Raw genomic sequence first — 144179 nt, forward strand, 5'->3', positions numbered from 1 at the left:
AAAATATTCTATTTTTCTGTGAGGGTAGTGATTGCAGCTGACAGCAAAAGGGGGCTGTTTTCCCCTTTTTTCCCTAAACTTTAATAGAATGTCACAAAGTGACATTTAATTAATTTAACATTTTTATTATTATTACAATTTATTATTATTCATTTATTTTATATTCATTTTTTCAGATACCTGTGGAGCAGCGCAGACAAATGCATACATGTTGCATTTTTATGTACTGCTTTGCCCCACAGCTGCAAGGAAGTGTGAATGGGGCACACAGAAAACCGTTGTTTCCTGACAGACTCCATGGCAGCATACGTATGGGTTAACCCACCTCCTCTCCTACCCTATAGGACCCCACTTCCATAAATCTTTGCTCTGGCCCAGCAGCCGTGTTCCTTTTTTGTCCTCCTCTGGAGGACCAAGATGTCTGAAATTCCTACCTTGGGCGCTCACGATCATGGCCTGGCAAGTAGCGACTGATGAATTTGAAGATGGGTCGCAAAACCCCAATAAGCCCTAGCTATTAGCAGGGTATGGGGTGGGCATGGAAGAAGCACCGGGAAGAGCTGTCCTGGCCCTGGCAGGCAGCTGCGTTTGGCATTGTGCCCAGCTATTAGCAGGCTGCCTTGTATTGCCCCGGATTGGTGCATTGCTTCGTTCCAGGCAAGGTCGTGGCAGGTGGTAAGAATTTTTACTTTGGCAGCAGTTTTTGTTGTGCTATGTGTTTTTTCTATTTTGTGTCCCCTTTCTCTTCCCTGGGGTCTAGGACTTTCGGCTATGGCGTCTGGATGCCGCCTCGCTTCCGGCCGTTCCCAGGTTGGATCTGCGCATGCACCCGGGACAAGAGTAATGCTTGGTTCGCTTGTGCACGGCACTGTCAAAATGGTGGCAATCACACATGCGGGGCAGCGCTGGCGGTGACAGTATTAATTGGGGGAAGTTTAAAAAGTAGCCAGAAGCTGCACAGCCCTCGGGAACGTTTGCAGACAGTGCTTCGACTTCCCCATGCTCTTAGGCATTCTAGTGGAGGTAAGCTCAGAGACTCTTTGTATTATCCATATATGCCTCTTTTTGTGCATTTCCGCTTGGTGACCGTGGCTCATTTGCTTGCAATATTCCCCCCCTACCCCCCTCAGGCTCGGTACCTTTACAATGGACATGTCACTGACTCATTGTGGCCAGCCCTCTCGCGGCAGGTATATACAGCTATGGTGTGAGAGGGGAAGCACGGTATGGTCATTACTGTTTACTTACCTTTCTCTTTTCTTTGTGTGTTGTTTCTAGTCCTTTTAAGTCGGATCCGCATTGCAGCGCAAGCAAAAAAGGAGACATTCCAAAGTCACAGCACCGATATTCCTCTTCTAGATCTGGACGCCACAAGTCACCTTCCAGGTCTAGGCGCCACAGTAGTAGAGATTCAGGATCTTCACACAGGGCCTCCCACCTGCCCGGCCGCCCGAGCAGAGGGGTCTGCTAGGGTTGTGGTTCCCAGGTTCCCGAAGGAAAATCTCTCTGTGAGCCATGCATTGTCAAAGTTGCAGATGAAAGAGTTAACAAAAAACAGAATATGGAATCTCTTGTCAGACAGGTTCTTAAAGAGTCCCTAAGTGAAATAGGCAGCAGTCACTCTTGCAGCTCCCTTATTGGACCTACTCACTCCCCCTCCAGGGATATTCAGGGGCAAGACATGCCGGAAGTGTCTCCACCAAGTCGCCCGTCAGAGAGCATGACCCTTCCTCTGGAAGACACAGTGTCCTTCATGGACTGTCTAGAAAGACGGATAGATTCCGATCTCAAACGGCTCTACCTAACTGCAGCTATTAGGCCAGCTCTGGCTCTTGCTGTTCTGACCAAAGCAATGGAGGTTTGGACGGATAATGTTGACGAGTCCCTGAAGAGTGTCTCTGAAGAGTTGGTGAGTGGTTTAGGTATTCAAGAGCTGAAGCTAGCGTAGGCATTCCTAGGGGAGGCCTCCATTGATGTTATCCACCTGGTCGCTCGAGTTATGCTCTCCTCAGGCACTGCCAAATGTGCCCTATGGCTGCGCCCTTGGTTAGCTGGCCCTGCCTCCAAGCAGGTGTGGTGCAGTATCCCTTTTGAGGGCTCCTCACTCTTTGGCAATAATTTGGATGATGCCATAGCCCGGGCTATAGGAGGTAAGTCGAAGTTTCTTCCAAAGGACAGATGACTGATGGACCAGAAGAGGCCTAGGAGGCAAAATTTAAATTGTGCTAGGGACACACGCAGCTACACTCCTGGGCGTGAATTTGGAAGAAACTGGAAGACAAAGCAGTCATCATTTCAAAAGTCATCTAAGGGCAGTTCAGCTGCCAGCTGGGAGACCAAGTCTTTTTGAGATTGGGCCCACCCAGGCATGTTAGGTGGGGGCTCATCTCCTCCACTTCTGTCATGTCTGGGCGGCCTCAATCTGGGACTTTTAGACCGTCAAAACGGTCTCCTCGGGCCATGCTTGAGTCTTTAGCAGCACCCTGAAGTTCAGGTGCATGTCCACGTCCCTAGCACATTTAGAAGAGAAGAGGAAAACATTCCTTTCTTACGTAGACTCTCTGCTAACTCAGGGCGCCGCTATCCCTGTTACGGTCAACGAAAGAGGTCAAGGGGTTTATTCGCCTCTTTTCATGGTTCGCAAGAAGAACTGCACATGGAGACCTGTCATAGATCTCACTTATCTGAACCTCTCCATCATGAAGGAAAGGTTCAAAATGGAGACTCTATCCAGCAGTCAGTCCAGATAGGCGACTGGTTTGTGTCCATTGATTTAAAGGACGCCTATTTTCATGTTCCCATGGCAGAAGACTTGCGGAAGTTTCTCCAATTCGTCATAGGTCAGACACACCTCCAGTTTACCTGTCTCCCGTTTAGGCTTTCTACATCTCCGCAGGTATTTTCAAAGGTCTTATTGGCTTTTGTTGCCTTGATAAGAACCAGAGGTATTCATCTGCATCGCTATTCAGCTACTGGAACACAGGGAAGTTATCTCCATGCTTCAGGTGTTCAGATGGCTGTCGAACTTTGAGAAAAGTCACCTGGTGCCCACACAGTCCCTTGTGTTTCTCAGGGCCCAATAAACACGATAGAGGGTACCATTTCTCTACCCTTGGAGAAATCCCTGTGATTTTGGACAGAGTTCAGCCAGCTCCCTCTTCCTCTCATCTCCAAGCCTTAAAGTGCTTAAGGGTCATCGGCACCATGGTGGCTACGATACCCATGGTAAAATGGACACAATGGAGAATGCGGCCCCTCTGAAGGGGATTTCTCCAACAATGGAAACCAGGGAGCAAAGACCAACATGTCTTCATAACTCCATCCAAGATGGAGAGCCTTCCTTGGCGACTTCAACTGAAGAATCTGCTCAACTGCCACTCCTATATCAGTGAATATCAGTGATGCTCAGATTAGACAATACAACAGCAGTGGCCTACATAAGGAAGCAAGGAGGTACCCGCAGTCAGTCCCTTTCGAAGAAGTGGAGACAATTATGTCCTGAACCCAGAGAAATTTAACCAGCATATCCACAACTTATGTCCATGGAGTTCAGAATGTAAAGGCCGAATTTCTGTCCAGAGTTCAGCTAGACAACAACGAGTGTCCTCTCCATGCGGAGGTATTCCAGTAGGTCTTGACCCTAGGGGTCTTTCCAGAGGTCGACCTATTTGCCTCTCCATGCAACAACCAGTTGCAGAAATACTATTCGAGATTCCGAGATCCCCAGGCCTACGGGGTAGACATCCTTACAGATCAGTGGAGGTTTTGCAGGGCCTATGTGTTTCCTCTGGTACTGACCATCCTCCTATTCCTGCGGAGACTAAGGATGGAAGAAGTGGAGCTGGTGGCAATAATCCCATATTGGCCGAACAGGCCCTGGTTTTCCCTCTTGTCACAGCTCAGTTGCTGGGATCCAGTTCTTCTGACACTCAGACCTCTTGACCCAGGGTGCTGCCCTACACTCTTGCCCAGCTCATCTGCAGTTGAGGGCCTGGTTCTTGAGAGGGGAAGGCTGGAGGCCCTAGGTTGCTCTGCGGGTGTCATCTCTACACTCTTAAATGCCAGAAGAGGAAGCACCAACAAAATCTACAAGAGGATCTGGGACAGATTTATGGAGCATACATCCGCCAGGGCGAGATCTTGCAGCACCCCAACAGTCCAGAACATTCTAAGTTTCCTACAGTCAGGTCTAGACTTGCCCCTGTCAGTTAGTTCTCTCATCTATTTTGGCCTTCATAGGGGTGTCATGGTCTAGGCATCCGCTTTTCCAGCAGTTCTTTAAAGGAGCAGTGAGGCTTAGGCAACAAAGGAAACCAAGATTCCCCAAGTGGGACCTCTCGCTGGTCCTCGACTTCCTCTCAGGTTTTGTGTTGCAACACAAGAAGCAGCTCTCTGTTAAGGAGCTTTCCCTCAAGTCTGCCTTCTTGGTGGCCATCACATCAGCGAAGAGGGTCTCTGAAAATAAAGCCCTGGGTTGGAAAGAACTATTCCTAACCTTTTTTACAGACTGGGTTCGGTCCTAATCCCCATGTTAGGGGCAAATCTCCAGTGTGAATTCCATCTTTCACAAATATCGGGAGATCGTTCTGTGGACCTTCTGGTCGACTGATGATTCTGACATCCATCCGCTAGATGTGGGGGAAACCCTGAAGCAATATCTGAAAGCCATGGCTCTCTTTCGTCAGTCTGATTATCTGTTCGTCCTTTTCCATGGGAAAAACAGGGGGATGCGTACTTCTTCTAGATCCATTGCTGCATGGATCGTCCAGTCCATCCAATGGGCCTATATAGCGAAGGGCTTGGAACCTCCGGAGGCGGTGACTGCACACTCAACCAGGAGTTTCTCGACATCACGGGCAGCCTCGTGGCATGTTGCTCCCAAAGTGATTTACAAGGCTGCCTTGTGGTCTTCAATCCATATGTTTATGACCCACTACTGTGTTAAGCCAGCCTCATTATCTATCTTCAGTTAGTTTTGATTTACAGATTCTGTCAGTTGAATAAAACACAGTATAAGTCTGGCGCTCCAAAAGTTCTAATGCCTCTGGTCCATTGGACTATTTGTATGAGGTATAGTAAAGTCTGCTTTCAAGGCAGATAAAGATAAACACTTAGATACTCAAAGTGTGACCGAAAGTTCTGTAAAACATGTGGAAAGCAAAGAGGGCGGTAGACGCCCCTAAGTGTAGTAATAAAATGTAACATTTAATGCACAGGATTAAAAACACTTACAGGAGTTAAGAATAGTATAAGCTCTTCATAATTGGTGTGGTCCTGGTGTTTATGGTGGTCTTGAGGGCTTCACAATCCCCAAACGCCAAAGGAGGTAGAATTCTGGATGTGCTGCAGAGTACCTCGATGCTAACCACTACTACTGGCTGTGAGCTTCAAGTGCGTAGCATCTGCGTTTCCAGTGTGTGCATCAGTGATCCGGACTTCCGCCCTGCACTGGTGACGTCATACCTGCTTCTTCGTTCCACCCTGCTTAGCATGGAGGTACTCTGCAGGACATCCAGAATTCTACCTCTTTTGGTGTTTGGACATTGTGAAGCCCTCATGTCCACCATAAACAGCAGGACCGTACCAATTATGACAGGCTTATACTATTCTTATTTCCTGCACATTAAATATTACATTTTAACCACTTTACCACTAGAGCATTTTGCTTTCTTACGTCTGGGCCACTTTTTGCGATTCGGCGCTGTGCGACTTTAACTGACAATTGCGCGTTCGTGCGACACCATACCCAAACGAAATTTACGTCCTTTTTTTCCCACAAACAGAGCTTTCTTTTGGTGGTATTTGATCACCTGTGTGATTTTTACTTTTTGCGCTATAAACAAAAAAAGAGCGTAAATTTTGAAAAAAATAACAATATTTTTCACATTTTTTTATATGAAATTCCCCCCAAAAAAATTTAAAAATCAAATTTTTTTTTACATTTTTGGCCAATTTGTTTTCTGCTACCTATGTTTGGTAAAAAAATTCACAATAAGCGTATTTTGATTGGTTTGCGCAAAAGTTATTGCGTTTACTAACAAAGGGAAAGATTTCTGTCATTTTTGGTGTTTTTTTTTTTTTAACGCGTAATGGCGGCGATCTGCGATTTTTTTGCGGGACTGCGACATTGCGGCGGACAGATCGGACCCTTGACTGACATTTTTGACACTTTTGGGGGTACCAGTGACATTACTGCAGTAATCAGTGCTATATATTTGCACTGTTACTGTAAAAATGACACTGGCAGGGAAGGGGTTAATTTTATTGGAGAGGGAGGGGTTAATGTATGCCTGGTGCTTACTGATGTGTGTGGGGGGAGGTGACTGTGTGAGCCAGGGACAGATCGGATGTCCAGCTATGCTGAACACTCCGATCTGTCACTCACTGTCACTTGGGAGATCCGCCCGCTTGTGTTTACAGAGGCGGGCGGATCTCCACACTAGATCCCCGACGATCGGGGCAGAGCAGCGGCGATTGCCGCTGCTCCTCCCCTGGCCCGACCCCCGCTGTGACCGAATACAGCGGGAGCGAGCCTCTGGCGGCGCGCGAGCGCCGCCCACAAGGGGGAGTGTCTGACGACGTAGGTCTACATCGCTGGACGATATCGAGCCACTTTGCCGCAGTAGTACTACGGTACTCAGTGGCAAAGTGGTTAATACTACACTTAGTGGCGCCTCTCCCCCCTCTTTGCTATCCACAGATTCTGTCAGTTGACAGTGTTAATTAAACGTTTCTTTTTTTTCCCATCCGGGTGTGTCTGGTGAGTTATTTCCCATACGTATGCTGCCATGGAGTTTGTTAGGAAAACTGAAAATTTCCTATCAAATACTTACCGTAATTTTCTTTTCCTGATGGACTCCATGGCAGCAGGAGTCCCCTCCCTGTATCTTGAGGAGGCTAGTTACGGAACATGGCCACTGGTCCAGAGCAAAGATTTACGGGAGTGGGGTCCTTTAGAGTAAAAGAGGATTCAGGGATAACCCTTACGCATGCTGCCATGGAGTCCATCAGGAAAGGAATATTAAAGTAAGTATTTGATAGGAAATTTTCTTTTTTTTTTTGTGTGCCTTTGCGGGAAGAAAATGCAGCTTTCCACTGAAGTGTGAATCAGCCCTTAATAAAATAACTCCAAAATGTCAAAGCTTCTTACATTGTCTAATGGTCACTCTGTGACAATGGCACTCACAGCCTCACCCTGCACAAAGATTTCAACTGAGAATAATCATCACTGGGGTCGGTTAACTCTGCAGTTAACCCTATATGCATACAAGCAGTAGTGCCTACAAAAAACATGCATCACTTACAGTATCTGTTAAAGCATCGTGACTTTAAGGCTCTGTTCACATCTAGGCGTCTTGGATCCCGATTTGCTGCTAATCGCATCCTGCGATTCTGCGCGATTTTACCGTAATTCTTTGGGCGACAATCACAGAAAACATGCACTGCAATCTGGGTGTCATTGGAAGTGACTGGGATCGCAAGCGCGACCCACAATTTGCAGTGATTCAGGATCTCAGGCAGAATCGCAGCAATTCTGCCCGTGATCTGGGATACCTTGATGTAAATGGAGCCTTAAGAAATGTCTGTGACACACACAGACACATCAGCTAAGAATGAAACAGACCTCACTATATGGCAACTTTCTTAAAGAGGAGTTCCGCCCCCCCCACCAAAAAATTAAAAGTCAGCAGCTACAAATACTGTATGAGGACACTTTCCTGTCCAGGAATCCATTAATGTCAGCACCCCAACCGGATTTCTGATCGTCTCACGGATGCTGCTGCTGCCAATCGTGATAAGGGACATGGCAGTGAAGTCAAATGGTTCCCTACTGCGCATGCGCAAAGCACGCTGCGCTTTCTAACTGGCCCGGTAACGAAGGAAGGAGGAGGGAGGTCGAACTTCCGAAGAATCTTACCACAGTGAGTTCTTCCAGAAGTAGGGACGGGTAATTGTCAAAAACGGGTACCCGCTCCCCCCCAAAAAAGTGCCAAGTGTGGCACCAGAGGGGGGGAGGAAACCAACAAGCAGAGCTTCCCCTTTAGGCTGGAGCTCCGCTTTATAAAGCAGGCCTCACTGTATCTCATATCTTTTACACAGTTTCTGCCCTAAACAGAAATGTATGTAATTAACCACTTGCCGTCTGCTCACGTTGAGCCTACTGCGGCAAAGTGGCTCGATAACGTCTGGCGACGTAGAACTACGTCACCAGACATTCCCCTTTCTCGGCGGCGCGCGCGCGCCACCGGAGGCTCGCTCCCGCTGTGTTCATTCACAGCGGGAGTCGGGCCAGGGGAGGAGCGGCGGCGATCGCCGCTGCTCTTCCCCGATCGTCGGGGAATCGAGTGTGGAGATCCGCCCGCTTGTGTAAACAGAGCGGGCGGATCTCCTAAGTGACAGGCAGGGTCAGATTGCAGGGTTCAGCATAGCTGAACCTGCGATCTGTCCCTGTGTCACTCAGTAACCTCCCCCCACACACGTTAGTAAGCACCAGGCATACATTAACCCCTCCCTCTCCAATAAAATTAACCCATTTCCTGCCAGTGTCATTTTTGCAGTAACAGTGCATATATATAGCACTGATTACTGTAGTAATGTCACTGGTACCCCCAAATGTGTCAAAAATGTCAGTCAAGGGTCCGATCTGTCCGCCGCAATGTCGCAGTCCTGCAAAAAAAATCGCAGATCGCCGCCATTACTCATTAAAAAAAAAAAACACCAAAAATGACAGAAATCTTTCCCTTAGTTAGTAAACGCAATAACTTTTGCGCAAACCAATCAAAATAGGTTTATTGTGATTTTTTTTACCAAACATATGTAGCAGAAAACAAATTGGCCAAAAATTTAAAAAAAATTTGATTTTTACATTTTTTGGGGGGGGGAATTTCATATAAAAAAATTTAAAAAATATTGTTATTTTTTCAAAATTTACACTCTTTTTTTGTTTATAGCGCAAAAAGTAAAAATCGCACAGGTGATCAAATACCACCAAAAGAAAGTTCTATTTGTGGGAAAAAAAGGACGTAAATTTCGTTTGGGTACGGCGTCGCATGACCGCGCAATTGTCAGTTAAAGTCGCACAGTGCCGAATCGCAAAAAGTGGCCTGGACGTAAGACAGCAAAATCCTCCGGTGGTAAAGTGGTTAAGGGGACTTTTTTTCCTGATTCAGTTTTGTCCAAGTATAGCATGTTGAGGAAGATGGCTGGCCACATGCAGAAACAAAAAATTCAAACCTCTATATATGTTAGCTGACTAAGGCATAGGGACAATTTACCATGATTTCTGGATGTATATGGTCCTTGTAGATCAACATATTGCTCAACTGAGTTCACATTTAATACGTCAGATAATTGGATCAATGACGCATGCGTTCTGAACATCCAAGAAAATATCCTTTTATTGTAACTGGAAATCCCTCAGCAAAGACGTGTGAGCTCTCCTCACTGCGTAGTCACTGTTTGCCTGTGACTGGATCAGCGATGACATCACTGGCAGGAAGCAGAAGATTATAACTGGCAGGAAATGGGTTGTGTACCCGCTCATACATGCCGCTCTTTATCAGAGCCTTTCTACAGAAAAATTATTAATCCAAATATTAACATTAATATTTACAGCTTGGCGCCTCATGAGAGAAGAACTATTGATCGTGTTTTGCAATGCTTAACGTAACCACAATAGAGGTCTTTTATGGATCAGTTTGAAAATTAAAGCAAACCTCACATCAGATATACGCTATATTGTCAAAAGTATTGGGACGCCTGCCTTTACACGCTTATGAACTTTAATGGTATCCCAGTCTTAGTCCGTAGGGTTAAATATTGAGTTTGCCCACCCTATGCAGCTATAACAGCTTCAACTCTTCTGGGAAGGCTGTACACAAGGTTTAGGAGTGTGTCTATGGGAATGTTTGACCATTCTTCCAGAAGCGCATTTGTGAGGTCAGGAACTACGCTCGCAGTCTCTGCTCTAATTTATCCCAAAGGTGTTCTATCGTGTTGAGGCCAGGACTCTGTGCAGGCCAGTCAAGTTCCTCCACCCCCAAACTCGCTCGTCCATGTCTTTATGGATCTTGCTTTGTGCACTGGTGTGCAGTCATGTTGGAACAGGAAAGGGCCATCCCCAAACTGTTCCCACAAAATTGGGACCATGAAATTGTCCAAAATGTTTTGTTATGCTGACACCTTAAGAGTTCCCTTCACTGGAACTAAGGGGCCAAGCCCAATCCCTGAAAAACAACCCCACACCATAATCCCCCCTCCACCAAATGATTTGGACCAGTGCACAAAGCAAGGTCCATAAAGACAAGGATGAGCGAGTTTGGGGTAGAGGAACTTGACTGGCCTGCATAGAGTTCTAACCTCAATCAGACAGAACGCCTTTGGGAAGAATTAGAGCGGAGACTGCGAGCCAGGCCTTCTCATCCATCATCAGTGCCTGACCTCACAAATGCACTTCTGGAAGAATAGTCAAACATTCCCATAGACACACTCCTAAACCTTGTGGACATCCTTCCAGGAAGAGTAGAAGCTGTTATAGATGCAAAGGGTGGGCCAACCCAATATTGAAGCCTAAGGACTAAGGCCCCTTTCACACTTGTGTGACTTGTTCTGCGACTTGGGACTGCAGAGTCACATAGCAAGTCATACCCCATGATTTCCAATGAGTATCATTCATATATGTGCAACTTCAAAGTAGTCCCTGTACTATTTTGGTCTAAATTTGATGGGATTTGAAGTCCATAGACCTCAAAAGTACACAGGCATTGCATCAAGTCGTGGCAAAGTAGCGCGGCAAAGTGGCGTCAAAGTCGCACAACTTTCAGGTCACACAAGTGTGAAAGGGGCCTAGGACTGGCATGCCATTAAAGTTTGTGTGCGTGCAAAGGCAGGCGTCCCAACACTTTTGACAATATAGTGTATTTTTACAGTTAAGTGCAGCATGCTAAGTGATGTGTAATTGTAGCACCTCCTCTCACAGTACTCCCCCTTAAAATCCCTCTGACTGCTTTTCTGCCCAGAAGTACTGCACCGTATTTCTTAAGGCATCATCCAGGGTCAGCGTCTACTTCTTGACCTGGGATTCTGGATCAGCTATGACATTATTGTGTAAATCTTGGTGGCTGTTGGTGTTCACAGCACCTGACACAGATCCGCCCCTGTTGCAGTCTCTAACTATGTGAATGACTACAATGTTACAGTGTTGAAGTCTGATGACTGGGGAGAGGAGACTGAGGAAATGCATCTTCTTGCCTGCAGCAGACTGATGACCTCATCTCAGCCTAGGCCAGAGGCGTAACTAGAACCTTCAGGGCCCCGATGCAAGAAACCATGAAGGGCCCCCCGGACCCCTGGCCAGGGTCCTTCCCTTCAAGCCTGGGGCTCTTCCCACTGATCCTGGGGCCCTTTACTCTCGTTGTGGGGCCCTTTAATACAGTCCTGTAGCGGGAACCTTTCACAAGTTCTGCAGTGGGCCACCTTCCTGCCATCTTGGGGCCTCCCCATGGTGGTGGAATGCCAGGGCCCGGTCGCAAGTGTGACCTTTGTGATCCTGGAAGTTCACCCACTGGTGTCAGTAGTTTTTATTATTTTGGTATTTTCATTGTATTTTTTTTTTATTATTCTATTTATTTATTTTATTACAATGTCACTGACTATGATTCCATTCAGAAAAGGAAGGAGCTAGTAAATGACATATTTGCCGACCCCTTCCTGGTTCTCTATTGCAACACATCCCCTGTAGCAGCCAGCAGGAGAGGGGAGGGAGCACAGTGTGTGTGTGTGTGGGGGGGGGGGCAGCACAGTGGGGGGGGGGGGCAAGGGGAGCACACAGGGGCCCAGAGGCAGCAGAACAGAAAGTGAACTGGATAGGAGGAGTGGCGGGAGCAGCATACAGAGGAACCAATCTCCTCCATTTTCCTCCTGCAGCTACAGGAGAAAAAAAGGAGGAAAGTGATTTCTCTCAATGCTGCCCCCGCCGCCCCTCCTATCCAGGTGTACAGGGCCCCTGGTGCATGGGGCCCGATTGCAATTGCAACCCTTGCAACCCCTGTAGTTATGCCCCTGGCCTAGGCAAAGTCACTGGACTGGATCTCCTAAACGGCCTTGTAATGATAGAAGGTAGAGTTCGTTTTGAAAAATGATACTGTTACTATTTTTTCCAACTTGTCAGAAATGTATCATTGCACACTTGTAAAGTTAACATCTGTATAACGCAAACTGATTTTTTTTCTGGAAACCCCAGCTGACCTCATTATTTCGCTCATTCAACTAGCTGAATGAATTCAGTTGTAAGTGCATAACTGAGCCCTGCAGTTTATATTCCTCCTAACTACAGGGCTCTGTTATTTGATCCTGTTTTGCTCTCTAAGGAGTTGGCAGGGCGGCTAAAGTGTCAGATTCAGACTAAAGTAAAGCTAAATAAGGGCACATAAATCTTATACCTGCACAGTTAATTTAAGGCTGAATATTCCGATTCTTGGATTATTGTAACCAGTTGCAATTTATAAAGTTTAGAAGATTAATGGCTGTTTTAGGATATGAGACGGCTGTTCCTGAAAAAGATAGATGATGGTCATTGGGAGGAAGAATAACCCTTATATACTGTCATAAATATGTATAAGTCATTTGGAAGAAAACCCTGGTACAATAGGGATCGGTGAAAGAATAAAAGCCTCTTACATTGGTTGTCATTGGGATGAAAACCCTGGTGCATTGTGGATCAGGGGGAGGATAAAAGCCTCTTAAATTGTAAGTCATTGGGATGAATACCCTGGTGCATTGTGGATCAGGGGGAGGATAAAAGCCTCTTACATTGATAGTCATCGGGATGAATACCCTGGTACATTGTGGATCAGTGGGAGGATGTTTGCCTCTTATAATGGTACTCATTAGAAAGATTGCCCCTGGTACATTGGGTATCAGTAGGAGAATGAATACCACTATTTTTGGTAGCCATCAGGAAGAATACCCTGATACATTGGGGATCAGTCGGTGGATAATTCTTACTTTTGTAGCCATCAAAGCGGTAGTAAAGTCCGCTTTGTGTTTTTTTACCTACAGGTAAACCTATAATAAGGATTATCTCTAGGTAAAATGAATATCCGGCTGTGTGAGTGGCTGAAGCCCTGATGAGGTCACTCCCGGGCATGCGCACAGAAGCCCTCGGTTCCGGCACGGTGCTCTGAAGGTCTGGCACAGTATGCATCCTATGCAAATATCTCCTAAACAGTGTGCGCTTAGGGGATATTCACATAGGATGCAGCTGGTGACCTTACCGGCGCATGTGCTCTGAAGGTCCGGCTTACTGTGTCGGACCTTCAGAGCAACGTGATGGAACCGCGGGCTTCTGCATGCATTTTTGGAAGTCATCATGGCTCCAGCCACTCACACAGCCGGAGTCCGCATACCCGGAAGGAAGACGGGGGGACGATGGAAGCTGTGACAGCGTGTCGCCGGAGGGCTTCGTTTTAAAGTATACTAGCACGTTATGCAATTGTCTTACAGGGGAAAGGGTTTTTTTTTTTTTGACTGCAGCGGTTTACAATCACTTTTTTTTAGAAGAATACCCCAATACTTTGGGAATCAGTCTCTAATATTTGTAGTCATTAAGAATATTACCCAGTACTTTGGGGGTTGGTGGGAAGATGAACGCCTCCAACATTGGTAGTAACGACGAAGAATACCCTGGTACTATGGGATCAGTGATAGGATGAATGCCTTTCATATTCCTAGCCATTAAAGCGGAACATCACCCTAAAAAGTAAGTTCTCCTTTATGTCCTCCTCCTCCCCCAGCAACCCCCCACGATTTTTGACACATTACATTTTTTTGGTGGGGAATGGGTACCTAGTTTTGATACTCCCACTTCTAGGTGGGATCTAGGGGTTCCTAGGTGATCCGAGCGGAAGTTCACCCCCCACCTTTGCCCACGGCCTCCTGGGACATTTCATAGGTCCTAGAAGAAGCCAGCTTGGAAGCCACAAGGAGTCATAGCTGGCTTCTCACAGTAAACATCCTGGCATTGGGGACCCGAAGACCAGCAAAGAACCGGCCTGGGTAAGGATAGTGCCGAATCCTTGGACAGGTAAGTGTGCATTATTATTGTATTATTTGTAGCTGCTGACTTTAATTTATTTTCTTTCTAGGGTGAAGCAGTGCTTTAAGTGGGCTGGTATGCACTGGTACTCAGTACCGCCACTTCCAAATATGGCTCTTGAGCATACCGTCACCTCTCTCCGCGCACCTTAGCATACCAGTACACTCATTTTGGACATCTGCGCCCTCAATTGCCCCCCCCCCCAAGAATATTTCCCACTCCAGAGCCAGACCAGTCACCACCAGTGAGTCCACCTGCTCTGGAGTCCCAGCCCAGGCCAGGGGGGTGCTCTGTGGGGACCCTGATGTGGGGTGGGGGGGACAAAATTTATAGGCTATAATAGAGTACCGGCACCTCTTTTGATCACTTAAAGCACTGGGGGGAAGATTACCTGGGGTTCAATGGGAGGACAAATGGCTCTCAAAGTGGTAGTCATTAAGAAGAACACCTTGGTACATTGGGGATCAGTGGCAGGATAAAAGCCTCTTACACTGATAGTCATTAGAATGAAAACACCATTGCATTTTGAATCAATGGGAGGATAAATGCCTCTCACATTGGTAGTCATCAGGAAAAATACCCCACTACATTTAGAATCAGTCAGAGGATGAATGTCTCTTACACTGGTAACCATTATGAAGAATATCTTGTTGCACTGGCAATTGGTAAGAGGATAGGCAAAATGGAGTGTTTTTATTGTCCTGAAATTGTAGCTAAAGTCAGCAAATTTCACTATTTTGGTAAACTGCATTGAAGTAGGGGAAGGTAGGGAAGGTGAAATAAAGTACATGCGTATCCTAATACTAAACTTATCTTATTTGATCCCTTCTGCATATATTAAAAGCATTGATAAATGCAAAAAATAATGATCTACCCAGAAATCTTGTGAGCTGATAATTTACTGTACTTTCTTCCTGTGCTGTTATCAGTCGGAATTTTTCCCAGTTCTCCCTGTGTACTACAGAACATCAATCCCTATGTAGTCTTAAAACACTTCTTGTCCTAGCTAGACAATGCTGGTGCTCCAAAGATACAATAAGTAAGCGTGCTTTGCCATCCTGGGCCAGAAATTGTTTTACTGGCAGGATCACCAGCTGGAAATAAATGGAAAGAAGTCTGAAAAAAACGAATGCAGCCACCACATTTGGGAATGGGTAAGCTGCAATACATAATATATTATTGCTCTGGAATTTTGCTACACTTTAAGATTTTGTTTTTGATAATTTATTAAAGGTGCACTTTACTTTAATTGGCTCTTGAGGGTTACAGAAGTTCCTCATCCTGGGCAGTTCTTGTCAAAAAACACCAACATTAGATTCATTATTCAAGAGTTTTTTTCTCAGAAGGAATACCTCAGTACATTGGGGATCAGTGGGAGGATAAATGGCTCTTATATTATTCATTAGGAAGAATATCCCGGTACATTGGGGAAAATTAATGCTTCTTCCATTGGTAGTCTGTAGAAAGAATACCTTGGTACATTGGAGACCAGTGGGAGGATGAATGCTTCTTATATTCTTCATTAGAAATAATATCCCAATACATTGAGGAAGATGAATGCCTACTCCATTGGTAGTCAGTAGGAAGAATACCCAGATACATTGATGATTAATAGTCATGCATTGGTAGTCAGGAGGAAGAATAATCCTGGTCCATTGACACTTCATGGGAGAATAAATGCTTCTTGCAATGGTAGTCACTAAGAAGAATACATTGGTACTCAAGATGAAGATGATGTTCAACTGGTCCCACACAGTGGCTCTGCCAAGTGACATCAGCTCTAAAACTAAGCTGGCACTGTCGGGTCGGCTCACCACTGCTGCCGTAGCCCCAGATCAGGGGAGAATGACAGTTATTTTGTGTTTCTTCACAATGGTGTGAATAATTGCACCAACTGTTGTCACCCTTTCACCAAGTTGCTTGGCGATGGTCTTGTAGCCCATTCCAGCCTTGTGTAGGTCTACAATCTTGTCCCTGACATCCTTGGACAGCCCTTTGGTCTTGGTCATGGTGAAGAGATTGGAATCTGATTAATTTTTAGCTTCTGCAGACAGGTGTCTTTAATACAGGTAATAAGCTGAGATTAGGAGCACTCCAATTAAGAAAGTGCGCCTAATCTCAGCTCGTTACCTGTATGGAAGACACATGGGAGCCAGAAATCTTGCTGATTGATAGGGAATCAAATACTTATTTCACTCATTAAAATGCAAATCAATTTATAACTTTTTTTGGAATGCGTTTTTCTGGATTTGTTTTGTTGTTATTCTGTCTCTCGCTGTTAAAATAAACCTATCAATAAATTATAGATTGTTCATTTCTTTATCAGTGGGCAAACGTACAAAATCAGCAGGGGATCAAATACTTTTTCCCTCACTGTATTTAATAGCTTTTTACTATAGAGCTGCTATTCGTGAGGAGCCCAGGTATTTTCAGGAGGAGGTTGACATCACTGTCATATCGGTGCCACAGGTGGAAGTCAGGAGTAAGGTAGGTATATCCAATAGTTTTTTTTTTACTGTAAAGCTGCTGTCCATGAGGGGCCCTAGTGTTTTCAGCAGATCATATTGTTACTGCAAGGTTCCCTTTAACTATTTGACATTGCATTGGGCTTATGTTATGCTGTCAGTTTAAGTTTAAATGCAGACAGCTGATTTCCCCTTTAATACCCTGTTTCCCTGAAAATAAGCCCTACCCCGAAAATAAGACCTAGCTTTAATTTTGGGGATGGCTGCAATATAAGCCCTACCCCGAAAATAAGCCCTAGTTAAAGTCGTTGTAAAAACATGCAATCCATTTTGTAAAAAGATTATATAATATGCAGTGTGTCTCCTTTTGTAACTTTATTGTGGAATATACCTTATTTACAGTGCCGCTGGGTGCTCACATGACCTGCCATAGATCTTCTGCTCTCCTCCCGGTTGACGTCAGCGGCCCCTTACTCTGCAGTGCTCAAAGCTGGGAAGAAGAGTTCCGGTGGGTCATGTAAGCACCCAACGGTGCTGTAAATAGGGTATTTTCCACTATAAAAATACAAAAGGAGACACACTGCACATTCTATAATCTTTTTACAAAACTGATTTTGACCAAGGTTTATTTTTGGGATTACAGAATGTCCTAATGCGGACTCCTGAGCTGACAGGGAAGACAGGGGACACAGGACATTTTTTAAAAACATTTTATTGATTTTATTCCAGCTTTTTTAGAACAAAGAGAGGGGTAAATGACACAGTACACCGTGCTGTCTATCATGCCCTAAAGCAGGGGTGGGGAACCTATGGTCGGGGGGCCGTATGCGGCCCTCGAAGTCATTTGGTCCGGCCCCCCGTGCAGCGGAGTCTGTGTCTCTCAGCTGATATGTCAGAATGGAGCTGATTATTCCTGTATAGTTTCGGCTCTGTTCTGACAGTCTGAGTGAATCACAGGTGAAGTGATATCAAATGCACTCCGCCTGTGACCAATACAGGAAACATCACCTCTTCCTCCAGCGTGGCGCCGCTGCTAGCCAGCATTTCCCACCAGCAGCACACACAGCAGTACCAGCCAGAGCCAGCAGTACTCACAGCAGTACCAGCCAGCTGTACCCACCAGCAGTACCAGCCAGCTATACCCACCAGCAGTACCCGCCAGCAGTTCTTTTCAAAACTTACCACCACAAAGAGTCGACTGCGCTCCAGACTAACCGACTCAAACCTGGAAGACCAGTTGTGAGTAGCAACATCATCAATACCAGCTAACATCACACACCTCACCAAAGAGAAGCAGTTGCAGCCATCACATTAGGGGTGAGTTAATTAAATATTTGACCAAATATAACAGGCACATTTTTAGGTTGATAATTTTGTATGGCCCCCGAATGATTTTATAAATACCCAAATGGCCCTTGGCAGAAAAAAGGTTCCCCACCCTTGCCCTAAAGGATCAGGATTTTTTTTGTTAGGGTTTAACCACTTTAGGAGCGTCATGATGACATGACTGTTTTTGAATAAATGTAAATTATTGTACGTACCGTAAATAAATAAGACACCCCCTGAAAATAAGCCCCTAGTGTGTTTTTTGTAGCCAAAATTAATATAAGACCCGGTCTTATTTTCGGGGAAACACGGTATAAACAGGTATTTTTCAAACCCTTGTAATAAACACACAGATCTTTTCCAAGTACCAATTTTATTTATGAACTTTAAATCATTTATTTTTAAATAAGAAAGTCAAACTATATTAAAAAAAAATGAAGAAGACAAAAATTTGCCTTAGAGAATGAATCTGCCGCCTTCCAAACCACTGCAATTAGTCAATTTATGTCAGGTGATTACAGTTCACCCTGAATTATTGTCCACCACTGCAAGTGATGCTCTATTTTGTGTTTGTTTTCCCTGAGTAGGCACCATTTTCATTTCAATCCGAAGATGCAGAATTGCTGACAACTTTTATAAGAATTATTAAGTATTGCAATTTAAAGAAGATGTTCATTAATAAATTATTTTTACTAATTGTACACCCCCCCCCCCCCCCCCCCCAGAAATTCTGTCATTGACTCATGTAAGGGTCAGCAGGTTTTCCGCGCAGAGGCTGACTGACTCTCATAAGCGAGTCACAGCAATGTTGTAAGAAGGATAGATTGGCCAGCATCTTATCTGACAGCAGTTATGACATGGCTCCAGCCATTGAGGAGCAGAACTAGACCTTTCATGATGGTTACTAAGCACCTGTAATCTTATGTCTGCTATTATTACAATAAAGTGGCTTTTCAAAAGCAAGTTTTTTTTTTTTGTTTTTGTAGAAATTCTATCTTTTAGTCAGCAAAGGTAAAAGAAGCCTTGAAAGCTAACTCTGCTGTATGCCGTAACTGCTCCTCCAGAACCCAACTGGTCTTGTGAGATCTTTCGAAGGGGAAGGTCATCCAGTAAGAGGCTCTACCTTCATTTCAATACCCCATTCAGCAGGCAGGCATCACATAAGCAATGCTTAAACTTTTGATCATACAACTAGCCACTGTGAAATACCAAAACAGAATTTTCTGCAGCTGAGGTAAGTATTTGATGTATTCTCCTATTTTTGCTGGCTTTGAGGGTCCAGGGTTGGCAGGCTGAAAATAGAGCAGTCCAATTTGGGTCATTTTAATGTGCCTGTGGATCTCTGTGTATGCTATGGAATAAAATGCATTATTGTAATCTCTAAAATGAAGACGATCAAGTTAGGACATGTTGTAGTGGATATAAGTACAGCAGCAACTGGTGGGTTATGATGCCACAATACAGGGACAACCTGCACAATAACTCATCCTACCTGATTTCAGGCACTCTTGGAATTATGTCTCATTCATAATGCATAGCATATAATACATAGCAGTCTGCTATCTTGTGTTGCCTAAGACAAGACCAAAAATGGGGGCGACTTTTTCCAAAGGAGTGGAAGTGCCTTGACATGTCACTGAGTTGATGTAGACTCAAAGCACTGCACAAATGTGCTGAGCAACCTCAACCACCCCTTATTTCATTTTCTTGATAATCTAGGCTTCATGCTCATCACATTACCAAGCTGGCACAGCCAGCAAAAAGAAAGTCAAAGTCATAGTGGATGAGGAAACATTCTTGGATTTTCTTTGCTTGGCCATGGTTTGCTTGGTATGCTTACTAGGCTTGTAAATTCCAGTTTGACTTTGGTGTTTCCTAATGACATACAATGTTCCGAAAAACAATTTGACTGTAGTTTGTATAGCAAAGGGAGTAGAAGGGCAAGGCTCTTCGGGAGTGTTTAACTTTGCAGGAAAATGGTGAGTTACTGTATACTGGTGATGTTGCCGAGCAGCTATTTGTACTAAGCCGGAATATTGTCTGCTGAACTTTGAACCCAAGCACACTGAAATCACAAGAGAGGAAAGTTTCTTTTGACCTAAAGACCTCAGATTTGAATGCAGGGGCAAGTGCTGACCACAGGTCTCTCTGTTTATTGTTGGCGGTAGCAAAGTCCAGTACCGTGTTGTTTCCTTAACCTCTGACCTCCAGTGTTATGTTTCAGCTGCACTGACAAGATCGGACCACCATGTTTGACAGTTTCTCCACTTTTGGCGTTCGGCCAACGTAGTAGATAATAGGGAGTGGGTCCAAGACTTCTGGTACACAGCATGGCGAGATAGAGGCACCTGGATTGTTCTGGTTATAGAGAGACAGGACCTGAAACCAACAAAAATTGGGCTTTATTATAAATTGTCAAAACTATTGCTTGTTCATGCGCTAGCTTACTCCTGTTGCTACATAAAAATACGGACACTGGACTGTTTTTGTTATGCTTCAATATATTGAGTCACTGACCCAGGGCAAGTATCTAGATACTGCTCAATGACAGTGGGAGAGGATAATTTTATGTCTCATAATCCCTCTTCAATCTTTGTCACAAGATTATATATTGTATCCGACCACGTTGGTCATTTTATATCTATATGTGTTTTTAAAAGTACCATGTTGTATACAATTTTGTTGGACTTTATATACGGTATTTTTTTTTTGGGTGCCTAAAAAAATCCCATCCTCTTTCTACTACACACTATTCTTTTTCTTTTATCGCTCTCTTTGTTGGAAGGGCCTTTCGTGCTCAGTTGCCACCTTACTCCAGTGTTTATGGTGGGACCAAATCCCCATTTTTATTTATGGATTGTCTCCATATTTGATAGTCATTTCTTTTGCATGTGTGCGCTATTCTTTTTTAATATACATGTCGCTTGGTTCATAGCTGCACCGGCTTTAGATATACATGTTCAGGGTTTGCTCCCCCAATTTTTTGCTTGTTTATTATGTATTCGGTCTGACCAGACTTCTGGGGTTGAGCACCCCACCCCCCACACACACCTGTACTCTATCAGTGTCCACTATCAAGTAGATATAGGAGGAGTCCCTTGTAGTGCATTAGCACATCTCTCCCAGCAAGGAGTGTTGTCTCCAAGGGTTAGAGAGGCTGGATTCACCCCTTTTTTATGGATAGTGTAGGACCCACTGATAATGGGGTACTTTTGACGTAGTGGTGGGCTTGAGCACGATATGGCCATATGGTGGGACTAAATCCCCATTTTTATTTATGGATTGTCTCCATATTTGATAGTCATTTCTTTTGCATGTGATAGTCTATTCTTTTTTTATATACTCCAGTGCTTACCTTGCTGTACTGTTTGTCCATGCTCCAAATAAATGGACAGTTTCCTAAACAATAATTGGCTTCATATCCTTTAGGTTCATGAATCCATTTCCATCCAAGGTCCTTTCGGAAGTTAATATAAAGAGGTTTTACACAGCAGTTCTTCCCACTGTTCCTGTAATGGAAACACAAAGTTTTCTTTAAAAGGGTTTTCTAATAATCCACCAACTTCCAGAATGTCGGCATTTGTATAAGAGCTTCAGCTGGTGTTGGTGTATTGCGATTAGTTAAGGTAAATTGGGGTATCATAAAGTGTCTCCTCTGCACTGGATACAGTGAGGGAAAAAAGTATTTGCTGTTTTTTTTTAACGTTTACCCACTGACAAAGAAATGATCAATCTATAAATGTAATGGTGGGTTATTTTAAAAATGAGAGACCATACATAAAAGAATAAATGATTTTCAACACTAACCAAAAATACAAGAACAAGTAGAAAGGTCTTTGAATTGGTGCGTGACACTGAATGACAGTCCCATGACACGGCACCACCCAAGATATGCCAGCTGGGCATAAAAAAACAAAAAAAATCTCAAAAAAGTTCAAAAAAGTTATAAATTGATTTGCATTTTAATGAGTGAAATAAGTATTTGATCCCCTATCAGTAAGCACACTTTCTGACTCCCAGATGTCTTCTATGCAGGAAATGAGCTGAGATATGCAGTACTCTCTTAGGGAGTGCTCCTAATCTCAGCTTGTTACCTGTATAAAAGGCACCTGTCCACAGAAGCAATCAATTAATCAGATTCCAATCTCTCCACCATGGCCAGGACCAACGAGCTGTTTAAGGATGTCAGGGACAATAATGTAGACCTACACAAGGCTGGAATGGATTACAAGATACATCGCCAAGATGCTTGGTGAGAGGGTGACAACAGTTGGTGTGATTATTTGCAAATGGAAGAAACACAAAATATAACTGTCAATCTCCCTCAGTTTGGGGCTCCATGCAAGATCTCACCACGTGGAGTTTCAATGTTCATGAGAACGGTGAGGGATCAGCCCAGAACTACATGGGAGAGTCTAAGTTGTCAATAATCCCAAGGCAGCTGGGACTATAGTCACCAAAAAAACAATTGGTAATACACTATGCTGTGAAGGACTAAAATTCTGCAGTGCCCGCAAGGTCCCCCTGATCGAAAAAATGCACATGTACAGGCCCGTCTGAAGTTTGCTAATGAACATCTGAATGATTCAGAGGTGAACTGGGTGAAAGTATTGTGGAGATGAGACCAAAATCGAGCTCTTTGGCCTCAACTCGCCCTATTTGGAGGAGGAGGAATGCTGCCTATGACCCCAAGAGCACCATCCCCACCGTCAAACATAACTGTGGAAACATTATGCTTTTTGGGGTGTTTTCTGCTAAGGGAACAGGACAACTTCACTGTCTCAAAGGGATGATGAACGGAGCAATGTACTGCAGTGTTAATTTCGTCGACTAAAACCGACTAAAATGTTTTCGTCGACTAAATTAACACAATTTTAGTCGACTAAAATACGACTAAAACTAAAACAATTCAGATGACTAAAATACGACTAAAACTAAAATGGCATTTTAGTCAAAAGACTATAACTAAAACTTAATCGAAATTTGCTGCCAAAATTGGTGCATGCTCAAAGCTTAATACCATAAATAATAACATATTATATTTTTCACTCCAGGACCAGCAGTAGTATATAATGAGTTTGGAAATTGTAGAGAAATGCTTAAATAATGCATTACAAATTACAATTGAACTACACCCATTCGATTATAGATGACTAAAATGAGTTTTAGTCGACTAAAATGTAGGATGTTTTAGTTGACTAAAATGTACTGGAGTTTTAGTCGACTAAATACGACTAAAACTAAAACACTTGCAGAAGACTAAAATGGGACTAAAACTAAAATGCCATTTTAGTCCTAAGACTAAGACTAAAACTAAATTGAAATTTGCTGCCAAAATTAACACTGATGTACTGTCAAATCTTGGGTAAGAACCTCCTTTCCTCAGCCAGGGAATTGAAAATGGGTCATGAGTGGATATTCCAGCATGAAAATGACCCAAAACACACGGCCAAGGCAACAAATGAGTGGCTCAAGAAGAAGCACATTAAGGTCCTGGAGTGGCCTAGCCAGTCTTCAGACCTTAATCCCATAGAAAATATGTGGAGGGAGTTGAAGGTTTGAGTTTCCAAACATCAGCCACAAAACCTTAATAACTTGGAGAGGATCTACAAAGTGATCTACAAAATCCCTCCTGAGATGTGTGCAAACCTGGTGGCCAACCACAAGAAAGGTCTTACCTCTGTGATTGCCAACAAGGGTTTTGCCACCAAGTACTAAGTCGTGTTTTGCGAAGGGATCAAATATTTATTTCACTCATTTAAATGCAAATCAATTTATACATTTTAAATGTGTTTTTTTGGATTTTTTGTTGTTATTCTGTCTCTCACTGTAAAAATAAACCTACCATTAAAATTATAGACTGATCATTTCTTTGTCAGTGGGCAAACGTACAAAATCAGCAGGGGATCAAATTATTTTTTCCCTTAATGTGTAGAGTACATGCTTATTGGGTTTGGTTAATACAGGGGCATTTTTATGTTTATTTTTTTCTATTTATAAATTCTTTATTTCGAACAACATATTTTCCAATACAATTAAGCTGATCCCATTGAAAAGTTTATTACTTTAAATTATTAGTATATTATTACATTTAAAGTGTAACTAAAAGCAAAACTTTTTTTTTTAAGTTTTGGATAGAGTGGAGATTGATTAGAACCCCTGTCAGTTTTTATTGCTGTCTGTGCCCCTGTTAATGAGATGCATCCCCTCTGTTGGTCCGGGTACCATTAAAAGTGAAAGTATAGCGGGATCATTGCCCGCATCCTCCACCAAAAAAAAAAAAAAAAAAGTAAAAGAGAATCCTAAATTTTAGGTTGTCCCCAGAAAAGTAATAGTTGGGGAATCTTCCAATGGGGACACAAGTTCTGGTGGCTTGGGGGTTCCCAAGAGATTCCCTTAATTTGTAGGAATTTCCTCTCACTTCCTGTTTGGCTATGGGACAGGAAGTGAAGGGAAATCTCCCCAATGGGACACAGAGGAGGGGAAAAAAAAATCTGACATGGGTTATAACCCTCCCTTACTCTACAAAATGAAAAAAAAATGTTTTGCCTATAGTTTTAAACAATAAATCCAGTGCAATTACTAAACACTATTTATTTAATCATCCTACCCATATGCAATGCGGGAACCCTGTGAATCTATTGCGGGTTCCCACATCGCATTCAACTCGCAGGCAGTTCACACTGCCATATGCGAATCGCTGGGGGTGTCAATACAAAGTTAACAACCCCCAGATCAGTTCACATATCGCAGTGCGAACTGTCAGTTCGGACATGAATCAGATGATCGCATAGGTGTGAACATCCATGCGATACGATGGTGGTGAGGACCCAGAAAAGGGTTCTGTGCAAGTTGTGTCCGAATGCAATGTGAATTCAGCCATGCAATCTGTATGGCTGAATTCGCATCGCAAAGGCATCACCGTATATACTCGAGTATAAGCCGAGTTTTTCAGCACATTTTTTTGTGCTGAAAACGTCCCCCTCGGCTTATACTCGAGTCAAGGAAAAAAAAAAAGTCCCTGGCCGCTCCGACGGGCTTAAGCTTTAAAAATTGCGCCGCCCGTCGCATACATGTCACGCGTGCGCAATGACGTGTCCGCGCCGGGCGGCGTCATTTTTAAAATGAAGGCGCCTCTGGAACAGGTAAGTGAAACAGCTGCACTACCTGCCATTATGCAGGGCTGCGGGCACACTACGAGGGATGCAGTGCTGCGGGCATGGTCCACCTGTACCATGCCCACAGCACTGCATCTCCTGTAGTATGCCCAAAACCCCGGATCCTCTTGTACCATGCCAGTACCCCGCATTCTCTTGTACCATGCCAGTACCCTGCATTCTCCTGCACCATGCCAGTACCCTGCATTCTCCTGCACCATGCCAGTACCCTGCATTCTCCTGCACCATGCCAGTACCCTGCATTCTCCTGCACCATGCCAGTACCCTGCATTCTCCTGCACCATGCCAGTACCCTGCATTCTCCTGCACCATGCCTGTACCCTGCATTCTCCTGTACCATGCCAGTACCCTGCATTCTCCTGTACCATGCCAGTACCCTGCATTCTCCTGCACCATGCCAGTACCCTGCATTCTCCTGCACCATGCCAGTACCCTGCATTCTCCTGCACCATGCCAGTACCCTGCATTCTCCTATACCATGCCAGTACCTTGCATTCTCCTGCACCATGCCAGTCGTCCTGCATTCTCCTGTACCATGCCCGCCGTCCTGCATTCTCACCCTAGGCTTATACTCGAGTCAATGATTTTTCCCATCTTTTTGTGGTAAAAGTAGGGGCCTCGGCTTATACTCGGGTCGGCTTATACTCGAGTATATACGGTATACATGATTTACATAGCAGTGCGCTGTGCATCACATGCAATGTCTGTCATCACATATATGTGAACCGGCACTTAGGGTTTACTTGGGAAATGTTTTTCTATAATCTCTACCCAATTATGTACCCTTTTTTGCCTTTTTTTTTTCATTTTTTTTTACTTCTACGGTTCCATCAAATAGAATATTTTATACGGAAAGAGAAAATCAATAAATCTTTTAATCTCTTCCAATATTTGTAGTTCTTGGATCCATTCTTTTGGCCTTGTATTCTATCATTCTTTCCAGTTCTTCAGTATCAACATCCTAGCTACATTTACAACATGAAATAAAAGTTCTTATATTTGCCAAAATCAGTATTTCTCAACCTTTTTTCATTCAAGGCACCCTTTAAACATTATAGGCAGTCTTAAGGCACCCTTTAAAAAATATTGACAGTCTCGAGGCACCTCATTCTAAAATGATTCTAATAGTTTTACATAATGCATCAACAACCACACAAGTAGGACACACAACATTAGAGGTGATTTATTCTTCCAAAGCAAATACACTTTTGAAAAGTGGTACTGACTAGTGTTCCAATGTTTCTCTTCTCCCTCAGTTATTCTCCATCACTCAGCTAATGTGACCCCAGCGATGATGGAGAGGGGCAGGTGAGGGCCAAACAAGGATGCTGTGCAGGAGACTGACATCCTCCTTATCAACTGATGATGCCAGGTCCTTAGGATGCTGGCAGCTAGAAGGTTGTAGTAGTGCACAATGAAAACATGTGGCTTTGTGTAATTAAAGCGGTAGTATACTCCGCTTTTTAACTTTTACCTACAGGTAAGCCTACAATAAGGCCTATAATAAGGCTTACATGTAGGTAAAATTAATATCTTCTAAACCTGCAAGTTTAGGAGATATTCGCCCTGCATGCAGCCGCTGACACCAGCGGTGCATGCTCTCTGAAGGTCCGGCGGACCTTCAGAGCTCCTTGCCGGCTATATGCAGTGACAGGTACTCTTTGTGGAGGGATCGAGGGTCTAAAAGACCCCAGACCCCTCCACTACACTTTCATGTATTCAAAACGCCTAAAACTGCATTTTTGAATACACTCGTTTTTTGAATCTGCCGCCTTTAGCAGCAGAGTAACCCGGACGTGACGTCATAGACGCTGCCTCCGGGTTACGTCATCGGAGACCCGATCAAAGCCACTTCCGGCTTTGATCGGGACTCCATCCAGCCGGCGGATGTTCTGGCTGGGTGCTCGGGTCTCCCGGTGGGAGTATAAAGGAATAATAGTGGTAAAAAAAAAACACTTGTGGGTTTAACTATTATTAGGTCTCATGGCATGGAGTCTGAGCGTGTCTGAAGGAACCCTAGGGAAGCCAGGCAAATGCACACGTGAAGAGATGCCGGGGGTCCTGTGAAAACGTAGTTGATGGGTGAAGGTTTGCTAATGAGGTCAGCTGGTAAACTCCTTCCTGTGTCTTACTGGTTCCTCTGTCTCTGTCTGTATACCAGGTAGTCTCTGAAGCTTTCTGAGAAAAATAACAAGGGCTAAGGTAGGTCCTTGTTCTCAAAATCAAAGAAAGCTTGTATTTTTCCGCAACTGAGGTACAATAATGGTATATTGGTACATAGGGGAGCTAAAAAAAAAAAATGGTGAACTTAGCCTTTAACTACTTGGCCTTCAAAAGATTTACCCCCCCCCATGACCAGGCCACTTTTTATGATACGGCACTGCATTAATTTACCTGACAATTGTGCAGTCGTGCGATGCTGTACCCATATAAAATGTATGTACTGTTTTTCGCACAAATAGAGCTTTCTTTTGGTGGTATTTGTCACCTCTGTGTTTTTTATTTTTTTGTGCTATTACCCAAAAAGACTGACAATTTAGAAAAAAAAAAAGACATTTTTTTTTACCTTCTGCTATTAAACACATCCAAGAAAAAAAAAAAAAATCAAATGTCTTCATCAATTTAGGCCAATATGTATTCTGCTACATGTTTTTGGTAAAAAAAAACCTCAATACGCATATATTGATTGGTTTGTGCGTCTACAAACTGTGGGATAGATTTATTTATTTAACTTTTTTTTACCAGTAATGGCAGCAATCAGCGACCTATGGCGGGACTGTGATATTGTGGCGGACAAATCGGACACTAACTGACACTTTTGACACTTTTTTGGGACCAGTGACACTAATACAGTGATCAGTGCTTTAAAGAATATGCACTGTCACTGTACTAATGACACTGGCTGGGAAGGGGTTGACATCAGGGGTGATCAAAGAGTTAACTGTGTGCTTAGCCACTGTGTGTGCGCACTGTGGGGGAGGTGCTTTTACTAGGGGAAGGCATGGATCCATGTCCCTGCTTTACAGGAACACAGGATCCATGCCTTCCCTACTGGCACAATGGCAATCCTTGTTTACATAGACAGACCTCCGTTCTGCCTGTGTACCGAACGATCGACGGGTGTCGGCAGACATTGAGTCTGTGATGTGATCACAGCGGGAGAGAGATGGCGACGACGACATGCAGCGCCCTACCCGGATCACATTTATATACATGATCCGGCGTACAAGTGCCGCCCTGTAGCAATAAACCCGAACCGGTAAATAGCAAGCACCTTTCAGTGCTTGCATGTACCTGTGAAAAACTGCACTGCATCCCCCAAAACCCAGAGTTCCCTGAAATGCAAATACAAATATTGCTTTTTAAAATCAAGGGCCCCTCTCTTGCCTGTGTTAAGTCGTACTATGCATGGCTATAAACTGTGTATGTGATATATGGTATATATATATTGTAAAGATGCTAACGTGCGGCAGTATTCCTCATCTACTGCTCTCTTGCGGCGGGTGCTGGGAGTCTGCTCCATTCGCCCCACTGGGGTGTACGTGATTAGGAGGTAGGGAGGAAATCTACTCTGTGAGATGTCTTGCATGTCTCCTCGTTTTGTTGAGATCCCTGAAAAACAAAGCAGAACATCTGTAGCTTGCCTCAATCTGCCATTCTTTAAACACAAAACACAACTCAAAAATCGTGAGCAATTCTTGGAATCCGATGTGCAGCCCATCATTCTAAACGATCAGCATGTTATAATAATTAACCACTTCTGGACCGGAAGGTTTTACCCCTTAATGACCAGGCTATTTTCGATTTGGCACTGCGTTAATTTAACTGACAATTGCACGGTCGTGCAACGCTGTACCCAAATAAAATTGATGTCCTTTTTTTCCCCCACAAATAGGGCTTTCTTTTGGTGGTATTTGATCACCTGTGCGATTTTTATTTTTTTGCGCTATAAACAAAAAATGAGCGACAATTCTGAGAAAAAAAAAAAAAAAAAAAAACAGTGTTTTTCACTTTCTGCTATATACCATGCTCAATAAAAAAATGTAAAAGGCTCCTTTCACAGGAACGATCCGATCAGATCCGCCTGTCAGTTTTTTAGGCCGATCTGATACCCCATGCATCCCTATGGGGCAGCGGATGTCAGTGGAGACATCCACATCCGATCCTGTCCGTGAAATCCGGAGGGATGGAAACCCTATTTTCCATCCGTCCAGGGGATCGGATGGGATCAGATGAGAGCGGACAGGTGGGCCGTTCTTATCCGATTCCCCATAGAGAGCAGCGGGCTCTTACACCTCCCTCTACGCACACAGAGCGGAGACGGAGCTGTCATCCGCCTGCTCAGCGGGGATCGGCGGATCGATCCCCGCTGAGCAGATAACGGTCCGCACCAGACAGCAGACTGTGTGAAAGGAGCCATAATCAAATTTTTTCATAATTTTAGGCCAATTTGTATTCTGCTACATATTTTTGGTAAAAAAAAATCCCAATAAGCGTATTTTGATTGGTTTGCACAAAAGTTATCGCGTCTACAAACTAGGGGAAAGATTTGTGTCATTTTTATTTTTTTATTTATTTACTAGTAATGGCGGCGATCAGCGATTTTTAACGGGACTGCGACATTGCGGCGGACAGATCGGACCCCTAACTGACATTTTTGGGGGGACCAGTGACATTACTACAGTAATCAGTGCTAAAATTATGCACTGTTACTGTAATAATGACACTGGCAGGGAAGGGTTTAAGCCAGGGGCGATCAAAGGGTTAAATGTATGCCTAGGGGGTGTTTTCTAACGGTGAGGGGGATTGGCTTGTGGAATCAACACAGAGACCTGTGATCCTAAATAGGAGGAACACAGGAGCTCTGCATTGATTCCAGAGAGAACAACGGTCTGCTGTGTTTACAACAGCAGACCCCCGTTCTCTCTCCACAGGGAGCGATCGCGAGTGCCTGGCGGCAATCGCGGCCGCCGAGCCCATAAATCAGCCTACCCGCTGGCAAATGGGGGCGCATGCGCACCACCAGCGGCGCATGCGCTCCCCAAGTATCGCAGTGCACGTACAGCGATTTGCGCAGCCGAGCCATCCTGCTGCAGTATATATGTGGCGGGCGGTCGGCAAGCGGTTAAAGTAGAATGAAAGCCAAAACTTGTTTTTTTATAAACTTTTATTTTTTTGGATGGTGTAAGTGGGGTTATAACCCCAGTCAGCTTTTTTTTTTTACATCTGTAATTCATTGGGGTGAGTTTCCTGTGCCATAGCCATAACAGGAGGTTGAAGGAAAGCCCTACAAAGTGAGGGGAATTATTGATTGTCTCCAGAACGAGTGTCCCTATTTGGAAGATTTCCCCTCTATCGCTGTTTAGGTGATAACCAGAGGTGTGGGCACAGGGTGTGCCAGGTGTGCCTGGGCACACCCTAATTACCCAGTGTGGCACATATTCTCCCTGGTTAGACCCCTGATATTTCACCAAATAAAAATTTAAAAAAAAGTTCCCCTGTTTTCTTTTTTTCCTACTAAAAAAAAAAAAAAAAAATAATAAAAAAATAAAATTGTAAAACATACAAAATAAAATAATAAAAATAAAAACTACTGACACTGCCCACTACCCTACAGACACCAATCTCTGCCCTTATGACACCGTCCACTGCTCCACTGACACCGTCAGTATATATACTGTACACATTCATGTGTGTTTGAGCTTTGGGGTGCACACCCTAATTCAATAGGCTTTACACACCTATGGTGATAACTGAAAATTTGTGATTTTCATATACTTTCTCTCTCAGTGATAACGGTCATCAGGACAAATAGAGGGTGAAAATGACTAAAAGGAACACAGCCAATAATAAAAACTTGACATTGGCTCTGATACCTCTCCACTCTATCCCAGACTACCCAGCACCCGATCATTCTCATCCCAGGGTTTTAGTGCTAAAAAAAAGTAATTGTGTCCCATGACGTGTATTAACCACTTTAGCCCCGGAGGATTTGGCTGCTCAAAGACCAGGCCCTATTTTGCGATTCGGCACTGCGTGACTTTAACGGACAATTGCGCGGTCGTGCGACGCTGTACCCAAATTAAATTGACGTCCTTTTTTTCCCACAAACAAAGCTTTCTTTTGGTGGTATTTGATTACCTGTGCGATTTTTATTTTTTGAGCTATAAACAAAAAAAGAGCGACAATTTAAAAAAAATAACAATATTTTTCACATTTTTTTATATGAAATTCTCAAAAAGAAATGTAAAAATGTAAATTTTTTAACATTTTAGGCCAATTTGTTTTCTGCTACATATTTTTGGTAAAAAAAATTGCAATAAGCGTATTTTGATTGGCTTGCGCAAAAGTTATTGCATTTACTAACTACGGGAAAGATTTATGTAATTTTTATTGTTTTTTTTAACTAGTAATGGCGGCGATCTGCGATTTTTTTTTGCGGGACTGCGACATTGCGGCGGACAGATCTGACCCCTGACTGACATTTTTGACACTTTTGGGGGTACCAGTGACATTACTACAGTAATCAGTGCTATAAATATGCACTGTTACTGTAAAAATGACACTGGCAGGGAAGGGGTTAACTTTATTGGTGATCAAGGGGTTAAGTGTGTCCCTAGGGGCGTGATTCTATCTGTTGGGGGGCGTGGCTAATGAAGTAATCACAGAGACATACGATCCTTCATAGCAGGATCGCATAGCCTCTGTGATTACTTCAGGGAGAATGACAGACGGCTGTGTTTCTCCCTCTCCTGTGGGAGATCTCGAGTGGCCAGGCGGACATTCGGAGCCGCCGATCAGACGCGCTGGCTAGGCAGGGAAAGAACGGGGGCGGGAGTGCACTGCCGGCAGTGCACGCTCGCCCCCTACAGGCTCATGGGCGAGCGACATACCCATACCTCACTTTGCCCAGGAGAGGCTGACTGCCGCAGTATATAGTTGTGCGGCAGTCGGCAAGTGGTTAAACTCAAAACCAAAAATTTAATATATTGCAGAATACGAATCCTTAAATGCGGTGACTGCATTCATTTTCTCTTTTTTTTAATCTTATTTCCCTCTGCTTTCACCTGGCGATCTGGGCTTTAACACACCTCCTGTATTAGAGTACCCTCACTCTGGATGGAGGAGCAACAAAGACACCCTTAGATAGGCCGTCTTTAAAGCGGAGTTCCCGGCACAGAATCGTTTTTTTCGATGAACATACCCCCGGGACAGTCAGGGCTAGTACATTTCACAATGGCTAGCCTCTGATCTGTCTCGGTTCGCACTTACCTGCAAGAAGAAATACTCACTTATAAAATTTCTTCTACAGCGTTGCCATCTCTGTTGTGGGCAGCTGAAGCCAGCGCGATCCTCTTCCGCGTCTTCTTCTCCCAGAATGCGCCTTCACCGCCCCCTCTCGTCACTTTCGGTGTGGGGCCGCATTCCTCCACAGCTTCTGGGCATGCCCAGAAGCTGTTTAGCAGGGAATGCGGCGTCGCACCGGAAGTGACGAGCGGGGCCGGTGCCGTCGCATTGATTCTTGGGAGCGATGACGTTCAGCTCCCAGGAATCATTGCAAACTGGAAGTGACGGCCACAGAGGGAGGAAGTGGAAAATAGGTGAGTATTTCTTTCTACAATTACAAGGTAAGTAAAAAAAAAAATAAAAATAACCCTAACTATCCAATTCCTTTTCAGGTGAAGAAGAGCAAGCGGATGGACACAAAATCGATTAGGTCGATTTTGTGCCCGGAACTCCGCTTTAATATTGATTGGACCCTGGGCAAACATTTTTTTGGGCCCTCCGAAATCCACTTATCAACTATTTGTGGCCAGTGTGGACTCAAGGGGGAGCTGCTTTGGGCCCCAAAACAATGACTGGGTCCGGAGCGGCTGCCCTTTTTGCCCTGTGTTAAAGACGGCCATGCCCTTAGACTTCGTGACTAAGTTGAACTAACGATGTAGCCCGCTGCCTGCCAAGCACTACACATGCAAGCCAATAGGAAAGCGCGGCAATGCATGCGGTTGTGGCAAGATTGTTGGCATAAATGAGGTTCAAACAGGTGGTGAGGAGGTGTTGCATGGTGGTGAGGAGGTGTCGCATGGTGGTGAGGAGGTGTCGCATGGTGGTGAGGAGGTGTCGCATGGTGGTGAGGAGGTGTCGCATCGCTTCCTCATCGCCTATCAGTAGCATCTGGAGCAAGATCAGGAAGCAAATTGGGCTTCAGAGGCTGGAAAGATTTAGATGCACATCTACATCTACTCTTAAAAAGAATATATATGTATGCTGTCTTACCACCAATTTCCATCTTCAAATCTTCCTTGACGTCCGAACAAGAACAAGGCATTTGCAGTCTGAAACTTTGATTCTCATTGTTGGAAGGTGAAGGAATACCTGAAAATACAAACAGTTCTAGATGTGCTAAAGCAGTATCATTCTCATGGCCGCTACACATGAAAACTGTGTTGCCAGTAGACAAAAATTTTAATGCAGACTTTAAAAAGGCTCAGTCACTAATCAGCATCTCTAACACACAGAGCAAATTTCTTTCCTGCAACCATGGGAAATTTGCTAGTTTCCCCCATGAACACAGACAGTGTTGATGCGGGAATTCCTCCTGCCTGGCAATTGTCTTCTCCAAGCAGAGGGGCGGGGGAAGCCAATCCCCGCTGGGAGAAGACAGTGATTATTGCCAGTGGCTATAGCCGCTGCTAGTGATAATCGCAAGCGAATCTGGCAGGCTGGTTATACCCAAATTGATCGATTGTTTAACTTGGTACATTCAGCCTGCCCATTAATGGTTCAGCAGGAACCGGCCGAGATTCAAACCATGCATAGCTGGCCTAAGAATCTGAAATTCAACTCTTGAATCGCATTAACAGCTTAGCCTTGCTTATAGGGATTTTTTGATTTTGATTTTTTATTATATACTTGTATTCTTTCCCAGTCGTGGAAATGTCAAGCTGCAAGGCTATTCTAAAGCCCCGTACACACGCAACGGTTATCGGCCGACCGATCGTCCGACTTTTGTCCAGAGTGGTGTTTTGTTGGTTGGAATGTGCCTAGACTGCACACAAATTTTCTCGCCCAACAAAATTCTACTTCAGAAGTGATGTCATGTGTTGGTTTGATTTCTTTGTGTTCTTTTTTCTCTGAGCATGCCCAGACTTGCTCATCAGATTTTTCCCTGTCGAAATCTGTACTGACTGCACGAAAATCGGCCGTTTTTTGACGGCCGACAAAAATTTTATAGTCTGCACACCAGACTTTTTTCGGCCGAAAAGTCGGAGTCGGTTGTCGGAAGCATCATACTAACAAGCCGAAAATCGGCAGATCGGACGTTGGCCGAAAATTCCCGGCCAATTTTCGGCGCGTGTGTCCTGGGCTTAATTCCTGCCTGATCTCAGGACTGACAACAGAGTGTGGGTCAACAGCTGTCGTTCATCATGATTGATGTGGACCTACATCGTTGGATGACGTGATTGAGGATGGATCTGCATTGGGGGACATTTTTTTATTTTTAATAAACGACTTGCCAAAAACTGTTGTGTGTTTATTTCCACTTGTCATTTTTTTGGAGTGGATGGAGTAGAGGTACAATGTATCTCATTCCCTTGGAGGGAGTGGGGTCTGGGGGCCTCTTTGTTAAGCCCCGTTCACACTGGGGCGACGCTACTTTGCCGGGCGACCTCATAGGTCGCGGCGAGCTGCTCGCGCCGCGACCTCGGAGCGGCCGGCACGGACTTCATATCATTGAAGTCTATGCAGGTCGCTCCGGGTCGCCCCAAAGAAGCTCCGGACCCCTTTTCTAAGTCAGAGCGACTTGTGTCGCTCCTATTAGAACGGGTCCACAGCTTCTCTATGGAAGGCGACCTACGGCGACCTGTCAGGCGACCAGGTCACCCCAGTGTGAACGGGGGCTTAAAGTCACCCCCACACCCCCACAACCACCAGGACAGGGTTGTGGGGAAGAGGCCAAGTAGTGAACAAGCACGTAGCAGTCGTGTGAAACGCGTTTACTGTCCTACCCTGCTGTACCTTCTACCACTTATGGTAATAAAGAACTTTTCTTCATTGGATTCCGTTGGTGGTGTGCTACCATCTTCTTCTGTCATTTGTCTATAGGCCAGGCTGGAACTGGCTAATGCCCCGTGGACACGTTCCGATAATCGTACGATTAAACTCGCTTACGACTTTATCGCACGATAATCTGATCGTTAGTACACAGCTTTCGACAGCTGATCACGGCAGTTGGTCCAACATAATCCGAAGGGACAAACAGGAAAACTTCTGTCGTACGATTGCTTAGCGAATGACAATCGTTTCATCAGTACAGCATGCGTCCGCTAAAATTCGATCAACAAATACCACGCATGATCGGAAACAGGAAAATAATGCAGGGGTCAGCCGTATATGACATCATTTCTGATACGTAGCTACGCAAACAAACTTTTTTAGAGAATCGTACGAACAAAATCTGATGGTAAGTACGCAGAGTTGGTTTTCGATTTTTAGTGCCATGCAACAATTTGCGAAAGATGAGTCGTACGATTATCGGAACGTGTGTACGGGGCATAAGCGACTCCAACATGTGTTTCTGAGGAACAGTGAATGCCCCACCCAGCCGTCATTTGTCTATAGGCCGGCCTGAAAATGGCTAGGGAACTCCAACATGTGTTTCTGAGCTTCCATAATTGAAAGAACTGAAATCCAAAAACGAAAGGGACGGGCTAAGAACAGTCAGGCTGGGGAGGAAAGTGCTGGATGATGCTGCATGTTGTCCAGCCAAGAAATGAGATGGGCTTTATCTGACTTTCTGCAGCTTCTAATGCCCTGTACACACTATCAGATTATCTGAAGACTTTTGTCTGCAGACTTACCAAAACCATATAATATGAGGTCAAACCTAAACACTTTCAATTTGTATGCAATCTGGCAGGCCCTTGCACTACATAGAAAAGGTAAATCTGAAGACAAAAGTCTTCAGATAATCTGATAGTGTGTACAGGGCATAAGGCTGGATACACACTATACAACTTTTGTTGTTACATTTCCTTTAGATTTAAGCCCCGTACACACGCACAGATTGTTGGCCAACCGATCGGCCGTCTTTTGTCCAGTGTTGTTTGTTGGTTGAAATGTGCTCTAGACTTGCACTGGACTTTTGTTGGCCAACAAAAACCAACTTCAGAAGTGATGTCATGCGATGGTTGACTTTCCGTGTGTTTTTTCTTCTCTGAGCATGCCCAGTCTTGCTCATCTGATTTTTGTCTGCCGAAATCTGTACTGACTGAGGAACAATCGGCCGTTCTTTGTTGGCCAAAAAAATTTTATAGCATGCACACCAGATTTTTTTCGGGCGAAAATTTGCAGTTGGTTGTCGGAAGCATCATACTAACAAGCCTACAATCGGCAGATCGGACGTTGGCCGACAATTTACGGCCAACAATCTGTGTGTGTGTACGAGGCTTTACCCTCCACTATGTAGTGCAAGGGCCTGCCTGATTGCATACAAATTGAAAGTGTTTAGGTTTGACCTCATATTATCTGGCTTTGGTAAATCTAAAGGAAAAAATCTAAAGTAAGTTGTATAGTGTGTATCCAGCTTAATGTATGCTGTGAGAAGGTCACTGCCTGCAGCAATATCAGAGCAAACAATTTCAGTAGAGGAGAGGAGTCTGTCTGTACAACTGTGCAAGACTGTAAAGCCCGGTACACACGTACCGATCGTCGGCCGAACGATCGGCCGTCTTATGTCCAGGGCTGTCGTGTCTGTTAAAAAACTGCAAAAGACTGCACACGAATTTTGTCGGCCAACAACAGCCGACTGCAGAAGTGATGTCATGTTCTGGTTTACTTTCCTTGTCTTTTTTATTTTCTAAGCATGCCCAGTCTTGCTAATCTGCTGTCTGTCGGCCGAAATCTGTACTGACTGGCGAACAATCGGCCGTTCTGGTGACGGCCAACAAAAATTTAAATGCCTGCACGACAGATTCTGTTCGGCCGAAAATGCGCTGTCGGCTGTCGGAAGCATCATACTAACAAGCCTACAATCGGCCGAATATTTACGGCCGACAATCACTACGTGTGTACGGGGCTAAAGGAAAGCTGGAGTTCAGCTTGAAGATGGTGATGACAGGGTCTCTTTTTTTTTTTTAACAGTAATCCATTGTAAATTGGCAATACATTACTTTTATACAGCTTCTATACCTTCCCATACACACTACTGCTGAACTGTCACACCTGGCTACCAAAATAGGGTAATTCTGTGCTATAAGGCTCCATTCACACCTGGGCGTTTTCAGCTCCAATAACGCTCAAAAGAAAAGTTTCCAAAAATGCCCACCAAGTAAAACCCCATTCATTTAAATGGCCCCTGTTCACATCTGAGCGTTTTAACGCCTGAAGCAAAACGCCCAACGCTCAAAAAAGTACATGAGCTTCTTTTTGGGCAGATTACAGGCGTTTTCCATTGGTCTCTAGTCAATCTAAAAACGGACAGATTATTGGGTGGGGCTGGGGAAGACCCAGCTGTCATGGTACACGTGGGTACCAATGACAGGCAGAGGAAGATGGAGAGTCCTAAAAGATTTCAGGGACTTAGGCTCTGAGTTGAGGACTAGGACCTCCAAGGTAGTATTTTCCGAAATACTACCTGTACCTCGAGCCACACCAGAGAGGCAGCGGGAGATTAGGGAAGTTAACAAGTGGCTGAGGAGCTGGTGTAGTAAGGAGGGTTTCGGGTTCCTGGAGAACTGGGCCGTCTTCTCAGTCGGGCCACCGGCTCTTTGGTAGGGACGGATTGCACCTAAATGGGGAGGGTGCAGCCGTACTGGGTGAGAGGATGGCCACAAAGTTAGAGGGGCTTTTAAACTAGGGAATGGGGGGGAGGGTACAGATGTAGAATTAGCCAGTGGAAAGCAAGATTCAGAGGGCAGAAATGGGGGCATTAGCGGTAGGGTGTTCGGAGCTCCTATACCCAGGGTGGGTATGGGGAAAAATCACAAGAGCAGCCTAAAAACATAAAATGAGGATATTTGTAACCGGTCAAAATTACGGGGCTTGTATACCAATGCCAGAAGCCTGGCCAACAAGATGGGAGAGCTGGAGCTGCTGATGTTTGAGGAGGACTTAGATTTTGTGGGGATAACTGAGACTTGGTTTGACAGCTCTCATGACTGGATGGCGACCATTCAGGGGTATTCCCTTTATCACAGAGATAGAGAAGGTAAAAAAGGGGGAGGGGTATGTTTGTATATTAAGAACAGTATACAGGTAAATATGAGGGATGATATTAATAATGGAGCTAAGGACGAGGCAGAATCCCTATGGGTAGAGCTTCAAAGGGAAGGCACGGTGGGGAAGGTAATATTGGGCGTATGCTATAGGCCCCCCCATCAGAGGTAGGAGGGGGAGGTGGACCTCATTTTACAGATAGGATTGGCAGCCAGGATGGGAAATGTCATTATAATGGGGGACTTTAATTATCCTGATACAGACTGGGCAGAAGGAACCGCACACTCAGCCAAGGCTCGGCAGTTCCTAAATGTTTTGCAGGACAATTTCATGGGTCAGATGGTGAACGCACCGACAAGAAACAATGCGGTACTGGACCTACTGATTACCAACAATACAGACCTGCTCACGGACATAGAGATACGGGCCAACTTAGGAAACAGTGACTGTGACGTGAGACACTTTGGTTGGGGGGCTTGTGGAACCCCAATTGCTTTAGGGAGGTTGGGAGACTCCTTGTCCAGCATCCCCAGTCCCTCTTGTGTGTAAATCACCCTGTGTCTATAAGGGGCACAGGGTGACCAAAAACCCCAGTCAGGCCAGCTCTGCACTAATCAGACTCTTGCTAGTGGGGGTGGGGGTTTGTTGTTGTTGAATACCTGCATTCCATTGTTATATTGTTATTATGGGATGGGTATGTTGAGTGGATTGACTAAGGGGGAGGGGTTGTCCCTGAAGTGTTCATCTCCATGTGCTTTGTGTTTGATTAAACAGTTTGATTCTGGATGACTCCAAAGCTTGTACTGTCTAGTTCTTGGGGTAACTATAGCCAGATTCACGGATCCCGTGTTCCAGAGCTTTAGGAAGCAGGTTACTGGCGGAGATACCCAGTCGGTGGTGTCCGGATTCCGTCACAGTGACCATAGGTCAATAAGTTTCAGTATTAATTACAGTAATAGGAAGCACAAGGGTAATATTAAGACGCTGAGTTTCAAAAGAGCCAATTTCCCAAAACTGCGCTCGCTGCTAGAAAATATCTATTGGGATAGAACCCTGGGAACAAAGAACACGGAGGAAAAATGGGAGTGCTTCAAGAGCATACTTAACAAGGGGATTGGCCAGTGCATTCCAAAGGGAAATAAATTTAAAAGAGCAAAGCTAAACCCTGGGTGGCTAAACTCCAACATAAAAATGCATATTAGTGCTAAAGAAAAGGCCTTCAAAAAATACAAGACTGAGGGGTCATTGGCAGCATTTAAGCATTACAAAGAGTGTAATAAGAAATGTAAAGATGAAATCAGGGTGGCTAAGATAGAACACGAGAGACATATAGCGGAGGAGAGTAAAAAGAACCCCAAGAAGTTCTTTAAGTATATAAACAGTAAGAAAGCGAGGCCAGAACACATTGGCCCCATAAAAGATGACAAAGGAAATATGGCCACTGAGGACAGAGAAAAGGCGGAAGTGTTAAATAATTTCTTCTCTTCAGTCTTCACAAAAGAATCGGGGGGGGCTACACGAACCTAGCTGGTAAGGCCGAACTAAACAACACACCTCAGGAAATACCGCCATGGATAACAGAAGATAGACTTAAAACTAAACTAGAGAAACTTAACATAAATAAATCACCAGGACCGGATGGCTTGTACCCGAGGGTTCTTAAAGAGCTCAGCCAGGTGATTGCCAGACCATTATTCTTGATCTTTAAGGATAGTTTACAGACGGGTATGGTGCCAGCTGATTGGAAAAAAGCCAACGTGGTACCAATATTTAAAAAGGGGCCGAGATGTATCCCGGGTAACTATAGGCCGGTCAGCCTAACATCTGTAGTCTGCAAGATTTTGGAGGGGATGTTAAGGGACCACATACAAAACTTTAGTAATGAAAACTGTATTATTAGTAGTAATCAGCATGGATTCATGAAAAATCGTTCTTGCCAAACCAATCTATTAACCTTCTACGATGAAGTGAGCTGCCACCTAGATAAAGGGAAGCCTGTGGATGTGGTGTATCTGGACTTTGCAAAGGCCTTTGACACCGTTCCCCACAAACGCTTACTGTACAAACTAAGGAAGGTAGGTATGGACCATAAGGTGAGTACCTGGATAGAGAACTGGCTCCAGGGGAGAGTCCAGAGGGTGATGATTAATGGGGAGTACTCGGATTGGGCGGGTGTGGAAAGTGGGGTCCCCCAGGGTTCTGTCCTGGGACCAATCCTGTTTAATTTATTCATAAATGATCTAGAGGAGGGGATATCGAGTACAATCTCAGTATTTGCGGATGATACTAAACTAAGCATGCCAATATCTTCTATGCAGGATGTGGAAACCTTACAAGCGGACCTGAACAAAATAACGGGGTGGGCAACTACATGGCAGATGAGCTTTAATGTTGAAAAATGTAAAGTAATGCACTTGGGTGCCAGAAACCAGAAAGCAAGCTACTCACTAGGGGGGGAACCTCTGGGTGAGTCTAGGATGGAAAAGGACTTGGGGGTACTGGTAGACAACAGGCTTAGCAGTGGCATGCAATGCCAAGCCGCTGCAAGCAAAGCCAACAGAATACTGGGATGTATAAAAAAGGGGATTCACTCCAGAAATAAAGAGATTATTCTTCCACTCTACAAGACTCTGGTCCGGCCACATCTGGAGTATGCTGTCCAGTTCTGGGCACCGGTCCTCAGGAAGGATGTGCTGGAACTAGAGAGAGTCCAGAGAAGGGCAACAAAAATAATTAGGGGAATGGAGGACATCAGCTATGAGGAAAGACTACAAGCACTGAACCTATTCTCTCTGGAGAAGAGACGATTGAGGGGGGATATGATATCAATGTACAAATACTGTACTGGCGACCCTAGCATAAGGAACAAACTATTCAGAGAGAGGAGATACAATAAGACACATGGCCATTCACTAAAACTAGAGGAAAGGCGGTTTAACCTTAAAATGCGTAAGGGGTTCTTCACTGTAAGAGCGGTAAGGATGTGGAATTCTCTTCCACAAGCAGTCGTATCAGCTGGGAGCATTGATAGTTTCAAAAAACTATTAGATGGGCACCTTGGAGACCACAACATACAGGGGTATACAATGTACGGTTAAAAGCAAACACACACACATCATAGGTTGAACTGGATCAACTGATGTCTTTTTTCAACCTCACTAACTATGTAACTATGTAACGCCTGCACAAAAAACGCCTGTAAAACGCCTGCAAAAACGCCTGAAAAAACGCCTGAAACAAAAACGCCCAGGTGTGAATGGAGCCTTACTCTTTTCATAATAAACTAAGAAAAAAAAGTAAAGAACCTGTACTAAATAAATGAAAAACAGGATAAATATGATAAACAGTAGCAGCTCACACAGGTCAATAGATAAAACCCTATAGTACAATGAGTCCTGCGCTGTCTAAACTGGGGTGATAGGGGATAAAATGGAGACCCCAGATGCTGCTAGTACCGGAACTGGTGACCATACAGTGTGAGATATATAAACGGTGGGGGGTACTGCGCTTCTGGGTAAGTGAATAATATTGAATAATAAATAAATAAAATGAACTAAAACTGGTGTATGTGACTAACACAGTGTATACACATGGGAACTAAACCATATACATAAAATTCATAATCATAATGAACAAGGGTAAACAAACAATAACCTAAAAATCACTTAATGTGTTCATCATTCTTTAGTGATAAATAAAGTGCTCAGGTGCATATATAAGTGTCCTCTGTGCTTCACAGAAAAATAAATCGCGGTCTGGGTGTAAATAAAGTCCAAAAACTAAAAAAAATTGTGCAAGTAAATAAATATAAGTCCACAGGTGCTATTCCTTCACCAACCACCGTGCTATATAAAAAATGGGGTGCTTCTCCTTCCCCTCAGGGTGTCCAAGCCTCTCACCTTAAAGACTAAGGGTAAAAGCCTTAATAGTCATCCAGGGGGCTCCTCTCCAGTTTTATGCCGTACTCCACTAGTGTCAGATATCTGGGCTACTGCAGATGATAAGACTCCCTCTCCCTCTCCAGATTCTCCACAGTTCCAATGGCTCTCAAAACAGAATGCTCAAAATAGTGCAGTATGTCTGGATAATGGGTTCTTTATTAAAATTAGCTTTAAACATACTCACATTTGTTGAGTATAAACAGCGCAAAAACAAAGGATAGCGTCGGAGTGGGATCGCAGTCCTCACTTCCGCGATGTGCGTCACTTCCGGTCCGAACGTCCCTACGCGTTACGCCACTTCCGCGTCACGTGGCTTCTTCAAGAATACTCAACAAATGTGAGTATTTTTAAAGCTAATTTTAATAAAGAACCCATTATCCAGACATACTGCACTATTTTGAGCATTCTGTTTTGAGAGCCATTGGAACTGTGGAGAATCTGGAGAGGGAGAGGGAGTCTTATCATCTGCAGTAGCCCAGATATCTGACACTAGTGGAGTACGGCATAAAACTGGAGAGGAGCCCCCTGGATGACTATTAAGGCTTTTACCCTTAGTCTTTAAGGTGAGAGGCTTGGACACCCTGAGGGGAAGGAGAAGCACCCCATTTTTTATATAGCACGGTGGTTGGTGAAGGAATAGCACCTGTGGACTTATATTTATTTACTTGCACAATTTTTTTTAGTTTTTGGACTTTATTTACACCCAGACCGCGATTTATTTTTCTGTGAAGCACAGAGGACACTTATATATGCACCTGAGCACTTTATTTATCACTAAAGAATGATGAACACATTAAGTGATTTTTAGGTTATTGTTTGTTTACCCTTGTTCATTATGATTATGAATTTTATGTATATGGTTTAGTTCCCATGTGTATACACTGTGTTAGTCACATACACCAGTTTTAGTTCATTTTATTTATTTATTATTCAATATTATTCACTTACCCAGAAGCGCAGTACCCCCCACCGTTTAAATAGATAAAACCCTGTATAATCTTAAATCCACCGATCCCCATGCGCCCGCGCCGGATAGGGCCGAACGTATCAAAGATTTTCTACTCGAATATTCCCCCTCGCCCCTATCGCCTGAAATTTTGAAGGATTTAGACACCCCCATTTCCCTGACCGAAATCCAGATGCCTCTTAAACAACTTAAGCCTGGGAAATCCCCGGGCCCTGATGGCTTGACCGTGGGCTACTATAAAACCTTTGTAGATACCATAATGTCTCCTATGCTGAACGCTTTTAACTCCTTTCCTGACGTACCTGCCTTGACTCCTGATTACCTTGAAGCCCACATTACAGTTATCCCTAAGCCTGGTAAGGATCCCTCTCTAGTCCCTAATTACAGACCAATCTCCCTCCTCAACGTCGACATCAAATTATATGCCAAGGTGCTGGCAAACAGGCTACTGCCCCATATCCCGGCTGTTATCTCATTAGATCAGGTGGGTTTTGTCCCTGGCCGCGAGGCCAGGGACAACACCCTTAAGGCCCTCAATATCCACCATTGGCTCACCTCTTCCCGCACGCCCGGGTTCTTTCTTTCACTTGATGCGGAGAAGGCATTTGACAAAGTTGCCTGGGACTACATGACTGCAGCATTGGAGTCGCTAGGCATCTCTGGTCGCATGTTGCACTTCATTTCAGCCCTCTATTCGTCACCCTCAGCGAGGGTGCGGGTGAATGGGGGTCTGTCGGATGCCTTCTCCGTATCGAACGGAACCCGACAGGGCTGTCCCCTCTCTCCCTTGATTTATATCATTACTCTTGAACCCCTTCTTCGTCGTCTTAACTCCAATCCTGACGTTAATGGTGTGACCGTTGCCCACAAAACGTACAAATTAGCGGCTTACGCCGATGACGTTCTGCTTTTTCTGACCAATCCGGTCATTTCCATCCCTAACCTTCTCCGCGATCTCGACGCTTTTCAAATTATATCCAACCTGAAAATTAATTACGCCAAGTCCGAAGCCCTTAACATTACCCTCCCGGCGCACACTGTGAAGTTCTGCCAAGATAACTTTCCCTTTCGCTGGGAACCCTCCGCGATCACCTACCTGGGCATACAAATCCCATCAAGCCTCACGGAACTATACGCGCGTAATTATCTTCCGCTGCTACAGTCCGTCAAGTCCGACCTCTCTAAATGGGAGTCGGGCCCCTTTTCATGGTTTGGTAGGCTGGCGGTGATAAAAATGAACGTCCTCCCTAGGTTACTTTATGTGCTGCAGGCTGTCCCACTCAGACTACCTCCGGCGTTTTTTAACTCCTATCGAAGTACTTGCACCGCCTTCATCTGGCGCTCCCAACGTCCCCGAGTGTCTTGGGACGTTCTTACTGCCCCGAAAGAAGCTGGTGGTCTGGGCTTGCCACACCTGCAGAGGTACTATTGGTCTTGTCATCTGTCGAGGGTCGTAGATTGGCACAAGCACCGCCTCCTCAAGGACTGGGTGGCTTTGGAGGAATCCTTCTCATCCTTCCCCATCCACCACCTCCCTTGGATTTCGCCCTCTTCGTTTCCGGCTGCTTGCTACAAACATCCCTTAATTAACCCCACGATCACCGTTTTTCGGAGTCTATGCACGAAACTAAATCTAGCCTCCACACCAGGTCCTCTGACCCCCCTGGCCCAGAACCCGGATTTCCCGGCTGGCCTCGCTTACCCTCCCTCAGCGGGATGTCAGACGAGCACACCCCGAAGGGCTGAGCAATGTTTTCACAAGGGCTCTTTACTTTCCTATACGGAGTTCACTCGGAGATACCCGGACCTTCAACTTCGGTTTTTCAACTATTTACAATTGAGAGACTTCCTGCTCCGTACCCCGGACGTCTCTTGTTGGTACAGGGACCTTACCCCCTTTGAAACCCTTTGCAAAAACTCCGGCCCCCAACGACATCTCGTCTCCTTTCTTTATTCCCTTCTTTCGCTGAAACGACCCACCAGGATCGATACCCTGCGTAGCCAATGGGAGGGAGATTTGTCCATTACAATGTCGGATGACGATTGGGATCGCGTGTACGCCCACATTCACAAGGGTTCCAGAAATGTTTTGACACAAGAGAATGGCTTTAAAATCTTTGCACGCTGGTATAGGACACCCGAGGTGCTACATAAAATCTCCGCCGAAACCTCCCCTTTATGCTGGCGATGTCGCCAACATACTGGATCCCTTCTGCATATTTGGTGGGACTGCCCACTGATCCAACCTTTTTGGAAGAATATACATGCCCTTATCGTCCGCATCACGACATTCACGCCGGATTTTACTCCGGCTCAATACCTCCTTCACCACACCTCCCTCTCCCAACGGATCTATAGAAAATCCTTGATGTTCCATCTGATCTCTGCTGCCAAAATGTGTATCCCCTGCCGTTGGCTTTCCCCGTCCCCTCCTACTGTATCAGATTGGCTGCGGCGGGTGGACAAGGTTTCCCGCATGGAAGACCTCACCCTTCAGGCTCTCGATACCCCGTCCAAGTTTTACGACGCCTGGGCCCCATGGCTAGACTTTTCCTTCTCGGATGAATACCATCGTCTGCTGACCGATTAGGTATGGCTTCTGGTAGCAGCTCGTCTCCTTTCCCCGGCTCGTACCCGGGGGAGTGCACCCACGTCCTTCCTTCTTTGCTGGCCTACCACCCCCCCCCCTTTCCCTCCCCCCCCCTTTTTTTTTTTTTTTCTTCTCTATCCCCCCCCCTTTTTTCTTCACTTCCCCCCTTCTCTTTGTCTCTCTTGTTTCCCCTCCACTTTTGCCTCTCTTTCCTCCACATCTGCTGTTTCCAGATGTTCCCCGCGTTTGTCTTAGGTAGTTCGTCCCAACCCCCCCTCCTATTCTCCACTGCTCCCACGTTCCCTCATTCACCGGGGAGTCGATTGCTAACACTACCAGATGGTCATCCCATGGACTCGGACACAGTTAGATCCCCTTGGGGGTGTTCGTCCCTGGGACGACTCATCTTCACATAATACTTTGAAGCCCCCCCCACTGCACCCTTCCCTTATCTTCAGGTAGTTGAGATAGGGAATTCCCCCCCCCCCCCCTCCTAGTTACGTTCCCCCTTTTTTTTTTTTTTTTTCTCTTCTTCTTTTTCCCCCCCTCTCCTCTACGCCTCACTAACAAGTGCTCCTTCCCTACGTGGAAGCCTTCGTAGATTTACCTCCCACTCATCTTGTCCGTTCAAGCTTGGGCATGTGCCCGTGATACATCCGCACTCTTATGTAATGTACATATGACAGCCTTACTGTTTCAAGTTAAGCTCTACTTGCTTGTTTTAATGACATAGGAATTTGAGTTCATTATACGATGCTCTCTGTTGTATGCAGTTGTCTCATTTTGTATCACCTGGCCTTGTTATTTCGCTACCTGATGATACTGTTCTGTTTATATTTCTCTCAATAAAAAGTTTATACAAAAAAAAAAATAGATAAAACCCTATAACAAAAATAAAGTAAAGTGCAGCGCTCACAAAAAATTGATCAAATATTGTGAATAGAATCGTATATAGACAATAAATTCATATATAAAAATTGGAATCATATATGAAAAAAATTAGAATCAAATAAGGAAAAAATAATAAATAGAATATGAAAAGATTGTGAAAAGTAATCCAAATAGTCCCACAAAAATACAAAAAAATAACAATAATAAAATGATGAAAAACCCATTTGCATGTGATAATACAGTGAAAAGATCCAATGTATGTAATATAAAAAATATGAAGTGATCAATGGAAGACATAACACGTTACCTGGGTCAGACAGCCATCGCTTTATGGACTCTGTCACATCAAATGAAATCCATTCCTCTTCATTATTTATCCACACATACCTGCTATCAAGAAATCGAGAGGAGACGTTGCTGTCAACCTGAAAGAGAATAGAGAGCCTCATTTTTAGTTTGGATGTAAGGAAAAAAAAATTACAGTATATTAAAGTATAGGAAAGCCTAATACAAGAAATTTTGTAATTGAATGTACCTTCAGAATATTCTTTTTTATGTTATGTGCATGGACTCTAAATAATGTGTACGGGCTTTTTCACAATCGTGCACAGATTGGCAGTTTTCCTCACTAGAAATTTTTTCAAGACCTCTGAAATTAACCCTGGCATGCTGTCACTCAACTTCTGGGCCACATCCTGACTGATGGCAGTCCGTTCTTGCATAATTAATTCTTGGAGTTGGTCAGCATTTGTGGGGTTTTATTTGTTCACTCACCTCTTGAGGATTGACCACAAGTTCTCAATGGGATTAAGGTCTTGGGAGTTTCCTGGCCATGGACCCAACATTTCCATGTTCCCCAAGCCACTTAGTTATCACTTTTGCTTTATGGCAAGGTGCTCCATCATGCTGAAAAAGGCATTGTTCATCACCAAACTGTTCTTGGATGGTTGGTTACTCTCACAGGATGTTTTTGTACAATTTTTTATTCATGGCTGTGTTCTTAGACAAAATTGTGAGTAATTTAAAAAAGAATAGCGCACACATGCAAAAGAAATTACTACCAAATTTGAAGACAATCCATAAATAAAAATGGGGATTTGGTCCCACCATATGGCCATATAGTGCTCAAGCCCACCACTACGTCAAAGTACCCCATTATCAGTGGGTCCTACACTATCCATGAAAAAGAGATGAATCCAGCCTTTCTAACCCTTGGAGATAATACTCCTTGCTGGGAAAGATGTGCAAATACACTACAGGGGACTCCTCCTATATCCACTTGATAGTGGACACTAATAGAGTACGGGTGTGTGTGGGGGGTGGGATGGGTTGCTAAACCTCGGTAGTCTGGTCAGACCGCATACATAATAAACAAGCAAAAAATTTGGGGGAGCATACCCATGTATTTCTAAAGCTGGTGCAGCTATGAACCAAAAGACATGTATATTAAAAAAGAATAGCGCACACATGCAAAAGAAATTACTACCAAATTTGAAGACAATCCATAAATAAAAATGGAGATTTGGTCCCACCATATGGCCATATAGTGCTCAAGCCCACCACTACGTCAAAGTACCCCATTTGGTAGTTTCTTTTGCATGTGTGCGCTATTCTTTTTTAATATACATGTCTCTTGGTTCATAGCTGCACCAGCTTTAGAAATACATGGGTATGCTCCCCCAAATTTTTTGCTTGTTTATTATGTATTCAGTCTGACCAGACTACCGAGGTTGAGCAACCCCACCCCACCCCCCACACACACCTGTACTCTATCAGTGTCCACTATCAAATAGATATAGGAGGAGTCCCCTGCAGTGCATTTGCACATCTTTCCCAGCAAGGAGTATTATCTCCAAGGGTTAGAAAGGCTGGATTCATCTCTTTTTCATGGTTAGTGTAGGACCCACTGATAATGGGGTACTTTGACGCAGTGGTGGGCTTGAGCACTATATGGCCATATGGTGGGACCAAATCCCCATTTTTATTTATGGATTGTCTTCAAATTTGGTAGTTTCTTTTGCATGTGTGTGCTATTCTTTTTTAATATAAAATTGTGAGTAAGCCCACTCCCATAGCTGAGAAGCAACCCCACACATTAACCACTTGCCGACTGCCTAACGATGATTTACGTCGGCAGTCAGCCCCTCACAGGCAAAGCGACATAGGTCTACGTCGCTAGCCTGTGAGGCTCTAGGGAGCTCGCTCACGGACCTCCCCCGCGCGTGTGCCCAGCGGACCCGATGTCTGCCGGGCACTCACGATTGTCCGTTAGAGCGGGAGAAAGGCAGGCGGCTAGTGTAAACACAGCCGCCTGTCATTCTTCCCTGTGTAAGAATGGAGATCACACGGTTCTACTATGTAGGACCGTTGATCTCTGTTCTTACACTAGTAGCCACATCCAATCACAGTAAGGCTCCATGTACACAGGACGCTGGAAATGGCCGTTTAGGAGCAGTTGGGCGTTTTTTTAGAAGCCCCTGAACCCATCTACATTTTATCTTATCTGTCCATGTACACCAGGTCGTTTACAGTCATTTGCAGGCAGTTGCGTTCAGGGACTTTTTTTAGAACGCAATAATTTGCGTTCGAACGTGTGTTTCCCGGCGTTTCAAACGCAAAAACGCGACCGAACGCGTCCGAACGCGACCGAACGCGATGACCCGCGTTTAGCGTTCGCGTTTTTCCATTTTAAAGGGGAATCTTTTTTTTGACCTCTAGGGACGGTTCTAAACGCAAACGCGACAGAACGAACGTCCTAAAAATTCCAGCATTCAAAGGGACTTTTAACAACGTCCCGTGTACATGGAGCCTAAGAATCACGCCCCTAGGGACACACTTAACCCCTCCCTCTCAAATAAAGTTAACTCCTTCCCTGCCAGTGTCATTTTTACAGTAACAGTGCATATGTATAGCACTGATTACTGTAGTAATGTCACTGGTACCCCCAAAAGTGTGAAAAAAATATCAGTCAAGGGTCCGATTTGTCTGCTGCAATGTCGCAGTCCCGCAGAAAAAATCGTAGATCGTCGCCATTACTCGTTAAAAAAAAAAAAAATGACAAAAATCTTTCCCTTAGTTAGTAAACGCAATAACTTTTGCGCAAACCAATCAAAATACGCTTTTTGCAATTTTTTTTTACCAAACATAGGTAGCATAAAACAAATTGGCCTAAAATGTTAAAAAATTTTGATTTTTACATTTTTTTTGGGAATTTCATATAAAAAAATTTGAAAAATATTGTTATTTTTGCAAAATTGACGCTCTTTTTTGTTTATCACAATATATTAATATTTTTCAAACAATGACCGTTTCGTTGATCGTTTCAGTATAAAGTTATTGATGTCTAATCATGGTTTGAAAAATATTAATATATTGTGATTAGTATATATGTACACATAATACTTTGATGTTTTTTGTATATTAAATATTATATATAATTTGTAGAAATATCAGTCTGTTCTGGTCTTTGTGGCCCTGAGGAAGCCTTGTGCGAAACGCGTCGGCTTGCTGGGGACCCTTAGACCGTGCTCCATCTGAGACCCTAACATCATCTCCTGATACCAGTTATCAGCACTCCCTTGTTGGGAGGTATTTCTACAATGCGATTCTACATGTTTGTCTTTTTTTAATTACGTTAGACATGGGTATCCATTCCTATGCACTGTTTTAATATGTATAATAAAACTATATTTTAGTTCATTTGGTGTTGTTGTTGATCCTTCTCCTCCCATTGGCCCGTAAAGCCCCATCTTTTCTATTTTTGTGTTATAAATTACTCAGGGGTATGGGCCCCTCTACACAGTAATTTGTTGTCTACATTGCTCTTATATGGACACATGCCCATATTTAGTCAATTACATATAAGGCCAACATCAATACATTGCCCTTATATGGACACATGTCCCATTTTAGTCAATGACATATAAGGCCAACATCAATGACATTGCCCTTGAATGGACACATGTCCCCTTTTAGTCAATGACATATAAGGCCAACATCAATGACATTGCCCTTATATGGACACATGCCCATGTTTAGTCAATAACATTGACTAGTACTTAACAAATTCTAACCTCAAGTCTTCAAGCTTTGCTGGCACTGTAACAAGAAACCTGGCAAACTCCTACATATTTTTTGGCAGTGCCCTCTGCTTACCCAGTTTTGGACAGGGGTCAGGAACATAGACAAACAACTAACATCAGTTGACCTTAACATGGACCCTCTGGGATATCTTCTACATCTAAACTTGGTGCCCTTACACTGTTACAAAAAGACAGTGCATTTGCTGAATGCTGCCTGGGCATATATCACTACCCCACCGACTTTAAAACATCGTTTTTCCAGACTAGAGGAAATAAGAACGATGGATAGCTTGACTGTGTCTCTTCATGGAAGAGAGGATCAATTTAGCTGGTTGCAATGGACAGCCTTTACTTGCAAATTTCAGTATACCAATGTTTTCTCTGATTATAACAGTAGAGCCCAATGCATGATAGTGCTCCATGGCCTTCGCTTACCTTCCCTGGTGGGGAGGGGATAGGTGCAGTTGGAGTGGTGTCTTCCCAGCCCTTCAATTCCTCTTCTCCCCCTATGATTCTAATGTCCCACCCTAACTCCCTGTCCCCTCCCCCTTTAATATTTTTTCTTTCTTTTTTTTCTCCCCTTTTTGGTCCTCTCTTCTTTGTTGATCCCCTCATTCAGAGGGCAAGAGAGGTCCCCCTAAGTTTTTGTGAAGCTATGTAAGTTTAACTTGGGAAAAAAATGCATTGTGTGATTTAGCACATGTTTTGTAATGTTCTAGAGTAGGACTGCTGTTTAGGGGGTACAGCATCCTCCATCAATTGTGATACTTTGATTGAGATCAACCAGGAAAGACTTTAAAGGTGTATGCTATCTTAGACGATCAAAGCAATCGATCACTTGCCGATCTGAACTGTTTGATCTATTCTGCATAAAAGGAGAGGTTCACCCTTACACCTTAGGCACTTGTAGTGGCACCACAGAGGTCTTTGGAAGAAGGGCCCATGGATTTATTGTGTCTTCTCTAGGAGATAACTTACAATTACCCTTACCCACACTCGTAGAGTGCAACCAAATTCCAGCCAACAAAGAAGAAATACCTACACCAGAAGTTGCCTTCTACCACCCTCACCTAAAGTCAATAGCAAGTGAAATCCCACCGCTTGACAAAGATGCTAAAATCCTTCTTCTGCTGGGAAGAGATATTCTAAGGGTCCACAAGGTGCACAGGCAGGTCAGTGGACCCCCAGATGCTCCTGTAGCACCACCCCCGCAGGAGCTGCTGATTATATTATTGGGTCTACACCCTGCCTAACAACCCAATCAAATTGGCTCGATCCCTCCTCAGGCACAACTGACCCAGAATAGGACTGGACTATCAAATAGATACACAGGTTGGAATACAATACTTCACTATGCAACAATACCTTGTCACCTTCCTGAATAGTAGTCCCTCTGGGTGACACAATGGAACAACGCACAAGATTGTAATTAACCAAACTTAGTTTACTATGTATCAAATTGAATAGGGGAGATACAATACAATACAAGTCCATAAAAGGTTATTTAAAACAGCTTTAAAAAGGTAAAAGAATACCCCCACACTCCTCCTGCATTAAGGCTAGACACAGTACCAGGTAGGTGGGCCTATCTGAGTCCCTCCCCCAGAGTTCTCTTCTTTCTTGTTGATCTTCGCTAGCAAGGTTATTGAATAGAGCTCATTTGTAATCCAGATTAGGAATAAAGATCAAGAGAGAAAAAAAACATCGAGCTGTTAGTTGTCACCGCAGGGTGTCTGCGTAACTGAGCAATAACTTCTGCGAGAGAGATAAGCCTCTGGCGACTCCTTTACAGACCTTATTGTTTGTCTATGAGTCTCCTGAGAGAGTATGGTGATAAACCCCGGGGTTTTATCACCTCCTGCTGCGCTACCGCTATCTGTAGATAAAACTGTCTCTTCAGCAGATAAAGTCAGTTATTGGGCATGTGCCCTCTCACCAACAGAAGTTTCTCCTTCGCGCGCTTCCACTGCGGTCTCAGTCCTTTGGCTATATGCCAGCCGCGCGGGGTCCTTCTGGCGGATGACTTCCGGTCTCGGCAAACAGCAGTATGACCTCCAGGAATGTGCCTCGTGCTTGAGATGGGACGGTTCCACGTCGTCCCTCCAGGCTAAAAGGCTCTGGCCCAATATCCAGTGTCAGTCCTTCACTCTCGCTCGCTGGTTCCTCAGAGTCCAGCGCAGAAAGGCCCCCCCCCTTCGCGCGCTTCTCTCTTCCTTTAAATAACCTCCCCCATAGTGCCGTGCGGTGCAGCCGTGCACCCTGGATCTTGCAAAGCAGCCTGGGAGATGTAGTTTCTTCATCTTGTGAAAAGGAAGTCACAGCCCGGGAAATTCCATGCAGCTACCACTAGAGGGAGCCTAGTTCCTGGATCTTGCAAAGCAGCCTGGGAGATGTAGTTTCTTCATCTTGTGAAAAGGAAGTCACAGCCCGGGAAATTCCATGCAGCTACCACTAGAGGGAGCCTAGTTCCTTCCCACATATCAAACAGTGTCTTTAGGCATGTTTAACCCCGCTACACACTCCCCCCACTTGAGAAACTTTGGTCCCCAAAGAGGTCAACAGTATGTACCCTAGTGCATAGGTTGGCATTATACAACAAAAACATTAACATTTTGCTGAAATAAGTCAATCTGAATACATCCAATTTTGTATTCTAATAGCAGTGCAACAGTAAAACGATAAAGTGCAATTAATAAGCAAATAAGTGATTTCTACAGTGTTAATATGCCTTTGCAATTTCTTAAACACTTACATCTTAAAGTTTGTGTTGAAAAAAAAAACATCAAAAGGTGAGAAAGAGAAAAAAAACATATAGTGAGGTCAGAGCAACAAAATGTGCGCAAACATTAACTCACAAAGTAAACCAAATTGTGAACATCAAAAACTGTGCTTATTATAATGGCCAAACCCAATATCCTTATGTACAAACTTAAATGCAAACGTTTTCTACTTCAATACTTTGTTCTCATGATCTCTCACAGACCCCCCAAAACTTGGGTGGCTTGTACAGTTGTGCCTGGGGGTGAGCTAGGGTTGTCCCCCACCAAATCTACAGTGGAGGAACTAGGCTGGTCAGGAGATCTTTTGGAGGTAAAAACAGCTTCTTCCGAACATTCACCCAATTGATCATAGGTCAGTCTCTTAGGTGGGTGAATGACTCTCCTTTCCCTCTGTTCCCGTGGAGGCATGCTCTCAGAGGTGCTAGGATCAGGCACTTCTGAGGATTCTTCAATGTCCCCCTCCTCATGTTCCAACACAGAGGAACCTGATGGTTCAAGAGAGGTCAGTTCTTCTTCAGAGAAGGGTGCAACCTCCTCCTCAGGATCTTCATCCTCAGCTGCTTTTTCTGGAAGCATATGAAAGGGTATGAATTCAGGGGCTTCTGCCCGAAGGGCTCCTCTATCAGCCAAGTCAGATGAAGACAGGGAGGCAGGTGTGGGTTCTGGCAACTGAGATGACCACAACCAGTCGGGTACCTCCTCTTCATCTTCCAAATCTTCAGATGGAGAACTTCCCTCTCCCTCATCTGGGAGCGTCGTCTGAGATCTGGTAACTGGTCTAGACCGGCGAGAAGTCGAAGGGGCCTCTGACAAGTCTTCCACAGGGGGCATACGAACCGCTTCAGAGAGAGGCAGCAAATGGTTCCGATGCCAAGCCTTCAATGGACCCACACTTCCTTCAGGCCGAATTTGGTACACAGGAAGGTTTGGCAGTTGCTTGCAGATAACATAAGGTTGGGACTTCCAGCGGTCTGCCAACTTGTGTTTTCCCGGGACACCCAAGTTTCTCAACAAAACCCTGTCCCCTGGTTGCAGGTCATGGATCCGAACTTTTAGGTCGAAATTTTTTTTATTCCGCAGTCCACGTTGATCAGATGTGGCCTGAGCCTTGTCATAGGCCGCTTTCAGACTCTTCCGCAGTCGGTCCACATATCCTCTATGCGATGCTGAAGAGGTATGATCAGGCGAAATGCCAAAGGCCAAATCCACTGGCAACCGAGCCTCCCTTCCAAACATCAGCCGATAAGGGGAATATCCAGTAGCATCACTGACAGTGCTGTTGTAGGCATGCACAATGGCAGCTACGTGCTTGCCCCAATGCTGTTTCTTCTCTGAGCTCAAAGTCCCCAACATATCCAAAAGAGTCCTGTTAAATCGTTCAGGCTGGGCATCCCCCTGTGGATGGTAGGGAGTGGTTCTAGTCTTTTGAATGCCTAACATATCTAACAGTCTCTTGATCAGTCTGCTTTCAAAGTCCCTTCCCTGATCAGAATGGAGGCGTTGTGGTAACCCATAATGTACAAAGAACTTCTCTACAAGAACTTTGGCTACCGTTGAGGCCTTCTGATCCCTTGTTGGGAATGCTTGAGCATATCTGGTAAAATGGTCTGTTACCACAAGGACATTCCCCTGGCCACTCAGATCAGGCTCTAAGCAAAGGAAATCAATGCACACCAGCTCCATGGGTCCCTGACTTTGTAGATGGCCCATTGGGGCTGCTTGACGTGGCAGAGTCTTCCTCTGTATACACCGGACACAAGAATGACAGTATCCTTCAACTTCGGCCCTCATACAAGGCCAGTAGAACCTGTCCCTGACAAGCTGAAAGGTTCTTTCGGGCCCCAGATGGCCATGATTATCATGAAGAGCGGCCAGAACTCCCTCTCTGTATTTAGCTGGTAAGAACAGTTGCCACTTCTCCTCCAGATCTTCAGATGGACCTCTCCGGTAGGCCACTCCTTCTCTGATCTGTAACCGGGTCCACTCTCTATGCAACAGACGGGCCCCCTGAGGGGAGTCAGTTAGAAGCAACTCAGGGCTCTGGATCTCCAGAGCTTCCAAGAGAAGTTTTCCCAAAGGGTCTTCCAACTGCTCCTTCCGCAAGTCCCTTTTGGACAGCCGGGGCAAACCCTCCCCTTCAACTTGGGTCACCTGGCAGTAGCATTTGGGTACTCCGATAGCCGAAACCCCAATCTCTTCTGCTCTTGACCCTCCTCGGGATCGAAATTCAGTTCCCTGATATAGGGCACGCACCCCTTCTGGAGCCAAATGAGTCCATTCTTCCGCAGGTTCCTGTGGAACATGCAACCTTCTGGATAGGGCATCTGCATCCCTATTTCCGATTCCTGGCCGATACTTCAGGCTAAAATTGAAGCTAGAGAGGGCAGCCAACCATCGATGTCCTGTTGCATCCAGCTTGGCCGTAGTCAACAGATAGGTGAGGGGATTATTATCTGTCTTGACAATGAATTCAGCTCCGTACAGGTAGTCTTTCAATTTGTCAACCACTGCCCACTTCAAGGCCAAGAATTCAAGTTTGTGAGTAGGATAATTCCTTTCAGCAGGCAATAGGCTTCTGCTCACATAGGCAACAGGTCGCAGATGACCCTCATGCTCCTGATAAAGTACCCCCCCCAGCCCATCTCGGCTGGCATCAACATGCAGTTCATATGGTTTTGTGGGGTCCGCATAGGCCAACACAGGGGCAGTGGTTAGGGTTTCCTTCAGCTGGACAAAGGCCCCTTCGCATTCCGGGGTCCACTGATCCTGGATGGATTCCTTAGCCTTCCGGGGGCCTATGGTGGACTTCGCCGGCTTTACCAACTCAGGGACATCATCTTCTTCATTCTTCAGGAGCTCATTTAGGGGTCGGGCAATCTGGGCGAACCCCTCCACAAACCTCCTGTAATAGGAGCAAAAGCCCAAGAATGACCGGAGTTCGGTCACATTTGTGGGTCTCGGCCAGGAAGCAACAGCATCCAGCTTGTCCGGGTCAGTGGCCACCCCTTCTTCAGACACGATATGGCCCAGGTAATGGACCGAGGACTGATAGAATTGGCACTTCTCAGGAGAAAGTTTCAGACCTTCTTCATGTAGCCTCTTCAAGACCTTTTCCAACCTCTCCTCATGTTCTTCTAAAGTTCTGCCAAACACGATAACATCATCCAAGTATACCAGTACCTCTATCAAATTCATATCTCCAACGGTCCTCTCCATCAGCCTTTGGAAGGTAGCAGGGGCCCCGGACAACCCCTGAGGCATGCGATTGAACTCAAAGAACCCCACAGGGGTGATGAAGGCTGTTTTCTCCCGATCTTCAGGGTGCATGGGGATCTGATAATACCCACTCTTTAAGTCCATCACACTGAACCACTTCGCCCCTGACAGACTCTGTAGGGCATCTTCGATTCGAGGAGTGGTATACTGGTCTGGGATGGTTCTTCTGTTCAGCGTTCGGTAGTCGATACAAAGCCTCAAAGATCCATTTTTCTTCCGGACTACCACTATCGGGGAAGCATACGGGCTCCTGGATTCTCGGATAATCCCGATCTTTTTGAGCTCTGCCAGCTGTTGACGTAGATCTTCTAAGTCACCTAAGGGGACTCGCCGGACTCTCTCCCTGAAAGGCTTGTCCTCACTCAGGCGGATCTTATGAGTAGCGCTCCTGGCACATCCCACGTCAAACTCGTCCTTAGAGAATATTTCCCTACATCGAGCAAGTTGTGCCTTGGCCCTCTTCACCCATTCCGGCGGGAGGGCAGCGTTTCCAGAGCAAAGCTCCTCTATAACCGCTTCACCCTGTTCCTTTTCTTTGAAATCAATGGGGGCAACTGGGGTAGCCGGGTTGACTTGGCCCAGGAGCACTCTGGCCGGTACCTTCACTGGTGTAATAGAGGTGTTTCTGACACTCACTAAAACCCTTCCACGGTTTTCCTGTAACACCTTCAAAGGGATCACCTCAGGGATCACTTCTATCCCTCTCTGTCTCTCCTTTTGACCTGATTCAAAGATAATGAAGGGACCCGGCTGTTGCCATGTGAGTTTAACAGAAGCCTTAAAACAGGCCACCTCTCCTGGCTGTAAGACCTTTTCTGCTCTATCCAGCTTCCAGAGTCGTCCAACTCCTTCTGCGGGGGTCTCTTGCTCCAACACTAATCGTTGGTAGGCCTGCCGTAACATGGGATGGATCCTTGGCGCCTGAGCATCTTGTCCCTGGACCAGTTGTATCAGAAGGCGCCTTACCAGGTCAGTGTTTGTTCCTACGATGAGAGAGCTTTTGTTGGCCCCTGGTGGACGAGGACAGACCACCGCTAAGGTGTCGAAGGTTTCCGCTTCACCAGCCACTGATGGATCAAAGGTCAACTTGATTGGCAGATACCCGTCATAGGGAAAACTTTGGGTCCCAATACCCCATATCTCCAGATCTTCCAACTTCTGCAAAGGTAGATGGGTAAGATATTTATCATAGAAGTCTCTATACAAAAGAGTCACCTGGGCCCCTGTGTCAAGGAGGGCTCTTGTGTAAATTCCTTCCACCTGAACCGAGACCACTGGGGAGGGCCCGACCAAGTTAGTTGGGAATTCTCTTGATGTAGCCTGGTTGTCTGATTCAGTTCTCTGTACCCTGGCCCTCTTCTCCTTTTTCTTCCTTGATCTGGGCCCCCGCTGAACCCGGTGTGCATTGACTTTCCTTCCCTCAGTAACCCGGAGTCTAGAACTGGGGGTATTATATTTGGGTCTGACCCCCTGACTCAGTTTCCCTGATCCTGCACCACTTCTGGAGTCCCTTAAGACTGACGGACACCCGGTTGACTCCTTCACCGGTGTCCTCTGAAGTTTCCCGCTGGCTCGCGAGGTTTCGCGGCAGCATTTCCTGAGCTGGGACATACCCTTCTAACATGCCCAACTCCCCCGCAGTTGAAACAAGTTAACAATCTTGCAGGCCGTGGCTCTGGATCTGTGCTGAGACTAACAGGTTCATCTGGCCTCTCCGATATACTCCCCTTGGGTAGAGTGGATACCTGACCAGTCAGGATGGACACCATTTCTATCAACTGAGACACTTGGATCTTTAGGAGTTCAACTTGAGAGTCACCCTCTTCCACACTTATCACTCCAACCCGGGCAGTTGAGTCAAACTGCCGACTTTTCTTCTTGTTGTCCAACATAACCTCTTCCTCTCTGACCATTCGAATCAGATCGGGGTATTCTAGAATGCCGCCATCTCGACGAGTTCGTAACAGTATGGCAATGGGATCTAAAGGTTGAGCCCCTTTCAGAACCTGTCGTGCACGAGTCTCATCTATTTTCCGGTGGTCTATTCCTTTCTTTAACAGAATCTGGTGGATAATCCTATCCAGACGTTTAATGAATTCGGACAACTTCTCCCCCTCTTCTTGATAACAGTGGTCCAACTGGTAGAGAAGTTCAGCCGCGTTCTCCGTCCGACCAAACACATCTTGCAGAATGTCCAAATAATCCTGTGCAGTGCAGTTCTTCTTGCTAAGCTTTAGATTACGTACAGCCTCTAATGCAGGTCCCCTTAAACTCTCTGTGATTCTCTGCTTCTTGTGCTGTTCTGGTACCTCCCATTCCTCCAAAGCCTGAGTGGCGGTATCTAACCACTCTTCGAACCCATCTTCTGCTGAAGGCACAGGCTGTTTCCCAGAGAATGTCCGGAGCTTCCTATATCCAGTCATCAAATAGCTCGAGGAGTCCCTACTACATTTTGCCACAATCTCCCCAAGAACAGCACACAGTTCTGAGCTAAAAGTCGACAAAGGTGATGACTCAGGATGCCCTTCTTGGACACCTTTTTCTTGGCTGGATACCCCAGGGGTGGTGGATGAGGGACCCGCAATAGGAACTCCTGGATGTATCAGGAAAAGTTCTGTTTGGTCAGTAGTTTTTACACTGTTTCCGTTGAAATAATCAGGGACCCCCTTCCTCCACTCACACAGTGCATACGTGTGTGGGACAGTGGTGTCAGTTTTCATGTCAATCACCCAAAATTTCCTGTCTGTGGATAGTGCCCTCAAAACAGGGAGGAGCTTTTCTTCAGTCCAGGCTTCTCCCTTGATTTCAACCACCAGGCCATTTTCCACTATGACATTCTCTTCCTTGCACCACTCAGCAGCAGCGACAGGATCCATTTCTGCGTGGGAGGGGATTCTATGGCTGAGAGGGTTGTATTGCAGGACTGTAGAAATCCCGGACGAGCCCCCACGTGTAGCACCACCCCCGCAGGAGCTGCTGATTATATTATTGGGTCTACACCCTGCCTAACAACCCAATCAAATTGGCTCGATCCCTCCTCAGGCACAACTGACCCAGAATAGGACTGGACTATCAAATAGATACACAGGTTGGAATACAATACTTCACTATGCAACAATACCTTGTCACCTTCCTGAATAGTAGTCCCTCTGGGTGACACAATGGAACAACGCACAAGATTGTAATTAACCAAACTTAGTTTACTATGTATCAAATTGAATAGGGGAGATACAATACAATACAAGTCCATAAAAGGTTATTTAAAACAGCTTTAAAAAGGTAAAAAAAATACCCCCACACTCCTCCTGCATTAAGGCTAGACACAGTACCAGGTAGGTGGGCCTATCTGAGTCCCTCCCCCAGAGTTCTCTTCTTTCTTGTTGATCTTCGCTAGCAAGGTTATTGAATAGAGCTCATTTGTAATCCAGATTAGGAATAAAGATCAAGAGAGAAAAAAAACATCGAGCTGTTAGTTGTCACCGCAGGGTGTCTGCGTAACTGAGCAATAACTTCTGCGAGAGAGATAAGCCTCTGGCGACTCCTTTACAGACCTTATTGTTTGTCTATGAGTCTCCTGAGAGAGTATGGTGATAAACCCCGGGGTTTTATCACCTCCTGCTGCGCTACCGCTATCTGTAGATAAAACTGTCTCTTCAGCAGATAAAGTCAGTTATTGGGCATGTGCCCTCTCACCAACAGAAGTTTCTCCTTCGCGCGCTTCCACTGCGGTCTCAGTCCTTTGGCTATATGCCAGCCGCGCGGGGTCCTTCTGGCGGATGACTTCCGGTCTCGGCAAACAGCAGTATGACCTCCAGGAATGTGCCTCGTGCTTGAGATGGGACGGTTCCACGTCGTCCCTCCAGGCTAAAAGGCTCTGGCCCAATATCCAGTGTCAGTCCTTCACTCTCGCTCGCTGGTTCCTCAGAGTCCAGCGCAGAAAGGCCCCCCCCTTCGCGCGCTTCTCTCTTCCTTTAAATAACCTCCCCCATAGTGCCGTGCGGTGCAGCCGTGCACCCTGGATCTTGCAAAGCAGCCTGGGAGATGTAGTTTCTTCATCTTGTGAAAAGGAAGTCACAGCCCGGGAAATTCCATGCAGCTACCACTAGAGGGAGCCTAGTTCCTGGATCTTGCAAAGCAGCCTGGGAGATGTAGTTTCTTCATCTTGTGAAAAGGAAGTCACAGCCCGGGAAATTCCATGCAGCTACCACTAGAGGGAGCCTAGTTCCTTCCCACATATCAAACAGTGTCTTTAGGCATGTTTAACCCCGCTACACTCCATTTGCCCAGCACCTGGACTTAGGCTGGGTCATCATAGGCAATGTCTGTATAGGCAGAATGAAAAGGCCTACTAACATTTCTTCATTCAAGACAAATGTATTGCCAAATGGTCGTAATACTCACTTTGAGCCATGCCCACATCACTACTGGGTAAGAGAGAAGGTAACTAGCTGCAAGTTGCAACATGGCGGCACAAACCTTTCCTGCACCTGTGATAACAGTTTTGGCTCTACAGTTTTCAATACAAGCAGTGAAGACGACATGTTAGCTCCTTCGGTAGAAGACAAGGAATTCCTCAAAGTAATGGACAATGAGTTCTTTCAGGAAGATTCTAATAGTTGGGTAGCACCCCTACCCTTTCGCCTCCCGAGAGAGAAGCTACCCAACAATCTACATCAGGCATGTCCAACCTGTGGCCCGAGGGCCGCATGCGGCCCAGAACCACAGGCAATGCGGCCCACTGCCCACTGACAATTATTTTTTTTGCTGGGGAGGAAGGAAGTCGAGTCGGGGGCATGGCCACAGTGGTTTCCAACTAACTGTAGGCAGAGGCTGCCTCGGAGGGGAGGAGGGGGGAGAGCACAGCGCGGGAAAGGGCGTGGCAGCGTTTTATTACTTGTATAACTTAACTATAGTATAATTTTATATGCGGCCCGAGAAAATTTCTCTACACTCAATGTGGCCCAGAGAAGCCGAAGGTTGGACACCCATGATCTACATCAAGCCATTAAAAGATTCTACTCCTTAAAGCGTACTTTAAGCAAGAAACCAGAGATGGAAAGACATTTTGTAGACTTTATCCAGAATATCTTTGATAGAGGTCATGCCAAACCCGCACCTCCACTGAAAGAAGAAGAAGAATGCTGGTACCTCCCTCCCTTCGGTGTGTATCACCCACGAAAAGCAGACCAAATCAGAGTTGTCTTTGACTCCAGTGCCCAACATGAAGGCATCTCTCTTAACGACATGCTCCTCACAGGGCCCAACTTGAACAACAGCCTGATTGGAGTCTTAATTCGCTTTAGACAAGAACCTGTAGCAGTGATGGCTGACATTCAACAAATGTTCCACTGCTTCATCGTCAAGGAAGACAACAGGAACTACCTCAGGTTTCTATGGCACAAAGACAACGACATCAACAAAGAGGTAATTGAGTACCGAATGAGGGTGCATGTCTTTGGGAACAGTCCTTCCCCAGCCGTAGCAATCTATGGACTAAGAAAGACAGCCCAGCTCGGAGAAGCTGAGTATGGATCCGACGCTCGTTAATTCGTTGAAAGGAAGTTTTATGTAGACGACGGGCTCAAATCCTTTCCTACTGCTAAAGAAGCAATTGATCTTCTCACCAGAACAAAGGAGATGCTATCTGTAGCAAACTTGAGACTTCACAAGATTATATCTAACAGCCAAGAGTTAATGAATGCATTTCACTCTGAGGACTATGCTGCCAGTGTGAAAGACCTTAACCTTGGGTCTGACACGCCTCCTATGAAGAGAAGTCTAGGTCTGCTGTGGAACATCAAAGAAGACACATTCACCTTTCAAGTGTCTACCTGTGACAAGCCTTCTACCAAGAGAGGAGTCTTGTCCACAGTATCTACTACCCCCTGGAATTTATAGCCCCAGTCACCACCCAAGGTAAGATGCTTTTAAGACAGCTTACTACTGATAGCATAGATTGGGATACTCCGTTACCTATTGAGAAACAACAAAGATGGGAGAAATGGAGAGGTTCTCTCAAGCCACTAGAACAGCTCCAAATTCCACATTGCTATGCCCCAGTCTCCATTTCAGCTGCTAACCAGAGGGAAATCCATATCTTCTCAGATGCCTCAGTTGAAGCTATTGCTGCAGTGGCCTATTTGAAGACCTCAGGGGTTAATGGAGACATACATTGCAATTTTGTTCTAGGCAAGGCAAAGCGAACACCAAAACCTGCACATACCATACCCAGACTTGAACTTTGTGCAGCCGTGCTAGCAGTGGAAATTGCTGAAGAGTGAAATGGACATTAAAATTGATTCCTTCACATTTTACACAGACAGTAAGATAGTACTTGGTTACATCTACAACCAAACTAAACAATTTTACATGTACGTCAGTAATCAAGTAGAACGTATCAGAAGGTTCTCCATGCCAAGGCAATGGCGTTATATTCCCACTGACCTTAATCCTGCTGATTGTGGGACAAGAGCTATATCTTCAGCAGCTCTCCATGGCTGCTTGTGGCTGTCGCCTCCAAGATTTCTTTGTGAGAACTCTTACTCAATTTCCACTGACGTTACCTATGAACTGGTACACCCTGATGTTGATAAAGAAATCAGGTCTATGAACACCACACTGCATACCGCTGCGAGTTCAGAACCTAAACTCAAGTCACATTGTTTTGAACGTTTTTCTACCTGGTCATCAGCCGTTAGGGCTGTTGCCTATTTGATTCACATTGCTCATTGTTTTAAAAGGAGCTCAACATCAGAGTGTCATGGCTGGCACATCTGTACCAACCTTCCTTCCGCAACGGAAATTGAGCGCGCGGAAAGGGTCATCATTCTCTTTGTACAGCAAGAAGTGTACATGGAAGAATTCCACAGATTCAAAGGTGGAATACCTTTATCAAAGGGTACTTCACTATTCAATCTAAACCCTGTGGTCGATGACAATCAGTTGCTGCGAGTTGGAGGCCAAATAGAGAAATCCGACCTGTGTAGCAAGGAACAAAACCCAATTATCATACCAGGTCAGCACCACATTGCCACTCTTCTAATCCGGCACCATCATGAACTAATACAACACCAAGGTCGACAATTTACAGAAGGCGCTATCAGGTCAGCTGGCTTGTGGATTGTTGGAATGAAGAGATGTGTTTCTTCCCTGATTTTCAAATGCCTCAAGTGTCGCAAGTTAAGAGGTAGACACCAATTACAACAAATGTCAAGCCTGCCAGCTGATTGTTTAAGTACAGATCCACCTTTCACCTACGTTGGAGTTGACGTTTTCGGTCCTTGGACTGTGGTAACTCGAAAGACTCATGGTGGAGCAGCCAATAGCAAGAGGTGGGCTGTGTTGTTTACTTGTCTCAGCATACAAGCCGTACATATTAAGGTGATCGAGTCAATGGATTCTTCTTGTTTCATCAACGCTTTACGAAGATTCTTCTCCATCCGAGGACCCGTCAAGCAGCTAATATCCGACTGTGGTACCAACTTCGTCGGAGCCTGTAAAGAACTTCAACTAGACAATTTCTTAGCAAACAATGGATGTACTTGGGTGTTTAATCCACCACATTCTTCACATATGGGAGGATCCTGGGAGCGAATCATTGGAATCACTAGAAGAATTCTTGATTCCATGTTACAGGACCACAAGTCTTCCCTATTGACTCATGAAACTTTGAATACCTTTCTCTTGGAAGTATCCGTCATCATTAATGCAAGGCCTCTAGTACCAGTATCTTCCGATCCTGATTCTACAGTGATTCTTACCCCAGCCACACTCCTTACTCAGAAGGTTGGGACTACTGTGATAACTTCTGCTGAAATCGACCCTAAGGATATCTATAGGCGTCAATGGAAACAGGTGCAACACCTAGCTAACGTGTTTTGGCACCGCTGGAGAAAGGAGTACCTACATATCCTTCAAAGTCGTTCCAAATGGCAAACACCCAAGCCCAACCTCAAAGTAGGCGACCTTGTTCTGAAAGATAGAGAAGTCCGTCGCAATGAGTGGCCTATGGGTCTTGTAACAAGCGTGATGCCCAGCGATGATGGGAAAGTTCGGAAGGTTGAGATTAAGATAACCAAAGGAGGTTCCGCTCGAACTTTCTCACGACCAATCACAGAATTGGTACTTCTTCTCCCAAGTGAGTGACTTATGCAAGAGTACCAGGCTGTACCATGCCATGGTGGGGAGAATACAACTAATAACTGCTTACTATGCCACTGTTGAAGTTCCAGGGCTATTAACTGTAGACTACAGAACTTTGCCATCTGTTATTGGACTTCATGTTTGGTTGTTCATTTACTGCATACCTTCTTGTTTTGTAGGTATTTCGTATTTGTGGTTTACATACCAGTATTATTTTCTAATGTCTTCTTCACTTACAGGTTCAAGTTGGACTTTGACATTTGGACTTATCTTTATACATATTAATAGGCTTGGAAAATTAAAGATTTCAGACGGGGAGTGTCATGTTACATGAAGCTGTTTTATTATAATGTACTGTTTATTTAATGCTCATATTAAGTTTGTCTCTTGTGCTACTCCATAGCTCTCCCATGCTGGAGGTTTACCCCTCCCCTTTTCTCTGTATCAGCCATTTCTGCTGTAAAATTCAATATGACAAGTACTCTCCTAACCTGTATGAAAGAATCGTTCTTTTACCTGTTGTAACTGCACATTCTACGGATCATACGATGAATAAACATCGCCAGAGCTTCTTACATGTGAGTTGTGACTGAGTAAACTATCTGGGAAGGTGATTTGGTATGGATAATCTCACCAGAGCAATGAGCTCCATGTGCTCCTGAAAATCACACTCATAGCCTTTGCAGCCGGTCCAGAATAGAGCTCCAACGGTCGGAGAAGACTTAGCAAGGCCTTGCTAGGAAAGGGACCTCAGCACAGGCTGTCTTAAAGGGGACTTGTTATTATAATATTGAGTCATGATTAGCGAGGATTAGATATTGCTTGACTGATTTCAGAGATTTTTAGCTAAAGTCATAAGCTACCGTATTTTCCGGCGTATAAGACGACTGGGCGTATAAGACGACCCCCCTAATTTTCAAGTTAAAACATAGGTTTTGGGCTATACTCGCCGTATAAGACTACCCCCCTTCCAAAGCAAGGCAACACCATTGAAAAACATCAGATTTCTCATAGATCTCCAAGGTACCCTAGTACAGTAATACATGTAATCTCTCATAATATCTCCAAGGTACCCTAAGTATTACCAGTAGATGTAATCTCAAGACGCTGGCTGTGTGGGAATCCTGTACCGGTATACCGTATGTACAATAGCTTCAGCTACATACAGTATACCGCGCTGAGCCAATCACAGTGAGCGATGTATTCTATTATTGAATGCAAAGCCTGCTCGGATTGGCAGAGTCAGAAAGAGGGGCTGATGTTACTCAAAGCCAATCCGAGCAGGCTTTGCATTCAATAATAGAATACATCGCTCTCCCTGATTGGCTCAGCGCGGTACACTGTATGTAGCCGAAGCTACGGTACATACTGTATACCGGTACAGGATTCCCACACAGCCAGTGTCTTGGGAGATTACATCTACCGGTAATACTTATACTTAGGTTACCTTGGAGATATACTTGGCGTATAAGACGACCCCCCCATTTTTGGGGGATTTTTTTGAGGTTCAAAAGTAGACTTATACGCCAGAAAATACAGTAATATATGTTGCCAGAACATCGACAGTTAAAGCTGATGCTATAGTATGGTTGCAATATCCATGTGCTCCATTATCCTTTCTTTTGCTGTATAGTCACATTCTTGGTGTCAGTCCATTGAGCCTCCTTGTGTTAAGTGGGGTTCAGTTGACTGATACTGCTACATTTTATTATTGTTAAGTCATATTTGTTATCAATAAGCTATATTGATTTACCTTTCAAGTAAAATAACCAAACAGTATTCTAATTGTGTCGGTGTGTCCTTGAAGATTATATCTGAAATGTCGGAACCTAAAGTGTCCAGTGGGTCGGATAATTCTCAGGGTTAGGTGAGTGCAGAGGAACATCCGTTAACCATCAGCCCCCAGGGGGGTGGTGCTACATTTAGAAGCTGAAAGCTAAGTTTGCAGACACCATAAGGTGATTATACTTTAACCAGTGTTAGCTTGGACAGTTTTAAAGGAAACTTGAATCACTTAGTAAGAGCAACATGTCACATTTGTCATACAGTAATAATGCTGATGACCCCAATGGTGTCCCCATAGACTCACCCTGTACAGCTCCACTCTGATCTCTTTATTTGTCTCTCTCTTCTTCGCTATCTGAAATATTCGCAGTTCAGCCTGGTGCAGCATTTCTTGAGTTGCCACAATCTCCCTTACTTGGGTCATGTTGAAGGTGAATAGGAACTCGTTGTGTTTATCTTCTGAAGAATCAGCTGAAATAATCATAAGAACAAACTATGTCTGTGCCATTCACGTAAGTATTATGTACATAAACACATAGACCAGGGATCCTCAAACTACGACCCCCAGCGGAACTACACATCCCATGAGGCATTGTAAAACTCTGACATTCACAGACATGACTAGGCATGATGGGAATCGTAGTTCCTGAACAACTGGGGGGGGGGCTTAGTTTGAAGACCCCTGACATAGACCCTTGTACAGTAAAGTTCCACCATTGGCCTATTAGAAAGCATACACTCACACATCTGATGCTAGTTATGAGTCATGATGAGTGCAGTGATGCCTAAAGCGATATTAAACTTCCCCAAAAAATTAAATATATTACATTTTACCAATTTCATAGATGTGGTGGCTGCATTTGTTTTCTTTTTAGGCTTTTTTTTTTTCACCTGGTGATCCTGCCAGTAACTCTGTTCATTTCAACTTCCTTTATCTTCCTCCCATCCGCGCTACAGCCTATATACGGCTGCAGCGCGGACTCGAATTTTCGGGAGGCCGTTTTTAGTTATCACGTTTACTAATTACGGGAAAGATTTATGTAATTTTTATTGTTTTTTTTTTTTTTTACAAGTAATGGCGGCGACTTTTAGCAGGACTGCGACATTACGGCGGACAGATCGGACCCCTAACTGACATTTTTGACACTTTTGGGGGTACCAGTGACATTACTACAGTAATCAGTGCTAAAAATATGCACTGTTACTGTAATAATGACACTGGCAGGGAAGGGGTTAACACTTTTGGTGATCAAGGGGTTAAATGTATGCCTCATGCTTACTGACGTGTGTGGGGGGGAGGGGGTTCTGTGACACAGACAGAGATCGCTATGCTGAATCCTGTGATCTCTCCCTGTCTGTCAAAGAGAAGATCCGCCTGCTTTGTTTACACAAGCAGGCGGATCTTCTCACACTTTCACCGATGATCGGGGAAGAGAAGCAGCGATTGCCGCCTCTCCTCCTCTGGCCTGACTCCCTCTGTGTCTAAACACAGCGGGAGCGAGATCACTAGGAGCCCAGCGACGTAGGTCTACGTCGCTGGACCCAGGGGAGCCGACCTGCCGCAGTAGTATAACTGTGAGCGGTCGGCAAGTGGTTAAATAGGAACTTTTTGCCAAGATTATCTGATGTTTATACATCAGTACCATGTGCAGAAACCCTATCCCTAAAGGAAAAAAAAAAAGAACTGGCTAAATCTGTTTGAAGACGGTTTGAATCTTTGTCGGTTCGGCAGGAACCGGCCAAGATTGAAACAATGTGTGGGCAGGCTGAATCTATTGATCAACTTGGGAACAACCAGCCTGCAGGATTTTACATGCGATTATCGCTAGCAGGTGGTATAGCCTCTATTAATTTTTAATAAATAAACAAGCAAAAAATTGGGGGAGCAAACCCTGAACATGTATGTCTAAAGCCGGTGCAGCTATGGACCAAGCAACATGTATATTAAAAAAGAATAGCGCAACCATGCAAAAGAAATGACTATTAAATATGGAGACAATCCATAAATAAAAATGGGGATTTAGTCCCACCATATGGCCATATCGTGCTCAAGCCCACCACTGCGTCAAAGTACCCCATTATCAGTGGGTCCTACACTATCCATAAAAAAGGGGTGAATCCAGCCTCTCCAACCCTTGGAGACAACACTCCTTGCTGGGATGGATGTGCTAATGCACTACAAAGGACTCCTCCTATATCTACTTGATGGTGGACTCTGATAGAGTACAGGTGTGTGTGGGGGGATGCTCAACGTCAGAAGTCTGGTCAGACCGAATACATAATAAACAAGCAAAAAATTGGGGGAGCAAACCCTGAACATGTATGTCTAAAGCCGGTGCAGCTATGGACCAAGCAACATGTATATTAAAAAAGAATAGCGCAACCATGCAAAAGAAATGACTATTAAATATGGAGACAATCCATAAATAAAAATGGGGATTTAGTCCCACCATATGGCCATATAGTGCTCAAGCCCACCACTGCGTCAAAGTACCCCATTGTCTCCAAGGGTTGGAGAGGCTGGATTCACCCCTTTTTTATGGATAGTGTAGGACCCACTGATAATGGGGTACTTTGACGCAGTGGTGGGCTTGAGCACTATATGGCCATATGGTGGGACTAAATCCCCATTTTTATTTATGGATTGTCTCCATATTTAATAGTCATTTCTTTTGCATGGTTGGGCTATTCTATTAATTTTTACTGTGCTCTCCTGGCCGGGATGGCTTTCCCCGTCCCCTCCCTAAGGCCTCTTTCACACGGGTGCACCGCCAATCCCCGCTGAGCAGAGGGATGACAGCTCCATCTCCGCTCTGTGTGCGGAGATGGAGCTGTCAGATCCCCGCTGTTCTTTATGGGGAGATCGGATGAGAACGGACCGCCTGTCCATTCTTATTCGATCCCATCCGATCCTCCAGACGGATGGAAAATAGGGTTTCCATCCGTCCGGATTTCACAGACAGGATCGGATCAGAGAGCAGCGGGTGTCAGCGGACATGTCACCTCTGACCTCCACTGCCCCATAGGGATGCATGGAGCATCCGATCAGGTCCGCCTGAAAAACTGACAGGCAGATCGTATCAGATCGTATCGCCCGTGTGAAAGGGGCCTAAGAGAATACAATGGCTCGGCAGGAGGGATTCCCCCATCAACACAGACAGTGTTGATGGGGGAATTGAGTGAACTTCTTTTACCGAAAGAAATTCACTCAGTGTATGGCTGATTTAGCTGGAGTCCAGCTTTATTTGTTAGTCGAGTCCATCTACAGTAAATCTGCTAGTACACCTAACACTAGCCTCTCCCCAGACTGACATTACTGCTGTCCAAAGGTGTCTCAATTACTCCTCCATCCAGAGAGTAGAGGTCCTAATACAGGAGGTGTGTTACTAGATCACTAGGTGAAAATAAAAGGAAAAAAAGGTTAAAAAAAGTAAACTAATACAGCCCCCACATCTAAAGATTGCTTAGCTGTAATATATACATTTTTTTGTTTTGGGGTTTATAAGTCCCCGTTCACACTGGGGTCGACCTGTGAGGCGACCTGGTTGCCTCACAGGTCGCCGTAGGCCGCCTTCCATAGGGAAGCTGCGGACCCGTTCTAATAGGAGCGACACAAGTCGCTCCGACTTAGAAAAAGGGTCCGGAGCTTCTTTGGGGCGACCCGGAGCGACCGTCATAGACTTCAATGTTATGAAGTCCCTGCCGGCCGCTCCGAGGTCGCGGCGCGCTGCTCGCACCGCGACCTCGGAGGTCGCCCCGGGAAGTCGGATCGCCCCAGTGTGAACGTGGCCTTACTGCTCTAAGGCTTAATTCACAAAGCTTTAACACAAGGATTCGTTATTTTAGATACATTGCATTCAGTACATACAGTGCATTGATAAAGTAGTCAGACCCCCTTCACTTTTTTCAGTTTTGTTATGTTAAAGCCTGATTCTGCAGTTGTTTAAATTCATTTTTCCTCCTTCATCTACACTCCGTACCCCATAATGACAAAGTGAAGTTTTAGGAGTGTATGTAAAAGGAAAAACTGAAATATCACATTGGCATAAGTATTCAGACCCTTTGCAACAACACGTGAAATTTGGCTCAAGGGCCTCCCATTTATCTTGATCGCTGCTGTGATGTTTCTACACCTTGATTGGAGTCCATCTGTGGTCAATTAAATTGATTGGATTGATCTGGAAAGACACACCTCTCTATAAAAGGCCTCATAGCTGACAATGCATACTGTTTCAGCGCAAAAGCCATGAGGTCAAAGGAACTGCCTACAGAGCTTTGAAAATTTAACCATTTACTGACCCCCTATAGCAGATTTATTGCTACAGGGCAGTTGTTCTGTGCAGAATCCCATATATATATATATATATATATATATATATATATATATATGGTATTCTGCACTTCCACATAGGGGCTGTGCAAAGCAGGGAAAGAAAATCCATCACATCCCTTAGTGAAAGCAGCACACTGTGTATACAAAAACACTGGTTAGGCTCACATTTAAAGGGATTGTAAAGTTTCAAGGTTTTTCACCTTAATGCATTCTAAATTAAAATAATAGAAACAAAATTTAACAAAAACCATAATGATTTAAAAAAATAAATAAATAGATGAACACAGCTTATTTCTACAAATATAAGTGCTTATAAGTATTAAAAAAAAAACAGATATGAAAAATGCAGGATTAAAGAGAAAGTTTGATGTATTAATTTATGTCCAGATAAAACTATATTTACTTTGGATAGAGTGGAGAAGGATTAGGACTCCGTCAGGTTTTTACTGCTATCTAGGGCTCCATTAGAGAGATTTAAGCCTCGTACACACGCAACGATTATCGGCCGTCTTTTGTCCAGTGTTGTTGTGTTGGTTGAAATGTGCTCTAGACTGCACACGAATTTTCTCGGCCAACAACAACCAACTTCAGAAGTGATTTCATGTGATGGTTTACTTTCCGTGTGTTTTTTCTTCTCTGAGCATGCCCAGACTTGCTCATCTGATTTTTGTCTGCAGAAATCTGTACTGACTGATGGAAAATCGGCCGTTCTGTTGACGGCCAACAAAAATTTTATAGCCTGCACACCAGATTTTGTTCGGCCGAAAAGTCGCAGTCGGTTGTCGGAAGCATCATACTAACAAGCCGACAATCGGCCCATCGGACGCTGGCCGAAAATTCACGACCAACAATCGTTGCGTGTGTACGAGGCATTACCCTCACTTCCTGTCGCAGTGGCAACAGTTTAATCAGACAAAAAATGATTTCAAATCTCAAGCACCACGCTTTTTCTTCAGCTTTTTCTTGTTTTCTGTGTCTGTTTGTAATAGGACAGGGGTTAAGCATATACTTTAATGATTTTAATGTGATTTTTTGCCCAAACAAAAAAAAAAAGAAATAAAAAAAGAAAAATAGTTTTACCATTTAGGTGATACAAAATAATTTATTATATTTTTTAGCCTGATTTATATAAAGATTGCAATACCTTCTTTGTCCTCCAGGTGCCACTTTTAAATTTGCTATCAAAATTAACTTGCAGGGAGTAGGATTGATTTACTAAAGGAGCAAATGTTGCAAAGTGAATTGTAATGGAGCTTGATTATTGGAAACACAAAAGGAGGTTTTATTGTCACATGGTTGGTTGATTGAAGTGAACACAGGTTCACATTGTTCACTAAGCTCAATGAACATTCCCTTGAGAGAACTGTCTCTACTACCTTAGTGTATTAACCTAGGTATGTGAGCAGTGCTGTATTTTGGCCTAGGCCGACACTTTGCAGGCGCCCCCCCCCCCTCCACCTGAGACTCTTTTGGCCACTGGTTGCTAGAGCCGCCTCTCCCACCTCTCTCTCTCTCACCCCTCCCTCCTCTCTCTCTCACTCACTCACTCCTCTCTCCCTCTCTCTCTCTTTCTCTCTCACCCCCTCTCTCTCAACCACACTTCTCTCATCCCCCCCTTTCTTTCTCTCTCTCTCATCCCCCCTCTGATCCTCTCTCTCTCATCCTCTCTCTCTCTCTCCCTTTCATCCCCCCTCTCTCTCTCTCTCATCCCCCCTCTGATCCTCTCTCTCTCATCCTCTCTCTCTCTCTCTCCCTTTCATCCCCCCTCTCTTTCTCTCTCTCTCTCATCCCCCCTCTGATCCTCTCTCTCTCACCGCCCCCTCTCTCTCTCTCATCCTCTCTCTCTCTCCCTTTCATCCCCCCTCTCTCTCTCACCGCCCCCCTCTCTCACCACCCCTCTCTCTCTCTCTCTTATCCTCTCTCTCTCTCCCTTTCATCCCCCCTCTCTCTCATCCCCCCCTCTCTCCCTCCCTCCCTTCCTCACCCATCCCCTCTCTCTCTCTCTCTCTCTCATTTCTCCCCCTCTCTCTCTCCCTCACCCACCCACCCTCTCTCTCTCTCTCCCATCCCCTCTCACCCCCCCTCTCGTGACATCTCAGGGGTTCATGCTGGCACTTGGAGTTCTTCAATTTTGGAGGGAGTCACATCCGTTAAAAAGGAAGGAGTGGGGCAAATTTACATAGGAGGGGGCGCACAGTTTTAGTCTTGCCTAGGGCAGCATAAAACCAAAATACACCACTGTATGTGAGTGCTATTTTCTAGCAGTAATTGTAATACAATATATGGAGTATATGGTAATACAATGTATGGAGTATATGGTAATACAATATATGGAGTATATGGTAATACAATGTATGGAGTATATGGTAATACAATGTATGGAGTATATGGTAATACAATATATGGACACTTTATGGCCAAAAGTATTCTAAATTTTTGACTTCAGGTGTTCTACTGAAAGCCACGGTTAATGCTACATCCTACAAAGTCATTTTTGGACAATTGTGCTCTTCCAACTTTCTGGCAACAGTTTGGGGAAGGCCCTTTTCAGCATTTGCACAAAGCCAGCTCCATACAGACTTGGTTTGATAGGTTTGGCATGGAGGAATTTAAGTGTCCTGAACAGACCTCAACCATATGGAACACTTTTGGGATTCATTATAATGCTCATTGTGAGACAGGTCTTCTCATTCAACATAATAATCTGACCTCACAAATTCCTATAGACGCACTCCAAAATCATGTGTCAAGTCTTCCCAGAGTTGTAGAGGCAATGGTTTTGCTGTTTATGTCTCCATTAGGGAGATTCCCCCTTTCTAATCGTACTGTTTAACATTGTCACCAAAAGTTAAAGTAAAAGAAAATCCCACATTTTGAGTTGTCACCAGAACAGGAAAAGAGGGGAAATCTTCCTATGTGGACACTAGTTCTGGTGACCCTTGTGACAGCCAGGGAATCCTTCACTTTGGAGAGATTTCCTCTCACTTCCTGTTTTGGCTTTTAACCACTTGACCACCGGAGGATTTTCCTGTCTTCCGTCCAGGCCACTTTTTGCGATTCGGCGCTGTGCGACTTTAACTGACAATTGCGCGGTCGTGCAACGCCGTACTCAAACAAAATTTACGTCCTTTTTTTCCCACAAACAGAGCTTTCTTTTGGTGGCATTTGATCACCTGTGCGATTTTTACTTTTTGCGCTATAAACAAAAAAAGAGCATTTATTTTGAAAAAATAACAATATTTTTAACATTTTTTTTATATGAAATTCCCCCCAAAAAAAATGTAAAAATCAATTTTTTTTTTAATTTTTGGCCAATTTGTTTTCTGCTACCTATGTTTGGTAAAGAAAATCGCAATAAGCGTATTTTGATTGGTTTGCGCAAAATTTATTGCGTTTACTAACAAAGGGAAAGATTTCTGTCATTTTTTTTTTTTTAACGCGTAATGGCGGTGATCTGCAATTTTTTTTGCGGGACTGCGGCATTGCGGTGGACAGATCGGACCCTTGACTGACATTTTTGACACTTTTGGGGGTACCAGTGACATTACTGCAGTAATCAGTGCTATATATATGCACTGTTACTGCAAAAATGACACTGGCAGGGAAGGGGTTAATTTTATTGGAGAGGGAGGGGTTAATGTATGCATGGTGCTTACTGACGTGTGGGGGGGGGAGGTGACTGAGTGACAGAAGGACAGATCGGATGTCCAGCTATGCTGAACACTCCGATCTGTCACTCCTTGTCACTATGGAGATCCGCCCGCTCTGTTTACACAGGCGGGCGGATCTCCTCACTAGATTCCCAGACGATCGGGGCAGAGCAGCGGCAATCGCCGCTGCTCCTCCCCTGGCCCGACTCCCGCTGTGAATTAAAACAGCGGGAGCGCGCCTCCGGCGGCGCGCGAGCGCCGCCTACAGGGGGAGGAGTCCAGCGACGTAGGTCTACGTCGCTGGACGGGAACGAGCCACTTTGCCGCAGTACGCTCCATGTGAGCGCTCGGCAAGTGGTTAAGGATAGGAAGTGAATAGAAATGCCCCCAAAGGGACACAGATGCCAAAAAATGATAGGGTAATGTAATAGTTAGTGATCGACCAATATCATTTTTTTTATTACCGATACCGATATTTTGGTCATCGCATATCGGTATCAGCCGATATTGGCTGATATTTTCGTACATTAAAATTTTTTTTTTTGACAGGTACTCTTGTGGAGGGATCTGGGGGTCTAAAAGACCCCAAACCCCTCCTCTGCACTTAAAAGCATTCAAAACGCCAAGTTTGGCTGTTTTGAATGCTGTCATTTTTTTGAATTTGGCGCTGAGTACCCGGCAGTGATGTCATGACATCAGTTCCGTGTTTTTACATGGAGACCCGACCAGAGCCAAATGCGGCTTTGATCGGGTCTTCTTTTCGGCGGCCTGCAGGCTGGTTGCCCGGGTCTCCCGGTGTGACGGGAGACTCGGGCGAGCCGCGGAAGGCGGCGGCGGGAGGGGGGGACGTCCCCTCCCACTCCTTGTAATGACAGCCGACCATCAGCTATAGACGCCGGTACCGGGGTGATGCCTCTAGCTGCAGGCATCACTCCGGTACAGCACTTTCCTGAAATATCGGTAATATCGGTAACCTCAGGGGCCGATTCCGATATATTGGGGAAAGTGCATATCGGCCCCCGATATATTCGTTTTGCCGATAATCGGTCTATCCCTAGTTATAATCCTCCCTTACTCTCCAAAATTAACCACTTAAGCCCCAGAGGATTTGGCTGCTGAAAGACCAGGGGGTATTTTGCGATTCGGCATTGCGTGAATTTAACAGACAATTGGGCGGTTGTGCAAAGCTGTACCCAAATAAAATTGACGTCCTTTTTTTCCCCACAAACAGGGCTTTCTTTTGGTGGTATTTGATCACCTGTGCGATTTCTACTTTTTGCGCTATAAACAAAAAAAGAGCGACAATTTTGAAAAAATAACAATATTTTTCACATTTTTTAAAATGAAATTCTCAAAAAAAAAAGTAAAAATCTAAATTTTTTAACATTTTAAACATTTTAGGCTAATTTGTTTTCTGCTACATATGTTTGGTAAAAAAAAATCGCAATAAGCGTATTTTGATTGGTTTGCGCAAAAGTTATCGCGTTTACTAACTAAGGGAAAGATTTCTGTCATTTTTGGTGTTTTATTTTTTTAACGAGTAATGGCGGCGATCTGCGTTTTTTTTTTTTTTTTGCGGGACTGCGACATTGCGGCAGACAGATCGGACCCTTGACTGACCTTTTTGACACTTTTGGGGGTACCAGTGACATTACTACAGTAATCAGTGTTATACATATGCACTGTTACTGTAAAAATGACACTGGCAGGGAAGGGGTTAACTTTATTGGTGATGCAGGGGTTAAGTGTGTCCCTAGGGGCGTGCTTCTAACTGTAAAGGGGTGTGGCTAGTGATGTAACCACAGAGACATACGATCCTACATAGCAGGATCGTATGATCTGTGCAGTTAGATCAGGGAGAATGACAGGCGGCTTTGTTTACATCAGCCGCCTGCCTTTCTCCCTCTCCACGGGGAGATCGCGAGTGTCCGGCGGACATCGGGTCCGCTGGTCACACGCAGACTTGTTAGGGAACGAGCGGGGTGGGAGTAGGGTTGCCACCTCATCCCTTCAAAACAGAACACATATTAATTACACAGGTTCTGTGGCTGATTAAGGTGGTAATTAAACTCACTTGGAGCCTTCTCTGCATTAAATTAGCCTCAGAACCTGTGTAATTAATTTGTGTTCTGTTTTAAAGGGATGAGGTGGCAACTCTAGGCGGGAGCGGGTCTCCGGTGGCGCGCGCTCGCCCCCTAGAGGCTCTCAGGCTAGCGACGTAGTACTACGTCACTGTACGGGGCTGACCGCCGCAGTAAATAGTCGTACGGCATTCGCCAATTGGTTAAAAACATAATTACCACAAATTATTTGATTGTGTTAAATCATTGATACAATCAATGCCATTTCAAAACATTGCTGTTTCCTGCATATTTTAGCATTTTAAAAAGCCAAATAAAACTGCCTTGCATATATGTGCAAACGGTATCCCACAAGAGACCAACATGAAACCTGGACACAGCAGCTAAAAGGCTTTTTCTGGCCATTATTTTGATATGGGTGACCTGGGTGCTGGGGACATTTTTCAGTTTCCCTTCTTCAGTTTTCAGAATGGTATCATACATCAGCTGATAACCTTCTAACTTTCCCCAATCATTACATGGTGAAGCTGAATTCTTAGAACATGATGTCAGGTTGGGTTTGTTTGCTGTCCATTATAAACAGAGAGCAGATATGAAAATACCATTCATTCCATTTAGGTCAGTTACAGAGAATGGGAAAAGCCTGAGATTTATGCAGATTCTACTCACAATGGCATAAATATTATATGGCCAAAGGACACCTGACCAGTGACCATCACATCATTATGAGCTTCCTAGATCTCACATTCTAAAACCATGGACATTAGTAAAGAGCTGCTCGCTGTTTGTGACTATAAGAGTCTTCACTGTTTTAGGAAGACTTTCTACAAGAATGTGAAGTTTGTCTTTGGGAATTTATATCTATTCAGCCAAAAGTGCATTTGTGAGGTCAGGTACTGATGTTGGATGAGAGCATCTGACTCACAATTGGCATTCCAACTAATCCCAAAGGTGTTTAGTAGGGTTGAATTCAGGATTCTGTGCAGGCCACCCACATGGAAGAAAAATATATTTAAAATATATTTAAAAAAAAAAAATTCATTTCCTCCCAAATATATTGGAAATATATTTGAAATGCTACAATTTTGGCCATATTCAATATATTTCTAAAAATTGTTCCATAAATATATTGGAAATATATTTTTCTTCCATATGGGTGCACCCAGGCTCCTCCATGCCAAACTCCTCAAACTTTGTCTTTATGGACTTAAACTAAAAAAAGGAAGGAGAGCTTTAGCTTCCTGTCTATCTGGTTTAGGAACAGAGGTTGCGGTTGAGCCCCTGGTCTTGGGGGAGCTCATACATAGCCTATTGCCCATAGCACCCAACTGTCACTCATTTGGAAGCACTGTTCCTTTTTTGGGACCAAATCCCTCTGTCCATCTTTCTTCATCAGTTGTCCCTTTATTGGCCTAATGTAAAGGTCTCTATAAAAAAAAAATGCTTTATTTAAATATCAAAAAATGTTTTATGCTGGACTAAACAATTCATCTAACCTTTAATTGATTCCACTTGTCATATAAAAAGCCAAAATAAAGGAAAAGTAGTGATTAAAAAAAAACTATTTTGGGTTAACCACTTCAGCCCTGGAAGGTTTAACCCCCTTCCTGACCAGGCCATCTTTTGCAATACTGCACCGTGTTGTTTTAACTGACAACTGCGCCGTTGTGCGACACTGTACCCAATAAAAAATTGATGTCCTTTTTTTTCCTACAAATAGAGTTTTCTTTTGGTGGTATTTGATCAAAAAAAAAAAAAAGACCGACAATTTTGAAAAGAAAAAAAAAAAAAACAGAATATTTACTTTCTGCTATAAAACATATCCAATAAAAAAAAATGTAAAAATCAAATGTATTCATCGATTTAGGCCAATATGTATTCTGCTACATGTTTTTGGTAAAAACAAAAATCCCAATAAGCGTATATTGATTGGTCTACAAACTGTGGAATAGATTTATGGACTTTTTATTTATTTTTATTTTTTTTACTAGTAATGGTAAACAGCGATTGCTAGCGGGACTGCGACATTGCAGCGAACAAAGCTGACACATTTTGGGGACCAGTGACACTAATACAGTGATCAGTGCTAATAAAAAAAATGCACGGTCACTGTACAAATGACACTGGTAGGGAAGGGGTTAACATCAGGGGCAATCAAAGGGTTAAATGTGTTTCTTGGGGGGGTGATTACTAACTGTGTGGGGGATGGTTGCACTGTAGGAAGACAGAGATCCGTGTTCCTGCTTCCATCCTTACTAGCAGAATGGGGATCTGCCGAACGATCACCGGTCCAGCTGATTGGCTCCCACTGTATCCAATCACAGCGGGAGCGGGGCTCCAGCAGTACTGGCCCGCGCCCCAGTGCCCTTGAAAGAAACAGGCACAGGTACATGATTTTGCACTTAAGAGCCACCCTGCTGCAGTAAATGTACGTGGGGCGATACTTAAGCTGTTAAATCGATATTTTTTTGTAAAATGTATTTTCGAACAAATAAAAGTGAATATATATATTGCCTCCAAAGACGCCCAAAAAATGCCCAAAAAAACGCCTGCAACAAAAATGCCCAGGTGTGTTGTTGCAGGCGTTTTTTTTTTGGGCTTTTTGTGGACGTCTTTGGAGGCAGGCATAACATCTGAACTTCTGTATAGGGGTATATATACACACACACTTATATGTATTTATACACATACACACATATAGGTGTGATAGGAGCGGAGCCCTATGCCTGCTAATTATTTCATTAGCGCAGGCATAGGGTTCTGCTGCTTTCACACCTATATATGTGTATGTGTATATATACATACATGTGTGTGTGTATATATACCCCTACACAGAAGTTCAGATGTCATGCCTGTCTCCAAACACATCCACAAAAAAGCCCTATAAACGCCTGCAACAAAAAGCCGGGTGTGAAAATAGCGAAGCCACTATCCTGCTCTACTGCAATTCTAATACAAACAAACTTTTTTGTTCTGGTTCTAGACATGCTACAGAGCTGAAACTTCACAGGTACACCTTTTAGACCCCCCAGACCAGTGGTGTATTTTGGTTTTGTGCTGCCCTAGGCAAGACTAAAATTGGACGCCCCCCCTCCCATGTAAATTTGCCCCACTCCTTTTTTGACGGATGTGACTTCTCCAAAATTGAAGGACTACAAGTCCCAGCATCAACCCCTGAGATCTCACGGAGTGGGGGCTGAGAGGGGGTGGGAGAGAGAGAGGGTGGGTGAGGGAGAGAGAGAGAGAGGGGGGTGGGTCAGGGAGGGAGAGAGAGGGGGTGAGAGAGGGGATGAAAGAGAGAGGGGGTGAGAGAGGGGGTGAAAGAGAGGGAATGAAAGAGAGAGGGGGTGAGAGAGAGGGGGATCAAAGAGGAAGAGAGATAAAGGGGGGTGAGAGATAGAGGGGGGTGTGAGAGAGAGAGAGAGAGGGGGATGAGAGAGAGGGATGAGAGAGAGAGATGAGAGAGAGAGAGAGAGGAGAGAGAGAAAGAGAGGGGAGAGAGAGGAGGGGTGTGAGAGAGAGAGAGAGGGGGTGAGAGAGAGAGAGAGAGGGTGTGAGAGAGGTGGCTCTAGCAACTAGTGGCCAATAGAGTCTCAGGTTGAGGGGTTTGGCTTTTTTGCTGCCCCCCTGCAAAGTGCCGCCCTAGGCCTGGGCCTTGTTGGCCTAGGCCAAAATACAGCACTGCCCCAGACACTAAATCCAAAGAAATCTCTTCTTCTTTTTTTTTCAATAATTTTTTCAATAATTGGCTCTCTATCAAAAATGACAATTTTTAAGAACTTTTTTTTGTGATTAATAGTCCCTGGGGCATGACCCAGAACCCTAGGCACTTTTTAGGGGCATTTATTGGGTTTTAGGGCTTCAAAATGGTGTTTTTTGATTACCGAAGTTCGGGTCCCATTGATTTCAATGGGGTTCTGAAATCCGGGCCGAACTTTCGGGAAGTTCGGGTATTCTGGTCGAACCGAACTTTTCAAAAGTTCAATCATCCCTACTGGCTATAAAAGGATCTTTGTTCTCAGGGTGATCATTCTCACATGGTTTTAATTATATACCTTTTAGGATTTTAATTGGTCAGTCCATCCCAGTCCATGTGAGTGACTGCATTTGGAAACATATATATATATATATATATATATATATATATATATATATATATATATATATATAGAGATATATATAATGTGTGTGTTTTTTATTTTTTCATGCATGCTATGAGGAAGGCTGAGGCCGAAACGCGTTCGCATCTATGGACATTGTATTTGCTGTTGTGCATCAATAAAGGATCTTTACAGAAGAAGCACCGAGTTGCCAGCTTTTTGTTGGATTTAAATAAAAGTGAACGTGGTTTTCGTATGGTAAACTCCATTTACGCCAAAATGTCATGGAATGTACTTCTGAGAATTTTCATACGAATATTTGTAATATTAGAAATTCTACTGATCTATATCCAGTATTAGAGTGGTGCGACTGATTGTATCTTTTTAAATGTAGGTTTCGTTACCGAAAAGTCAACTTTAATACCAAAAAGTATGTTACAGATTTGTTCAAGATCAGACATCATTTAATATGGAAGTCACTGCTTTGTGGTTTGCTGTTACAATATGGATCAAGTTTGGCAAAGATCAGCTTGCTCATTAGTAATTGATTCTACAGCGATGGCAGTTATATGAGCGCAGCGGGCCGAGGTGTGAGCAGGGTTATGGAAGACAGACGGGGAAATGCGCTGAGTGCAGACGTACAGCGGGAAAATGCACAGAGTTGTCAGTGTAACAGGGGCTGCTACACACGTGTGCTCCAGACGGGCCTGTGCTTCACGTGTAGATCAGACGGCAGCTCCTGCGTGTTTACAATACAGCCAGTTGAGGAAGTTTCTGTAACAATCGCTTCATAGTTTGAAGCCCTATGGGACACGGGGCATGGGGGCTCAGACAGACGGTCAAATAAATAGTTTACTATTCCCAGCTCCGCTCCCTCAGAAAGCTACACAACCTCTCGTCTGACTGGCTTTCCTCTAAATCACCTTCCAATTATAGAGCTCCTGCCTTCACATGAGCTTGTATAAAATAATCCCCTTGCCATCTGATTCATTTCTGCAGCATCAGACCTGAACGGTGTAGGCCATGATCCTGGTTGGCACATCTGTAGGCCTCATTTATAAAAGGTGGATCCCTGATGAGCAGTTATTGCCAACCCTAACAACCAATGATAGGCCTGTTCATTCCATTCAGCCACACTTCACCAGGAACAAGAATGAGCGTATCAAGTTGCTATGGGTAACAAGGCCTGCTCTTCTATTTTGATGGCCGGCAACAGAAATCGTAAACACAGGAACTCATTTAACCCAGAGCTGCTTTTTTTTTTTTTTTCTTTTAGTACATATGTTAGACTACTTGCCTACCGGGCACTTTCACCCCCTTCCTGCCCAGGCCAATGTTCAGCTTTCAGTGCTGTCTCACTTTGAATGACAACTGTTCGGTCATACAATACTGTAGCTATATGAAATTTTTATAATTTTTTTTTAGACAGATAGAGCTTTTTTTTTGTGGTATTAAAGCAGAGTTCCCCCCCAAAGTTGAACTTCTGCTCATCCCCCCCCCCCCTTTCGGTGCCACATTTGGCACCTTTCAGGGAGGAGGGGGGAATGGGTACTTGTTTTTGACAGGTACCAGTTCCCCACTTCCGTTAGACAGCGCCGTGGCACTGTCCCTCTAAAGTTTGGCCCCCTCCTTCTTCCCCCCAACGCCGAGCCAATCCGAATGCGCAGCGAGCTTCGTGCATGCACATTAGGGACCCGCCCGTGAAGCCGTAAGGCTTCACTGCCGGGTTCCCTCACCAGCAATGGCGGCAGCACCCAACCGAAACATCGACTGTGGTGCCGACATCGCTGGACTCCAGGACAGGTAAGTATCCTAATATTAAAAGTCAGCAGCTACAGTATGTGTAGTTGCTGACTTTTAATGTTTGAAGGGGGAGGCTGGAGCACCGCTTTAATAACCACAGTTTTTTTTTTTTATTTTTTGCTAAACAAATGAAAACAGACAGAAAATTTTGAAAAAAAAATTGTTTTTCTTAGTTTTTGTTATAAAAGTTTGCACGTAAGTATTTTTTCTCCTTCACTGATGTGCACTGATGGGGCGGCACTGTCGAGACTGCACTGATATGCAGCACTGATGAGGAGGTACTGATAGGTGGCACTGATGGGCACTGAAAGGCAGCATTGATGGGCACCGATTGGCACTTATAGGGCTGCACTGATTATCAGGGCGCTGATGATCAGTGTAGATATCCCATGTGAAAATCACTGTTTACCGGCTCTCTTCTCCTCACGCTATCACAGTGTGTGAGATGAAGACTGCCGATAATCAGCAAATCTGTTTACACTGTGATCAGCTGATCACATGGTAAAGGACCACTGTGATTGGCCCTTTACCAAAGGACACAGCAATCACAGAGCATGCCCAATGCACGCCCCGGGGGCATACAGGGGGGGAGGGTGCTGGGAGGACGTCAATAGATGCCCTCACAGAACCAGCCGACTGCGCTGTAGCCGTCATTTGACTTCAGTGCAGTCGAAAAGTTGTCAAAAAGTAATTTTAGACGTGAAGATTACTTAAAACCCTCAAGACATTATCCCTGGAATTCAGAAAGACTAGCACAGGCAGATTTTGAGAAAGTGTCTCTCATGCATTCTGAAAGTGGTGAAGAACACGCTAAATTCATATACCTGTCTAGAACTGTATCAATGTACTTGAATTTAGCTCATGATGTGCCACTTTTAGAATGCACACTTTGGCAAAATCTGTCTGTGCCAGTTTTTTTCTCTGTACATCAAAAGAGTGTAGCTCCACTTTTACATTTGGCGTAATCAATGCAACACAATGTAAAAATTTTGCATTCAATGCAACAAAATGGTGCATTCGCAATGTAGTGGCGTGTTTTAGAACTTCCTGAATTTAATGCATGAGTCACAGTCAGAACCGACAATGTTACAAATACTTCATGTCACAATACATTAACAAGAGAGATTAACACCAGAAAAGTGGTGCAGCTGCTTTACTGAAATGCTCCCCCCCCCCCCCCCCCCATATCCCATATCTTCTCTGAAAGCAGACAACCTAGAGAATAAAATGGTGGTAGTGCCAATATTTATGTCACACAATATTAGTGCTATGTCAGCAAATAATACACTAAAGTTCATTTTAGGGCACACAAACTCAATATAGTGCCCAATTTTTGTTAAAATAGAAAAGATGAGATTGTGCCAAGTGAATAATTACCCAACATGTCAAACCTTAAAATTGCGTGCACCTGTGAAATGGTGACAAACTTTGTACCATACATTTTCTGCAGGATATTGTTTAAGAGCCCCAACAGGTAATCAGTTTAGAGTTAACTGTGAATAATATTATTATACATATGCTCCTACTATGGAGGCTCTCAAAATGTATAGAGTTATGACTGCAGATAATACCAGGGTGCCTTGTCGAGGCCTCTGCAGCTTACGCATGTACTTTCAAATGTGTGCAAATGAAACCCCTGTTTTTATTGTGAACTGTTAAGACAATTAGGTTTGTTGCAGGCTGGTTGGTAAGTTGAGCTGGGAATGTTTTTGTTGAACATACGTTGCCCTTCCATGTGTTTTGTTTGTTATCACATAGGGCACAAACAGCTGTGTACAATTTTGGCAACGCTGAGATGAATGAATGCCTGTGCAGGAATGATGTCATCTTATTTGGGCCAATGAAAATATGCGACGATCTGTATGCAGAAGTTGAAAGGCCAGTGAGGAGTTCGAAGGCACCACAGCGTTGGAGAGAAGCCAATGAATGGGGGGGGGGGGGGGGTATGTATTGAGGTAGCTTGGAAATTATCAGGACACCATCTTCCAGCAGATAGTGAAATGGGACATATGTACCAGGGGAGCTTAGAAGTGATCTGGCCATAATCTGACAGCAGATAATGAAGGGGGGCGTATGTACTGGGGGAGCTTGGAAGTGATCGGGACACCATCTGACAGCAGATAATGAAGGGTGGTGTATGTACTGGGGGAGCTTGGAAGTGATCAGGACACCATCTGACAGCAGATAATGAAGGGTTGTGTATGTACTGGGGGAGCTTGGAAGTGATCAGGACACCATCTGACAGCAGATAATGAAGGGTGGTGTATGTACCGGGGGAGCTTGGAAGTGATCAGGACACCATCTGACAGCAGATAATGAAGGGTGGTGTATGTACTGGGGGAGCTTGGAAGTGATCAGGACACCATCTGACAGCAGATAATGAAGGGTGGTGTATGGACTGGGGGAGCTTGGAAGTGATCAGGACACCATCTGACAGCAGATAATGAAGGGTGGCGTATGTACTGGGGGAGCTTGGAAGTGATCAGGACACCATCTGACAGCAGATAATGAAGGGTGGCGTATGTACTGGGGGAGCTTGGAAGTTATCAGGACACCATCTGACAGCAGATAATGAAGGGGGGCGTATGTACCGGGGGAGCTTGGAAGTGATCTGGCCATCATCTGACACAGAAAATAAAGGGGGGTGTATGTACTGGGGGAGCTTGTAAAAGATCTGGCCACCATCTGACAGCCCATAGTCAGCTTCTCAGATTTACACATATTCCTGGACGCTGTAGCAACCAGGAGTGTTTGTAACTCCCCTCTCGTCCGCTAACGCCAACGTATGAAATACATCTGTAGCAGCGAAATGGTTGAAGTCCAACTCCCTTATTAGTGGGGCTTGCTTATTTAGTCTAGGAGAGAGAGCAAGCACTTTTACTAACTTGATCCTCCGCTCCCCCATGCTCCGGCAGTGGAATGCCCCCTCGGAGTCATCATGTAAATATACATACAGACCCTTATAACTTGTATGTTATGCAGGATAACACAAGTAAATGGGCTAAGGTGTTAAATATATCCTGGTCACATGACCTGCATGTCAGTGTACTGATGCATAGAGTATTAATAAATTTGGGAAAATCCCTGGACTTTTCGCAGTAGGTAAGATTTGTAAAGTAGTTATAAAGTAAACAGTCATACAATACGTGTTTTGGTAGTTGGAGAACAAAAGCAGTACGAAAACTTCAGTTTATTACCTCTCATATCTGTGATTTATGACACCCCCATTACCAGTTAGTGAGTAATCCACATTTATTAATTGCAGGGTTAAAATGAACCTATAAGGATATGAATATAGGATCTGTTGTAGCTGACTTGGTTTGGAAAGGTACGACTCACTCTGGTTTTACTACCTAATGAGTCATTAATCAGGAACTAGCATGCAGCTAGTAAAGTCTGAAAATTCATCCTATATCCTTGTTCCAGGTCAGTGGCTTGGTGGGTAAGGGTTCATTCAGATGGGCGCAGATAGCCATAGTCTATAGTCATGAACTACATTTGTCAGCACCACGGGCGTAGCTACAGGGGTTGCAGGGGTTGCAATTGCAACCGGTCCCATGCTCCAGGGGGCCTGTGCAGCTCCCATGTACACCTGGAAAAGAGGAGCAGGGGGCAGCATGTAGAGAAAGCACTGTCCTCCTTTTTCCTCCTGTAGCTGCAGGAGGAAATTGGAGAAGATCGGTTTCTCTGTATTCTGCCCCCTGCCTCTGCTCCTATCCAGTTCACTTGTGTTCTGCAGTCTCTGGGCCCCTGTGTGCTCCCCTGGTCCCCCCCGCTGGCTGCTGCAGGAGATGTGTCACAATAGAGATCCAGGACGGGGTCGGTAAATATGTAATTTACCAGCTCCTTCCTTTTCTGAATGGACAGAGTCATAGTCAGTGACATTGTAAAAAAATAAAATGATAAAAAATAATACAATAAAAATACCAAAAAATAAAAACTACTGGCACCATTGGGTGAACTTCCAGGATCGCAAAGGTCACATTTGCAACTGGGCCCCTTGCATTCCACCACCGTGGGGAGGCCCCAAGATGGCAGGAAGGGGGCCCACTGCTGAACTTTTGAAAGGGCCCTGCTACAGGACTGTAATAAAGGGCCCAACAACCAGAGTAAAGGGCCCAGGATCAATAGGAAGGGCCCCGGCCAGGGGCCAGGGGGGTCCTTCATGGTTTCTTGCACCAGGGCCCTGAAGGTTCTAGTTATGCCTCTGGTCAGCACCCATCTGAATTAAGCCTTATAAAGGTGGGATCAGGATGACTACCCTGGAGATGGCGATTATCAGTAGTATTTTTGAATTAGAAATGATAGCTTTCTTAGGACCTATTTGGACCTTTTCATTTTGCTGCAATAAATTACATTTATTTTGATTTTTTTTCCTTTTAATTTTGTGTTCTATGGACCCGGTTCCTATCACCTTGCTATAATAATTGCTCTCCTAACATTTCTGCATTACATGCGCTTCTGGAAGAATGGTCAAACATTCTCATAGACACACTCCTAAACCTTGTGGACAGCCGTCCCAGAAGAGTTGAAGCTGTTATAGCTGTAAAGGGTGGGCCAACTCAATATTGAACCCTACGGACTAAGGCTGGGATGCCATTAAAGTTCATGTGCGTGGCAGGCGTCCCAATACTTTTGACAATATAGCGTATTTCAATTATTTTTTGTCCCCTGGACTTCAGTTTTAATGTCTCCCTTTTAAAGGTGCTTCTGCTTTATCTCTCTTTACTCTAGCAAAAGAGTCATTTTAAAGCAAAGCTCCACTTTTGTTGAGAAATAATCTTCTCTTTACAGATTCCTCATTACTGCTGTTTAGCAGAAATTACCATGTAAACTCTATTTACTTCCTCCTTCCTGTGTGCAGAGTAGAAGGGTCGGCCTGATAAATGTATATTTTTAGTGCCAGCGGTGTAATGACAGCAAAACTGCCAGCAAGAGCAGGAAATGACATTTCTGGGGACGTTCCGTACAATGAATGCCCCCAGTTGCCATGGTTACAAGGAAGGAAGATTTGATTGTTTTGGCAGTTTACATCAAGTCACAGCTGTCTGCAGATTGAAAAGGGAAATTTCTATTTTTTATTTTTAATACAATTAAATTACAGATGGCTGCTGCAGCAATAATAAATGTCATTTCAATTATTTTAGAAAAGTGGAGTTACCCTTTAAGGGTCCTTGCAGGCAAAGTACAGCAATTGATTTGGTGAATTTCACATTTACTGATTCATAAATGGGTCCCTAAGAGTCAAAAATGCAGCCTCAATTATTTTTTCATCACTGAAATCTAATTCTGAATAACCCTGAGCTGCATGGGAATTCAGAATCTGATTTCAGTGGCACTGAGGAGATAACTGCCGATAACTGCCGCAGAGGATATGACAGCTGATGATTGGTGATAATAAGTGGCAAACTGAAGCTTCATTTGCTGATCAGTAATGAATTGTCATTCTCCATCTCCAACATTTCAAACTCCTAGTATAAGTTTGCATGTGATTGGATGCCATAGGGCGGTGATGGTGAACTTCGGCACCCCAGATTTTTTGGAACGACATGATCTGGGTAGATCAGAGCTCCCGTGCTGGACTACTATAAATACCTGCTAACTCCAATACCCACACCCACTTAAACTATATAAAAAACACACTACTCAACTTGGAGTAAAATGGCCGACATGGCCTTTTATTAAATAACAAAATATAAAATACTGAAATAACAATATAACAATAATAATAATAACAATAACCCAGATCTATGTCTGTGGTCCTTGACATTACCATATAAAAACCAACTTCTGTGTCTGGGTCACCCTTTGGCTTAGTCACTTCCCCAGCCGCTAAGCACCGCCTCGGGGACTAACACAGCCGACCCAGACACCCACCTGTACAATTTAGAGGACGCCATACCTCGGATGGGTCCCCACCATTTTTCCCAAAAACCAGTTTGCTGAAACCCCTGTCAAGGACCCCAAACCGCCAACTTTAGCAGCAAATTGTTAACATACCCCCAAAAGCAACAACCCTACTGACAAACCAAAAGGGGCGGGAGGGAGGGACTTTTCTTCCACGTTTTCTCCTTCAAGATTGACCTGATCCCTCCTACCCTGGACCTATATTTCAACCTCTCCACCCCCTGCCTGGACAACTGACCAATAAGGTAAGTGCCCCCTTACAGCCCACCTACTTTTTTCCCCCACTTGACCTTTACTGCACGATTCCCCTTCTCACCCATTCATGTATGCCCTATGCCTAGTCCTTTCTCTCCTGTCGCCGGGCATGTCTTTTCACATGATGCTCAACTACACTGCAGAGTACATGAGCATCATGGGAAATGTAGTCCCAAAACATCTGGGGTGCCAAGGTGCGCCATCACTGCCATAGGGCAATGCAGGCAGTCTGTAGTCCAGGAGGTTTAATAAAGAACATATGATAATATTTCAAAGCTCAGCTAGAAAGATAGCTATGGGTTCCTAGCATTGTAGGCTGAACCATACAAACAACAATTTGAGGGGTAACTGGTATTTTACTAATAATTTCAGCTAAAGTCAACACATCTGGTACTCTACATGTGAACAGGGGAGCGCACAACATTTGAACTAACCATAGAAAAAATACCATACCATACCATAACGATGACAAATATATTACAGTAATAAAACAAAAAAAGCAGCGCCAATAATGAATAACACAATGTTGATGGTAAAGTCCCAAAAAGAGAAGTCTTTTAAAGAGGTAGAGATGAAAATGAGGTCCTCCAGTCACCGGTGTATATAGGTAAAGATGTCCAGAAACACCCCGTGACAATCAAAGCTGCTTACCAGAAAATCTGACCCTCCTATTACAGAGTGGTCAGAAACAGCAGGGATAACACTGATGAGAATGATGATATTGATTTGTATGGACCTCCCTCTTCCTCCACAACCAAAAAGGCACCACCTGAGGATCCAAAAACCTTCCCTTCACAGAGGGGTCAAAGAGTATCAAGGACACAATACGATTGACTGGCATAAAGGCAAACTGGACCTTCCTCTTCCTTCATAGCAAACGCCACCTCAGAAATAGAAAGTACTCCAATAGTGCAGCATGTCCAATCAAGGTAGAATTTATTAAAAGTAATGCCCTTTCATGAATGTGGTAGATAAAAGCATATATGCAGGTGTAGCACCCTATAGGTAGGTGCTAGGTAAAACTATAGTGGGCCTCGTCTGCCTAACAGCAGGGCTGTGATTTATCTAGCCAGGGTGTCAGGGCTTCCAGATGTGCCTGCTAATGGGAGAAGTATCCCCACTGGCTCCTGTGAGAGGCTTCTCATAAGGCAGTGTGGGAAGCCCAATCAGGGGACACATCCCAGCTTGTAACTACCCCAGAAGGCAGATTATGCTGCAAAGGATTCTGGGAGTGGGTATAAGTTTGGGGGAAATGCGTGACACGGTGTCTTTGGTGGGAGCAGAGTCCCAGGTAGGAGAGAACGGCTGTCTCTCCTCCTGACTGAGGAAGAGGATATCTCGGGGTGTCGCCTGAGAGTCCAGAGCCAGAGAGTGCTGAGTTGAGCTGAGGGGATCCGGTGTGCCGAAAGCCTGCGGAGAGAGAGAGAGGGGTCCAGTCCCAGGAAAGCCTACACAGGTTGTGAGTACTGAGAATTGCCCCTGGGGGTCTGCCTAGAGTCAGAGGGGACCACTCCGGAAGAGGTTCTGGGATCCAGTGTCAGCTAGCTGTAAAAGGGGTACCTAGGTTGAGGACCCTGAGGCTACAGAGGGGGTACATAGTTGAGGACCCTGAAGAGTTCAAGGTTAAAGGGGGCACCCACAGTTTGGGCCCTGAATTGCACAGAGCGTGCCAGTTAAAGTGACAGCTATCTGGAGTTCTACAATATACTACCTCAAGCTGTGCCAGGGGGGGGAAAGTATTCAGTGACTTTTATAGTACAACAGTGTCAGGAGTTCTACAGTTCTCAGTCTTGGATCTTCTGGACTATAAGTCGAGGATTCAGCACTTCTTCTGTTCTACAGAGTGTTCTCAGTGTCAGTGAGCGTTGGCTGGGGCCGGCTGGCGTCACAGAAGTGCCAATGGGCATTTCAGGAGTAAAAGTCCCAATTGTAATTAGTTTAAGCTGCAATGAGTATCCCACTCATTCCCTTCTCCCATCCCCTAATTCCAATAAAAAAAACACAAACAAAGATGCTGGACAGGGGCGTAACTACAGGGGTTGCAGTTGCAACTGGGCCCCATGCTCCAGGGGGCCTGTGTGGCTCCCCTGTACACCTGCATAGGAGGGGCGGCGGGGGCAGCATGTCGAGAAATCGCAGGGAAGGAGGAAAATGGGGGAGATTGGTTCCTCTGTATGCTGCCCCCACCACTCCTCCTATCCAGTTCACTTGTGTTCTGCTGTCTCTGGGCCCCTTTGTGCTCCCCTGGTCCCCCCCCCTACTGTGCTGCCCCCCTCCACTGTGCTCCCTTCCCTCTCCTGCCGGCTGCTGCAGGGGATGTGTCATAATAAAGAACCAGGAATGGGTCAGTAAAAATGTAATTTACCAGCTCCTTCCTTTTCTGAATGGACAGAGTCATAGTCAGTGACATTGTAAAAAATAAAATAAAATGATAAAAAATAATACAATTAAAATACCAAAAAATAAAAACTACTGACACCGGTGGGTAAACTTCCAGGATCGCACTTGAGACCGGGCCCTGGCATTCCATCACCATGGGGAGGCCCCAAGATGGCAGGAAGGGGGCCCACTGCAGAACTTATGAAAGTGTCCCGCTGCGGGTTTATAATAAAGGGCCCCGCAACGAGAGTAAAGGGCCCCAGGATCAGTGGGAAGAAACCCAGGTTTGAAGGGAAGGGCCCCGGCCAGGGCGCCCTTCATTGTTTCTTGCACCGGGGCCCTGAAGGTTCTAGTTACGCCTCTGATGCCGGAGTTGTCGCTGCTTCAGTTGTCACACCCAGGGTCTCAGCTCACATGGGCTGGAGGGATTACCAGTACTAATGACAGACCCACATCAGGCCACAGGCCTGGAAACCTTGCTACACAGAGTAATAACAAGCCTCGGTACAGGAAGCGTGCTTAACCGTCTGAATGCCCAGCTGATGGGTCCGCCTAAGGCCTTTGACCCCTCTGTGAAGGGAATGGTTGAATATTTATGGTTTAGTGATACACTGGTTGCATATCAAGGGATTAGTGATAAGGTGGTTGCATATCTATGGATTAGTGGCACAGTGGCAGTGTAACTATAAATCAGTGGTACAATGATAGTGTAAATACGGATGAATTGTAAAGTTGTAGTGTAGATATGGATTAGTGGTATAGTGATGATGTAACTTTGGATTTGTGGCATGGTGATGGTGTAACTATAGATTAATGGTACAGTAACTGTGTAACTATGAATTAGTATTACAATGATGGTGTAACTATGAATTAGTGGTATAGTGACAGTGTAAATATGGATTAGTGGTATACTGTATCAATGGTGTAACTGTGAGTTTGTGTTTCATTGAAGGAGTAACTGTGTAAAAGCTGAAATTATACATTGGTAGTAGATGGGCAGTATAACTATGGATCAGTGATAAAGGGAGAATAAGATTAAAGATTGATGGTAGAAGGATAGTGTAGCTATGAATCAGTGGTACAGGGAGGATGAATTTATAGATTGGTTGTAGAGGGGTAGTGTAGCTATGGATCAGTGCTATGGGGGGGAAGTTGGTTGTAATGTAGAGGGATATTGTAGCTATGGATGAGTGGTACGGGGGGGGGGGGGGTGAAATCATAGATTGGTGGTAAAAGAATAATGTAGCTATGAATCAGTGGTACAGGGAAGGTGAAATTATAGATTGGTGGCAGAGGGCTAGTATAGCTATGGATCAATGGTACGGGGTGGGGGTTACATTTTTGATTGGTTGTAGTGGTATATTGTAGTTATGGATGAGTAATTCAGGGAGGACAAAAATTACAGATTGATGGTAGTGGTCTAGTGTAGCTATGGATCAGTGGTACGGGGGACGGGGGATAGGGTGAAATTTTAACTAAGGATTAGTGTTACAGGGGTGAAATTATAGATTGGTTGCAGAGGGATAGTGTAACTATGGATCAGTATTATGGGGGGTGAAATTATAGATTGGTTGTAGAGGGATAGTGTAACTATGGATCAGTATTACGGGGGGTGAAATTATAGATTGGTTGTAGAGGGATAGTGTAACTATGGATCAGTATTACGGGGGGTGAAATTATAGATTGGTTGTAGAGGGATAGTGTAACTATGGATCAGTATTACGGGGGGTGAAATTATAGATTGGTGGTAGAGGGATAGTGTAACTATGGATCAGTGTTACAGGGGTGAAATTATAGATTGGTTGTAGAGGGATAGTGTAACTATGGATCAGTATTACGGGGGGTGAAATTATAGATTGGTTGTAGAGGGATAGTGTAACTATGGATCAGTATTACGGGGGGGGGGGGGGGTGAAATTATAGATTGGTTGTAGAGGGATAGTGTAACTATGGATCAGTATTACGGGGGGGGGGGTGAAATTATAGATTGGTTGTAGAGGGATAGTGTAACTATGGATCAGTATTACGGGGGGGGGGGGTGAAATTATAGATTGGTTGTAGAGGGATAGTGTAACTATGGATCAGTATTACGGGGGGTGAAATTATAGATTGGTTGTAGAGGGATAGTGTAACTATGGATCAGTATTACGGGGGGTGAAATTATAGATTGGTTGTAGAGGGATAGTGTAACTATGGATCAGTATTACGGGGGGTGAAATTATAGATTGGTTGTAGAGGGATAGTGTAACTATGGATCAGTATTACGGGGGGTGAAATTATAGATTGGTGGTAGAGGGATAGTGTAACTATGGATCAGTGTTACAGGGGTGAAATTATAGATTGGTTGTAGAGGGATAGTGTAACTATGGATCAGTATTACGGGGGGTGAAATTATAGATTGGTTGTAGAGGGATAGTGTAACTATGGATCAGTATTACGGGGGGGGGGGTGAAATTATAGATTGGTTGTAGAGGGATAGTGTAACTATGGATCAGTATTACGGGGGGGGGGGGGTGAAATTATAGATTGGTTGTAGAGGGATAGTGTAACTATGGATCAGTATTACGGGGGGGGGGGTGAAATTATAGATTGGTTGTAGAGGGATAGTGTAACTATGGATCAGTATTACGGGGGGTGAAATTATAGATTGGTTGTAGAGGGATAGTGTAGCTATGGATCAGTGTTACAGGGGTGAAATTCTAGAATGGTGAAAGAGGGGTATTGTAGCTATAGATGAGTGTACGGGGGAGGGAAAATAATAGCTTAGTGGTACAGGAATAGTATAGCCATTAGTAAAGGGATGATAAAATAATAGGTTGATAATAGAGGAAGGGTGTAATTATGGATCAGTAGTACAGTGAAGGTGAAGGTATAGCTATAGTTTATTTTTACAATGAGGGTTTAGGAATAAATAACAATGATAGGAAATATTTATGGGTCATTAGTGCTCTTGTTGTTAATTAAATTCCAAGGTACTGTGAACAAACATGTAACTATATTATTGGCAACTACTAATCACTAAATGTAGTAATGGCAGATTTATGACATCATGAAGACGTAATGACTGCCACAGGATTCAGTGGGGGTGGAGTGGCTGATAAGGGACAATAAAATGATGTTGCTGATAATACGTAAGTCCTTCAAGAGAAAGTAATTACATATAATTACGTGGCAGAGTGAGGGTGTAATTACTCCTAACTGGCACTGAGGAGATAACTGCTGATAACTGCCACTGAGGATATGACTTCTGATGATTGGTGATAATAAGTGGCACATTGAAGCTCCACTTGCTGATCACTAATGAACTGTCATTCTCCAACATTTTCCTAGTATAAGTTTGCTTGTGATTGGATGCCATAGGGCAATGCAGGCAGTCTGTAGTCCAGGAGATTTAATAAAGAACATATGATAATATTTCAAAGCTCAGCTAGAAAGATCGTTATGGGTTCGTAGGATTGTGGGCTGAACCATACAAACAACAATTTGAGAGGTAACTGGTATTTTATTATTAATTTCAGCTAAAGTCAACAAAATGAGTATTCTACATGTGAACAGGGGAGCGCACAACATTTGAACTAACCATAGAAAAAATATCATACCATACCATAACGATGACAAATATATTACAGAACATTTATCAAGATCACAATGTTCATCACGTCATCACACTGCACATCCCTATGTATAACTTCAACCATGGCACATATATGATGATAACCACTTCAATTATGAGGGATATAGAAGATGCTCTATATTGTTGTATATCAGGTAAAAATATGGAATACTAAACAATCACCAAACTCTACACTGGACCACCTGTAGGTCAAATGGAAGGCTTAATGGTGATGTTATGTATTACTATATTACCACCATATTATGATGGATAGTGGCCCTCAGTCATGTGCGGCACACAACATAGGATAGTTACATCACATGCTGAAAGTCCATGAAGCAAGGTGTAGAAACATTGCCGTCTCCTATAGCAACATTTAGACAATCTTACACCAAAGATGGTTGTACCAGTAGTCAAATTGTAGTAGGTAGCCTTGTCATCTCCCATGGCAAATATACCGTATAACATTACACAAAGATATGGTAAGATCTCATAGTGGTGAACCAGTCATCAGATGGCAAAATACTGTATATTTATATGCAAATGATCTTCAGGACACAATTGATAATTAGTCCCATAAGGCACAAACAAAGTATAAAGGATACTTTATAGGACTGATATTCAAGCTCAGATCATTTGCATATCTATATATACAATAGAAAAAGAAAAAACCTGGCTGAGACTCTTCCCGTCTATTTCACAAACTTTTACACTCAATATTAAAAGGTTTGAGAAAAAAATATACGGGTGGAGCCTCAGTTAGGTTTGTATTTTTATTTTTCTGTATATTGTTAATACTGGCCTCACTTTTGGTGTCCTCCTTTTGAAAATGCTATTTTTAGGGACATTTTCTTGATAAGATATTCTATATATATATATGTTGTTGAGAGGACTTTGAAGACACATTTTATTTTTGTTTTTAGATTTATATATATTGTGGCAGTGCAATGCCCCACCAGGTTAATGTTAACCCAGGATTCTCAACCAGACAGGTTAAGGGATTTCAGGGGCTTTGCTTAATTAGAGGATGACTGGCTTTTCTGTTTCCTTCATGGTTTTGAAAAATCAGTTTTGGGACCTGGTCTTGATATTTCCTAGCAATCTGGGTGGGATAAAGTCTCCAGCCCCGAGGCAAAAGTTTCAGAACTGCCAACACACTAATTGGTCAGGTGTGTGCTGGTCTTTTTGTAGACACCTGACCATGGTGCTCCACCTTCCCCAGAAGTCCATGTGTGCAAGGGAGAAGCCAGAGAGTACATGTGTGCACTGGGAAAGCCAGGGACGCAAGCCTGAGGTCGCTGCTAGGAATCGGGAGGGCTCCATGTGGGAGCCACAGCAGTAAGGGGTTGCAAATTATGTGCACAGACTTTGTATAAAGACTGTCTGTGAGGAACAGATAAAGGCCTGAAATGGAAGGCCAGAACGGCAGTTTTGTATGTATAAGCCAGAAGGCTGAACGTCTATTTCTTTGCAAGAGTGCAATGCTGAAAACCCCTGTGAAGAAAACCTGTCGTTTTGATTTTTGGAACTTTGAACTTTCTTTAACCACTTGCCGACTGCGCACAGTATATTTACTGCGGCAGTCAGCCCCTCATCGGCAGAGCGATGTAGGCGATCGTCGTGGGAGAGGGAGAAAGGCAGGCGGCTAGTGTAAACAAGCCGCCTGTCATTCTCCCCGGTGTAGAAACAATGATCATACGGTTCTACTATGTAGGACCGTTAATCATTGTTCCTACACCTCAAGCCACAGCCAATCACAGTTAGAATCACGCCCCTAGGGACACACACAGCCCCTCCCTCTCAAATAAAGTTAACCCCTTCACTGCCAGTGTAATTTTACAGTAACAGTGCATATATATAGCACTGATTACTGTAGTAATGTCACTGGTAACCCCAAAAGTGTCAAAAATGTCAGTCAAGGGTTCGATCTGTCCGCCGAAATGTCGCAGTACCACAAAAAAAATCGCAGATCGCCGCCATTACGCGTTAAAAAAAAAACAACAAAAATGACAAAAATCTTTCCCTTTGTTAGTAAACGCGATAACTTTTGCGCAAACCAATCAAAATACGCTTTTTGCGATTTTTTTTTTACCAAACACAGGTAGCATAAAACAAATTGGCCGAAAATGTTAAAAAATTTTGATTTTTACATTTTTTTGGGGGGGAATTTCATATAAAAAATTTGAAAAATATTGACGCTCTTTATTTGTTTATAGCGCATGATCAAAAAATCGCACAGGTGATCAAATACCACCAAAAGAAAGCTCTGTTTCTGGGAAATTCGTTTAGGTACAGCATCGCACGACCGCGCAATTGTCCGTTAAATTCACGCAGTGCCGAATCGCAAAATACCCCCTGGTCAGGAAGGGTGTAAAATCTTCCGGGGCTTAAGTGGTTAAAAGTGGGCCAACAAGCCCTAAACAGAAATATTTTGCATGGACTGTGGGCTACATTTGAGCTATACAACCCCAAACTTTACAATATATACTGTATAGTATTTTTACATCTGATGACTGGATCTAAATGGGACGCTAACAGATCTTTGCATAATGTTAATTGTAAATGGGCTTTTAATTGTTTTCATTCAACAATCTTAATGGTTTTCCCTGTGGAGATTGTACCTTTTTTTTTCTTCTTGTCTTGCATACCTGTGGAGTAGTTAAGATAGATATAGAGATCCAGAAGCAGAAGAGTAAAGTTTTCACCATAGGTTGAAAAAAGGCTGCCTGATAGGTCATGGTCAACTGATTTTCGGGAGGCTGAAGGAAAAGCTTCCAATGATGTCTGCACTGTGCAGTTAATCACAATGCTGCATTAACAAGAACCCCCCCCCCCCCCCCACCAATCTATGGCATTACAGCCCATGTAAAGCGCCGCCTCTTGACGAAGTGGTTAAGATTTCACTCCGAAGCACTCATTTACATTTGCATATCACTATTTTTGTTAGTTTATATTTATATATAAAGTCTTTATATTTTATAGTTACTTGGTAATATATATCCAGTAGTATTTTTCCGATTTTCATTATTTTCAGGTAGCTTTTATCTAGACATTATTAAAATAGGAGCGCTGTGTTCAAGCAATTATATTTTTTATGTATCGGTGAGCACAGGATAGTACTATTTGTTTATAAACTAGATATATAGCACAATAGCAAAAATGTGGTACAGCAATAAAAAAGGGTAAAGTTACATAAAAATGACTTTATAGTGATTTTCCCCCTTCGCCATATACTTCATGCTTGGCACAACTTTGACAATTCAGGTTGACTTTCAGTTTTTAGCGGACTTTTGAGTGACTTCTGTTGGCCCCCCTCCTTTCTTCTTTTTTTTTTCCTTCATTCTTCTTGCCTGTGCATAGCCCCTCTTTGCCACTCTACCAGCTTTTTCTTCTTTACTCCAAATTCAATTACACGCCAATAACTGAATGCAAGGCACGTTTCCTGTGCCTATTTGTACGAGTTGAGAAAGTAACATCATGTGACTACCCTAACATACACTGATCATTTCTCTAACATGATGGTTCCTCTACTGTTTTTTGCATTTTGAATTTCTCACTGCCAATTTGATTGTGTTTTTTTTTTCTTTTTAAATTTGTGCTTAACTCATGTCAAATGGGTCTAGACATGTGCAGAACGGAAAAAATTATTTTTTTGGGTCATGGGGTGCGGCAAGCATCATGATTGATGATGGATCTACACTGGGAGACATTTTTTTAAATTTTTTTTTAATAAAGGACTTGTCAAAAACTTGTGTTGTGTCTTTACTTTTTACACTATGTACCCCATACTCATTCACATAGGGCAGGGGCCGGGATTCGGGGGCCCCCTTGTTAAAGGGGGCTTCCAGTTTCCGATATGCCCCCCATCAGCAGACCCCCCACAACCACTGGCCAGGGTTGTGGGCAAGAGGCTTTTGTCCCCATCAACATCAAAACACCCCCCATGTTGAGGGCATGTGGCCTGGTATGGTTCAGGAGGCAGGCATTTCCTGGCCTGACAGGCTGTATGCCCAGGTAATGGTCTGATATGGATTTTGGGAGGGACCCTACGCCAATTTTTATTTTTTATATTTTGGCGTGGGGTTCCCCTTAAAATCCATACTAAACCTGAAGGGCCTTGTATGGATTGGGGGGACCCCATGCTGTTTTTTTTTTTTTCCAGAATTTTTCATTGCTGGCATTCTTTGGTTTACATTTCAGCTGTCAGTGGGAAAGCCCGCTGACAGCTAATGAGTCATCGGTTGGTAAAGTGGTTCTAAATGTAGAAGTTTTTTTTATCTTAATGCATTCTATGCATTAAGATAAAAAACTTCTGTGTGCAGCAACCCCCCTCAGCCCCCCCTAATACTTACCTGAGCTTACCTCTTCATTGGCTAAGACTTTGGCATTGGCTCCCACTGCTGTCATTCAAAGTCAGTAAGCCAATAAGGACAGAGAGGGGGCAGAGCCAAGCTGCAGCTCCATGTCTGAATGGACACACAGAGCAGCGGCTTGGCTCAGGCGCCCACATAGCAAGCTGCTTGCTGTGGGGGCACTCAGCAGGAGGGAGGGGCCAGGAGCACCAAATTGGGACCCAAGAAGAGGAGGATCGAGGCTGTTCTATGCAAAACCACTTTACCACTGGTTATCGGTGCAGCCCCATCAAAGCCCATCAGTGGTGCCTATCACGTAAATCAATGCAGCCTATCAGTGCTTCCTCATCAGTGACTCTTATCAGTGCCGCTTATCAGTGCCCATCAGTGTTGCCCATCAGGGCCACTTATCAGTGCCGCCTCATCAGTGCCCATCAGTGCTGTCTCATTAGTGCCAATCAGTGCAGCTTATCAGTGCAGCCAATCCTTGATGATCAGTGTCTCCTCATCAGTGCACATCAGTAAAAAAGAAAAATTACTTACAGTATTTGCAAAATTTTGTACCAGAAACATTTTTTTGTTTACTAAAAAATAAAAACCCAGCGGTGATTAAATATCACCAAAAGAAAGCTCTATTTGTGTGAAAATGCAATTGCCATTTAAAGTGCGACAGTACTGAAAACTGAAAATTGGCCTGGCCAGGAAATGGGTAAAAGTGCCCAGTAGGCAAATGGTTATTATGTCTGGGAGTCTATTCAAGTAACAGGACTGAACAACATTTATTAGTGTTTTCTAATGGAATTAGTTGACTCATTTATGGCAAGATCGAATGCTCCGCTGCACAATTTTTCAAAATTTCTGTACAAACACAATTCTACTGGTGTATGGCCAGCTTAAGGCCAGCAAATGTACTGTAGATGCAGCACCTATTCCCTGCGCTCTGAGTGGTGCAATCCTCTTGTCCAACCTGACTGTAGGCTTGTAGATGAGAACAGATGACACGGCAACTTGATAATACTTCAGCCTTGCAGCCCCTTGCTGGACCAGGGTGGTCTGGAAAACACTATAAACGACAACAAAACAAGGGTGCACCAGCCTAGTGCATTATCTCTTAGACAGGTTTATTAAAATATTAGGTTAAAAATACTCACAAACGAGTTTCTTGATAAAAAGCACATCAAATAGAATAAAATCCTCAGCAACAAGATCGGGATTGAATCGTCCCCTGACGCTGTGCAGGCTTACGCATTTCGAGGCAGCACCTCTTCCGCAAAGGCTCTGAGGAAGAGGCGCTGCCTCGAAACGCGTAAGCCTGCACAGCTTCAGGGGACGATTCAATCCCGATCTTGTTGCTGAGGATTTTATTCTATTTGATGTGCTTTTTATCAAGAAACTCGTTTGTGAGTATTTTTAACCTAATATTTTAATAAACCTGTCTAAGAGATAATGCACTAGGCCGGTGCGCCCTTGTTTTGTTGTCGTTTATAGGACCGTTCAGATCAGCCTGTTAGTTTTTTTGGCGGATCTGAACGGATGCCCCATGTCCGTTGACATCCGATCCGATCCGTCAAATCTGGATGGATGGAAACCCTATTTTCCATCTGTCCAGCAGATCAGATCGGATGGGATCGGGTGAGAACGGACAGGCGGTCCGTTCCCATCCGATTCCCCCATAGAGAACAGCGGGACCTGACAGCTGTGTCTCCGCACACAGCGCGGAGACACAGCTGCAATCCGCCTGCTCAGCGTAGGAGCGACGGATCGATCCCCCGCTGATAAAAACTGAGTCCACCTGACGGACTCCTGTGTGAAAGTGGCCTAAAAGCGGAACTAAAACCATTGATTTAATAGTTGCAAGAAACAGTTATATTCCTGGCATGCCTGGATTGCTAACTGTCACATTTTCTTGTGCTCTCAACCAAACTGTCAAACCATCAAATGGCCGGTGTCATAACTGATCACATGTGCAGCATCATGGCAGTTGCAGATCAAACAGAGGCCAAGATGATAGCTTCTTTGGCTGAAAAGGATCAAGTTCCACTTTTAATCATGACTTGGAGCTTACACAAAGCTTTCTGTCCAACCCCATGTACCAGCTCTGGATACCTGATTGTCCAATCATTACATACAAGTCCCTTTGCATAGAAGGGAAGGGGAGTGAGTCCCATACTTCCCCATAGCTGGAAACGCCGGGTATTTCCCTTTACTTAAAATAACCAAAAATAATATCTGCGCTTGGTATTAAAGCTAAATAAAGGCAGCCAGCACCAATAGGTAAGATTGTAAACCCACAGCAATACAGTAACAAACAGGGTGCAGCGCCAATACTAATGATGTTTAGTCCAAAAAAGTAATGTCTATAATCACGAAGGGAGTCTCTGATGACGTCTATTGATGACGAAACACGTAAGGCGCGAACAACGTGACGCAAGCACGCTATGCCGCGGCCATCTTTAATGATTATTCTTCACATCTTTTGCCATTCATTTACGTGTGAGTGCATCTCGTTGCTTTTATATAATAAATTTGCTAAGAATTACTACACTATGGGTGCACTTCTTGATTCCTGAGGTGGGTTTGTTTGCCTGTTGATTTGAGAATAGCCTAGCTTTGGAGAAGAGGTGAACTAATTGTTGGTGTTCAGATGACACAGCGCAAATCCGGTCCAGGTGCAGATCGAGTTTACGGGCTTTCCACATACTTGTTTTGACCACTCTATAATTTGAGGGTCGTTACTTTCTGGTAAGCAGGATCTTCTCTCCTGACACAGTGGTGACATGTGCTTTCAGGATTCACGGCATTTGGTGTGGGGATTGTCCTCCCTGTTACATTTGCATATGGATATTCCTTTTTTTGGACTGAACATCCTCAGTTTTGGCGCTGCACCCCGTTTGTTACTATTTCCCTTTACTTCAATGGCTGAACAGATTGGTAGGGGAGCAAAGGATGATAGGTAAATTCTTTGGGGAAGATTGACTTATTTCATTACCTTGTATGGGCAAAACACAGGTTCACTTTAAGGTTAACATTACGATAATAGCTTAAAATATGCTCTGAATAAAATACACTATAGTTTCTCTTTAGAATAAGTGAACAGAAACAGAAAATAGATAAAACACAGCTGGAGAATAAAGAAGAGCAGGAAGAGTGACCGGTGACATGCGAGGGGATATTAAAAGCTTGAACAAAAGAGGAAGGGGAGCAGGACAGATGGATAAGGAAATGGTAACCAAAAATACAGGAAGACATGCAATGTGGTCACAATATGGTTCCTTTTACCCTTTCATTCCCTCAGCAGTGCTGCTACAACTGGATGTAACTCAGTATTGAAATGTTTTTCATTATAGCCAGACAGCACTCCTTACTTTAATTATTTTTCCTTTGACTTCTTTTATACTTTACTCTCCCCATTTATAAACCAACAACAGAACCTCACATACACAGCATTCAGCTGTACACAAATATCACCAAAATAATGTACAAAGACCAATACTGTAAAGCAGCTTAGGGCTCTTTCACATGAGTGGCAATCTCTACTGCCTTCTGGGAAGCGATCCCTAGTGGATCCCTTTTTGGAGGGTGGTAAAGCAATGGTTTTTAGGCATTCAAAAGGTGATCCTTTTTTTTCAATCGCAAGGGGGATTTTGTATTGAAATACTTGCCGCACCACAAACCATGCATTTGGCTCACGGTTGCAGAGCAGTCCCATTGACTTAAGTGGTTGAGTTTGACAGGTGTTGATGCCTATCAAACTTAGCAAGCCAAGGTAAATTTGCCTTGGCCACGGTATGGGTACCAACCCCTCTAGCTGCAATGGTAGGCTTTAGGTAGGCAGTTGAGGGCTGATAAAAATGAGGATCAATGCCTGGTCTTAGTGCCCTCTTGCCACCCATGTGGAAAATACATAAGGGTGATCATCAGAACCAGATATTTATCACTGGGCCATCGTAAAGAGCACTTCCATTGACTCCAGTGGTTGAGTTTGACTCAAACTCAGTAAGATGAGTGTACCAACACCTCCAGCTGCTATGTCAGGCTTTCGGTGGGCAGTTGGGGGCTGGTAAAAATGAGGATCAACCGCCTGGTCCTAATGCCCCCTTGCCACCCTTGTGAAAAAGGCATAAGGGTGATTATCAGAGCCAGATATTTATCATTGGGTTGTGGTTGCAGAGCACTCCCATTGACTCCAGTGGTTGAGTTTGACAGGCGTTGGTGCCTATCAAACTCAATAAGAATAGGTAAATTTACCGTGGCCACAGTATGTGCACAAGCCCCTCTAGCTGTCATGTTAGGATTTAGGGAGCAGTTAAAAATGAGGATCAACCGCCTGGTCTTACTGCCCCCTTGCCACCCATGTGAAAAAGGCCAAAGGGTGATCACCAGAGCCAGATATTTATCACCAGAGCCTTTAGGCACATGCTTTGTCACCCGACACAAAACCCCTCTGCACAATGGCCCCAGGAAATGCTGAAATCAATCACATTCCTTGAGAACATCTGGCTGTGTATGGCTATCTAAAGTTGCCAACAGTTTAAAAAAACTTCTAGGGACATTTAGCTGCTGATTTAATTTTTCTTTTCAAGCAATGTGTGTCAATGGATCATAGAGCACTATAGCATACATTTTATAAATAGAATACAAATTCTGATTGCACAAGATACATCTTGCTAAATAAAAGATGTTAAATAGGAATGCCAAGTGTGCACTAATACATAATAAGAATACCAATTTATAGTCTATGTCATACCAGTGGTCCAGTTGTTGGTGGCAACTTGTCAGTAACAGGATCACCAAAAGTCTATACAGGACACTCCTCTGCTACTACGGCATCACTCTCTAGTTGGCTGGACCAGAGATGATGCTTTGTCGCTGCCCCTTTAGCGGCGAGTGAGATTTTGCAATGTTTTGTTCAGAGAGGGAGAAACGTAGTAGGAGCAGATACGTGATATTTTTGTTGCCATCACTAATAGGTCCATTAGAGTGACATGGTCCTTATCCAAATAAAAACATTCTGGTTCATTTACTAAAACTGGAGAGTGCCAAATCGGGTGCAACTCTGCATAGAAAACAATCGGCTTCCATTTTTCTCTTTTTTTGTCAAAGCTTAATTGAAGAAGTTTAAGTTAGAAGCTGATTGGCTACCATGCACATCTGCACCAGATTTTGTACTCTCCAATTTAAGTAAATCAACCCCAATGTTTAAGCTGGCCATACATACATAGATATTAAAAAATCTAACAGATTCTCCAGCTGCAGCTATTGTATTCTGAAAGCTTGCGCCACCAGCTGTCAAAATATCAAACAGTGGCTACATCTGATTGGATGTAGGCACTTTTCAGGCGAAAATTTTCCACCCAACTCCCTTCGGTTTTCCAATTGAAGGTTGTCAGGTAGGAAGGTGCCAACAAGGCCACCCACAGAGCGAATTTTGCCAGGGGGAGCCCTGGTAACCAGAGTCATTTACTGGAATAAACCCTTACAACCTAGCACAACCACAGGAATAGGTGACAGTTAGCAACTATGCATATCAAAAATAACAGTTCAGCGTAGTTAAATGCAAAAACCTGATTTCTGATTACTTGCTATAGATAAGTACGTATCATTGTTCTTTGCACTGTCTTGTCATGGATCATTTCATGGCTGATATGTGAAAGGAGTTCTAAAGCCAAAATATTCTTGTTGGCTAAAGCGACCAATCAACTTACAATTTTGCATTCTAGTTTTGAAAATGAAACAAGGGTTGTGATTGGTTGCCTATGTAAAACAATACTTTTTTTTTTTTTTTTCTTAAAGCACACCTATAATGCATCTGTGACACTAATGTACCATTAATGCCAAGATATAGATATTGGTCACTGAGTAAAGCTGGATACACACTATCCAACTTTTGTGGTTAGATTTCCTTCAGATTTACCTTTTCTATGTAGTGCAAGGGCCTGCCAGATTGCATACAAATTGAAAGTGTTTAGGTTTGACCTCATATTATATGATTTTGGTAAGTCTAAAGGAAAAAGTCTTCAGAAAATCTTATAGTGTGTATAGCCCATAAGTCTTGAGGAGAGGTACATTTTGAAGATTGTAGAATTTCGCCAACACACTAATGCCTCGTACACACGCAATGATTATTGGCTGTGAATTTTCGGCCAACGTCCGATCGGCCGTTTTTTGGCTTGTTAGTATGATGCTTCCGACAACCGACTCCGACTTTTCGACCGAAAAAAATCTGGTGTGCAGGCTATAAAATATTTGTTGGCCGTCAACACAACGGCCAATTTTCCGTCTGTCAGTACAGATTTCGCCAGACAAAAATCTGATGAGCAAGAAGTAAACCATCACATGACATCACTTCTGAAGTAGATTTTTGTTGGCCGAGAAAAATCGTGCGCAGTCTAGGCACATTCCAACCAACAAAAGACCACTCTGGACAAAAGTCGGACGATCGATCGGCCAATAATCGCTGCGTGTGTACTAGGCTTTAATTTATGAAAATGTGTTTCGCTGCGTTGGCAAGTACGAGAATGCTTAAACATACAACTTAATCCAAAAAGGATAAACTGTGTATGTTATTTTGTAGCATCATCATCTTTTTACTAAAAAGGTAGTAGTGTCTCGTGTCCTACAACCAGCAGATGTAGTGTGAGATTTAGTACAGGAATGAAGTATGCTTCCAATGAAAATAATTAAGAAAAAAAGTGTAATTAAACAAAATGAGTTGATTAATTGGACAATGTTGTACAAGTGCAGCCACCCACAGCAACCAATCTGACCGTATTTTCATCAGTTTAGAGCAAACAAAACAAAAAATAGGTTTGCCAGTTCCATGCTCTAGACTGTTAAACACGATACACTACTCTTTACTCTATGAAAGTCTTTATTTGCTCCCAGCGTTGTGTTTCTAAGAACTGCTGCCCAAGCGCTTCTAATAAATAGTAAGAAGCTTTCGAGTTTAATTGGGATAAAATCTTCAGAACAGCAATATTCTCCATCCTCCCTTCATTTCTCTTCTCATTTTGTATTGTTTTTCTACTTTTTGTGTTGGTGATTTAGAGTTTGATCAGCAAACATTTCCCCTAACAACAAGCCTGTTATGTACCGTACAGAAATAAAATTTGGATAAATTAATTGGGATAAAATCTTCAAAACAGCAATATTCTCCATCCTCCCCTCATTTCTCTTCTCATTTTGTATTGTTTTTCTACTTTTTGTGTTGGTGATTTAGAGTTTGATCAGCAAACATTTCCCCTAACAACAAGCCTGTTATGTACCGTACAGAAATAAAATTTGGATAAATTAATTGGGATAAAATCTTCAAAACAGCAATATTCTCCATCCTCCCCTCATTTCTCTTCTCATTTTGTATTGTTTTTCTACTTTTTATGTTGGTGATTTTTAATCTGATCAGCATACATTTTTCCCAAAGTGTCGGTTCACAATATGGCGATCCGACTTCGGGGGCGACTAGTGAAGTCGCCGCGCACCGCGACTTCGGCGCGACTTGCACGGACTTCACATGATGGAAATCAATGCAAGTCGCTCCGATGTCGCCCCGAAGTAGTGCAGGAACTATTTTCTAAGTCTTCAGTCGCTCCTATTAGAACGGTTCCCATAGCACTGAATGGACCGCGACTTGTCTGGCAACCAGGTCGCCTGACAAGTCGCGGTAGTGTGAACCGGGACTAATAAACCTGTTATGTACTGGAAAGGAATAAATAAATAATAAAAAAAAACAAGATATAACGAACACCCCAAACATATTTTTAAGGTTACAGTTATCTTACCAGTCGGGATCACCTTGATCTTTTCAACCTGTTTGGAATAATATTCCTCCACGACAGGCTTTTCCTTCTTTATTTTTTCTTGTATGGTGTCCAAGGTGCTATTGTAAATAGACAGGACCTCTATGGGAACTGTCATCTCCTCACTCTCTACATCTGGAGGTTCAGTGAGCTTCAGTTTACTAAGAATTTGTCCTCTAATGGCTTCGATCCTCCTCCTCTTCACCTGTTCCATGTCCACTGCCTTGCACGTAGACATTGACATAACAACACGGAGAAGGTCCACTATCAAAACCAACGACCACATCCATTGGAGCCCCATGGTCTAAAGTTTACGACGCGGCAAAAAAAGACTTGACTTAAAATTTTTCTTGTTACCTGCCTTGTCCCTACAATTTTTTTCCCCACTTGGCCAATTTAAATCGAGACTTGTTTTGAGCTCATCATCTAGATACTTTTAGAGCATCCTCTCCCACGTGGAACAGTCCAGTCCAGTCTCAAAGTTTGGACGATGTACAGCTTGGCCAAAGCATAACTTGACAAAAAGAGAGGCAAAGCTTTTACTTGAGACTAGTAAACAGCATCCCACCTGGGTGAGGATGTAGAAGAACGTTAGGCTGCCTTGGTGATGTCTGACGCTCCTTAAAGTGTGTGTCAATGTTCTCCTTGAAGAAGCGGTGTTAGATGTGCTTTGAATGTAGTTTGCTCCCACTCTCTTCTATGTAATTTGATGGCCTTGTCTCTCAGCTTGCTAGAACATGCTTCTACCGGCCGCCTGTTTCTCTCTCTCTCTCGCTCTCTCTTCTTCCTCCTGTGTGCTGTAACAGGCTGAGTTTTTTTTTTTTAATGCTTTTTCTGTAACTTCAAGCTCCACCCAGGATATGATGGTATGATTTTAAGTTTGACACACAGCTACAGAGTAGTTTAAGGAACTGTTTCTTGGTCCTGGGGGTGGTGAAACCTGATAATGTTTTATTAGAAAACAGCCGTAGCAGAATGTACTAACACATGGAATATCTCACATGACCGGCACTGCATGCTACGTTACACAGAGGACTATCATGTAACAATGTGGACCAGATCATGAAAGGGAAAAAAAAAAAAAAATTAGCAGTTCCTTAAAATTGTCTGTGTGCCAAACTTCAAAGGAAACTTTTGTTAGACTAAATGTTTGTATGAATGGTGCTGGCATTATAAGGAGACTGCATGTTCTGTCACACACCCTGCAAAGCAATGTTAAAAAAAAAAAATGTTGACTTCGACTTTTAAAGTTTGGTCCCTTCCAGCCTCTTCTGCTTTATTACTGGTCAATAAGGCCTCCCATCATAACTATGGATCCATCAAAAAAAAAAAAAAAAAAAGAAAATTCTACGTTCACATCTTGGCGTTGCTATTACAGGCGTTTTTATGGGCGTTTTGTCAGGCGTTTTTTGTGCAGGCATTTTTAGATTGACTAGAGACCAATGGAAAACGCCTGTAATCTGCCCAAAAAGAAGCTCATGTACTTTTTTGAGCGTTGGGCGTTTTGCTTGCGGCGTCAAAACGCTCAGATGTGAACAGGGGCCATTGAAATGAATAGGATTTGTCTTGTTGGGCGTTTTGAGAGCTGATCCTAGAGCAGAAAAACACCCCCAAAAAGCCTACATGTGAGCGTAGCCTTAGTGCGACTCATGTTACTGAAGCAGGAATATCCATAAAAGAACTCTCCCGGTAGAGATGTGCAAGACGGAAACACTTGTTTTGTTTAATTTAGGATTCAATTGTTAAAGTGGTTCTAAAGGCAGAAGGTTTTTTTTATCTTAACCACTTCAGCTCTGGAAGGTTTTACCCCCTTCCTGACCAGGCTAATTTTGCGATATGGCACTGTGTTGCTTTAAATGACAATTGCGCAGTCGTGCGACGCTGTACCCAAATAAAACTGATGTCCTTTTTTCCCACAAATAGTTTTCTTTTGGTGGTATCTGATTACCTCTTCTTTTTTTTTTTTTGCACTACAATAAAAAAAAAAGACAGACAATTTTGGAAAAAAAATATATATATTTTTTACTGTCTGCTATAAAACACATGTAATAAAAAAAAATTTCTCTTCATTAATTCAGGCCAATATGTATTTTGCTACATATTTTTGGTAAAAAAGAAATCATAATAAGCATATATTGATTGATTTGCTTAAAAGTTATAGCGTCTACAAACTATGGGATATATTTATGGACTTTTTAAATTGTTTTTACTAGTAATGGGGGCGATCAGTGATTTTTAGCGGGATTGCGGCATTGTGGCGGACAAATCTAACACAATACAGTGATCAGTGCTAAAAAAAAATGCAATGTCACTGTGCTAATGACACTGTCAGGGAAGGGCTTAACATCAGGGGCAATCAAAGGGTTATATATATACACCAAGGGTTCATACATGGCCCTTAGGTTCTGAGGAAGAGGCGCTGCCTCGAAACGTGTCAGCCGTTCATCTTGACAAGATATTGGACTCCAACACCATGGAGTTGATATGCTGGTTTACATCACTTGTTTGTGAGTAGACATTTTTTAACAATTTAGTAATAAAAGCCTACTGAGGATAATGCGCTAGGCTGGTGCACCCTTCTTTTGTGTTTTTGTTTACAGTGTTTTGTTGACCACCACGGTCGTAGAGGGCAGCAAGGTTTAGCCATTTGCAGATGCCAAGTGCGAATCCCAGGACAGAGGCAGTCTGAGAACCAGGTTCTGAGCGTAGGAGCAAGGTGCTAAGCATCACATTTTTCTTTTTGGAGTGCAATCAAAGGGTTAACTGTGTTCCCTGGGAGTGCTTTCTTACTGCGTGGGGGATGACTTAACTGAAAAAAAGACAGATATTCGTGTTCAGGGCTTTTTTTCAGCAGGAACGCGGTGGAACGCAGTTCCATCACCTCCAGCACTGAATGCATGTAATAGCAAGTGGTGCGGGGTGTGTTGGAGGGTCACTTGATGCTGGCTGCTTGGGGATCTATTGTCACTGGTAGGGATCTGGTATTGTGTGAGGGTCTATTGTTTCTGCTGGGGGATCTATTGTTGCTGGGGGGGTCTTATGTTGTTGGTAGGGATCTCCTGTTGAGGTAGAGGTCTATTGTTGGCTTATCTATTGATACTGGTTGCTGGGAGAGCGGTTGTTGCTACTGGAGGGGGTCTAATGTTGATGGGGTGGATCTTTTGTTTCCGGGTGAGGTATTTTGTTGTGCGTGGGAGGTAGATAGGGGGTGGAACCAAGGGACAATGCTCAGAGGTGGGTAGTGGGTGGAGACAGGGGTGACTCAGAAGGGGGGAGTTCCTGCACCTATTATCCGAGAAAAAAAGCCCTGTTTGTGTTCCTGTTTAGCAGAAACACAAGAACACTGTCTTTCTTACTAGCAGAACGGTGATCTGCCCTGTTTACATGTAGACAGACCGCTGTTCTGCCTCTCTGGCAGACATTCAGTCCGCCGGACCCGCTGATTGGCTCCTGTTGTGTGCAATCACACAGGTAGCGGGGCTCCAGCAGTGTACGCCGGTGCCCCAGAGCCGAAGAAAGGAATCACGTACAGGTATGTGATTTTGCGCTTAAGGGCCCTGCCACAGTATATGTACGTGGGGTGGTCCTTAAGTGGTTAACGGATTCTATGCATTAAGATAAAAAACCTTCTGTGTGCAGCAGCCCCCATCAGCGCCCCTAATACTTACCTGAGCTCCATCACTATCCAGCTATGTTGCACAAGTGCCTCAGCCGTCTGGGACTCTCCCTCCTGATTGGCTGAGACACAGCAGCAGCGGTGCCAGTGGTCCCGCTGCTGTCAGTCAAAGTCAGTTAGCCAATGAGGAGAGAGGGGGCAGGGCCAAACTGCGACTCCGTGTCTAAATGGACGCACAGAGCTGCGGCTCAGCTCTGGTGCCTCCATAGCAAGCTGCTTGCTGTGGGGGCACTCGGCAGAAGGGAGGGGCCAGGAGCGCCGGTGAGGGACCTGAGAAGAGGAGGATCTGGACTGCCCTGTGAAAAGCCAACTGCACAGAGGAGGTAAGTATGACATGTTTGTTGTTAAAAAAATAAATAAAATGTGACTAAGTAAATCATTTTGTTTCGTAATATTAATTTTTGTAGAATGATTCATTTTCAGAATTTGTTTCGTATATTAGTTGTTCTGTATTGGTTCTTATTTTCGAGAGTTATTTTAGATTTAGGTTGGATTCACACTAAGGCGAATGCAATTATCGCATGTGATTCCATTCCATCGGATTCCACAGTTCACACTGCTTTCTGTGAACCGATTTGGGGTTGCCATTAACTTTATATTGACACCCGCAGTGGTTCGCAGAGTGCAGTGGGAACTGCTTGACATTCGGATGCAGTGCCGCACAGGAATCAATGTGGTTCTCGCATTGCGCCAGCGTGAACCCAGTCTTAACGTGTTAATCCATTATTTCAGGAGATTATTTATGCACTCTGAGTTATCTCTGCTAGTCCAACCCACAAATAGAAATGGAGTGATAGTCAATATGGACTGAACAAAATTAAATTCAGATTCATTCATTATGGTATAACGAAAGATCTGTTCAGATCTTTTTGGACCAAAGCAATTTATATGCTGATCAATTCATCAACGCAAATCCAAATTTGACCCTTGCCAGAGATTTTGCATGGAAATGTATCACAGTTTCCGAATTTAAAACCTTCCTGGGCCTATCCCCCCTCCTGGGCATTACTAAAAAGAGTGAGTTGCGGTCATATTGGTCCCCTGACCCAATTCATCATCATATGTCCGTGTTCTTTGCTGCCATGGACAGGACTAGATACAAGCAAATCTTGCGGTTCTTGCTCTTCAGTGACAATGAACTCTGCCACCCTCAGGGTGACCCTGGATAAGATAGCACTGTGGGACCCCCCAACTGCCCAGACTACATGGGGAACAGCGGCAAGATTGTTTGGGACTTGGTGTCACCCTTATTCGGAAAGGGGTACCATTTATACGTGAACAATTATTTCACAAGTGTGCCACTTATTAGTCACATTTGTGATTCTGGAATTGGCGCGGTATGACCTTATCGCCGGGACTTCCCCCAGCGGCTTCTAGATTCCTGACTTAGACGGGTGGAAAGAGCCTGCTTGAAGTGTAATAAATTGCTTGCAGTGAAGTGGAGGGACACACGGAACGTTTTCGTTCTGTCCTCCATTCAGGCAGACACGACGGTCCAAATTTCAACGGCAACTGGTGTTGTTGAGAAGCCCCTCTTTGTCCATGAATACAATCTTAACATGGGAGGGGTGGACTTCAACGACCAGATGATGGCGCCGTACTTAATTGCCCATAAGGCCAGATGCTGGTACAAAAAAGTGTCTGTATACTTATTCCAATTGGCTCTGCTGAGCGCTTATGTGCTATACAAAGCGTCATGAAGAAGTGGATCCTTCTTAAAATTCCAGGAAGAGATCATCACATCCCTTCTGTATCCAGAGGGTGCTGTGGCCCAAATTCACAATCCAGATGCAGTGAGCCGGCTGCATGAGAGGCATTTTCTGGATGTCCTCCCTGGTACCCCTACCCAAAGAGCACCCCAAAGAATATGTTGTGTCTGTAGAAAACGTGGATATAGGCATGACACCCACTTTTTTTGTCCCTACTGTCCTGGCCTACCTGGTCTCTGCATCGGGGACTGTTTCCATCATTAGCACACACTAGCAGAGAATTAGTATATGATACAGCACGGCACAGTCTAGGGCACACTTTCACATTGGGGGAAGTACGCAGGGAACACTACAGCAACTAGCCTCTTTCACTCACTGTGACCCTCCTATCAGTACTTTAACCTCCTGCCATCCGCGTTACAGCCTATATACGGCTGCAGCGCGGACTCGAATTTTCGGGAGGCCGTTTTTAAACGGGGGGAATCTGTGTCGGCCGTGTCCCTTCGACACAGTCGATCACAGATCGTGGTGAATGGCCAATCACAGCGGCCATTCACCACGTGATCAAGCCGTCCAATGAGAGATGATCTCATATGTAAACATATGAGATCATCTCTCATCGCCGGCGCTCCTTCCTCACACAGAGCCTGCGTGTGAGGAAGGAGGGAGAGCTGCACAGCGCCGGGGACACAGAAAAAAGTAATCAGGGCACCGATCACCAGTGCCCTGATTACTAGAGGTACACCAAACACACCTTCAATGCCCACAGTGCCCACCATCAGTGCCCCCCATCAGTGCACACAATCAGTGCCCATAGTGCTGCCAGTCAGTGCCCATCAGTGCCTGCTCATCTAGGCACTGATGAGCACTGACTGGCAGCACTATGGGCACTGATTGTGCCAGTCAGTGCCCATCAGTGCCTGCTCATTTAGGCACTGATGAGCACTGACTGGCAGCACTATGGGCACTGAGTGTGGGCACTGATGGTGCTGCCCATCAGTGCCGCCCATCAGTGCTCATCAGTGCCACCCACCAGTGCCCATCAGTGCCACCCGCCAGTGCCCATCAGTGCCACCCACCAGTGCCCATCAGTGCCGCCCGCCAGTGTCCATCAGTGCCACCCGCCAGTGCCCATCAGTGCCGCCCGCCAGTGCCCATCAGTGCTGCCCGTCAGTGCCACCTCTCAGTGCCCGTCAGTGCCACCTCTCAGTGCCCAGCAGTGCCACCTCTTAGTGCCCAGCAGTGCCACCTCTTAGTGCCCAGCAGTGCCACCTCTCAGTGCTCATCAGTGCCGCCTATCAGTGCGGCATATTAGTACCTCCTCATCAGTGCCACCTCATCAGTGCCCATAAGTGCCACCTCAGCAGTGCCCATAAGTGCCACCTCATCAGTGCCCATCAGTGCAGCCTATCAGTGCCCATCAGTGCCGCCTCATCAGCGCACATCAGTGAAGGAGAAAAATTTATTTATTTTCAAAATTTACTCGCAAAAAATAAGAAAACTTTTTTTTTTTCAAAATTTTCTGTAATTTTTTTCTTTTTTTTTGTAAAAAATAAAAAACCCAGAGATGATTAAATGCCACCAAAAGAAAGCTCTATTTGTGTGAAAAAAATGATAAAAATTTTATATGGGTACAGTGTAGCATGACCGCGCAATTGTCATTCAAAGTGTGAGAGCGCTGAAAGCTAAAAATTGGTCTGGATGGGAAGGGGGCTTAAGGGCACAGAAGGCAAGTAGTTAAGTGGCCCAAAAGAGGTGCCGGTACTCTATTATAGCCTATAAATGTTGTCGCCCCCTCCCTACCCCACATCAGGGTCCCCACAGAGCACCCCCCCCCGGCCTGGGCTGGGACTCCGGAGCAGGGGGGCTCACTGGTGGTTACTGGTCTGGCTCTGGAGTGGGAAATATTCTTGGGGGAGGGCAATTGAGGGCGCAGATGTCCAAAATGAGTGTACTGGTACGCTAAGGAGAGGTGGCGGTATGCCCAAGAGCCATATTTGGAAGTGGCGGTACTGAGTACCAGTGCATACCGGCCCACTTAAAGTACTGCCTCCTATCAAGCCTAGGTCCGTATAATTTGTGGAAGCAGAATTTCTTCCATAGCTACTCTATTTTCATCCCTAATACCACATCCAAGGATTACATGTGAATCACAGATATCCTTGCATATCTGGCCACTAGCCTTGTGAGATCCTTGCAGGATAGGTTACGGAGGGTTTGAGCACAATACTACTCAACTAAGAAATTACAATTCCCATCTGGCCTTATTCTTGCTGTTTCCATCTTTCCCCTCCCCCCTCATTTATGTATGGGGATTTTTCTGTCTCTGCCCTTCCCCCTATTTTGGTGCGCTCCCATTTAATGCTTTTTCTTAACCGCGGTAGTCCTCCATACATTTGGTCACGAACTTCTGGAAACTGGATATGTGAAGTGTACCCCAACCGACCTTTTGGACAAAGGGTTGTTACCCGAAACGCGTCAGTTCTTACCTTGGGAGATCACTCACGTTTCTCGTTCCTCAGTTTTCTGCCATGATGTATCTATACCGCATGTATATTGCATTGTTTTTATCTCACACTGAATGTCATTTGGAATAACAATTTTCTATGTTTGGAATAAATTTATACATTTACTTTTTTACATTTGTGCATATACTTTTACTACTCTTTTGGATGGTCTTTTGCCTAAAAAGTCCCGAACCCAGGGGAACTTTCCTTTTTCTTTCTACACTTTCACACAGGGTCTCGAAAGATGTTAGATGGCTATCACATTTTGAGAGACCCTAGCCTGGAAGGTTTAAAGTTTTTCACAGTTAAAAAAAAAAGTTTAAAAAAAAAGGTTACAATAAAAATATAAATAAATAAAAATTTAAAAATAAAAAAAAAGGGCAAAAATGATTGTCGTTTTATTGAGTTAATTTTCTGTTCTTACTGTTTTACTGTACTTTATAATATACTGCTATACTGTAATGTTTTATTGTTACTGTTTATCGTTGTTAACAATAGTTTTCGTTACAGATACCACCATTCTACTGTACTATATACTATTATAATATAATATTTTATTGTTGCTGTGTTTTTCATTGATAACCATAGTTTTTTTTGCAGATACCACCATTCTACTGTTTTACTGCACTGTATACTATTATATTGAAATGTTATATTGTTACTGTGTTTAAACATTGTTTGCTTTGCAGGTACGCCCATAAGCTGCAGCACTGATTTGTTTATTCTGACAGCAACAACGTTTGCTCTCAGCATATACGTAAATCAATGATTGCAGCACTGTAGGAGGTGATTTCACCACCACAGTTAAAAAAAAAAAAGAGCATATATGGCGAATGTGCTGTTTTATTTTTTTCCTTCAGCCCATGGGCTGAACAAAAAAAAAGAACATTGAATGTTTGCCCATCATTAGAAGTGGGTGGATGCTGGGAGGTCCAATGGTGTAAAAAAACAAAAACCTTACAACATATGCCCAAAAAGGACCAGCAACGTACTGGTACGTCGCTGGACTTTGAGTGGTCATACCAGGATGATGCCTGCAGATTTAGGCATCATCCTAAGAAGTAGCAGAATGTATTTTGGGATGTCATTTTACATATAGCCATGGCACGTTTGAGCAATATATCGATTAAGTGACAACTTTGTGTAGAAAATATTTGTAATTTTCCTAAAAATTGTGGCAAAATATAAAATATTCCATGGGCTCAGCATGCCTCTCTGCAAATAGCTTAGGGTGTCTACTTTCCGAAAAGGGGTAATTTTGGGGGGGGTTAGCCTGGTCAATAAAAGGTTTTTTTTTTTTTTAACACCAGTACCTACTACTGCCACTTACTGCAATTCCCTTATGATGTTTCACAGAGCATTTCCACAATGCAATAGAGTGAATGGTCTCTAAAGGAAGCCTGTGCTAAGAGACATATGGGAGCTGCCATTGATGATTTCTCCTTCTGAAAATGCTAGTTGCCTGGCTGTCATTCTGATCCAATGACTTTAGTACTTTCTGAGTCAGTGACCCAGGATAATTTTGCAGATTAGGATTTGTGAATTCACTCTGACTTTACTGATTTGACTCTGTTCCAGGTTAGTGACTAAGCTCATATTTGAGGCAGACAGCCAGGTTGCTATTGCTGAGCTCACTGTGAAAATGCTAGTTGCCTGACTGTCATGCCAACCCAGTGGCTTCAGTACTGTCTGTGAGAAGTCATACGTGCTCCTGGTCAGTGGCTCAAGTTTCACTGAAGCCCCTGAATTACGACAGCCTGGAATCTACTGCTTTCAAATAGAGAGGTTGACAATTGCATTCTCTGAATTTCTTTCAGCGTGCTTCCTTTTTTTCCCCATTTTGAATAGAGCAAGCTGGGGTTATATCCCCTGTCAGATTTGTTTTCGCTATCTTGTGTCCCATTGCGGAGATTTCACTTCCTGCCCCATAACCAAAACAGGAAGTGAGCAAAAATTCCTGCAAATGAAGGGAATTCCTTGTGGACCCCCAGGTCACCAGAACTAGTGTCCCCATTGGAATGTTTCCACGCTATTAATTTTTTCGGAACAACTCAAAATTTGGGATTTTCTATTACTTTTCACTTTCAATGATAATGGTAAACAGGACAAATAGAGGAGGAGAATCTCCCTAATGGAGGCACAGACAGCAATAAAAACTGACAGCTGTTCTAACCCCTCTCCACACTATTCAAAACGGAATAGTTAGTTTAGTTACACTTTAACTGCTGAGTGGGTCATATCTACATCCAGAGATTCATGTCATGCAGCTGGCTTCCCCGATCACCACATCTCTATAGCTGTCAGCACCCATGCTGGTTTTCCTGGGTTCCAAACAGTAGTCTTCTGCACTATAGATTGGCAGGTTTTATGAAGATGTGGTGCAGCAGCTCAAGGCTGACAGACAGAATTAGGTCAGTATAATGCAGAGAGTTATGTTACCTTTTGGGATTAAAATAGGGTTTAGACTGACATTAGGGCTTAGTGAATTTTTTTTAAATGTTAAAGAGAACCTGTCACCTGTCACTTTTGGGCAAAGTGACAAGCTCTCTTTAAGATCTCATGGGCGGCCAAGAAACGGTAAAGACAGGTGGTTGGGCCACAGTTTTACCGCCCACCTATAAATTAACATACAATGGGTAAATAAGTATTTGATCCCCTGCAGATTTTGTAAGTTTGCCCACTTACAACGAAATAAAGGGTCTATCATTTTTATCATAGGTGTATTTTAATTGATAGAGACAGAATATCAACCAAAAATCCAGAAAAAAACACATAAAACAAATGCTATAAATTGAGTTGCAGTTCAGTGAGTGAAATAAATATTTGATCCCCAAGAAAAGATGACTTAGTACTTTGTAGAGAAACCCTTGTCGGCAAGCACAGAGGTAAGACGTTTCTTGTAGTTGGTTACCAGGTTTGCACACATCTCAGGAGGGATTTTGGTCCACTCTTCTTTACAGATCTTCTCTAAGTCCTTAAAGCTTCTTGACTGTCTCATGGCAACTCCCTTCATAATTTTTTTTTGCTAAAGGCACAGACCGACTTTGCCGCATTGAGGGGTCTAATGGACAGGCTGTGTATTGTAAAATATTGGATGAGAACCTTCTTCCCTCACCCAGAACACTGAAGATGGGTCTTCCAGCATGGCAATGACCCAACACATACCGCCAAGGCAACAAGGGGAGTGCCTCAAAAAGAAGCACATTAAGGTCATGGAGTGGCCTAGCCAGTCTCCAGGGCCGGACTGGCCTACCGGGATACCGGGAAATTTCCAGGTAGGCCGGCGGCCCTGGGGCCGCTTTGAGATGTGGCCACAAAGCAGTGTATTAGATAGTGGGGAGGGGGCCAGCAGTGTATTAGATAGCGGGGGGTCAACAATGTATTAGTTAGTGGGGAGGGGGGGATCAGCAGTGTATTAGATAGTGGAGAGGGGGGTCAGCAGTGTATTAGATAGTGGAGAGGGGGGTCAGCAGTGTATTAGATAGTGAGGAGGGGGTCAGCAGTGTATTAGATTAGTGGGGAAGGGGGTCAGCAGTGTATTATATAGTGGGGAAGGGGAGGTCAGCAGTGTATTAAGCAGTGTATTAGATAGTGGGGAGGGGGGTCTGCAGTGTATTAGATAGTGGGGAGGGGGGGGTCTGCAGTTTATTACATAGTGGGGAGGGGGGTCTGCAGTGTATTAGATAGTGGGGAGGGGGGTCAGCAGTGTATTAGATAGTGGGGAGGGGGGCAGCTGGGCTGTTCCTAGAACAAATACAAAGGGAGAGAAAGCATGAGAGAAAGAACAAGACAGCCGGATAGAGAGAGAGAGAGAGAGATAAAAAAAAAAAACAAGAAATTAGGATAGAGAGAGATAAAGGGGAGAGAAAGGAGAACAAAGAGGAGTGGTAAATCCTAATATGTACCATAAGGAGTTTTAATTCTGTATGAGTGGTAGGGACCCAGAGAGTGCTAAATGTCCGCTGGTTAGGGGGCGCAAATTACTTGCCTTGCCTTGGGTGCTGACAACCCACGCTACGCCACTGGGGCTGGTATGAATTTATTTCCAGGGCTGGTTTTTATTCCCAGTCCGGCCTAGCCAGTCTCCAGACATTAATCCTAAAGAAAATGTATGGAGGGAGCTGAAACTTTGAGTTGCCAAGTGACTGCCAAGAAACCTTAAGGATTTAGAGAAGATCTGTAAAGAAGAGAGGACCAAAATCTCTCCTGAGATGTGTGCAAACCTGGGCACCAACTACAAGAAACGTCTTACCTCCGTGTTTGCCAACAAGGGTTTCTCCACCAAGTACTAAGTCATGTTTTGCTTGGGGATCAAATATTTATTTCACTCATTGAACTGAAACTTAATTTATAGCATTTTGTTTTATGTGTTTTTTCTTCTTCTGGATTTTTGGTTGATATTCTGTCTCTATCATTTAAAACTCACCTATAATAATAGACTCTTCTATTCTTTGTAAGTGGGCAAACCTACAAAAACTGCAGGGGATCAAATACTTATTTCCCTCACTGTACATCCAGGGTTACATACTAGGGACGCACCAATACCATTTATTTTTACCTGCAAGTACAAATACCGATACTTTCAGTAAAGTACTCACAGATACCAAGTATATAATAATAGGGTTTGCACCAATAGCGGTATCAGTGCCGATACTAAGATTTTGCATAAATACTTGTACTCGTGCAAATGCTCTGATACCTAAAACCGATGTCTTTGTGGTGCGATTCGAGCCCATATAAAATGTGAATTGAACAGGAATGCTTTGCAATTCCTGTCTGAATCTCATGCGGTTTTCTGCACCGTTCCTGTGTGAACCCAGGCTTGTCATAGTGATTTCAGCCTGGGGTTCGCACAGGAGTGGTGCAGGAAACCGCATGCGATTTCAACAGGAATTGCACTGCATTTCTGCTCAAGTCACATGCGACTCTTTGCAGTGCGATTTGAGCTTTTTCATTTTGTATGGGCTCAAATCGCACCTCAAAGGTATCAGTTTCGGGTATCAGAGCATTTTCACAAGTACTTGGTGGTATTGCCCGTCAAACTTGCCTGTTCAAGTAAATGGGCTGCGCCGTAACTGCAAGCCAATGTGGCGTGTTGGTTCCATTCTAAATCTTTGCTCCTTCTGTAATTAGGGGGGCAGCAATTGTTTGTTCTGGCCTGTTCAGGGTCTCACAGGCTGGGAGTTTGGTTGCTTCTGCCTGCCTCTGAAAGAAGCTTAGGGTGGGGGGTTCAAAACAACCAGCCTGAATATTAATTGGGTTCCAGCCAATCCCTGGAGAGGAGTGTCCAGTAGGGGGCTGGAATGGAGATGGTCTGAGACACTGGAGAGCAGTATTCCTTCTCCCGAGGAGGGTTCCAGAGAAAGAGGGACTGCTCCTCTCAGTCAGCCCAGGGACTGTACAAGAAGTTCTAGAGGTCTCAGCAGTGCCAGAGCTGAGGACCTGAAAGGACTTTACTTGGAGCTGATTGCAATAACCCACCAAAAGGGATCTGGTCTGAAAAGATTCTCTCTCACTTACTGGACCATGTTCGGAGAAAGCTGGAGGGAGGCAACTTTCCTGGGGACTTGGTAGTAGTGACCTTAAACGGTTCCTTGTTACTAGGTAACATACTGGAAGCTGCACTGGGTACAAGCAGTAATGGATTGGCACAAGGTAACCATATGCCAACACAAAGACCTGCCCCAATGTCTTTAGCTGTGACTGCACAACACTAGCTACAACTTCTAGAAAAAATTGCTTTCTGATTACTACTACTGAGAATTTTGTAGTATCCTATGCCCAAGCTCCCCTCTCCTGTTGAAGTTCCTTAACCACTTGCCTACTGGGCAATTTCACCCCCTTCCTACCCAGGCCAATTTTTAACTTTCAGCATTGTCACGTTTTGAATGACAATTGCGCGGTCATGCAGTACGGCATTGTTATGAAATTTTTATAATTATTTTCACACAAATAGAGCTTTCTTTTGGTGGCATTTAATCACCACTGAGTTTTTATTTTTTGCTAAATAAATGAAAAAAGACAGAAAACTTTGAAAAAATAAATGTTTTTCATAGTTTGGTATAAAATTTAGCGAACAGGTAATTTTTCTCCTTCACTGATGTGTGCTGATGAGGCTGCACTGATGGGCACTGATGAGGCTGCACTGATGGCACTGATGAGGCTGCACTGATAGGCACTGATGAGGCAGCACTGGTGGGCACTGATGAGGAGGCACTTATGAGGCTGCACTGATAGACGGCACTGATAGGCACTCATAATTGCCACTGATGGGCACAGATAGGCAGCACTGATAGGTGGCATTGATGGGCACTGATAGGTGGCACTAAAGGGCACAGGAAGGCAGCACTGATAGACAGCACTCATAGGTGTCACTAATGAAGAGGCACTGATGGGCACTGATTGGCAGCACTTATGGTCGCTGATTGGCAGCACTGGTGGGCACTGTTGGGATTGCACTGATAATCAGGACACTGATAATCAGTGCCCTGATTGTTAGTGTAGATGGCCCTTTCTTCACGCTGTCAGCATCATCACAGAGCACAGTTCCCGCGCGGGGCAGCGGGGGTCATCACGGAAGGACGTCATATGACGCCGTCCCAGAACTGGCTGGCCCGTGCTGTAGCTGTCATGTGACTACAGTGCATTCGGCAAGTGGGTAAGCAATAAAATACCAAAGGACATCCTTTTTATTGAGCCAGTGTGAATGGACTGTTGCTTGTGTGGATGGGCAGCCTTTGTACTTGGTGCGGAAGAACCATTTAAATGCCAGTGGCCCTATAGGGTAGCGCTACATGTAGTAAAATAATTTGTTTGTTAATGTGTTCATTAAATTTACAGAGAAGCTCCAGTAAAATCTGAAAACTTTCCCTGGGGTGTGGGAAAGGCCATTAAAAAGAAGTTCTACTTACCTCATCCCTCACTTCTGCAGGCCTCTTTCTCTGTGACCAGTCCCCCAAAGACCCTTCTTTTCAGCACTCTGTTGGTCAGTTGCACTTTGACGTCATCATGTTCAGGGCAGGACCCCCTCCCTGCTCCACCCTCTGCTATTGACCACATGGGTGCAAGAGGATGTAGTCCCACCTTTCTTTGCTGCGTCTCTTGTTGTAATAGACTATATAAACTTATATTAAGCTTTATCAGTCATCAAGACTTTTAGGACAAATAAACTATTTTCTAAATGCCTAAAACTGTTTACTGGGTGATTTTTTGTTGTTGCCCTACAAAAGGGTGGGAAACATTACCATGAGGGTGACGGCAGCCCTTTCACTTTTATATATTTAAAAACGGTTTATAAACCGATTTTAACTCTCCTGTGCTGGTCATGTTACATACCAAAAACCCAGCGTGTCACTTCCATTCTATGACAGCCTTCTGATCATAGGAGCCACAGAGGTCTCTCAGGTATTATGCTCCATTCCACCCACAGTATTACCATTAGAGAATAATCTTTCTGGATGGAGGAAAAATTCTCACCAAATATTTTCTTGACCACAGAGCTTCATGTTACAGAATGATGGAAAACAGCACATCTGACCTTATTCTGGGGTCACTGATAAACATAATGAATTATACGGAGAATAACAAGCAAGTTGTTTCAGAGACCAGAGAACCCCGAACCACTGACATCAGTGCATACCCAGAGGAAGTTCTAATCTAATGTTCTTAAAGGGTCAGTCCATCCAAAAGTGATATTTTGGTTGTAGGTGGAGTATGGTAGACTCAGTCACCCAGTGCTGTATTTTGGCCTAGGCCAACAAGGCCCAGGCCTAGGGCGGCACTTTGCAGGGGGGCAGCAAAAAAGCTGGCAGTACCGCTCTCTATTGGCCACTGGTTGCCAGAGCCGCCTCTCTCACCCCCTCTCTCTCTCTTTCTCTCACTCACTCACCCCCTCTTACCCATCCCCCTCTCGCTCTCCCTCCCTCCTCCCTCTCTCTCACCCCTCCTCTCCCTCCCCTCTCTGTCACCCTCTCATCCCCCTCTCTCATCCCCTCCACTCTCTCATCCATCTCTCTCTCTCTCTCTCACCCCCTCTCTCTCTCTCACCCTCTCTTTCTCTCACCCCCTCTCTCTCTCTCACCCCCTCCCTCTCTCTCTCTCTCTCGCCCCCTCTCTCTCTCCCTCTCCCTCACCCACCCCCCCTCTCTCCCTCTCCCTCACCCATCCACCTCTCTCTCCCCCCCCCCCCTCTCACCCCCCCCTCTCATGAGATCTCAGGGGTTCATGCTGGGACTTGTAGTCCTTCAATTTTGGAGGGAGTCACATCCGTTAAAAAAGGAGTGGGGCAAATTTACATAGGAGGAGGGAGGGGGGCGCCCCATTTTATTCTTGCCTAGGGCAGCATAAAACCAAAATACACCACTGCAGTCACCCCCTGGTTTCATATATATACTCACCAGCCTCTTTATTAGGTACACCTTGCTAGTTCCGGGTTGGACCCCCTTTTGCCTTCAGAACCGCCTCAAGTCTTTGTGGCATAGATTCAACAAGTTGTTGAAAACATTACTCAGAGATTTTGATGATGGGAATCTCCCTTCCCACCACATCCCAAATGTGCTCTGTTGGATTGAGATCTGGTGACTGTGGAGGCCATTGGAGTACAGTGACCTCATTGTCATGTTCACAAAACCAGTGGTGAGATTATTTGAGTTTGTGACATGGTGCATTATCCTGCTGGAAGGAGCCATCAGAAGATGGGTACACTGCAGTCATAAAGGGATGGACATGGGCAGCAACAATACTCAGGTAGGCCATGGCCTTCTAACGATGCTTAATTGTAGGGAAAGACCAATTATCAGCCGAATTTTCCCGATATATTGGTATCGGCCCCGGAACTGGCCGATATTGCCGATATTTTTGTGACATCATTCTGCTTTCTTAGGCCGCCTCCCTTGTCTTGGACAGCCTCGTCTGGAGTCGGGACTAGTCTCGCGGGAGTGTATCACAGCCATACACCCACCCACAGCAGCCCGGTGCCAGCCAGCCACCCACATCCACAGGCCCTGTACCAGCCAGCCACCCACAGGCCCTGTACCAGCCAGCCACCCACAGGCCCTGTACCAGCCAGCCACCCACAGGCCCTGTACCAGCCAGCCACCCACAGGCCCTGTACCTGCCAGACACAGGCACTGTACCAGCCAGCCACCCACAGGCCCTGTACCTGCCAGACACAGGCACTGTACCAGCCAGCCACCCACAGGCCCTGTACCTGCCAGACACAGGCACTGTACCAGCCAGCCACCCACGGGCCCTGTACCTGCCAGCCACAGGCACTGTACCAGCCAGCCACCCACAGGCCCTGTACCTGCCAGCCACAGGCACTGTACCAGCCAGCGACCCACAGACCCTGTGCCAGCCACCTACCCACCACAGGGTGACAGCCAGCCACCCACCACAGGGTGCCAGACAGCCACCCACCACAGTCTCTTTATTTTTCAAATCTCTAAATGTACAAAATATCGGCCTATATCAGCTGATATCAATACGTTTTGACCAAAATATCGGTATCGGTATCGGCCCTAAAAAAACATATCGGTCTATCCCTACTTAAATGGTACTAAGGGCCCAAAGTGCGCCAAGGGAATATCCCCCAAACCTTTACACCACCAGCCTGGGCCGTTGATACAATGCAGGATAGATCCATGATTTCATGTTTACACCAAATTCTGACCCTACCCTCTGAATGTCACAGCTGAAATCAAGACTCATCAGACCAGGCAACCGTTTTCCACTCTTCTATTGTCCAATTTCAGTGAGCCTGTGAGAATTGTAGCTTGAGCTTCTTGCTCTTAGCTGACAGGAGTGGTCTTCTGCTTCTGTAGCCCATCTCCTTTAAGGTTCAATGTGTTGTGTGTTCAGAGATGGTATCCTGCGTATCTTGGTTGTAACAAGTGGCTATTTGAGTTATTATTGCCTTTCTATCATCTCAAATCAGTCTGCCCATTCTACTCTGACCTCTGACATCAACAAGTCCACACAAATGCCGCTCTCTTTGTTGGACCATTCTCTGTAAACCCGAGAGATGGTTGAGTGTGAAAATCCCTGTAGATCAGCAGTTTTTGAAATACTCAGACCAGCCCATCTGGAACCAGGAACCATGCCACGTTCAAAGTCACGTAAATCCCCTTTCTTCCCCATTCTGATGCTCAATTTGAACATCAGCAAATCGTCTTTATCACGTCTAGATGCCTAAATGCATTGAGTTGCTGCCATTTGATTGGTTGATTAGCAATTTGTGTTACCAAGCAATTGAACAGGTTAACCAATTAAAGTGGTTGGTGAGTGTATGTTAGATACTCCAGCAGTGAGACCTCCCAGCCATAATTCCCTCTGGATACTGTCCACCTGGGAGTTGTGGGTGTTCCACACAACCTTTGTGCATTCCAAATTCTCCTAATGCTTTCTCTATAATAAAAAATCCAACAGAGAGCACCTTATCCACTTAAGCCCCGGAGGATTTGGCTGCTAAACGACCAGGGGGTATTTTGCGATTCGGCACTGCGTGACTTTAACGGACAATTGCGCGGTCGTGCGACGCTGTACCTAAACGAATTTGGCGTCCTTTTTTCCCACAAACAGAGCTTTATTTTGGCGGTATTTGATCACCTGTGCGATTTTTTGATCACGCGCTATAAACAAAAAAAGAACGTAAATTTTGCAAAAATAGCAATATTTTTCCCTTTTTTTTATTTGAAATTCCCCCCAAAAAAATGTAAAAATCAAAATTTTTTAACATTTTCAGCCAATTTGTTTTATGCTACCTATGTTTGGTAAAAAAAATCGCAAAAAGCGTATTTTGATTGGTTTGCTCAAAAGTTATTGCGTTTACTAACTAAGGGAAAGATTTTTGTCATTTTTGTTGTTTTTTTTTTTAACGCGTAATGGCGGCGATCTGCGATTTTTTTTGCGGTACTGCGACATTGCGGCGGACAGATCAGACCCTTGACTGACATTTTTGACACTTTTGGGGTTACCAGTGACATTTCTACAGTAATCAGTGCTATACATATGCACTGTTACTGTAAAAATACACTGGTAGTGAAGGGGTTAACTTTATTTGAGAGGGAGGGGCTGTGTGTGTCCCTAGGGGCGTGATTCTAACTGTGATTGGCTGTGGCTTCAGCTGTATGCAGAGTGATCAACGGATCTACATAGTAGATCCATATGATCATCTCTCATACAGAGGGGAGAATGACAGGCAGCTTGTTTACACAAGCTGCCTGACTTTCTCCCTCTCCCCCGCCGACATCGGGTCCGCCGGTCACACGCGCGGGGGGGGTCCCTGACCACGCGGGAGCGGGAGCGGGAGCGCGCCTCCGGCGGCGCGCGCTCGCTCCCTAGACCCTCACAAGCTAGTGACGTAGCCCTACGTCACTTTGCTGTGAGGGGCTGACCGCCGCCGTAGATAGTCGTGCGGCGGTCGGCAAGTGGTTATAAGGGCCACAGCATCTGGGCAGATCCAAAACTCAAGTGCAGAGACCTCATTAATAAGGTTCCCAAGAGATGTAGGAAATTGTCTGCCTTTTTAAAGCTGAACTTCAAGCAGATATAAAATGCAACTTCATATTTAAGCACTTGCTGACTGGCTATTGTACATAAATGGCCAGACAGCTCACTCCTGTGAGTGAGCTCATTCCCGTGCCGCAAACCCGGAGACCAAGTGAAGATGCAAGCCCTGTCAGCGGTGACAGCACACGGCTGGAGGGCTTCTTTCTAAAGTAAGTATTTCATAACGTGCTACCGTATTTCCCAGAAAATAAGACCTAGCATGATTTTTCTGGATGCTTGTAATATAAGCCCTACCCCAAAAATAAGCTCCAGTTAAAGTGGTTGTAAAGTCATAAGAAATCCATTAATCCGCTCTGTTACAGGATTATATAACGTGGTGTGTGTTTGTGTAAAATTATTGTGCAAAATACCTTATTTACAGTGCTGCAGGGCGCTCACGTGACCTCCCACTGCTCTCCTCCGCTGATGTCAGTGGGGGATCTTAGCCCCTCCCTCTGCAGTGGTCAGAGCAGGGAAGGAGAGCTCCGGCAGGTCACGTGAGCGCCCTGCAGCGCTGTAAATAAGGTATTTTGCACAATAATTTTACACAAACACACACATTGCACGTTATATAATCCTGTAACAGAGCGGATTACAGGATTTCTTAACGCTAATGCTACAGACTCCTGAGCTGACAGGCAGAGGGGGAGAGAAGATAGGGGACATCCCCTTTAAATAGGTCCTAATGCATCTTTCGTAGCCAAAATTACAGTGCCTTGCGAAAGTATTCGGCCCCTTGAACTTTTCGACCTTTTGCCACATTTCAGGCTTCAAACATAAAGATATAAAACTGTAATTTTTTGTGAAGAATCAACAACAAGTGGGACACAATCATGAAGTGGAACGAAATTTATTGGATATTTCAAACTTTGTTAACAAATAAAAAGCTGAAAAATTGGGCGTGCAAAATTATTCAGCCCCCTTAAGTTAATACTTTGTAGCGCCACCTTTTGCTGCGATTATAGCTGTAAGTCGCTTGGGATATGTCTCTATCAGTTTTGCACATCGAGAGACTGAAATTTTTGCCCATTCCTCCTTGCAAAACAGCTCGAGCTCAGTGAGGTTGGATGGAGAGCGTTTGTGAACAGCAGTTTTCAGTTCTTTCCACAGATTCTCGATTGGATTCAGGTCTGGACTTTGACTTGGCCATTCTAACACCTGGATATGTTTATTTGTGAACCATTCCATTGTAGATTTTGCTTTATGTTTTGGATCATTGTCTTGTTGGAAGACAAATCTCCGCCCCAGTCTCAGGTCTTTTGCAGACTCCATCAGGTTTTCTTCCAGAATGGTTCTGTATTTGGCTCCATCCACCTTCCCATCAATTTTAACCATCTTCCCTGTCCCTGCTGAAGAAAAGCAGGCCCAAACCATGATGCTGCCACCACCATGTTTGACAGTGGGGATGGTGTGTTCAGGGTGATGAGCTGTGTTGCTTTTACGCCAAACATAACGTTTTGCATTGTTGCCAAAAAGTTTGATTTTGGTTTCATCTGACCAGAGCACCTTCTTCCACATGTTTGGTGTATCTCCCAGGTGGCTTGTGGCAAACTTTAAACAACACTTTTTATGGATATCTTTAAGAAATGGCTTTCTTCTTGCCACTCTTCCATAAAGGCCAGATTTGTGCAGTATACGACTGATTGTTGTCCTATGGACAGAGTCTCCCACCTCAGCTGTAGATCTCTGCAGCTCATCCAGAGTGATCATGGGCCTCTTGGCTGCATCTCTGATCAGTCTTCTCCTTGTATGAGCTGAAAGTTTAGAGGGACGGCCAGGTCTTCGTAGATTTGCAGTGGTCTGATACTCCTTCCATTGCAATATTATCGCTTGCACAGTGCTCATTGGGATGTTTAAAGCTTGGGAAATCTTTTTGTATCCAAATCCGGCTTTAAACTTCTCCACAACAGTATCTCGGACCTGCCTGGTGTGTTCCTTGTTCTTCATGATGCTCTCTGCGCTTTAAACGGATCTCTGAGACTATCACAGCGCAGGTGCATTTATACAGAGACTTGATTACACACAGGTGGATTCTATTTATCATCATTAGTCATTTAGGTCAACATTGGATCATTCAGAGATCCTCACTGAACTTCTGGAGAGAGTTTGCTGCACTGAAAGTAAAGGGGCTGAATAATTTTGCACGCCCAATTTTTCAGTTTTTTATTTGTTAAAAAAGTTTGAAATATCGAATAAATTTAGTTCCACTTCATGATTGTGTCCCACTTGTTGTTGATTCTTCACAAAAAATTACAGTTTTATATCTTTATGTTTGAAGCCTGAAATGTGGCAAAAGGTTGAAAAGTTCAAAGGGCCGAATACTTTCGCAAGGCACTGTATTAAAAGACCCGATCTTATTTTTGGGGAAACACGGTAGTACGCGATGCATACTAGCACATCATTATGCCACTGCCTTGCAGGGGATTTTTTTTTTTGTTTCAAATGCCGCAGTTTACTACCACTTTAACTACACATAGGATCATTTCCAATTTTTCCACTGTGTGATCTTATCGGCATGTTCCAAGTTCCTCTTCAAAATTTCTAAAGCTTATGTAAGCCCACAGCCAAAAATATTCATATTCATTTTTTTATAGTTTCTGTAATTCTCTTAAAAGAAGCCGAGCATGCTTGTAAATGGCTGGCAGCTTTAATAAGGTGAATTTTCCTTATGATTCTGTCCATAGGAACATAGTGGAAGACAACGCTGCCTTTCACTAGAATGTACTCAAGCAAGTGCTGGATGACAGAGTGCCACGAGCGATTCTGGGGAACTGGCGGCACTGCCCTTTCTTTTCATCACCCTCGCAGGTGGTGGAGCCCGACTAGGGGAACAACACAAATGAATGGAGACTGCAGTGTTAGCACCCACAGATGCCATAGTCCAAGAGCATGCTCTTTTCAATTTTTTTTTTGTAAAAGAGATCGCTTGATGAAAATAATCTTATCAATGCATGTTTTTAATTAAAAAAACTTGCTTCTATGTATAGTTTGTAATTACATATGTACAAGAGGTCATCTATTTTTGTTGGATATATACAGAGGCCTCTTGCTTTCCAGTGATATACAATAAAAATAGAGCCAAATAGACAGAAAGGCCCAGAGTAAAATTAAGCAAAGCAATAGACAGAGGGCCGGCATGACAAGGGTTAAAGGGGCTTGGAGCATAGGAAGGGGCAGGAAAGTTAAGTTGGGACTTTATTTTGGTAGGAGAATTGTGCGAATTGGGCAGAAGTTTGGAAAGGTGGAGTTTGGGACAATTGGTGAGGCAACAGAAGAAGGTGGTCAGCAGTTGAAGGGAAAAAGGCAAGGAACATCTTCCCGCCCGCTCGCCCGGCTTAACTTTTTAGATGGTTGGGTTCTGTTGGGTATCTGATGTGGCGAAACGTTGGTTTTTGTTTGGCGGGGTGCAAGGTCCTTTTTAGGTTAATATGGGCTCAAAAAGGTACGGTGTAGGGACCCGTCTGAGGTACGGCTTCCTGGTGGTGGGACATGTATCTGCGAGTTGTCTCTGAGTCTGTGTTTTTGCAGCTGGAGGCCTGAGAAGTGGCACGCTAGTACTGTCCTTTGGTTTTGATGCTTATTAGGACCTTGTGGCTCCATTCTGTTAGCACTGTGTCCATATGATGTTATTTATAGGTATTATTTGTGAGTTATGTTTTTGGTTAATAAAAAGGCTGCTATAGCCATTTAAATCCAACCTTTTGTACGTGGTACGTAGTAGTGACAAACAGTCAAGGCTGCATGCAAAGGATTGTGGGATATGGTACCGGTATGGCCCTCTTGGAACCACAACTAAGGTGGTACTGTTTAAGCGAGCCGTGCCGTTCGGTTCCATGTAGTGGAAAAGCGGCGCCGTACCGTACCGTACCGAACCGTTCCTACACCGTACCATGCGGTACCATGCAGTGGAAAAGCTCAAAAGCGAGCCGAACCGTTCGGTTCCATGCAGTGGAAAAGCGCCATAAAACTGTAGCTGGTGCTTGTCTCTGGCTCCAAGATCTTGCCCGAGACCAGCACCAGCAAGAGGAATCCAGTGGGTGGGGGTTGTTGAGCCTCACGTCCCTTTGCATTCCTCTTGCCAGCAGTTGTCTCAGCAAAGTGCTTTGAGCCAAAGACAAGTCCTAGATGTCAATGCAGTGTCTCCTTACTAGCTGCATTGTCGGATGGATCCTGCCTGACCATGTAGCTATTTCAGTAGGAATGGTTTAGAAAAAGCCCGTTAGTGGTCTGATTGGCAGAGGTGCACGTTAACATGGGTTTAAGGATGGGTCGGAGACATCTAGTTTAATGAACATTGAATTGCTTTATTTAATAGAAAACACATTTTGTGACTTTAAATTGCCATTTATTCAGTTTACACACACATCCACTTAGACAGGACGGCAATGACTGGGAAATACAAAACATAAGTATATCACCCTGAACTGAAGAAGTGGCAGTTTGAAGCAACGAAACACATTTTCTGTTGAAATAAAGCAATGCACTGTTCATTAAAGCTGATGACTCTGACCCATACTCCAACTTATGTTAGCGGTTGCCTCCTCCGATCGAACCACCAATGGGTTTTTTTCTAGACCTTTCCTTCTAAACAAGTTCAACACCTGCCCAAAAACTGTAGAGGATTGAGGATTGGGAACCCCCTGGCATCAAGAGGGACCTTTTATATCCTGGACAGGGTTTTTTCCATTTGCGCCTATGGAAGGTTGCATGTTCCTATGTCCCAGATGGTGACCACAGCCTCAACAGAAGTAGATAATTCCATTTTTTTCTTTTTCTCCTATTTTCAACCCTGCTGAGCTTATCGCCATAATTAGGCAAACTTACTACACTATAAAGGCCCTCTCGCCTTCCTCTTTTCTTTTACCGCGCACACCCCAAGCTGCCCTACAGGCCAATATCCAGTCCTTTGGGACCAAACCCATTGGATGTCTCTGGACCGCAACTTCATAGATTACAACCATATAGCTAGCCTTTCCTCAGCAGGTAGGAAGATGGGACAAAATACTACATGCACTTTGTCCCTGCCCTGGGGGACAGAAAACTGTAATGAAAAATGAGACTTGTTCTTTGAGCAATTAAATGGAGTCCAATAAGTTGAAGGAAGTACAGGAACGACCTGTGCCTCCCTAAAACCCCATGTCAACTGCTTTGACCTGCCTCTTATGCCATTGGATGCATTAAGCAGGAATGCGCCAGTCAGTGAACCTTTTTAGAAGGGATATTAGCCATGGCAGCCCCAATATTTCTCTCCACACAGGGTCAGTGGACACCAACACAATCACAACTATTCATGGTCCACTGTATCCCAAATACAATTGTATTGGTGTGAATGGGAGCATGCACGGCATGACTGCCTGTTTTGTTCACAGTTATTATTAACTTGTCCAACGTGAAGTTCCCTGCACTAGCAGTGAAACAAGACCCTCAGTGTAATACATGGACAACATAAACTCTCAGACCTAAGCAGCGATAGAGCAACTAATGCAAAAGTATGTGTCCTCTACAGCCCTGTAATACAATATACTCTGCAAACACGAGCACATCTCCTCCACACTCATTAAAAACGTGATGGTATGGGAACCATGCTTAATGAGCCACTTTCCATCAAACTCATTCTGAGTCATGTACGAAGTTACGATGAGCTCAGTTCTTAAAGCTGAACTCCAGGCAGCTAAACAGATGAAATTTATTGGTTTTGTATTTTTTTCCATCCGGTTCTGAAATGTATCCAGCGCTGTATGATCTGTTTTCTGATAATGTTTAGGAACGCTTATGGTCCATTTACATCTTTCAATTCTAGTGCATCATGGTAAAATGTGTCACATATTAACATGCATTCATAGGTGTGCGCAGGCTATTGCATTAGGGTGTGCACCCCAAAGCTCAAACACCCATACCCCAGCTGCACGGGGCAGTGAATGAATAGGAAAAAGGAAGAGGGGGGGATTGTTATAGTTTGGAAGTAAAGGTATGTATCACCCCTATAATTGTAGAAAAGAAAAGCAAATTCCCCACTAGTTGGGACTATAATAACCTACGTGCAAAGTATAGAGGGTAGATATAGAAAAGGTGTATAAAAAGTATACATTTTTATTGATAAATAATGATAAAAACTTGTATAAATTCAACAACAAATAGAGCATGGTTGTTCATACAGCAAAGACATAAACATGTCTAGTGGACATGGAAATCCATCCTCGTACCCAACTTATCAGAAGCAATTTCCCTGGTCAACAACAATTACCTCTTAGGGCTCTTTCACACGGTCCGCTCCGTATGCGGATCCGTGTTGCTCAGCGGGGATCGATCCGCGATCCCCGCTGAGCCGGGCGGATGACAGCTCCGTCTCCGCTCGCAGAGCGGAGAGGGAGGTGTCTCAGCCCCCGCTGCCCTCTATGGGGGATCGGATGAGAGCGGACCGCTTGTCCGCTCTCATCAGATCCGATCCGATTACTGAACAGATGGAAAAATAGGGTTTCCATCCGTCCAGATTTCATGCACAGGATCGGATGCGGATGGCAGTGGGTGTCAGCGGAGGTGTCTCCGCTGACACCCGCTGCCCCATAGAGCTGCATGGAGGATCCGATCAGATCCGCCTAAAAAACTGACAGGCGGATCTGATCGGATCGTCCGTGTGAAAGGGGCCTTAGAGAAATCCCTAGCAGTTAACACACTATCTTACAAGAAATGTCAGGAGTCACCTAACACAAGAAAATAGGCTATCTTAACCACTTGCCGACCGCTGCAAGTACATATACTGCGGCGGTCAGCCCCTCACAGGCAAAGTGACGTACCGGTACGTCACTAGCCTGTGAGGCTCTGGGGAGCGAGCGTGTGCCGCCAGAGGCGCTCTCCCGCTCCCGTGTGGTCACGGACCCCCCCGCGCGTGTGAGCGGCGGACCCGATGTCCGCCGCTCACTCACGATCGTCCGTGACAGCGGGAGAAAGGCAGACGGTTAATGTAAACAAGCCGCCTGTCATTCTCCCCTGTGTAGAAACAGTGATCATACGGTTCTACTATGTAGGACCGTTGATCATTGTTCCTACACTTCAAGCCACAGCCAATCACAGTTAGAATCACGCCCCTAGGGACACACACAGCCCCTCCCTCTCAAATAAAGTTAACCCCTTCACTACCATATGTATAGCACTGATTACTGCAGTAATGTCACTGGTAACCCCAAAAGTGTAAAAAATCTCAGTCAAGGGTCCGATCTGTCCGCCCCAATGTCGCAGTACCGCAAAAGAAATAGCAGATCGCCGCCATTACGCGGTAAAAAAAAAAAACAACAAAAATGACAAAAATCTTTCCCTTTGTTAGTAAACGTGATAACTTTTGCGCAAACCAATCAAAATACGCTTTTTGCGATTTTTTTTACCAAACATATGTAGCATAAAACAAATTGGCCGAAAATGTTAAAAATTTTTGATTTTTACATTTTTTTTGGGGAATTTCATATAAAAAAATGTGAAAAATATTGTTATTTTTGCAAAATTGACGCTCTTTTTTTGTTTATAGCGCATGATCAAAAAATCGCACAGGTGATCAAATACCACCAAAAGAAAGCTCTGTTTGTGGGAAAAAAAGGACGTCAAATTAGTTTAGGTACAGCATCGCACGACCGCGCAATTGTCCGTTAAAGTCACGCAGTGCCGAATGGCAAAATACCCCCTGGTCAGGAAGGGGGTAAAATCTTCCGGGGCTTAAGTGGTTAATTCGAACTTATCCTGATATCCTACTTCTCATTGGGGGGAGGGAGACACCTCTCCACCTGGACTTGGTGACAAAGATCCCTAGGGCTCTAGGTCCTGGTGAACTGAGCCTCCTACTCCTCCCATGACATCTCAGTGACATCTCAGTAACTGTACTATTGCTTCGATACCCCATTAAATGATATGTACTTTGGTTCTAACAATATGATAATTACTCTTTAATATGTATGCTGGTCATGTGTACAAACATTAGAAACTTTGTTCTTTTGTTAATTGTTTACTTTTAAAAACTTAATAAAAATGTATTGAATGAAAAAACATGTCTAGTACATAAATGCACAACATAACCTTCCATATAAGATGATGGCTAACACAGAGATGGAAAAATGTGAAGGCTGGCAAGCAAACCCAACGCGTTTCAAAATAGTTACTTATTCCTTCTTCAGGGGTGTCATGCATCTTGTAATAGCCTAATTGCTTCTAAAAAAAATATAGATAAATTTTGTTTTAGAGCAAATAAATACATGATAAATTGTGTGGAGGCTGCTAATCTCATAGCGACCAACATAGCCTCTGGTAGCAACCATATATACTTACATAATGGAAGTCATTAGAGGCATTGAGAACATGTGAATGTATGGGAAGTGCTCTGTGCTGAATGGCTTCCCGTTCATTCACAAAATGAACCATAGTAAACACAGTTTACTATGCTTCAGTTATGAATGGATGCAGTGAGTGTGTTAATTTAGAAAATAAAGGGGCCGGTAAACTACATATTTACCAGCCCCTTCCCCTGCTCGCCATTCTGAACATCTCCTGCAGCAGCCAAGGGGAGAGCAGGCAAGCCAGCAGCACTGCAGGGCAGGGAGGCCAGAAGGGAGGTGGAAGCCTGGGCATTAGGGGGAATCGGCACCATACATAGTGATTAGGGTGTGCCCAGGCATACCCCCCTGCGCCAGCCTATGCATGCGTTGCGTTAAGTCAACCCGCTCAGTTATTTGCTCAAAAAAACAGATGAGCACCAATTTCTCAGTTGCTGTGCACAATAATGAATGGTTGTGTGTTACCTTTAGGGCCAGTTCTCTACTTAGAAAAGCAATCCAGATGCGTTCCTGATGCTTTTTTGCATGCGCTTTTTTATGCATTCCAGTGCGTTTTTAGTGCATTTTTTATGCGTTCCAGTGCATTTTTACCCTTTTTTTCTTCACTCGAAATAAGGACATGTGTGTTCCAGTGCATTTTTGGTGCGTTTAGGTGCGTTTTTGATGCATTTTACCACTTTCCAGTACAGTTCAGTGCATAAAATGCAGCATGATCTACTTTTTTTCTGAAACTGGAACGCACTGGAACTGACTGCACTGGTGTGAACTATGCATATAACCTACTATCCCCATGCTTTTGATGCCGAAAAAAAAAAAACACACTGGACTGCATGTGGTGTGAACTGGCCCTTAGGAGTGATAGAGTGCAGGAGGCTTGTGGAGGTGCATTGAAGTACCATTTAAAAATTCCCAATGAATGGTATTGCAACGCATCAAGGTGCATATCTCGCATTACCCCAGCTCGGTGGTACCCTGAAAAGTCCCCCCTCCACTCAGCATGCTCTCAGCAGTGCAGCACATCTAATTGCTTCCTTGTGTTGTGCTGCTTCTCCCTCCTCCAGTATAAGCTCTGTTGTACAGTGGATTGCAAAAGGCTGATACCAAATTTTCACATACTTACAATGTTTGCATTAAAATAAATAATTTGAATTAAGCAAAAGGGAGCAACACAGTGGCTAAGTGGTTAGCATTTCCACCTAGCAGAACTAGGGTTGCTGGTTTGATTCCCAACCATGACCCTACCTGCCTGGAGTTTGCGTGTTCTCTCTGTGTTGAATGGAAAAAAAATGAATAGTGTGTACCCAGCTTAAGTTTCTTGAGGGCAGGGACTGATGGGAATGTACAGTATATATGTAGATTGTAAGCTCTAACGAGCAGGGCCCTCTAAATCCTCCTGTATTGAATTGTTGTCTTCCCTCATATTGTAAAGCGCTGCGCAAACTGTCGGCGCTATATAAATCCTGTATAATAATAATAATAAAGCGCTGTGTAAATTGACTGTTCTTTAATAAATAAATGAAGCTACATTAATTAGTGTCTTCTCTATCTGCCTAAATATCAGCTTTAATTAAAAAAATGTATATGTATTGTTTTTAAATGAGTTGCAATCACAAAATACAGCAATGCAAAGTAAATTTAGTATGGGACTATATACCCCCAAAAGTAATAACACCTTATTTTAATTTATTTTTAAATTATTTTTATTTATATACCAAAAGACATGAAAACTCATGGTCATTCCATATATCATAAAATACATGGCACTTCTTGTGCCTAGAATCGGCCAAAATTATCTGAAAAACATCTCTAGATCATCCTGCTGGAAATGTCACAGATGTGTAGAAGTGGAGTCAACGCGTTTCACGGGAATACCACTTCCTCAAGACCTCTTTGTCCTTTCTTGTATTTACATATAACACAAAGCAAAGTTAAAACTACTAATAAGCAAAATATTCAAAATAATATCATAAACAAACATAGTTTCGTACAGTCATAATCAAAAACATGGGTTCGGTGGAATATAGGAATGATAAATTAACTATGGGATGAAATATAAATAGTATTACCTCAGGAACACGTGTTAAAATGATTGCCCAGCGAATTAAATTCAAAATACTAACCACAACATACAAAGCTATTCACAACTCTCCCCCGAGCTACATCACCAATCTTGTTGTCTCCAAATATCACCCAAACCGTCCTCTCCGCTCCTCTCAAGACCTTCTACTCTCAAGCTCCCTTGTCTCCTCCTCTCATACTCGTCTCCAGGATTTCTCCAGGGCCTCTCCCATCCTCTGGAACTCTCTACCTCAACCTGTACGGCTATCTCCTACTCTAGCTGCTTTCAGGTGATCCCTGAAAACTTATCTCTTCAGGGAAGCCTATCCCACCGCCAACTAATCTGCCATCAGCTCATTCCCTACTGTTACAACCTCTTGTAACACCTGCCTCACCCCATTAGATTGTAAGCTCTTCTGAGCAGGACACTCTTAATCCTCTTGTATTTTATTGTATTGTATATGTACTGTCTCCCTCTAATATTGTAAAGCGCTGCATAAACTGCTGGCGCTATAGACAACCTTAATAATAATAATAATAATAATAAATAGCACTCACAGACAAATGGGAGGCAATGCTGTTTTCCCAAATGTGGGGTCCTGGCGGCCCGTGGGGCAAAGGGGGGGGGGGTTGGCGGGCCTCCACAGATGATAGTACACAAGTTTAATGACAAAATACAACCTGTTAATGTTTTTTCTTATTTCGGTGCAGTGGGAGAGCACCACATCTATGTATGTGACCTCTTCAAAAAGTATAGTCTTGGTTCTCCGCTTCCTATACATCAACATAACAGCACAGTTTGCACATAATAGAATGGTAAATATCTTTGGTAATTATTTTTCCTGGTGCAGCTTTGCTGGTATAAAGCATATGGAGGGAGGGTGAGGGTGCTGGCCATACACAAGAACCAAAGTTTCCTCACATGCAGCAGCTAAGAACATGGGAATTCCATAGCAATAGGCTTTATCTGCCAAATAAAAGTCCGCAGGGTTGAATAAGTTGGAATTGACTGTAAGGTCTGCACATCATGTGAATCAGTTTTCTCACTGAACACATAAATTGGTTCAAAGGACTTTCCGTCAGCAGAGTAAACTGTTAAAATCTCTACCGCTCCCACTCCCAATCCCATGTGTGACCTCATTGCCCTAATTAGAAAATATTATATATTTTTCCCTATTACACCAAAGATGTCACTACAGGGTGGTCCTTCTTACATTAAAAGTCATCCTGCCTATACACTATAGCAGTGTTTCTCAACCCGGGGTGCAGCAAGCACAGAACTCAGTTTGCCCTGGATCAGCAGCATGAGTTGCCACGGTGTGGGGAGGCCAGCTGCCAGCACCATAACAACCAATGACTCTGTGGAGGGACTGTGTGATTTGGGGGCTCTGTGATGGGGGGCTGTGTGTTGGGGGACTGTGTGATTGGGGGGTTCTGTAATGAAAGGGGTTCTGTGGTGATGAGGGAACTCATTTGAAGGAAAGACCCGGATGTGATGGCGGGGACTCGTGCATTAGAGGTTTTTGATGCATAGGGAGTACTTTGATGTAATGAGGGGCTCTTATGCATTGGGGGCTCTGATATGATGGGCTGCTTCTGACATAAAGGGGGTACTCTGATGAAAAGAGGGGGCTCTGATATGGTAGGCAGCCTCTGACATTTGGGGTGATATTGGCATGATGGAGGCATCTGAAGTAAAGGCAGGACACTGATGTGATAGGGGACCTCCAATGTGAAAGGGAAGACTCTCGTGATGGAGGGACATCTGATGTGAAGGGGGGACTCTAATGTGGGGGGCAGCTCTGATATGATGGGAGAACCTCTAATGCGAAGGGGGCTTCTGATGTGAAGTTAATTTCATCAAAGCGGCTATGTGCATCGTCCCAGGCTCAGGTTTCCCAGTGATAAGTAACATTTATGTTTTTTTAAATTTTAGACGGGGGTACCTTGGGATTTTACATACTTTTATACAGCGCCAAAACAAAAAAAGGTTGAGAAACACTCAATAGGGAGCTGCTGCTGCTTCACAATTAGTGAACTGACTAGTGGTCCTTTAGACCAGCCTTTTTCAACCAGTGTGCCCTGGCACCTTGGGGTGCCTTGAGGCTTCTTCAGGGGTGCCTTGGCAATATATCCAAAAATTGCCCAAAAATTGTATATATAAGCTGGCATGTGGATGAAGGCTGTCTTTTTAGTTACACTATGTCACAGCTTTTCATTGTGCACTATTACAGCCTTCTTGCTTTCAGCTTCCTAACGACCAATGGCATCATCAGTTGATAAAGAGGATTTCAGTCGCCTGCGCAGCATCCTTGTTTGACCTTCCCTGCCCCTCCCCATCAGCGTTGGGGGTCACATTAGCTAAGTGAGGAGAAAAACTGAGGGTGGAGAGAAACATTGGAATACTGGTCAGAAACCAGTGTGCAAAAATGTATTTGCTTTGGAAGAATAGATCACCTCTAATGTTGGGTGTCCTACTTAGACTTGTGGATGTTGCTGCATTATGTAAAACTATTAGAATAGGTTTTACATTTGAGAATGGGAGCTCCTCGAGACTGTCCATGATTTTTAAAGGGTGCCTCGAGACTGTCTATAATTTTTAAAAGGTGCCTCGAGACTGTCCATATTTTTTAAAGGGTGACTTGACTGAAAAAAGGTTGAGAAACACTGCTTTAGACTATTTTTCTCCAATTCACTTACAGTATACATTGGTAGAGCAAGTAATGGCCCACACCATGGAATCAGCCAATCCGATTTTAACTATCAACAATGTGACATGTTCAAATTGGTAAAATACATGTCCTGAGTAGGGATGAGGTTAATGTTACCCACTACCATGGGTTCAAGGCGAATCCTGCATGTTTGGGATTCGCTGACAAATTTCAGAAGGCTGAATTTCTTGCAACCACAATGCACTGTTCGGCCTTTGAAGTTGGGTCAGCTGGCTAAGAATGGCCAGTAATGAGGACTTTGTTATGTACCAGTCCCCTCATTATAAAAAGGTGTGCCGGTCATACATGAATTGAAATCCGTCCGGTTCAGCAGGAATCGGTCGAATTTCGTTCCATGTATGGGCACCCTGATTGTACAGGTACAGTAGCTGATCTATTGATCGACTTCTGTACAACCACCCTGCCCACTTTTTTTTCCGAATGATCAGTGCTGCCGGCTTTAGCCAGCAACACCGAACAATGTGTTCTGACACCAGGGAACGATTCCTGCTGTGAGAACACAATAGCACAGCGGGAGTGATTCTCCTATCCTCCTTGTGGATGGGGGAATCGGCACATTTTTTTTCCATTGGTTGAACCAAAAAAAAGTATAACGTTTAGCTTGGCTTAGTTGCTATACGGTGTTATACTGTGCTATGTTAGAGCTAAATTATTGCGGACTGCAGTCATTTAGCGCACATTCTTGTGTCCCTTTCTTCCCCTGTGTCCACAGTTCAAGTGTGTTCCAGGGATGAAGAGGATGATGAGGTGCCAGACCATCTTTGGGTGTCTCTGATTGGAGAGAAAGGAAGTTTTGAGGGAGAGGAAAAGCAAAAACAAGGGAGGATTTTGTCCAGGGAAACCTGCAGAGAAATGGAGGGAGCAGCTGTCCTGTTCCATCGTGCGGCACAGGTAAGGGGCCACTGCTATCCCCAAGACTAGTCCAAAGAGCTCTGTGGTGTGGGCTTTTTTAATGTATCTTCTGCCAACAGAACATTGTGGTCTGCAGGCTCTGTCTGCAGCATAATAGAGATGAGCTCCAGGTTCAGTATGGACCCATGTTTGGACCAAGCCTTGCTTGTAAGAAGACTCGTCAAACAGCCAAACTAAATAGGTGTTCAGCTGGGATGAATCTCTGACTAAAGCGTGAAGCTATACTTTTAGCAGAGGTATTACTACAACTGCTAAATGCAACAAGTTCCTGCTTAAAGGGGTTGTAAAGGCGGAAGGTTTTTTAACTTATTTCATTCTATGCATTTGGATACAAAAACCTTCTATGTGCAGCAGCCCCCCTAATACTTACCTGAGCCCATTTTTATCCAGCGATGTTGCAGGAGTTTCTCAGCTGCCCGGGACTCCCCCCCCCCCCCACAATTGGCTCCCGCTGCTGTCAATTAAAGTCAATCAGCCAATCAAGAAAGAGAGGGGACGGGGCCAGGTCGCGGCTCCCTGTCTGAATGGACACAGGGAGCTGTGACACAGCTTGGGTGCCCCCATAGCAAGCTGCTTGCTGTGGGGGCACTCAACAGGAGGGAGGGGCCAGCAGCACCAAAGAGGGACCCGAGAAGAGGAGGATCCGTGGCAAGGTAAATATAACATGTTTGTTATTTAAAAAAAAACAAAAAAACAAGACTTTCCAATCACTTTAAGCTAGTTAGCTGGCAGCTGCTGGCATCCTAACAACCAGTGATATATTCCCACTCAGCCCATTCAGATGTCTGCTGTGGATTCCTGGCTGACAGGGAAGTGTAAACCAGTAAACCACAGAGGCAGGGATAGTGTAAAAAAATGATATAGGTGTCAAGGGGGACCCCCCTCCCCCGAATTCCATATCAGACCCCTACATCCATTTGTTATTTAAAAAAGCCATCATAAAGGAAAAGTAGAGGTGAAAAAAGTACTTTTGGGTTTACCCAATCATTTTTTATGTATTAGTCCTAGTGGGTGTGTGACAGGGGTTTGTCCTTTTACTATATAGTTTGAGTAAAAGGAGCAATAGCCCAAACCCCAACAGCAGCCAGCTGCTCTCGTCATGTGACCCCAAGCACGACGCTGGCTTGTATGTGATCAAACATAGCGGCGGCTGCATTTGGTCCAGGACTGCTGCCATATCCACACTGTCAGCTGGAGCTCCTTTCAAGGGCGGTGAGAGGATTTTGGTGCACAGTACCGTGGTGGGGAGATGTCATTGATAAGCTCCAATTCATCTTTTCTTGTGAGTGCATTTTATTTATGTTTTTTACAAAAAAAAAAAGGGTATTGCACCAGAGCCTGTGCGCTTTTCTCTTTTTGTTTGAGTGACCCTAAAGTATAAATAACTAATCTAAATGGCCCAGTATCAAGGGAGCGGAGAACAATTCTCCTTCTCTTTGCCTCCAGAGCATGTAATCTGGTCTGCTGGGTCTACTTCACACAAAGGGGCAGAAAAACATTGATTTCTAATAAAGGGAATGTATAATGGTTTTTGGTCAGTTTTCATTTTGAATATACACAACTGAATTATTTATAGGTTTCGGCACTCGGTATAGGCGTACTCGTGAAAATACTCGGTATCGGCACTGATACCAATACTGGTTTCGGTTCAACCCTAGACTGTACACATGTATTGCGTTGTGGCAAATTTTACAGGGCTTGCCAAGTTGACAGGTGGCACTGCCTGTCAAACTTGCCTGTTCAAGTAAATGGGGCTGCGCCACAACTGCAAGCCAATGTTGGTTCCATTCAAAATCTGAGAAATTCTGATATGGATGTAGCACCCTCCTAGCATAGGATCCTTGATAAATTTAGTTCTTGGCTCCTTCTGAAATCAAGGGAGCAGTAATTGTTTGTTCTGGCCTGTTCAGGGTCTCACAGGCTGAGAGCTTGATCGCTTCTCGCAAGAAGCATGCAGAGCTTAGGGCAGGATCTTAAAAATTACCAGCCTGAATATTTATCGGGCTCCGGTCTGTCCCTAGAGGGGAAGTGTCCAGTAGGGGGCTGGAGCGTGCATAAATAGTCTAAGACACTGGAGAGCAGGGTTCCTTCTCCCCTGGAGGGTTCCAGAGGTGCAGGTGCTGCTGCTGCCAGGCAGCCCATAGACTGAACAGATGCTCTGGTAGGTGTCAGAGGTGCCAAGATCAAAGTCCCAAATGGACTTTGCTCAGAGAGCCGATTACAGAACCACACCACAATGGATCTGGTCCAGAGAGGCACCATCTCACTCACTGAGGTGGCAGCTGTCCTGGGGAACTTGTGAGTAGGGACCTGGAGTTGATCCCTGAGACTGAGTGCTGGACTCTGCATTGGGTACCAATAGCTGCTCACTGGCTACCTACTGGTACAGGGTAACCAGACACCCAAAAACTGTTCATTAGCCACTACTACTACCTGAAAGACTGTCCTCTGATCACTAACTACTGGTGATCCTTTTGGAGTATCCCATGTCAAGGCACAAGCCCCCCCGCCAGCAACATCTGCATGTTTGAATGCGCCATGTGTATATACTGCATAACTGGGTAAACCAGATGGCCCAATATCTGCTAGGAGAGAGGGATATTCTCCTTCTCTACGGCTCATTCTGCAAGGTATATAATCTAACTTCTCTACTTCTCTGCTTCAGCTGAAAATCAGCCTCCAAAAATGTACTGCTTTTAGCGGTTGCTTGTTACCTGTTGGCTGCATATGAATCATTTTATATTCACTTAAAGCGTAACTCCACTTTTGTTGAGAAAAAAAACATTCCCCTGTGTGTGATCTCTGTACATTGCAAGGATTTTAACAAACTTTGTTTCAGATTTCTAATTTTGTTATTAAATCATTGTTTGTTCTTCTGTGCTGAGTGGGTGAAACGGGAGTGGTCTCATAGTTATCAGCTGTGGCAGCTGCAGGGCTCTAATGAGGAAATCTGCTGGGTCTGCATCCCTTTAGATGTGTTCCTATTGGGAGTATCCCACCCAATTGACATTTTTGTTGCAGGGGATGCCTGAAATCTGACTTGTATCTTAGGCAGACTTCTGGGAAAATCAGTGAGCCAATCACATAAGCAGGAAATGATGTTTCTGGGGTGTGGTCAGTACACATTCTGTATACAGAACAGCTCCAGGCGGCCATATTACATTGCATTTTCAGAAAATTACAACAGCTGCAGATTAAAAAGGAAAGGTAATTTTTAATAACATTCAATTACAATATGACGTGTGTCGCAATTGTATACGCTATATTGTTTTTTCTTTATTTGCAAATTTTTCTTCCCCAAAAAAGTGGAGTTGCTCTTTAAAGTGGCTGTAAACCCTGACAGATATCCAATAAAGTGACTGGCCTCAGGTGATACACAGAGATTAAACAAATCCTCCTACATTAATTGTACCTGTTTTTCTGCATTCTTCTCTTCTCTACAGCTGTTCAAATTGTAGAATTCATAAAGCTTGTCCGAGCGGTTAGCAAAAAAGTGGGCAGAGAGCTGGAATTACTTACTGCAGAGCTGTAAGTAGAGCTCTGAGAGCTGATTGGAGGGAAGGAATACACCCCTTCAGACCACAAATGGGAACAAAGCTGAGGCTGGCATACAGCTAGAGTTCCTTCACCTGGCACCTTTTTTTCTCTTGGTGTCAGGAAAAACTTGTCAAAAGTGATTCATGCTGATAGCAGAGGAACGAAGCAGCAGACAGAAATGA

General features: G+C 44.3%; 1 protein-coding gene across 1 annotated transcript; it reads right to left on the minus strand.

Moving 5' to 3' along the window:
• Positions 1-19601: 19601 nt before the first annotated feature.
• TGFB1 (transforming growth factor beta 1) lies at positions 19602-107326 on the minus strand. The gene is made up of 7 exons (XM_082263711.1): positions 106987-107326; positions 67041-67195; positions 46979-47096; positions 33342-33440; positions 28529-28676; positions 21242-21395; positions 19602-20265 (listed from the first exon to the last, which is right to left on the minus strand). Exons 1-7 carry the CDS (start codon positions 107303-107305, stop codon positions 20107-20109), a joined length of 1152 nt encoding a protein of 383 aa, XP_082119837.1. The 5' UTR covers positions 107306-107326; the 3' UTR covers positions 19602-20106.
• Between the last annotated feature and the right edge of the window lie 36853 nt (positions 107327-144179).

Source organism: Pelophylax lessonae, assembly GCF_965119305.1.
Source record: "Pelophylax lessonae genome assembly, chromosome: 7".
Classification (NCBI taxonomy): domain Eukaryota; kingdom Metazoa; phylum Chordata; class Amphibia; order Anura; family Ranidae; genus Pelophylax; species Pelophylax lessonae.

Bases quoted from the DNA above. Each gene is read 5' to 3' on its own strand.
- TGFB1 (XM_082263711.1), bottom strand. From the start codon at position 107,305: ATGGGGCTCCAATGGATGTGGTCGTTGGTTTTGATAGTGGACCTTCTC. The intron at 47,097-67,040 runs GTGAGTCTATGG...ATTCTCTTTCAG, and splicing joins TCAGAGTGGAGCTGTACAGG to GTTGACAGCAACGTCTCCTC. The intron at 20,266-21,241 runs GTAAGCACTGGA...TGTTGGTTTCAG, and splicing joins TGGACAAACAGTACAGCAAG to GTCCTGTCTCTCTATAACCA.